The sequence below is a fragment of the Colias croceus genome, chromosome 14 (assembly GCF_905220415.1).
Source record: "Colias croceus chromosome 14, ilColCroc2.1".
Lineage (NCBI taxonomy): Eukaryota > Metazoa > Arthropoda > Insecta > Lepidoptera > Pieridae > Colias > Colias croceus.
In genome coordinates, this window is record NC_059550.1 from 9,810,156 (window position 1) to 9,954,334 (window position 144,179).

General features: G+C 33.1%; 3 protein-coding genes across 3 annotated transcripts; all 3 read right to left on the bottom strand.

The window, feature by feature from the left end:
* Positions 1 to 3,537: 3,537 nt before the first annotated feature.
* On the bottom strand, positions 3,538 to 27,739 carry LOC123697184 (anaphase-promoting complex subunit 1). The gene is made up of 25 exons (XM_045643604.1): positions 27,571 to 27,739; positions 27,163 to 27,361; positions 25,699 to 26,007; positions 23,883 to 25,222; positions 23,431 to 23,629; positions 22,767 to 22,936; positions 21,331 to 22,038; positions 18,451 to 18,604; positions 17,647 to 17,838; positions 16,894 to 17,056; positions 15,950 to 16,102; positions 15,374 to 15,617; positions 14,715 to 14,877; positions 14,111 to 14,290; positions 13,266 to 13,439; positions 12,247 to 12,465; positions 11,159 to 11,282; positions 10,573 to 10,771; positions 9,596 to 9,709; positions 8,184 to 8,317; positions 7,532 to 7,637; positions 7,020 to 7,162; positions 6,374 to 6,806; positions 5,736 to 5,909; positions 3,538 to 5,074 (listed from the first exon to the last, which is right to left on the bottom strand). Exons 1-25 carry the CDS (start codon positions 27,592 to 27,594, stop codon positions 4,829 to 4,831), a joined length of 6,264 nt encoding a protein of 2,087 aa, XP_045499560.1. The 5' UTR covers positions 27,595 to 27,739; the 3' UTR covers positions 3,538 to 4,828.
* Positions 27,740 to 33,336: 5,597 nt separating this feature from the next.
* LOC123697219 (putative transcription factor SOX-14) lies at positions 33,337 to 52,489 on the bottom strand. Its single transcript, XM_045643652.1, has 4 exons — positions 52,241 to 52,489; positions 38,574 to 38,707; positions 37,303 to 37,384; positions 33,337 to 37,216 (listed from the first exon to the last, which is right to left on the bottom strand). The coding sequence occupies exons 2-4, from the start codon at positions 38,696 to 38,698 to the stop codon at positions 35,819 to 35,821; spliced, it is 1,605 nt and encodes a 534-aa protein (XP_045499608.1). The 5' UTR covers positions 38,699 to 38,707; positions 52,241 to 52,489; the 3' UTR covers positions 33,337 to 35,818.
* Positions 52,490 to 57,549: 5,060 nt separating this feature from the next.
* On the bottom strand, positions 57,550 to 96,321 carry LOC123697338 (dopamine D2-like receptor). The gene is made up of 8 exons (XM_045643813.1): positions 95,881 to 96,321; positions 78,262 to 78,371; positions 69,696 to 69,948; positions 63,764 to 63,948; positions 63,107 to 63,202; positions 62,389 to 62,538; positions 60,142 to 60,320; positions 57,550 to 57,793 (listed from the first exon to the last, which is right to left on the bottom strand). Exons 1-8 carry the CDS (start codon positions 96,208 to 96,210, stop codon positions 57,582 to 57,584), a joined length of 1,515 nt encoding a protein of 504 aa, XP_045499769.1. The 5' UTR covers positions 96,211 to 96,321; the 3' UTR covers positions 57,550 to 57,581.
* Between the last annotated feature and the right edge of the window lie 47,858 nt (positions 96,322 to 144,179).

Consider the following 144,179-nt stretch of genomic DNA (forward strand, 5'->3'; position numbering starts at 1 on the left):
TATTAATAAAAAGTAATTTGAAACGATAAAACTTAAAATTAAAATGGGACGGTGTTAGCTTCACCAGTTTAAGCCGCGGCAGGTATCAACGACCCGTAAGTCGGCAATGGCAGCAACGTAACTTTTTGTTTTATTTTCTTTTATGTTATTATATCACACTAACACAAGTGGTTTTATGGACCAGTTTAAATCTAAGCTATGAGTCTTCATAAAAATCTATTAGCGACTAAACTTTTTTGTCTAGTGTTGTGTCTTTTAGCGTTGTCAATTTATACAAAGTTATGATATTTTCGAGGATCCCTATCGAATAGTTACAGAAGTAAATCATTGTTTTTTTTTTTTGTTTAAACAATATGCATTTGTTCATATTTTGTATGACATTAATCAATTATAATCTATTTTATAGTCTGATGGTCAAATGAATTAAAATAACCATTTTTTTATGGGTCGGTAATACAATTTAGGTTTATACTTACATACTTTAATACCGACCCATGTGGGTCGGCGATAGCAACTATAGGAAGCTATTACCGATCGAATATAGATTGTTTAGTTTCTCATCTACAAATTCAAATTCAAATTGCTTTATTTGCAGAATGTAGAATAAAGATGTTTGTATATACAGATAATATTGATCCTTAAACATTCTGCTCGTAATTGAGCGTGCAAATATATTTTTATTACTTTTATGACATAATAGGTGCCTATTAAAAATAATATTTTTAGGTTAAATTTAAAAAATTAAAAAAAAAATTATTTTTAGGTTTTTAGGTTAAATTAACATAAAACATATAATTAGGTATATTTTTTCCAGAAATATGGAGCCACGAAAGCGGCGAAAAGTATTCAGTAAAACACAACTCGCCGAAGCAATCAATCAAATAGCATAACGAAATATCCTAGAGTTTGAAATCCTTAATTTAATATATGTACATATATTAATAGTATTATGTTGATTAATTTAAAAGTTTATAATTATTTAGTGCATTACTAAAAAGTACTCATTTGTTTTATTAAAAATAACTACAATTAAAAAATACGAATAGGTATATTTGCATTTTTAATTCATTTTATTAAGATCGGTAATCATCATCATCACTAGCTTCTATACATTCCATTGCTGGAAAAAGGCTTCCTCTCACATACGATCGGGAATAGCTGCATAAAAATCGTTAATAGCTTCACAGCCGTTTTTATGGGTCGGTAATAGCAACAATCGACTAAGTCACATTGTAAATTATTTTTTACAAGATAATCCTTTATTAGAATGTATTTGCTTCAATAAATACATTTTTTATACATAACACTAGCATATAAAATGAAATTATAAATCTTTAGAAGAACCAGTATACTTAAAAAATATGGTTGATTTTGAAATTGCCTTAGAGGGGTCGTTAATACCTGCGTTTACCCTACTTTTTTTATGAATATGGTAAAAAAATACTCTTCTGGGTAAGTTCGGACATGTTTTTAAATGCACTTCTATTGAATATAGCATTAGGTCGATAAAAAAAATATATCCGATCTTTTACGCTCTAAAATGATTTTTTGACGATTTTTTTTGAAATCCACTTTACAGGCGCGCGGCTCGTCGGAGCGACCCACGCCCAGAACCTGAAGGTCGATGCAAAACAAAATGAAGTCGTACAGAATTTTGCCCCCGTAAATAAATATGCTCATATTCGCCGAATTTTTGATGTTTACGTTCTTACCCCATGTCCGGACTTACCCGAACTCACTATAATTTAATAGTACTTAGTTCAGTATTAAAATTAGGTAAGTATCAGGGGTAGGAATAGTAAGGGTGTAGGAAAAAGAAACAACAATTATTTTTCAATAATATTTTATTCATTATAAACTTAATAACACATATTTACAATACTCATATACAATTATACATAGATAAGTTAAGTTTCTTGAGATTTACATTTTGTGAGTTTCATTTGTTATCAACTTGTTCTATACCTAACAATTATGTAACACAATAACAATAAAATGTTAATTCATATAGCGGATTTTTTAAAGATTTATCTATATTAATATTATAAAGCTTGAAGAGTTTGTTTGTTTGAACGTACTAATCTCAGGAACTACTGGTCCTATTTGAAAAATTATTTCCGTGTTAGATAGCCCATTTATCGAGGAAGGCTATAGGCTATATCATCACGCTAAGACCAACAGGAGCGGAGTACTGCTAATCAAGCAAAAAATATTCTTCACTGAATACAATAGTACTGTAGAAGCGCAAATACGAATGTAATTACGAACATTTGTTTATACAATTTCAAGTTTTATTAAGTTAAGTTTTATCTATAATTGATATGGATATAATATGAAATAGGTTTTATTGTAATATACAAGCTATCTCAACAGCACATACATCACATAAAACATCACTACATAGTATAAAACAAAGTCGCTTTCTCAGTCCCTTTGTATGCTTAAATCTTTCAAACTACGCAACGGATTTTGATGCGGTTTTTCTTTATAGATACAGTGACTCAAGAGGAAGTTTTTAGTATATAATTTATTAGGTTTTAGACAAAGCGGGCGAAGCCGCGGGCGGTAAGCTAGTTACATTATAAGGTAGATTTTCTTTAGACCGACAAGTATGATTTATTTTTATGGAAATTATCCTCTTAATTACTATATAGACAACATTTAGTAAACTAACAATAAGTTTTAAATACAGTGTTATATCATTTATAATCAGAACACATCAAATCCTTCATTCATTATAATTAAACGATAATCAGACTTGCAATAAGAATTAAATATTTTATTATCATTCAAAATCGCGATAACAAAAAATTAACATTAATAATCCTTATTATATTTACAGTTTTTATCAGACAAATACAGATCTATAAGTATGTACTGAATTTTTTAAAGATATTATTATTTCACTAACTATAGTAGAGCCATTTTAATAGGCAACATTTGACAGTTCAACTAAATTCAACAATTATACATGAATAACATGATATTTCGTTTTGTTAGATCTGCACATTTGCTTAACTTTTTTCAATTACGATTACATATTTATAATAATAATGACCGATAGATGTAATTTTAAGATTTCATTTTACTGATAAACCATTCTAAACATAATAAACAATTTGTGACTTGAAGAACTGACGTCGCTACAATTTTGTGTCATTAAACCTTTTTCCTTTTTAAATACCAGAGATGTTACTCTAAAAATCGAAATCTGACATCTAGAATCGAATGCATTGATTACTTGTGAATAAAAATCATCATAAATTAATAAATTCGATTGACAAATGTATCAAATCCGTATCGATTAATTCACTTTAATCGATATTTTGAAGCAGGTTACCTCTCTTCGAAGATAAAATTGATAGACGTCAAATGTTGCCTATTAAAAAAAAAAAAAAAAAAAAAAAAAAAAAAAAAAAAAAAAAAATGCTTTATTACTAACACTAGTATGTAAGCTCGCAATTGTACTAACACTATATGGATGTAATCTTAGGATGAATCTGAAATAAATGATTATTATTATTATTATTATAAATTGGCTCGACTATAAAGTTATCAACCGAAGCGATGCGAATGTCAATAGTTTTTGACAGAAGAAATTACTCTAGTACTATAAAATATACTAGGTGTACTTTGTACATACATAAAATGAAAAAAACACAAACGAATCTGATATTCTTAAGTTAAATTTCTAATTATCTAAGGGTGATTGCTATGCAATATCCTCCATATTTCGTAGAACTCGAAACAATGTTTCAACTTTTTTCTGTTGTCTATTTGTATGTGCGTGAATAAGATAAAAACCGCTGGGCAAATGTTAAGAAAATTTTATATGGTGATATATCAGTATTAGGTAACACTTAAAGGCTACATTTTGTTTTCAGAGAAAAAATATTTGTGAGGGCGACTGGAACATGCATGTATCCAAAAAAATAAATTCGAATAAAATAAGGTATCATTAAACAGATCTTAAACTAGATGTTTCTAAATAGGATTTTCTGAAATAAACAACTGAAATATCATCCAAAGTTGTAAAATTGTTTTCATCAAAAATCTATGAAGTAGAAAATTTATTATTTCGTGCGAGGGAAGCTAGTGTACTTATAAAAATTGTATAGTAAGTGTAAAATCATTTACATACTTAACATGAAAAATATAGCATCAAAATGTATAAATATCAATTGTAATATTTTTGGTACATATTCATTAGAAGTGACGAAGGTACATCGAAGAATATTTTTATTTAAAAATTACACACATAGAAATTTCAAATTTCTAAACTTATTTTACTGAATGTCTCTGACATTTCTCGAATTCGAGTTTCTTAGTTCACTTGCAACTACTTCATAATTGGTCAGAACACCACCGCCCAGAGAAGTTTCCTAATTAGGGCGCTATCACGTAAGTATCGTCCTAATAAGGGCGCTATAACGTGGATTAGTATCCAAATTAGGGCGCCATTACGCGATAAAGTGTCCTCGCTAGTCAACCATCCCGTAAGAATATTACTATCCTTATATGACTATCCTAGATAGGGCGCTATCTCATAGAGTAGTGTCCTAGATCGGTATTTTGTAGAATAATGTCCTATTTAGGGCGCCATCGCTTATAGTGGTGTTTACATATTATAATAGCTAGTTAGTTTTGTACATTATACCGCCAACGTAGTTTAGGATGTTGTTTTAGTAAGAGCGTATCGACTAGTACTAGTTAGTATCTAGCGCCAGTCATGCAAACAGGATCCCTTACAGCTGGACCGCGTGCGGTAGGGCACCGTTTGGGGCGCCGGCTGCGGAGGGCGCGAAGGGCGCGGTTTGAGGGCGAGCAGTCACCGAGCCAGCGACATTATCGCCCCTAACGCACGTACAGACAGTGGTACTGGGGTTGCTAACACTAACTCCGGTATACTAGACAATAATAAGGGTACGCGGGGTAGTTCGTAGTACGAGAGATATGCCGCTAGGGCTTTCCGTGTAGCTGCGTCGCCCTGTTTCCCGCCCCGTGTGGTAGTGCTGAGATAACGGCGTATTAATGGTATTAGTTTCGGCTCCCACACGTCAAGCGCCTGTGCAACCTGGAAGTGACATGAAATTGCATTAGAAAACAGTATTGTGTCAATGATGAAGTGAAATTTTTTATTGCCTTAGAAAAAAAAGAGTGTGTGTGCCGAGCACACGTATCAGAAGTGAAACTTCTTTGGCAAGATTCGAATATATCAAAATTGTCGCCTCAATGACGTGACGGTATTGTTATGACGCGACTTGAAATTTTACTTTCAACGCACCTAAAGCGAAACTATTGTGTTTTTATACAACAGCGGTCATTTTTCACATTTACACACATTATAAACGATGGATATAAATATATAAATTAATAATTACTCTGAAGAGCGTCTTTCGCTTTATCCTTATTCCTTACTCCACCAAAAATTGACGGATTTAAACGCGATTTATTCATTATATTATTTTCCCGACGTTTCCAACACTTTGCAGTATTTCTATTGTTTGTGTTTTTGTTATTAAGCTATTGCATAGCTTCTATCGCGGCCTTGAGCGCGGGGACCGAATCGAGAAATTCCGTAACGAAAAACCTCACGCTCCCCACTCCGACGGGCGGAGGTGTGGCTTGAAGGCATAGCACGTAATAGCTTTACCGCGGCAGTCCCCGAGAGTCACACGTCTTTTATTTTGTTACTGGTGCAAATAATGTGTTCATTCATTCATTTATTCATTCACCTTCTGCTTGATGGCGACGGTGAACTCGTTGGAGACGAGCGGCTCAGTGCAGTCTGCGCCGTCCACCGACATGGCGTCGTGCGACCGCCGCCAGTGGCTGTCCATGTGCGACAGGAGCAGCTTTATCTGCCACATGTGGTACGATGTCGGCTCTGTACGCATTTCTTTTATCATCTGCGGATTAAATGTGTATTAAATAACAATAGGATGGATAAATTCGGTTGTGCAATATGCAAACCTAAATAAATAAAAAAATTCAAAGCCAAACCGCAAGAACTGATTGAAACTTCAAAACTGGACAAAAGTTAAATAGGGCAAACGAAAAGACACTCAAAAAGACAGACAAAATAAAAACTGCTCCTTTTTTTGAATCGATTGAAAATCATATAATTTTGACATAATGATGTCAGGAATAGTATTTTATTTTATTTATTTAAAGCCGCTGTTCCAACCGATCAGACGTGACAACGCATCCTAAATTGTAAAATGTTTACCGAAAAAATAACCTATTCAAATTTAATTCATATAAATTTCAACAATCTATCTAAATTTAAATCCATCATCAATGGTAAGAGAAAAAATGCCGCAAATCTATTTCAGGTTCAATTTTACAAAAAAAGTCATCTCAATAACCTTACCCTCAAAAATGTCGTCCAAATCGGCAGCGCCTGCAGCACATCTTTGATCACACACTCGTAGGTCACCACACTTAGACTCTGCATATACTCCTGTTCATCTTTACTATACTTCCTGCACACACACCCCCTATTCAACAACCCCAAACTTCTAAATCCTGCCTTCTTCTTTATTAACAACAAGCAATCAGCACAAATGTTGCCAGGTTTCGAATCAAATATGGCCTCTTTAGCCAGATAGTGCTTCACGAAATTCCGGACCTTTTCGTCATTGGTAAAGAGCTCAATATTCTCTGACTGCGCTGACCAGATGTTGGTCTTATCGAGCGTTAGAGTTTGGGCCAGGATGGTCAAAAAGCCTTGAGGGTCGTCTAAATAGGAGAGGCATCCAGCCCTCTGCTTTATGTCCACACACCACGTGTATTTTAGGAACGTTCTGGAATTAATATTAATATAATAAGTGACAAAAAATACTTCGGACTGGCTTATTATTGTTTGGTATGCGATAATTCGACGAGATTGTATTTTAAATGGTTTCTATTACAAATTTATCGTTAAATTTAATATATACTTTCGTAAAACCTAAAAGAAAGGAGATAATAAGATCACTGTTCAATCTTTTACCTAACTTTATAAACAGCAAACTTACTTCAATTGGTCCCAATTCTGATCACGTTGGAAGGTGATAGGCCAATAGCGTTTATCGTTAATTTTCACCTCTTTTAGTGTATTCAGCTCTGGTATAATGCACGGCGCTTTCATTTCCTTCATAGCTCCTTCTAAATCTATCACCTGAATAAAGAGAACATTTATTAATATTTAATAATAAGGATGTACTCTTTTCGTTTTTATTTGTAGTTTGTTGGTTATGGTATTTGATCAATGAAAATTGATTGCGAATCAAGAAATTCAGTCTAATAACCAATGGCCACATTGCAAAACTGAATTGAATGGACTTTTAATGTTTTGTTACTTTTTAGGCTCAAAACATTCAAGATAGTAAGAATTTTCACTCTAATCAAACAAAAAAATCCTGAGGAAACCGACATTTCGAAGAAATTAGGCGACATGTGACATCTGCCAACCCGCACTTGGCCATTGTGGTGGATTATGGCTTGATGATGATGAACATTTAACAACGATTCATTAAAGAAAAACTACCTGTATTTTCGCATAGCAAAGTTTCCCCGTGTCGAGATCTCTCGGCAGTATCAGTCGCGGCTCGACCGCCAACACGTAAAGATGTCTGAACGCTTGCAAGTGATACCTAAAACGTGTTAATAATGTATTAAGGTCAACTTACACCAAAAGAGCGGCGAAGCGCAGCGAAGCGGAGCGCAGTTTCAGTGCCATATGAATTTTAACTTTATTTTCATTACTATAATACTTATTATCGCATGAGAAACTCGAACGAGTCACGCGGATGCCCGCGGCGCCGCGGGCTCGAGTTTCTCAGGCGATAATAAGTTTTATAGTAATGACAATAAAGTTAAAATTCATATGGCACTGAAACTGCGCTCCGCTTCGCTGCGCTTCGCCGCTCTTTTGGTGTGAGTTGACCCTTAGAGTAAACATTTTTTAAATTTAATTTAGTAAATTGTTATTTTAGTATCCTAATAAATAATTGAAATGTTTGTACTGATTTTAATTTATGAACTTTCGATAGTTTTGCAAAATTTAGTCCACATTTATAACACTTTAAGAACAGATTGCATAAAAGTTCTAATAGATTCTAGTAGACGTCAAACATTTAACATAGAAAAACCTTCGTCTTTATTAATAATACATTTTAAACAACAACAAATAAACATACCTATTATCCTCCGTGTGCGTGGGGAACTTGGGGAAGAACGCAATAATAAGCGAGGCTACCGCTTCCGGCGTCGTTGACAATGTGGCCCGACATCCTCCCAGGAATAACAGCCCTATCGTGCAGTGTACTGCCATCTGTCAATTAATAGTAATAATTATTAAAAAGTTCATTTATTGAAAGATTTTAATCCGACCTAAACTATGTACTACAAAGAAGTGAAAGTGTGAAAGTTAAAGAATAGTTGAAAAACTAGCCAAAAAAGTTTGTTGGAAGGGATTTTAGTTTTATTTTGACTATAAAGTATTTAAGATGTATATCGCTAAACTTTACCATTGCTGAGATGTTATTTATTTTTTTGAGTTTCTGTTGTTAATGTGTGTGTGTGTCTATGTAAGGCCGGTTATAGAGCTTCACCGACCGTCAGTGCGTACCATATATATGCAATACGCATTAATTGATCGTCAGTTTGTATTATTTAGTGCTCTGCGTACCAGTCAACTGACCAGACCTGGTATCGATTATCATGTTTTTTAAGACGATACACGCATGCGCATAGTCAGTGCACCGGTCGGTACAGCACTGAACGCGTTCATTCGTTTGAATCAAATGGAAACAAATTGTTTCCATAGTGCGTCAGTCGACCGACGGTCCTCGTACGCAGTGCGTAGCAAAATACGCGTTTGTATGGTCGGTCTAGCACTGTACGGTTTATTTATTTATTTATTATAGATGCACCAACAGTAGCTCAATTTGTTACAATAAATAAGTATTCGTACATAAAATCCTATTCTAAATTGGCTTCTAATTATAGGTACATACAGTATTACATGAACATTGGATTGAATTTAGTATTAATCTAAATTATACACAGAAAAAAAATGTCAGAATTAAATAGAGTAATTAAAAACAATATTGTCAAGAAAAAAAAAAACTCAGAGGAATTCAATAACAGTGTCACTTACAGATAATTCCAATAATTTTATTCTTAAAAGACCAAAACGAGTCGTGAAAAATGTCAACATCATTATTTGTATTAATCTTATTGAAAGCACGCAAGTCTGTTTATGGGGCTATACTTCTTTAAGTTTGTACGAGACGAAGAGGCAGAAAAAGTATTAACTATCGCATAACGTGGGATTGAACGGGGAACAGTTAAATTAATATAAGTTAGAAGATTGGTGTTTAGATTGCCATTTACGATTTTATGCAAAGTATAAAGATCCAAAAGGTGACGACGGTTTTCGCACAGACGGTCGGTGAAGAACTGCAACCGGCCTAAGTGGGCGCGTGCGGATGCGTGTGCGTATGTAGAAGCGTTTGAATGTCTATCTATGCGCGTGTGTGTGCGTGTAAGTGAATGCACATGTGTAAAACCGTGTGTATATCTATGTGTATCGTGTATGAGTGTGTACCTGTGCCCCGTGTGTGAGCGGCGCACGTTCGGGTCGGGCGGCGACGCGCGCGGTGCGCGTGCGCAGCCGCCGGCACACACGTAACACTGGTATGTCGCCCCGACCTGCCATTATCTGTGGGAACGTATGTTTGTATGTGAAAATGTGGACTATAAGTTAGAGATCGTTTTATGAAGATATGCTTTCACAGAAGTATAGTAACAAGGGGGGTATATACAAATTTGATACGCTAAGGGCTGATTTTTCAATCCTTGGTTAAAACTTATCCATCCAATAAAGTATTACACGAACATATTAAAATGTCACCTGTAAACTGTCAAATGCAGGTAATTAGAATACATTTTTGAAGTTGTAGTTTAATACGTTATTCAACGAATAAGTTTTAACCAAGGATTGAAAAATCAGCCCTTAAAAGACACTATTGGTATTACCACAAAACAATTTGAACACATTCTAACTTTAAACTAGGAATCTGTCACTTAAATAGTTTTCTATGTGACATACGACAAAAACAGATTAAAGAGAAGTTGAACCCTATCTAAAGCTTTTTGTGATAAGACAATATAGTTTAATAAGTTATGTGTGTCTGTTTGTTTTTCAGTTACGCTTTCAATAAACAAAAGTATCAATTTAGATAACATTTTGAATCTAGTTAAAATCCCACTACGATCTCTTACTATTTAAATAGGGTTTAACATTGTTAACCACCCCTAAACAATTAAAATAGCGAGTTTTTGACGTGACAACGTCTTATAATTCGATAGAGCCGGCTGCACGCACGAAAAAACATGACTCATGCGGCGTTACCTCGCTCTGAGGCGTTCCGTAAGGCTTGAAGTGCGAGCGAGAGCGCGGAACGAGCGACAAAGAAGCACAATCGGCCTTAAGACGTTGTCACGTTCAACTATCGTCAGTAAACCGACTTTACAGACAACCATTTTTTTTTTCATATTTTTAAAAGCACATTTAGATCTCACCATGCCAGCAGCCAGCAAGCACACACAGCATGTAGCCTCCAAGGTCGCAGCCCCCGCTAAATCTGGGGCTCCGGCCCAGGCCGCATCGAGCCTTCGCACAAAGTGCAGCGCTGTATCTCGGGCCTCCTCGCAGCCCGAGCCCGCGTAGCGGAGCCCTAGGGCGAAGCACGCGCCCGCTATTATGTTGCAGTATGCTTGGCTGTAAAAGTGAAATATGACTGTTTAAAATTGAAATAATTAAGATTTGTAGAAAATCAACACATAGTAAGTAGTTCATATGAATACAATAAGATTGAATGAAAACTTATTTCAGCATACAACAATACAATTGTAAATTAATATAAACTAAATTATAAAAATTATTACGTAAAAAATAAAGATAACTATATACCGACCAGAATGATTCTGTGTACGTTAAGACAGTAAGTTGAATATCTATATATCGACCAGTACGCATATTTTGGTAAGGTAGGATTGCTATACGCTAGCCAAATTTTAGACGACTTAATTTGAACAAAAGAAAACTTTGAAAATACTACATACACCTGATAATCTAAATTTGTTGATATTTAGAAAGAACACTCACTTCATAGCCTCATAATCTATATTCTCGTCCGTAGGTTTGACGAAGCAATATGGGTTTATTGTTGACGGCACTTGACTCTCCACCCACTCTTCTGTAGGTTCGATACTATCCCATAACACTAGACCTGAAAAATATTTAGTTTACAGATATTTTCCGCACAATTTGGTCGAAAAGGAGTTGTTACCAAAAAGTGATTTACGATACCATTTTTTCAATATAGCAAGCAATACGAGATGGTAAAGATGAAATTCGAAAAAGGCACATCCGAACTAATACAAGTGATAACTGCATTAAAAACAACCGACTTCAAACTTGCACTTGTAAAAATGCCCATAAAATAAAAACTACTGGGCCTATCCAAATAAAATTTTTATGGGACCAATTCGACACCACCCCGCATCGAACAAAAAAAGAATCACGTAAATCGGTTCAGAAACCTCGGAGTAATCGGTGTACATACATAAAAAAAAAAACATACCGGCCGAATTGATAACCTCCTCCTTTTTTCACTCATCACTCAATCACTCATTTTCAAAACTAAAAACTTTCCACAACGTCTGGTACTCTTATCAGTATTTGCCAGTTACAATTTTATTTTCCCTATTATTCTTATTTAGATGTGTTCGTTATTGTCAGGAGAAGCATTTTATCACAGAGAAACTCAGGAATATACGCCATAAACTTAAAGAATTGCGAAAACATAACCATGTACAATCACGGGTCACCTGGTATTATATTATATTTATTATAAACTAGCTTACCGCCCGCGGCTTCGCCCGCTTTCTATAAAACGATTTGAGATTTAAACTATCCTATCTCTCAAGTTGGATCGAACTGCACATGGTGTGCGAATTTTATTATAATCGGTTAAGTGGTTTAGGAATCCATTGAGGACAAACATTGTGACACGAGATTTATATATATTAAGATACTTTATGGTTCTGAATAAATTACAAATGAAACTTAATCTAGGATACATTGTAACAAACGGCGACCTTATCGCTACATAGCGATTTCTTCCAGACAACCGGTTGTACAGAGAGCGTCAAGAGTGCCAATAATGAATAATTTATCTTTTTAATTCTTACCTCTCGATATAACCCTCAACATTAGCAGGTCAGGCCTCACAAAGTCCAGCATATACGCAGTGCTGGGGGGCTCCAACCACTCAGCGAGGGCCTGGTTGTTGGACTGCATGTAGATCAGCCCCAGGGCCAGGGTAGCCCCCGGTGACGTCACGTCAAGGTTCACTGTTGTGCCCTCACGGATCGCGAAGGACCCCTGCTTGTACTTGTCTTTTTGGTTGCCTGGAAGGTAGATACGGATGTATTCTTTTTATACGAGTTTAGTCAGTTTTTCTCGTATTGATTTTGAGGAAAACTGCACTGTTCTGTAGCAATATTGGACGGAAAAAAATAACTGAATGATGTTATCCTGGAAGAGGTATAATATCATCCTAAGGCTATGTAACAACGAAAGAATTTTTTAAATCGGACCAGTAGTTCCTGAGATTAGCGCGTTTAAACAAAAAAACTCTTCAGCTTTATAATATAGTATGGATTAAAAAATAGACACTTTTTCAAAATACACATACAAACATATAAGTGTCAGTATGAATGCATGCTCTCTGTTACTCAATCACGTCTAAACTACTGAACCAATTTTCATGAAATTTCGTATGGAGATATTTTGATACTCGAGAAAGGACATAGGCTACTTTCTATCCCGGGAAAATGACGCTATCCCGGAAATACCACGGGAACCGGAACAATGCTGATTGGCCGGTTGGCTTCGTTGGTAGTGGCCTTCCATTCATTGGTCGTGGTTTCGATCCCCACCCGGGGCAAATATTTGTGTGATGAACATAGATGTTTGCTCTGTGTCTGGGTGTTAATTATCTATATAAGTATTTATTTAAAATTATATATGTATGTTTATCAGCCATCTGGTTTCCATAACACAAGCTAAAGCTTATTATGGGATCAGATCGTGCCGTGTGTGAAAATAGTCCCAAAAAAAAATTATTAATGCGGGTTTTTCTTTGACTGCGCGGGCGAAGCCGCGGGCGGACACCTAGTACAAAATAAAACGAACACAAACATCTCACCATTCCCCCCACGTCTATCCCCCCCCAGCATATACGTCCGTAGGGTCGGTGCCAAGTGTGCCAAGTGCGGTCTGTCCCCGGCCCGCAGGCACACACAGCCGAGCGCCAAGCCCGCGGCTAGAGCATAGCCTTCTCTCTCTACGCAGTTCTCCATTTCTGGCCCTGGCGGTTTGCCTGTCAATTTAATGAATGAATGAATTAATGAATGAATGAATTATTGAATGAATGAATGAATGAATGAACGAATAAATACTTTATTTGCACCAGAAACAAAATAATAACAAAAACACAGAGAATAGAAAAACGTACAAAAAGGCGTAATTTAGTGTCTAATTTATAAGTTTATCAGTGAAATGTGATATTTTACTGATTCGTAAGTAATAAATAATATTAATGGTGTGTTTTTGTGCAGTAAAGTGTATGTTGTTATCAATATAAAGTCAATGTCGAACTTACAAAAATTATAAATTAGGTGTGTTTGTTTGTGTATTTTTTACTGTAAATGCAACGTCACATTAAAGCGCGAGCGGCTTTATGATATTTGGGTCTGGAAAAAGTCTGGAAACTAGACAATGATTTTCGACAACTTCTTAAATTCTTTTGGTTACCGCTAATAAAGCACACACTAAATATTTTACCCTATGTCCAAACTCGAAATTTTTTTATTACAGTACAGCAGGCCCACGCCCAGCACTGCGGCCACCAGGATGTGCTGATGTCCAGCCCCACTCACCGATCTCCCGCAGCAGCACCTGCGCGTAGTGGTCGTGCGCGGTGCGCTGGTACAGCAGGCCCACGCCCAGCACTGCGGCCACCAGGATGTGCTGATGTCCAGCCCCACTCACCGATCTCCCGCAGCAGCACCTGCGCGTAGTGGTCGTGCGCGGTGCGCTGGTACAGCAGGCCCACGCCCAGCACTGCGGCCACGAGGATGCCGTGCTGGATGTCCAGCTCCACGCTGCTGGCCGGCAGCAGCGCCTCCACGTGGATGCTGAGCATCTTCGTCGCTTGCACGTCCATTGTGCCTGCCGACCGAAATTTGTCACGATTTTAACAGACTGTTAAAACCTTAAACGTAATTTAATCGCGTTTTTTTAATTATTAATTTATATCACTGACATAAACACGTGTTACACGAACATACATGTGACATAAACACGTGTTACACGAACATACATGTGACATAAACACGTGTTACACGAACATACATGTGACATGAACACGTGTTACACGAACATACATGTGACATGAACACGTGTTACACGGATATACATGTGATACTGACATAAACACGTGTAAACGCATTCAGTTTATTACAATTCTATTGGTGCATTGAGCGGTGGTGACCTTTGAATGACCTTTGAAGTACTTAAACAATTTCTTTTTCAGTAATTTCTTCCTACCTGAAAAGTGGTCAAAGATAATCATTATAACATATTTTACACTTACCTCTGTACGTAGCAGCTAGACCCAGCAATAATCCAATACTGATCATCTCATGGCATTTGACGAGATATTCATACATGTTCATATAGGGCATATCCTTCAAGTGACCGTTCAGTCCTAAAGCTAGTAGGAATCCCGCGTGTTCTGTTGACATGTCTTGTGTTCCCTGAAATGTTTAGAAAATGTAATAAGAATTGCATAGAAACTAACCAATCATGTTTACCGAATTTACCGAAAATAAACTAACAATAAAAACTGTCCGAAGCAAAACTCTGCTATGCATGTATTAGGCAGAGTTTTATAATGTACGTATGAGTAATAGATTTGCAACATTTCTGTGAATAACTTATAGGACATTTTTTCTCTTGTTCTTTGTCATCATTATTACATATGGAACATTGAAATGTAACATTGATATGATATCAACTACGGAGTTTCTTGGTTTCTCTGTTCTTCTCCATAGATACTGCTTTCCGTATCGGTGGTAAATTTTAAAACTGTTATGACGATGCAAAAGTACTACTAGAAGAAGTCTAGTTGAATTAATTAATGTTTAAGTTTGAATTTTAGTTACAATTTTTCTAACTTTTCACTTTGCTCATCATTTTTGTCAGTGTTTTGAATGTGTGTTTTAAGTGAAATTTCCTTCTTTCACAACTCACCCTGGGTTTATTATAAATGATCCAACTGGAATCAATATTGGAGCCCGTCATGGGGACCAGGGCCAGGCCCGCAGCGACCCCGTTATGGAAGGTGGGCCACAAGAGGCAGTGGGGGGACGTGTCACTTGCACTAAGGTTGATTGTGTTGGAGCGAGGGGGGGGACCGCGCCCGGATACACATAGTTTTGGTAATGTGAGTGGCTCTGTGGGGGAACAGGGCAGACTGCGGAGGGTTAGCATCCCCCTGGAAATTGTAATAGGTTAGTATTCTGCTTAAAATAATGTAAAATAGGTAAGTAGTTTTGTTGAGGAGCATGCGCAAATAGCATTTAGTAAGTAGTTTCACTTGGAAACTTTTGCGGAAGTTATTACATATTTTTATGTACACCTACCTCTGTACGTACTCTGTGCATTGTTTCTCGCATTATTGTATATATTCAAATATATCTATATAATTATTAATTATTTATGATATAGCATCAAAATTATTTGCTAAAATCTTTTCATTTTATCCACAAAAGTATTACAAGATTCAACAAAACCAAAACAGAGTTTTTAATATCGAATAAAAAATACCTTCCAACCGGCAAAGCCATAGTCCTCGTTCCCATCGCATACAAATACTTCTCTTGTTCTTCAATAAAGTCGTGATCCGATATCTCTGGCCTTTGCAATAAGTGTATCGTCACTGGTATCGACGATTGCAGGAGGCTGTACACTTCATCCATTCTGAAAAGTGTTTGTAGAATTGATTTATAAACCGGTTTTGCTTTAACCTATTGAGCCCCAAGCGGCCCTATCGGTCCACGATACAATAGATTTTCTATTGTGTCTGTCATTCCGGGGCCTGAGTTATTAAAGTAAAGTAAAGTAAGTAAAGTAAAAATTATTTATTCTTTAAGACACGTATACATCAGTCATAATACATACCTACATTAAATAGTGCTTAATACAGTTTCTTAAAGAAAAACGTTAAAACACAGGAAATAAAATCATTGGTTCCCGCACTAGGCAATGCCTGTCCTGCGGGACCGTGAAATGTTTAACAATTTTATAAACAGAGCGGCGATTATGTTATGGTATACATATATTTAAAATTCAGATTTAAATTTAATACATTAACATAAAGGAGTGTTAAAAGTACATCGTCTTAATATTTGTGACACAAATGGCCAATTGAGTTTGTAGCAAAGTGTTGCAACTGAGTAAAAAGGTAAATTATTGGTAAATTATTTTAAGTGTTACATCACAATCGAACTTGGTTTTTGTGTTATATCTAAAACAAAACTTTCTGAAGCATTTGAGAATAAATGTCGAAATCAGCTTTTCTCCATATAGCCATTTCAACCTACGTCTACTTGATGATATGAAAAATTAATCCTATACCACATTTTTTTTTTCAAAAAATAGCCCCTATTCGCTCATAAATAAGTACCAAATTGTGATATAACAATCGTTCTCAACATTATATTTTTCAAAAATAACCCCTATTCCAAAAGAAATAAGGTCCAGATCCTCACCTATGATCCCTCGGATACAGCAAACGCAACAGTTTAGTGTTCATGTGCTCCATGCCAGTGGCCTCGTCTTCATTGGTTTTGGTGGTTGTTGGTTGCGGCGCCTCCATGGGATTGATCTGTTGGGAGTATGCTGTTTCTTTCTCTAGCACTTCGAGGGCTAGAGCTGGAAGTAATACGTAAAATGTATTGAACTGCTAAGAAGATGACTAGTGATAAAATATTGCTAATAGATTGGCCAGTAAAGATGGCAGCTTATCTTTAGAATAATATTTTATAAATTTGCAGAAAAAGAAGAATATTATCGAGAATTGACTTTAAATAGTGATAGAAATCGCCATAAGTATTAATCTACGTTTGGTTTATTTTTGACATAAATTTATATATTTAATATTTCAGAACCGACCATTATATGGAAACGAATGCCAATTTAAAACACAACTTCAACACTACATTAAGCATTCTGGTGACTCTCTCCAATAAGTCGTAAAACACAACGAAAATAAATAAAACATACATTATCCCAGAGTTAGAGACGCAATTAAAACATTTGACATAATAATAATTAATGATGGTATATATAATAGTCACTGTATTCACTTTTTATGTTATTGTAATGATTTAAATGTTGTGTGCGGTTTAATTGGGTTGTAATCTTAATATTGTTTAATTTAGTAAGTTGATGTAAATGTTTTTTGGATTATATCCTGTAACTGTGCCTTATATAAATAAGAAAAAAAAAGGAATTATACTTACATTCCATATACTCATCCGTAGACTTAATCGTCTCAGCGATTTCTGCCTGCAAAGCCAGATCCTCCCTCATGGCCAGTCTATAAGCCTCTAGCGGCCAGTCCACGGGCGGGTCCGCTTTGCATCTGCTGAATATGGTTATCAGCATCAGCCCCACCGCTGGGGGAAAGTTGTCCACGTCGCGTAGGCTTATACCTGGCGATTGGGAATATTTGTGATATTAATTTAGGGGTTGTTTTAATGTAGAGGTTCAGGAAAATCTCAAAACATTTCATCTCACATCTTTATTAATTGCTGTTAATGCTGAGCATAAATCAGTTTACATATTATTATGTATTAAGCATTTAGTTAAATGTTAATAAATTACTATTGTAGATTTTTAACGTTGTAATTTTCACTCGTCACTGTGGAAATTTACCCCACTCACACGTCAGCGTGTCGTTCGTACAGTACTTACTGTGTATGTTTACCCCACTCACACGTTAACAGGTCGCTCGTACAGCACTCGCACACACCTCACTCACACGTCAACGTGTCGATCACATCTCATCACATCGATATATCGTATTCCATTCGTATGCTGGCGTTTATACATCTTACTAAAATTATAAATGCGAAAGTTTGTGATGATGGATGGTTTGTTACTCTTTCACGCAAATACTACTGAACCGATTACAATGAAATTTCGTATGTAGGTAGCTGAAGACCCAGAAAAAGACGTAGGCTTCGTTTTTATCCCGGAATTCCCACAGGAACGGGAACTATGCCAGCGAAGCCGCGGGCGGAAATGTAGTTGTAAATACGTACCCCTATGGCACGCCAGCGCGACGGCGCGGCAGTGCGGCGCGGCGCCGGCGGCGGGCTGCGGCGCGCGCGGCGTGCTGCTGGCCGGCGCGCCGCCCTCGCCCGCGCACACCAACCGCACGCCCGCCCCGCGCCCGCAACCCCCCGCGCACAGAATCTGCACGCAAACACGTGTAAATACAGAATACACGCAAAAATATACAATATATACTAATAAAAGCTTACCGCCCGCGGCTTCGCCCGCTTTCTCTAAAACGATTTGATATTTAAACTATCCTATCTCTCAAGTTGGATCGAACTGCACATGGTGTGCGAATTTTATTATAATCGGTTAAGTGGTTTAGGAGTCCATTGAGGACAAACATTGTGACACGAGATTTATATATATTATAAGATAAGATAAGATTATAAAGATGAATCCGATTTGAAAAATTCTTTCGGTGTTAGATAGCCCATTTATCGAGGAAGGTTATAGGCTATATATCATCACGTTACGACGAACAGGAGTGCAGCCACGGGGGTGAAACCGCGCGGAGCAGCTAGTACAGTATACTCAACCAGTGTATCTAGACACGCGGCAGCGTGTCAAGCCGAGTTCAAGCGAAGAGAACTGGCGAGCAGCAGCCGTGTGTATATTTACACGAACCATTTCGAGCCACTTTTCACCCCCTTATAACTCGAAAACTATTTGAGTTAAATAAACCAAATTTGGTACATATCAAGAGGACCTCAAGATAAACAAAAACCTTAAATTTCATAAATACAGATTAAACAGTTGCGTAGATATTAATATCCAAAAATCGCAATTTTTAAGACTGACTGACTTATAGACATATACAAAACCTAACCCACTTCCAGATGACCTAGAAAGTTCAAATTTTGTAATCAACTAGGTAATAGTGAGTGTACAAAGGAAAAAATCAGAAAATACTGAATTTATTTGTATTTAATTTTTTTTTCAATGACATTAATTTTGTTTGTATGGAAAAATGGAAAAGTTTAAAAAAATAGAAAATAGTATATTCACCTTACTAGTCTTAAAAAATAGATCAAAACTAATCAGTGGCCGAAAAAAATTTTGAAATCCATCAATAAATGACTGAGATATAGATTATTGAAGTTTACATATTTTAGGACGAAACATCTGTAGATTCGAAGCGCCTCTGACATCACACTCACTCGCGCTAGTATCGCTAGGGCGGATTACTTCGATTGCATGATTTCTTTATTCAAAAGTGTTATTAAACATAAAATAAAAGAAAATTGTAATAAAAATATTGCTCATACAGTTAAAAATAATATATAATTTTTACATATTCACATTTAATTATTCTTTATTTATGAGTGTTTAGTTTAGTTTTAATTTCAGTGTAAATAAATAAATAAATAAAATCTTTATTTTGCTTTAAACATGGTATTCAATGGTGATACAATTATATTAATAAAGCACAAACATGTTCAGCCAATACAAGCATGCAAAAATAATTACCATAAATGGTGTAATGGAAGAAGGCTTCGTCGAAGGTCGAAATGATTTAATTTGCGTAATATTAATATGAGTTAAACATCTTTAGGCGCGTTTAGAGTAAAATTTCAAGATCGCTTCATGGCAATACCGTAACGTCATGGAGTAAGGCGACGATTCTTCTACAACGATCTTTGCATCTTGGTAATAGTGTGTGTACAAATTCACGCTGGATGTTTAGAAAATCATGTAATCTTTTAAACAGAAAACGAGTTTAAAAAATTGCAGATAATGACGGGGCAATGTGCGCTGACATTCATAACATATAAGAAAATATAGAAAATAATACTAAACAAACCATACAGAGAAACCGCAAGAAAAAAAAAATCGTACCTATATAAAAAGTATTATAATATTCATAAAGTAAATCAAATTTGCAGAGTAATTTTCTGTACAAAAAGTAATGATATCCCATCAAAAACATAAATGTAAAATTTGGAGCCGAGTTCAATCGTTGACTTAATTTGCCAAAAAAAGAAATGAGATCTAAATGTGTGCCAAGTTCTGCAGACAGTCCAGAAATTTATTTACAAAGATGTATTAAGTTCTTAGGTTGACTGAAAACTCAATTGTTTTATTTTCCCTTAGAGAACAATGTTTATTCCAAAATATAACTTTTTTAATTTGAATAATATAATTATTTTCACAAAGCAAACAACAAATGACCTATTGAACCCCATAATTTGATGAGGCTAGTTTTTAGAACCTCACAAAATATAAACAGTATGTAAAACTAGCCTCATCAAATTATGGGGTTCAATAGGTCATTTGTTGTTTGCTTGGTGAAAATAATTATATTATTCAAATTAAAAAAAAATAATATTTTGGAATAAACATTGTTCTCTAAGGGAAAATAAAACAATTGAGTTTTCAGTCAACCTAAGAACTTAATACATCTTTGTAAATAAATTTCTGGACTGTCTGCAGAACTTGGCACACATTTAGATCTCATTTCTTTTTTTGGCAAATTAAGTCAACGATTGAACTCGGCTCCAAATTTTACATTTATGTTTTTGATGGGATATAGTTTATACCAGCTTTGTTTCAGTTAGCCAAAGTAGAAGCTTTTTAAAAATAATAAAAAGAGCGTGTGTGCCGAACATACGTGTCAGAAGTGAAACTTCTTTGACAAGATTCAAATGTACCAAAATCGTCGCTTTACTCTTTGAAGAGACGGTATTGCCATTAAATTTGTTTTCAAATTTACCCTATATAGTGAAAAATATATTATTTGTACTCGTTTGTATCGCATCGAAAAGTTTTGATTTTTTAGCTCTAGTAACTATTTTGATCAGTTTAGTGGGTTTTTATTTCTCTAAAATGTCATTAAATTATGTAGTAAAACTATAAACACGTACCTCAATAATATCCCGTGACAGATCATTAACTTGCGGCATATATGGGTAGTATCCATCGTCGATATCCTTCATCAGCGAGTCCAAATACCCAAATATACTTGGCGGTTGCGCATTAAAGTAATTAGGTTGAACCAATTTCTTCAACACCTCCTCACATAGATGGGACTCACATTCGCCCGCATAACAGAATTCCGCTGGAAAGTCCAGCCAATAATGATCGATGTATTTCTCCAAACATAAATCTCTAGCGATGCGATATAAAAACGTGGATAGGTGTTTCAAATCGCTCCCCAGAAGAGTGTTTAATTTGAAATCTTCGTATAGCAAATGGAATGTATAAAACACGTGCACTGTGTATGGAAACAAGAGGGAGTTGGCGTTAAATTCCATCGGTTTGTCTGTATCGACTTTTTGGTCTTTTTCTTCGCTTTGCAGTAGCGGTAAGTTCAGCATATTTGATAAAGGCAGGCCGATCACTTTGTGCAGTTTGGAGTTCAATAAATAGTCCCAATCGTCTTGGGTGCCGTCGCTGGACGTTCTTTGCTTTTTGGTTGCGACTTCCACTTCTTCATCTGTTAGTTTTTGGGATTTATCCACGTCGTATCCAATTAGCGAGAGCATTAGGTTAAGGAACATATCCCATTCTTGGTCTGGTGTTAGATCCTGTGAGCCGGGTGCGTTTCGTATGCCGTACCATTTGATGATAACCTGGAGAGAAAAACATGATTTAAAAAATGAATAGTATGTGTATATTTTTTTTTTTTTATTAAAATAATGATAGCTTCTGAAGATGAAAGAAGTGGCTATTTCATTTGAAAAGCAGCAAACATTATACAGATTTTATGGAAGCAGAAAATAGGTGAGGTAGGAACTATACGTTATAAGTCCACATGATAAAATCAATAATATATCAATTTTTAGCCAAGTATCCATGGCTACTTTAGTAACATCCGGCTCGAAGGACCACAATCTGACTGGCCGGTTGGCTTGGTTGGTAGTGGCCCTGCCTTCCAAGCCAGAGGTCGTGGGTTCGATCCCCACCCGGGGCAAATATTTGTGTGATGAACTTAGATGTTTGCTCTGTGTCTGGGTGTTAATTATCTATATAAGTATTTATTTAAAATTATATATGTATGTTTATCAGCCATCTGGTTTCCATAACACAAGCGAAAGCTTAGCATGGGATCAGATCGTGCCGTGTGTGAAAATTGTCCCGAAATATTTATTTATTATCTAATTTGTTCTCTGTGACGTCACACAATGACGTCGAAGTAGTGACGTCACGCTCACCTGCACGGTGAGGTCAGGGGGCAGCGCGGTCAATAACATAATATCAATTTTTAGCCAGTCATCCATGACTGCTTTAGTAAGATCCGGCTCGAAGGACCACAATCTAATTTGTTCTGTGTGACGTCACACAATGACGTCCCGCTCACCTGCACGGTGAGGTCGGGCGGCAGCGCGGTGGCGAGCGCGGCGGAGCAGCGCGCGAGCAGCGGCGCGCAGGCGGGCGGCGGCAGCGACACGCGGTACAGCTGCCCGGCGCCGAACACCACGCTCAGCCGGTTGCCGGCCGCGTCGCAGAGCCCGCGGATACCCGGGTGCCCTTAACGGAACGACATAAGTAAAAATTCAAATCCAAATTTCATTGTAATAAAACGAACATCCATACATCTATCCTCTCAAACTTTCGCATTTATAATATAAGTAGGAAATAGAATCAGACACATGTACTTCAAAGAGAAAAAAAATTATAGGTATCAAATTTAACGGTCAAAAAATATCTTGACCAAAGAACTAAATTATAATTATAAAAAAATATCAGGCCGATTTTGTCATGAATTATGATTTATAAAAAGGAAAACTTTGTTTGTTTGATTGTAATGAATAGGCTCATAAACTACTGGACCGATTTTAAAAATTCTTTCACCATTCGAAAGCTACATTATCCAAGAGTAATATAGGTAATATATTATCACGTTAAGACCAACAGGAGCGGAGCCACGCGGGTGAAACCGCGCGGCACAGCTAGTGCAATAAAGCAAGTGCAGCAACTGAAAAAAACTTCATTCGCAATTAAAAAAAAATTACCAAACATACCTATAGTTTCCTTCTGCTCAATCCTAGAAACTGACGAGTGTGGTACAGGCGACAATAAATGCAGAGCTGAATCGTCAAATGTCGTATTATCACATCTAGTCGGTAAAAGGCTACTGCGGCGAGGAAATGGTGACTGGAAAGTCGATCGCTTAGTGTAAGGGGAGTCTATTAATCTGGCTAAAACTCCGCCTACGTGGACCTGGAATTTTAAGCAATTTTTAAAATTAGTCACTGGAAAATAGAGTTTATGTTGATGTGTTTAAGGTACTACGTTATTTGGCGTGGAAGCAAACAGAAAGGTTGAAGAAGCAATAAGGTGATATAAATAATATAGCAAAGAATATTATTTTATTATACATATTATGTTCTATGTTTTTAACACAACAACCAAAAAATTTTCAATGTCACACAAGCCAATTATTTGCATAAATTATATAATATAAACTTCTCACCTTGCCAACAAAATTATTTCCAGACTGCAGAATAATATTCCCCATTTCGTCAATCAGTGCCATCATTTTCAAATGCTCCAACACCACTGCGTCTTTGGCCATTACGGACGAAACCCAACCGACTATAATGTTTGTTTTAGACGTCTGTCCATGACTATGAGATTTCTTCAACCGCATTATTTGTAATTTGCCCACCCCCTCCACTTTTACCATGAAGCATAAATAGTTATGACCAACCAAGTCAGTGTGTAGAAACGCCTTTATATCTTTGGGATTCTCTATGGGATCGCGGCGTATAACTTGACTATCTGTGAATATATGGTCAATACACACATCAGGGTATAAGGGTAGTGATGGAGGATTTTGTATCATCGTATTTGCTAACATTGATGTGGAACTAGCTTGGCCGATAGACGCGTGTGGTGATAATCCTTGCTGGTGAAATATATTAGCCATAGGACTATTCTGTCTCGATCTGGTTGGTGTTAAAGGTCCCTTTTTCGAGTGGAAAGGGCTGCCAGTCCAACTGTTCATAGATTTTCCCATACTTTGCATTGGACTGTTCACAAAATCACATGACTGGCTGAATACAGTTGAATTCATATTTGAGCACATGGCTAGGCATTCATCGCGTAATGCTCTCCGTAATTTCCATAACGAATGCGTTCCTAACTTCCAATCATATAGCAGTATGATACTGGGCTTCGAACTGACGAATATTATTTGCAAATCACCATCATTATAGTATTGTAAGCCTTGTGAGGGCGATTTCATTAGTATCGGTGTGACTTCATCTAACGGATGACTGAGAGAAAAGCATGTGGGTAATGGACAGTCTGGATCATATCCAGATATGGATTCTGCCCGCAATTTTGCGCTCATTTGCGGCTGTTTGAATGTTCTAGACCTCGAAAAGGAACTATTATGAGATTCATTTAGTTTAGAAAACGATACTGGCAATGTGGAATTATGTAGAATAGGCGGTGTTTCCTTTTCGAGAAGCACTCCGTATTTCATGGGCCATACTTTTTTGACTTGGAAAGGTATGCTGGTTATATATTCTCTGCCATCCATAGCATATACCCTCATGCATTTGTTGTCTACAAGTAATATTGATGGCATAGTTTTGCTTTTTATGTGTTCTGTATTGTCTTCTATCTTTATGTTTTTCTTGGAATCGCCTATTTGTGAATTCAGTGCGTCTATGAGCATTGTGTTGTTTATGTCTATGTGAAAGTCTGCGAATGCGGCGTGTTTGATGGGATTGTCCATGGTGTAACAAGCTATGGTTTCTCGTTGCTCAGAGGCTGATGTTTTTGAACCAGGTGTTGAGATCAGTCCTATTATATAAGAAAAATATATATTTATAACATTGAAATCATTATTAACATATTTCTCTCAACTGTTAAAATAACAAGTTGCTAAAAAAAAATGTGGTAAGGAAAAAACGTTAACTTTAAAATCCTTGATATCAACCTTAATTGATTCATTTAAACTTTTACAAGTTTTTACATTCCAATTATATTTGATATGCAATAAATTCTTCATAATTAAATAATTGTGAATTTTCATTTTGTAAAAAAAAAGAGTGTGTGTACGTATGTACACGCGTTAGAAGTTATACTTCTTTATCAATTTTCATACCACCTAGAACTAACTTCACGCTGTTAAATTTGGGTGTCGGTGTGCGCGCGCATCGTAAAAATTCACTCTCATCATTTTTCTCCATCGCGCCAAAAGAAGTATTTAACTTCAAAAATGTCTGAGCCAATCTAGTATTTTAGTAGTAGTAGAGAACTATTAACCTAAACCTTACCTTTAGACCATACAGCAGTACAACCCTTAACATACAATTCTTCTTCATAATAACAGTCTGTTTTTGGATTGAGAGGTTTCTTGTTTGATTGTGTATTTTGTGCGCTATTCAGGTTAAATTTCTTGGACATATTACTGGAGCTATTAGCACTGCCAGCTCTGGAAGGGCCAGGTTCATCTTTCTTTAGGCCGCTCATGAGTTCTGACTTGATGGATATGTTGAAATCAGTTTTAAGTCGACTCGGAGGTCGAAACGAATCGAAATCGTATTTTGACTCTTTAGAGGATTCTGGCTCTATTTCTTCTGCCTCTGAAATTGGGATTGATGTTTTGGAAATTAAAGTTCATGAAGAGATTGTGGTTGTTGGTTGTATATACATATTTAAAACTATCGTTTGCACAGTTTCGCATAGCTAATTAATAAAAATTTAATAAAAATATTTACACAAATATTATTATTTGTTTCGAGTTAACAAAATAAGGAAAACTACCTATGCAATTTTTTAGTCTATGTTTTGTAGTGCTGTGATGAATTGTAGCAAACTAAACAAACTTTTCTAAAAACCAGAAACATCAAATTACGAAAACGAAGAATTGTTTTCGATCGAAAATAATCTTTCAAGGTGTTGCATCAAGAGGACAAATTATAACTTATATAAACATCAATATATTTTTTAATTGAAGTTTTACAATTTTTTTAAATAAAAGAACACAAATTGTGGTATAACTAAGTAACAGTAAGACATAATAAACCATTGTGACTTGTTTGGAACACAGCCATGTATTCTAAAATCATAGTAAGTATTTTGTTTTATTCTTAAAGTATTAGCTTTCTCAGTGCATGCAATGTTAGGAGTATTTTAAGTGACTGTGAAATAAATATTCAAATTACTTCTATATTTTCGTGTTTATTCGATGCGAACAAAGAAAAATCTTATCATTTCTTTATAATATTAGATTAGATAATATATGATCCTTAATAATGTCACAAATACATATATATCTAGATGTTAACATATTTTCTTAGAAATACTATTTTTTATACTATCATGATTACACATTTTTAATTTTATTTTGCTCAGAAAACTAGAGGTGGGAAAAATTGCCATGCAAAGTAAGTAAGTAATATAAAATAACTAACAATAAAACTGTTACTATTAGTTTTTACCACCTTTTATCAAAATAAACTTCCAAGTGAACAAATACTATTTTATCTTAACTATACATTGTATTAACCAACTAGCAAACCACCTGTTGCTTCAACTGCATGGCCTTAGGAAAATTCTTATGAGTATGAAATTGTTCATAACTGTAAAATGTAGCCTATCACTCTCTGTCTCTAGCCTACTTACTATATTTAGTCACAAATATGATACCATTAAATTTCTCTAACGACAAACAAATACATTTTCATGCTTATGATGTAAGTAAAGTTTTAAAGCTGCGAAGTTCTCATGGAATTTACCTTTAGCCTTGTAGTACACTTCTCTGATGGTCCACCATTCTTGTTCATCTTCATCTTTGTCCGCAACACTATCGTCTTTTATGGCGACATTTGTTAACTTATACAGCAATGTGCTCTCTGACATAGACGCATTGTGGCCCTTGTTGTAAATCTTCCCAGGATGCTTTGCCAGGACAGTCCGACCGTGCGGCACAAACTCCTTAAATTGTTAAGTAAAATTCGTAAGATCAATAATTGCACCAGTGATGTTATATGCAGTGTATATTGCAAAAATTTAGGCACATTTCTCTAGTCTTGATATATATGCTTGCTTGTTTTAGTGAAATAAATAGCCCATTCATACATGAATATAACATTTTAATATAAAAATAAAAGAATTGTTATATATTATATAAAAACTGTATTTACCAGTGGTTCTGACGCCGCAATCATTTTATCTTCATCCAGATTTGTAGAAAGGAATAGTATACACTCTGTAAATCATATAATTTAATATTGTTTAGCTCTGTAAACAATATTTGAACAATTTTGTTGTTGAAAAATGTAAACTAGCAAAATGCATGCAAAATTTGCAAACACCGACAATCTGCAAACTGCAATTTATGCAAACGACATCTAGTGTCACTGTCAGATTGACAAGTGACAACATGCAATTGTCATTTGTGACAGATATGTTTTTTTTTATGGAAAGTAGCTGGAGTAGCTGTAGTTTTTTGTCATAGCTTCGTCGTGTTCGTATATTATTATCTTATTGTTATAGCTAAACACTATAGTGTGTTTATTGTTGGAATCTTCTTTATTCTATTTTTATCGTTAGTTAACTGCATAAATATTAAATAAGTATATAGATATTCGTTATTTTGTATAATTTTTACTTTGTTAATTTCACAGCAATTAAACATTATTACAAATTTACTTATGGATGGATGGATGGATGATTGAGAGTGGAGACTTCGTGCTTCGTATGAATGGAATTTTACTAGGTACTTAGAAGACAGATAGGTACACATACATGCAAAGAGTACATACATGGAAACAACTACTTACGTCATGGAAACTTGGTAAGACACAATTTAAATAAATTATCTAAAACAAGCTTTCCTAACCTGATAAATTATATGCTAAAACCTTCCTCTTGAGTGATTCGTTACAAAAATAAACTAATTAGTTAAATAAATTAATCAGACGAGATCGTGGCCAAGCGCTCCCATATCGCAGCATAAAAAATAAAAATTAGTAAAAATCGTTAATCTTGTAGGCTTTGCTTGAAGGTACCTAGTTATGACCTATTTCCATTTTGGATTTAATGTATTTTCATATTTTCATTAAAAGCACAAAATTTCTATACCTATGATATTGCGATTTTCCCAAGGGGCTTGCAAGTAGCAACGAAACTAAAATTTATTACTACAAGGTTGCCTATTGCCATACTAAATCTTTACTAATAACTGTTCACTCAAGATGATAAAAACATGCTTTTCAGCATTGTTTTCGCGTATAAAATCAACAGCATAAATCTGTTATAGGTACTCGTATCTATACCAGTGGCGGTAGCTAAGGGGACTAGGGCCCTGGTGCATAGGGAAAGAATCAGGCCCTCCTCCCCTCTTTCCACGTAGTTTGAACTTATATTTGCCTTCAAAATTATTGATAAGAATAAGAATAGAAAACAGTAGGTAAGTGAACTTATCCCTAGTAACTAGGCTAAATCCATACGTCGTCTCTATTAGAATCTCCATGTGTCTAATAGAAGAAAAAGGGAATAAATAAACAACGACGCACATGACAATATAGAATATTATCCCTAGTAGGCTAAATCCATACGTCATCTCTATTAGAATCTCCATGTGTTTAATAGAAGAAAAAGGGAATAAATAAACAACGACGCACATGACAATATAGAATATTTATTGTACAGATGAGATTAATTAATGAAAAAAACGATTTTTAACAGAATTCCCCTATAATTTCAATTTTTGCGAATTCGTCTATAATTTCACTCAAATCCAAGTTTGATGCCGCCTCATTTTCTATTGCAATTAACGATAAATGTCGGAGGCGATCTTGTCGAATGCTGTTTCTTAAATAATAATTTTTAATAATCTTCAGTTTACTGAAAGATCTTTCTGTTGCCGCGGAAGTACCAGGAATTGTATTTATTTATTTATTTTTATTTATTTATTTATTTATTTATACAATACAATAATACAATTCATTATAACTTAAATTAAACTGGCGCAAACATAATCTCTTTAGAGATTTACCGCGCGCCAGCGCCGTCGACATACAAAATAAAGATACGATAATATTGACAAACAATAATACAACATTATTACATACATTCATTTACAGAACCAACAAAAATATTTCGCAACATCCAAGTACATCCTTTATCCAATGATCGCAGGAAACAACACTCGTGGGTAGAAACAAAAAAGAATGATCTAGTTACCGTCTTATCGCAACTGCGGTCTGCACTCCGCACCCACAGGGTGTTGATTTTCGTTTACAGTTAATTAGTTTATAAATTGAATGAAATTTTCTACACAATTATAATACGTCAGTAGATAATGTATGTGTGTATTTTATGTATATATACACATATACACACACACATTATGGCGTTAGTCTATATTATACATGATTTTTAAACATGTTCGTAATTATGAATATTTATCAATAATTAATTGTTCATAGTAGTTTTTTAGTTTTATTTTAATATTTTTATTTGTTAGTGTATCTTTGAGTGTTTTAGGTAGTCTATTTATTAAGTTAGGAATTACGTAGTTCAATGTTCTCTTTCCATAAAGGTTATTATAGCTTGGTAACTGTAGAACTGAGAGGTCCGCCCTACGAGCTGAATAGTAAGAGTGTTTTATTTTGATGATATTATCTGTAAAAAAGTGTTCTTTTAATAACACTAATTCAACTTGTTCGTGAATAGGTAATATTTTTAGAAAAGAGAATAATTTACTATAGTCGTCATTGTAAGTTGTTTTTAGATTACTTGGCACAATTACTTTTAGGATACGTAGCTGTAGTGAAAAAATACTGTCGAGATGTGTTTTGTATGTTCTCCCATAGCTTGATAGTCCGTATAGTATTATAGACTCCACCAGAGCTTTATAAAGTAACAGTAGCGTTTTGTATGGCACTTTGTATTTGATTAGAGAGAATTTAGCTAATATGGCTCTTAGCTTATCACAAACGTGGTTTATGTGAGCTTTCCAATTTAATCGATCGTCAATGATTAAGCCAAGATATGTGTGGTTGCTAACGAGACCTATAGCGTCACATGAGCAAACATGTATGGCGTCACATTTTTTGGAATGTAGGCAACTATGATTATGAGCTATTAATTTTGGTGAAATTGCACTGCGGTTATGACTTGAACTAACGTACATTAATTTTGTTTTGCAAGCATTGAGTACTAATCCTGCGTCGTGGGACCACCTAATGAGAGTATCAAAATCACTTTGAAGTTTTGTTAGAGCCTCATCTACACTATTACCAGTTGAAACTAGGCACGTATCATCAGCAAACTGATAGATCTCGCACTGTTTTAGTGCATTGGAGAGGCTGTTTACATATGTTAGATAGTGCAGCGGTCCGAGGACCGAGCCCTGTGCCGTGCCTTCCGTAACGTGTACTGGGTAGCTGTCAGCATTGAGGACTCGAACTTGATATGATCTATCTTGGAGATAATTCTCACACCATGTCAAGAGACTTCCTCTAATACCGCTATCATTTAGATTTTTTATCAGTGTGCTGTGCCTTAAGGTGTCAAACGCCTTACTATAGTCAATAAATACGATTAGGACATGCTTTTTACTGTCAAGGTGTTTATAAAGACTATCTGTAAAGGTGGAAAGCAGCTGTGTTGTATTTTTATGCGGTTGAAATCCGTATTGATTTTTTGTTAATATGTTGTTGCGTTCATAAAAACTGTAAATTTGGCTACTAATATACTTTTCTATTATTTTGTCAATAGTAGGTAATATGGTTATTGGTCTATATTTGTCATAATCGTTTCTGTTACCATTTTTATGAATTGGACGAACAATGCCTTTTTTAAGTTCTGTCGGATATTTACCACTTATGATGCTGGTGTTTATTAAATTTGCCAAGGTATTTTTTATTTTCTCACAAAGTAATTTGACGTCAATTGCTCTTATTCTATCCAACCCAGGAGCTTTGTTGCTATTTAATGCTCTAATTATTTTGGCCACTGAATTGGCGTCGGCTCGCTTAAATCGCATGCTTACATTTGCCGAGTGTTCATAGCATTTTTTATCAAGCAATGGTTCTACACATTTCGGGATTATTTGTTTGACACTGTTGTGAAAAGTTGAGGCAAAATTATTTGCAATATCGTTACTTGTTGTTCCTTTCTTAATAAATGCATTACGCAGTATTGAATCAATAGAAGATTTTATTCTACCAGTGAGTTTGTTAAGTATCTCCCACAGCTTTTTTGAATTATTTTTGTTTGAAATGATATTATATTTTGTGTATTTATTTTTTGTTTTATTAATTAATGAATTTACATAATTTCTATATTTATTATATTTTTGTTTAATAATATAATTATTTGTGTTTTTAGTCCACTGTATAAATAGTTTGTCTCTAGTTTCACAAGCTTGTATAACCTTCTTATTAATCCACTCGTTGTTATTTCGTTCTTTATTATTAGTCTTAATTTTAATAGTAAATTCACATTTTTCATAGCTGTTTTTAAATTGATCGTGTATATAGTTATATATATTAATTGGACATGTCATATTGTCCGTACATGTCCAATCTATTTGTTCTAGTAATGTATTTAATTTTTTATTATCTATCATAGTTTTATATTTTGTATCATCCTGTGTACAATCCCCGACGCAAGCGAGCATTACGGCCCGGTGATCCGCTAGTGTCGTACCGATCGCTGCTGTGAATAGATCTTTTGCGTGTGATCGAGTGTAGATGTGATCTATGCATGATTTACTTATTTTATTATTATATGTTTCGATTCTAGTGTAAGCTGTGATCCCACACAAAAGGCCTAGACCATGCATTGTATTATTATATTTATGTTTTATAGGAGTGTCTGATTGCAGATCTATGTTAATATCACCCAGTATATGAAGATCAGTTTTTATAGGGCACTTATTCATTATTAGTCTGTTAAGTTCATCGATAAATAAGTGTTTATTAGTGTTAGGGGGACGATATATTGCACAAATGTTTGTATTATAGTTTGTGTGAGTGGTTATTGTGAATAATATGTTTTCGAAATAATTTGTGTTTACATTGTGTACGTAACATGTATGTTTATTACTTACATATACAATAATACCCCCACCCCTTTTACATTTTCTTAGAGACGTATACATTTGATAGCCGTTTAAGTGATATAAGCTACTAATATTATCCGTAATGTTAACCTCAGTAAGTATAATAACATCAATGCGCTTTTGTGCGGATGATATACACTGTTGTAATGTAACAAAGTTTTTAATGACGGATCTTATATTATTTATTTTTATTTATTTAATTTATTTATGAAACAGTAGCATCGCTGTATACACTTCCGTAAGGTCACATTCGAGCACGCCAAATAATTATTATCCATATATATCCATCTATAGATATATCCATCCAACCATAATCATCGGTCGACCTATCGATAAAGCTATCGACAATCCTTCCGTAACTATTCAAATACACAAATACCAATCATCATCCGTATGAATTGTTTTTTTTTTATTAGAAAAAAATTTTTTTTGAAAGCTGAGGTTTGAGGGCCCCCTGAGCTCCGGGGCCCTGGTGCACTGCACCACCTGGCCATATGATAGCTACGCCACTGATTCTATACTAATAGGTATTATAAAGCTGAAGAGATTGTTTGTTTGTTGAAAATCTCGGGAATTACTGGTCCGGTTTGACAAATTCTTTCGGTGTTAGAATATAGCCCATTTATCGAAGAAGGCTATAGTAGCCTTCTTCGATAAATGGCTCTATAATATCATTAAGCTAAGACCAACGGGAGCGGAGCAATGCGGGAGAAACCGCGAGGCACAGTTAGTATCTAATAATATCACTGCTAAATTTAATTAAATGTGACTACCAACATAATTGTTGTTGTTTATTTCGGTTTTGTATGGGACAAAAGGAAAATAAAAGAAAATATTGTTAATATGAATAAACTTTATTACTACAATAAAAGTATTTAATTAACCGCACATGCTTGTAACAAAACATTCAACAAAATACTTTGGGAGCCAACTTAACACTTTGGGTGCTGACTTATTATGCCCTAAACAAAGACCAGTGTTTCTCAAACCACAGCAACTTTCCCCCACCTTATATTCCTTTTATATTATACAATATACATAGATAAATGAGTAATACGCAAATTTGTGCTGAACTATATTCCTGCTTTAACAACATAACTAAAATTTATAGACTCACAGCACAAAATAATTTGCGATCTTAAAAATAAGATAAAATCTTTACTTGACTAACAATAACGATCACCAATTCCTTTCGGATAGGAATTCTTTTTAAGAAAAGGTGATATAACAATGGTTGACGATGATGCATCATTAGATATATCATTAAAATCTGTTGCGATAAATAAAATTATAACACGCTTAATAGATAGTGCGCTAAAATCAATTATTTTGTTTGCAAGACATAATAATTATAAAATCGGAAGCCGATAAAATGCGGTTAAAATAAATAGAAAATAATTAAAAACCAATCAGTAAGTGTAATCAGCGCATCATCGACAACTATTACTATAAATATTTGTTATTAAAACTCTTATCAACATAACGCAGATCTGACAGCACCATATTTTCTATAACACTTTAAAAATATATAAGCTCACCATATTATAGAAAATGTATAAAATGTAAAGGATGTAAATGATAATATACAATACTATGCCTCATTCCTTCCTCGGCATGGCCCCATTGGTATCTTAACACTAGTACCTATCCAATATCCATTCAATATAAGGCTCTGACTTTCCAAGGCAAACAAAAATTTATTACTGTGTACAGAATACGGGTATACGATTTCAAAATTCACTAAGCCCCCATGCGCTTATAAAATCTCATCAAGGAACCATCGAAAGCTCGCTAAATTACAACAATGCATAAATATATTAACATAATTATGACAACATTAAATCAACATGATCAAATATATTATGTAGTTGAAAAACAAACAAAACTTTTTACTTGCAGAGACAATTTTAGACATTTTGGAATGCCGATACGCTATCACTACTTTATATGTAAAATAGATGGATATATATATAGTAAATACTTTATTTCAACATAATATACAATAATAAAAACTACTACCTAGCTTCTATATACTACATACATTTGGTCTTTGGATGAGCATGTCACATTATGGCTTGTGTCATCGTTTGTATCTTTAAATAATATAAGTGCACTTTAGAATTTAGTACTCGTTATTTATCCTTTAAAATACTATACTAGACTAGACCTGCAAACGAAAGCTACGCACCATCTCAACTTCTGTTAATCAAAATAGCACAGAAGCCGTTAAATCCATTATAAAATAAAAACAACAAAAATTTGAGAAACACTGTTCCGCAAATCATTAAAAATTATATGACGTTTGTGGTATAAATATAAAAGACAATTTAAAATTTGATGATAACGATGTTGGAAAAAGGCGCAAATTCTATATAAATTTTCGATATAATTCAGGTACCTAATTGGGACATTACTTAGTTAAAGTAATTTTTTTAGATTAAAAATATACCTTGATACATCAACGAGTGTTTGAAAAACAGATAAATAAAACGAAAAAACACTTGTTTTTTTTCAAACTAAAACTAAATAAAAATTATCACAAGTTATACGTAACGAGTTTCACTCGTAAATGTGATTGTTTTTATTCCTGGTAATATCACCTATACTTGATATTTGGATAAATCAACAATCTCGATGTGTTACCATATGTGAAAAATTACAGGATCAAGAAATACATTAAAATTTTCGTGTAATTGTTAACCACAAAAATAATAAAACTTAAGGGGTAAACATTACCAATATATATAAAAATAGTGTACATTAAAATTGCACTTTTGCATTTTTCAATAAAATCATCTTAAAAATGCAATGCAGTCTATGCATGTGTCTTAGATTCATTATCGTCTAAAACATTAAGGCGATCTGGATATTCTAACTTTATACATACTGAGGTTTACTTTATATTTATGATGACTTATTTTTTGGCATTTAAAAAAAATATTGTGATGAATGGCCGGAATACAGCAAGCTCTTTTCAGTAATTGGCGATCGAAAACATGCTGTATACCGTATTTTTTTTTTAAATTTTATTTTTTTATACACATAAAAATACATTATGCCTTGTTTTATTTCAGTGACAACTAACTATCACCCTTATCTCTTCCTAAAAAGCAGGATATCGCAGCCTACCTCTAAGTATACATATAGTTCTTCTATTTAGTATAAATAAAGTCTATATATCTAGTTTATAAAAACTACCATTAAAAGTGTACAATTACTCTTTATGCGTACAATGTAAAAGTAGATTTATATATAAATATTTTCTGATTATAAAGTAAATAATTTTTGGAATATCTTTTTAAGGCTAGGCCGGTATTTTATACCGTGGAAGGGTCCTCGCACACTTTGGCGACTTTAGTGGTCTCTTCTATTTTAGAAGTGTTCGCTGCGACCTCCGCGAGCGTGGCCAGCGCGAACAGGTCCACGCTGTGCGGGGAACGATTGCACATATCCATGTTCTGCACCACTGTATTCGGTGCTTCTGTTGCTATCTTTATTTCAGGGCTAATCTTGTTGCCCCCGTTCATATCGTTGGACACTAAACTGTTGATTTCGAGTCTTGTGATGCTTATTTTCCTTGGCTTGCGTTTCTGACTGCCGATGACTTGTTCGCGCCAATGTTCAGCCATCTCCCGCCGCTCGTCCATCAGAGGCCGAGGCACGGAGTTGATTATCTGCGACGATTCCAGCGCTTTAGGTTTCAAATTGATCGTTTTCTTCTTACGTTTATTCTCACGTTTCTTCTGCTGGAACTTCTCGAGGCTGAGCGACGGCAGCGCTTTGATTTTCGCGTCCAAGTCGAAATCGGCAGCTTTGAATGTTTTGTTTAGATTATTGTCTGGTTCGGACGCTTCGACTGTATCAGCTTTTTCGCTTTCAGTCGACGTATCGATTGTAGTGTTCGATTTCGAAGTGTCAGTGACTATTTCTTCTTGTATGTAGCCTTGATCCCAACTACAGGTAGCGTTGTAGCCTTCTTCCATTCTATCGGGATAGTCCCTCCTCGGCCGCTTGTTCACGAGAAGCCCTCCAACCGCCATGAACTCTTGGTAACGCTTGCCCTTGCACGTTCGTCCCGATTTAGAATTCTTCTCATCGTCCGACCAATTCCTGCTATCGTCGTCTTTTGAAAAACGCTTATCGACTATTTGGTCTATGACATCTTGGTTAGTGATCTGGTCGTTTGGAGGTTCGGTGTGGTTGTAATTGAACGTATGCTCTTTCCCCGCTTCGAACTCGTCCTCGAACATCTTAGTGGTTTCCGTTAAAGCGTTCTGGAGTTCACGTATACTATCTTCTCCCTGAATTTTGGGTTTTTCTATTACATTATGAGATCTGTATTCCGTCGAATTTGAGATCGAGTTGAACTTAAAGGAAGGGGGTGAGTAGTAGGGGTTTGGAGTTGTATTTTCAGTCTTAGGCGTGAGGAGGCTGCTCAATCCTCCCATTTGAGCTTCGTCGGCGAGTTTGCCGGGCGTGAACATCGAGAGGGGTTTCGGTTCACTTTCGTGAGTGTTATGGTTGGTTTTCTTATTGAAGTCTATTTTCGTAGAATTATTGTTTGTCTTCTCGTACTCGTGGTCGTGATAGTCATTGTTGGGGGCCTCGTGCTTGTCGGTGGAGTCCCGCGGCCGAGATGAGAGCGTGCGCAGTGGCGGGGCGGGCAACTTGTACCATTTGAAATCGGGATTCGCGCTAAAGAACGCGTCTTTGTACTATAAAAAGAGACAAAAGATATAATTAATTAATATAGAAACTTGTTTTCAATATAGAGACTGTATTGAACAATGTTAATGTGTACCTGTTTAGCAAGACCTGTGTAGCAAGCTTTCTCCTCCTTGTCCAAGTTTGCCCACCACTCGCCTAGAATTTTGGTTATTGATCTGTAAAAATGTGCAGTAAGCTTTAATATTTTTATTTCTCAAGAACAACAAGAATCTAACCGAAATAAACGACACTCAAACACACAAATTGAGTGAATAATTTTGTAAACATAGAATTTATATATATGTTACCAGAAATGTATGTAATCCGTCATTGTATACAATTCCTAAAATCGTACGGAAATGTGTGAAATAAATTATTTTATACACATTTCCTAGGAAATCTATACATTTCCTAAATAGCTATCGGAAATGTAAAACATTTAAGATATTGATATGTCGTAGGCAAGTTGTATATAATCTGGCCGTTTACAAAAGGTCGGCATTTTGTAGTAACTATGCCGATAATTCGTAATCAGAAATTTTTGGTTTGGATAAGGGGGTGGGCCGTGGGTTAGGTTAGGTTCGTGTTTTTTAAAACTACACAGAAATAGGAGCCCCACGAAGTGGGGCTCCGTCGGCTCGCAACCGTCTTTTTGTAGAATTTTGGAAAAGGACGAATTTTCGGCATATTAAAACAGCTAGCCCTAATGTAATACGGCGGATTGTACAATCCGACTGCGCCAAATATACGCGAGGACAGCGGGACGAGGGGACTGATTACTTGCAAAATGAAAATTTGATTTTATAAGAATAAATATAAGTTGATTTTGTGATATTTACGTTAAAAGTTAGATAGTTGATTTTTAAAATGTTAATTAGTAAGATAATAATATTCAGAACATAATATTATTACAATTTTACGGTATGACTGTTACCCGATTGTATCAATAAGAGCTATAATAAAAAAATAACAACGTCTTTTATTACAGAATCATTTACTTTACACATTTCCTAATACGATATAGGAATTGTATACAATTCCTAGGAAGATTATACATTTCCTAGGATATGCATGCATTAAATAGTTTTTTAAACAATATTTTATACATTTCCTAAATGGTATCGGAATTGTACACATTTCCTAGGAATTGTATACAATTCCTTGATTTCATACATTTCCGGTAACATATATATTGCATATTACGAAACTGGTTTTATATTCTGACTGATATGGCCAGAATTTGTGTAATTTATTTGTATATTTAATTAAGAATAAATACTTTTAGGTAAACTCAGACATCTTGACTATTCTAAACACTTCTTCTCTTCTGTTTCCTATCTATTACTTTTACAAACCGTTCTTTACCTGTTCTCCAAATTCGGGTACTTGTCGCGCACCACGCTACGGTGTCGTTTGCAGAATATCAAGAAGGCGTTCATGGGGCGGCGCGCGTGGTGCGCCGGCTCCCCGTCACCATCCGGGTCATGCATTATCACTGTCTGAAATAGAAAAGAGTTCTGAATGAAGCATGAAATTGGTTGAAATCAGAACGTCCTCTTTTTTGAAGTCGGATAAAAATAAAGGCAAAAGCCAGAACGTACAAGTTGGGACATTGCCCTATAAAAATAGCTATTCTTTATCAAACTGCATTGCAGGTATCTCGGTCCGAATGTATCTGATAATGTATTGAAATGTGAATCATTTTCTGTTTTATAATAATGCAATTTATATTTATATGTGATGCATTTCAGTACAAGAAGTACATCGTGTATCATGGGACTTATGATTAAGTTCTTATGCCATTATTTCAACTACTTTCTGAACATTATAACAGAACTAGTTACGAATATATTACAGGCAAACCAAAGTAGTGAATTTAAGATTTAAAAACTTTGTGAAATGTTTATTCTGAAACTGTATATCGAACATCTGAATCAGGCGGAAGCAGATTATCGCCATGAATTTAAATATAAAATTTTAAAGCTGTATCAAATTCGACAGTTTCTTCTTATATTATTTTAAAGGCTTAAGGGTTGAAAACGCAACATATTGTGTTATGTTAGTTATATAATATTATATTCAAAGAAATTTATATAATATACGGGCTACTTATACGACATTTAACTGAAATCATTTACGTATGATTTTCTCAAGCTATTATATATTTTCTACTGGTCCAATTTGAAAAATTCTTTAGGTGTTAGATAGTGCATTTATCGTGGAAGGTTATAGGCTATATATCATCACCCTAAGACCAACAGGAGTAGAGCAATGCGGGTGAACCGCGGGGCACAGTTAGTGTAAAATAACTAAACTAAATTAATTATGCTAAAAATAAAATATAACTAATCCTCTCACTGGCTTTGGCAAAAAGATAAACCGTAAATAAGCAAAAGGTAAACTTTATGATTGCTATATTTGAACATATAAAAGGGAAGCAAGGACAGACCTTATCTATTCATATCTCACATACAACTGTTCCATAGTATAGCTTAAAAATATATGAATAACAAAAAAATAACTCCATTACAAAGTCGTCGACCGCTTATCGGTGTTTATCACATAACGAAGTTAGGACGATACATAAATAAATAATATGAAAGAGAATTTCTTTTTGAAAAACGATCTTCACATATCTAAATCTGACATCAATGAAAATCAGGCTTTGTGAAATAGAGCACCACACACCAGAGTGAGTGAACTTAAGCATTCAGCATGGTTGTTATCATTAAAACAACAGACTTTGTTAAATTCCTATTGGATTATTTTACAAGCTCAATTGATACCGCTTCCTATTTTTAACCGACTTCAAAAAAAGGAGGAGGTTATCAATTCGGCCGGTATGTTTTTTTTTTTATGTATGTACACCGATTACTCCGAGGTTTCTGAACCGATTTACGTGATTCTTTTTTTGTTCGATGTGGGATGGTGTCGAATTGGTCCCATAAAAATTTTATTCGGATAGGCCCAGTAGTTTTTATTTTATGAGCATTTTTGTCTGTAGGCATTTGTGAATTTTGCAAGTGCAAGTTTGAAGTCGGTTGTTTTTAACGCAGTTATCACTTGTTTCCTTATTCTTAGTGGAAATGTTGTCGCTTTTGTTGTTTTAACTTATTTATCAGGACTTGTAATTTACAAATAGAAGTTTTGTGCTATCAGTGTTAGAACTTATAGAGATATTACATTCATTATTGCATATAGGCTATTTATTGCAACACTTTGAGAAATTGTTGTGTGTCATCAGTGATCCAGTGTCATCTTATAAATCAGGAAATAGATATAAGTTACTCATATTTTAAGTAGTTATAGTACTTTATCTATTTGCACTGCGTTTAGGTTTATTAAATATCATAATAATATGCGTGTTTATTTTTACCGCCTGATTAATTTATTACATATTTTAAATCATATCAAATCACCAAACTATTTCGAAGGTACCATACATTACAGCCATAATAAATCTACATAACACAAGACCCAGCATTGCTTATTCCATCAGTTTAAAGAATGCAAACAATGTATTTCCACCGAATGTAAACCTGCCAGCGACACACTTTCCATGACCTTTTTATCCGGTTTGTTTTCAAAAGAAATGCGACAGAGCATCTAGAGATCGATAAGTAACTTTATACCAGTGTTTGTGTATGTGTACTTATTGTATTTGTTGTTTACCGATGTATTATTAGCTATATGTAAGCCCTTTTCAGTCGCGGTTTAAATCTTAATCTTAATATATATAAATCTCGTGTCACAATGTTTGTCCTCAATGGACTCCTAAACCACTTAACCGATTATAATAAAATTCGCACACCATGTGTAGTTCGATCCAACTTGAGAGATAGGATAGTTTTAATATCAAATCGTTTTAAAGAAAGCGGGCGAAGCCGCGGGCGGTAAGCTAGTATATATATATAAATCTCGTGTATCACAATGTTTGTCCTCAATGGACTCCTAAACCACTTAACCGATTATAATAAAATTCGCACACCATGTGCAGTTCGATCCAACTTGAGAGATAGAATAGTATAATCTCAAATCGTTTTAGAGAAAGCGGGCGAAGCCGCGGGCGGTAAGCTAGTTTTTCTATAGGTTGTTTTCGTGTATTTGATTCATATCCTAGCATCCTCTTTGATTTAGCCTTTACTTAAAAATAATAATCAGTAGCTAATAGATAATATGTTTTCTATAGTTAATGTTGAAGTGGTTTTCGCTTTTTATTTAACAATAGAAATCCTCAAACTTTACTTCCTTTAAATATATTGTAAAGTAGGTAAATCAAGTGAATTTATATCTTGTGATCCATACTAATATTATAAATGCGAAAGTAACTTTGTCTGCCTGTCTGTTACTCAATCACGCCTTAACTACTGAACTAATTTGCATGAAATTTGATATAGAGATATTTTGATACCCGAGAAAGGACATAGGATAGGTTTTATCCCGGAAATCCCACGGGAACGGGAACTATGCGGGTTTTTCTTTCTTCTGCGCGGGTGGAAAGCTAGTTACTAGGTATATAAACCTAACAAGAATTTGAAGAAGTTTCTTACATAAAGATTTTGTCTATTTAAAATTTGACGACGATTCAAAAAATGAAACCCTCATACTTCGTACATTGCACATTTATTTTTTAATATCTGATAATTCAAAGGAAAATAAACATGAATACGGCAACCCTATCGCCAACGCAGTAGGGCCTGCAGTCCCGATGCGCAGGAGTTTTCACTTTCGGCGGGCAACGGCACGGCCTTGACACGCTTCATTTTACGGTCGAGGTTATGTGCCTGTAGAAATTTTCGTCTTTTTAGGACGAAACGATGATTGTGATCTGTTAACGTGAATAAAAATATTTTTTTTTGTATGATGTAGAAACTTGGCATTTCTACTATATAGGTACATATTATATTCAACGAGTAGTACACTGAGAACTTTAGAAGGTCAAGTATTTTGTATGTCATGAAGGTAATATACATTCTGTGTTTCTGTTATTCAACAATTGATCTTTACATTTATAATATTTTCTTTATTTAAACAACACAATAAAACACAGACGATGTTTCCAAATGTAAATATTGAACGAAACGTTTTGTAATACAGCTCCCGAACACAAAAAGAGTACGTACCTACTTCATTATAAAACCACGTTTAAAGTTTAAACGACACTTGACTTATTCAGGCTAAACGGTTCAACTGAGTGATAGCAATTCATAGCACAATTACCATAATTGTTTGTAAATTGCTTCGAAATAATAATATAATGTATAAGTTGTCATAGTAACTATGTATTTCTAATAATATTGTAAGTACGTGTTTGTTGGCTCGCATAGGATAGTTTATCTTAATATATATAAATCTCGTGTCACAATGTTTGTCCTCAATGGACTCCTAAACCACTTAACCGATTAAAATAAAATTCGCACACCATGTGCAGTTCAGAGATAGGATAGTTTAAACATGAAGGTACCACGGGCGAAGCCGGGGCGAACCACTAGTATTATTATGATTATCTGATTTAATTGGCTCCTTTATAAATTTTATCATTGATATTGATACATTAACTAACTGACTACTGACATACGTAGTGACTGTCTACTTGAAATACCTATGTACCTAAATAATGTTATATTTTTCCCTTCGTAACGCTTGTAATTGTAAAAACCTTGGTCCTTCAGAAATTAGTGCATTTAGAATTTAATCAATAAGTAATTTACATCAGTACATATTATCTCTATGTTTACATCGCACAAATCATTTAACATCATGGCAAAAATATAATCGAGGATAATTTTTTTCCGTTTCTGCTTATTCGACAACCCTACCTCCCATCACAATACAAATCTACCACAGCCTTCAATCTTTTGTTTCACCAAAATATTATAATGTAACAACAATTTCGCGCAAATTGTTACAGGCTTCGACGCAAGGCAGTAATCATGCATAATACCGCACAAGGTCAAGTGTGTAACGTGCGAAAAGATGAAGGTCACTTCAATTCATTTGTTTCAGACGAAAATCGTTCCCATTCATGTCGCTAAGTGTCATTGTTATAACTTATAATATATTTAAATGCTTATAAAAAATATATTATTCTATGTAATCGAGTGGCAACCCTATGTTTCAGAAAATGGGAAGCGGAATCTGGTAATAATTAAGAAAAAGACGTGTGGCACTCGGGAACTGCCTCGGTAAAGCTATTGGATAGCATGCCTTCAAGCCAAACCTCCGAGCCCGTCGGATTGGGGAGCGTGAGGTTTTTTCGTTACGGAATTTCTCGATTCGGTCCCCGCACTCAAGGCCCGCGATAGAAGCTATGCAATAGCTTAACAACACATTCACGGCTACACTATGAAAAATGAAAATGTACCTAATCATAAATCAATGCTTTTCCAAAACTGCAACCTCTTTAAAATAAACGATATAAGTATACAAACAAAAACTGTAAAAACGTTCACGGGAAGAACCGTCACTAGCATTGAACATAAATACGTCTAACATCGTTTAGTTATCATTTAGAGACGTGACTAACCATATTTTTGTTCGAGTATTATTTCAAAATAAAGATACACATAAGTACATGTTTTTTGTCCTATGAAAAATGTTAACTCAATTTGTTTATTATTATGAGTAAAGGTTTAAGGTTTACACAGATTACCATATTGTCCGCACACTTGTGAGTTGAATATTATAGGAGATCCTGGGGTCCTGCGGCCATTGCTTTGGCCACCGAGGTTTTAGTGAATAAATTCTCATATGCTTTGTTTTGTCTTTTAAACCACAGCGTCAAAACAATCTTCAGATTTCTTGAAAGGTAATAAAACCGCCTATTAATTTGTAGTTCTAAAAAAGTTCGCTAAATGTAAAATATAGCACCTTATCACAAAAATTCCTAACGCATTTGCGTTATCTATTTCCACATTGAATACCATTTATTTAAATTTAGCGAATTTTTAACATTGCTTCGAAAAAGTGATTAACTATTGGTTATCTTTCAGAAATGCTTACTCAAAAATAAGTTAATAATGTTATTTTTTTATTGTTTTTGTGTTTACAGTAACTTCTAGTTAAATATTTAGTACGCGAGGATAAAAATTTCTTTCCAAAACTATTTTTATTCAACATCTTTTCCTTTTTTACTTCAAAACTTTCAGATTATGCGGGTCAAAAAAACTGTTACCTATATTATTTTTCTTCAAGTGGTTAGTTCTATTTCGTCCTCCCTAACATTTAATGACCATTGACCACTTAACAAATATCGTGACCTCACCTTCCAAACAATATTTCTCGATTCCAACTATCAATTGATCAATATCCATTTATAATGTATAAAAACCGTTCAAGGTTATGCAACAAAAATATCTGTAAATGTTTTTGTATCTATTTAGCTTAAAAAAATCGTATTACTGCCTTATTTTCCGTCTAATAAACCATTCAAAGGTCACTTCGTGTGCGCCTGCTTGTCTGCGGAAAAGCCTAAACATGTACACGTGAATAAAGTGATAATTTCAGTTTTTCTCTGAGACATTACAATCTGCATATAGTTATTCGATGTATTTGTTCTTTTTGTATACTATATATAATTACATAAGCGTCTAGCGTCGGTAAAAGCTCAGTACTGCAGTAGACATTCTTATACAAGCATTTAGTCAACTGTTATACATACATACATTTGATTATACATAAGGAGAAGATTTTTTATATGACGCATTTTGATAGGAGTCGAATCTAACACGTACAATAACATGTCGATCTCCGAGTTCGGTCTCAATTCAATTCACGCCGAGTATTAAGAATCACTATTATTCAATACCTAGCCGTTTTTAGCCAGCTTGTTAGGTTTCGTTCAGGATTCGTTTTGAAGCCTAACAAAGGACACAACAACAACACAATAACTTATATTTTACCTACTCTATAATAAAGCCATATCACATTACATTAGGAGCTGACTCGAAGGACCAACATTGCATAGCGAAAGTAATAAGTACTGATTATTATCTTATACACATTTTATATACTTTCAAGAGGCCCATAAAATTTTCTCCTTTCCAAAATAAACCAGGTTATTTGGACATTCTTGTAAACACATACGAATTTTAGGGCGCGGGTGAGAGATCGCGTGTTACTAAAATTAGACATTTTGACGTGTTTTCAAGCGTTCCGACAAAATAATTGATGTCATGTGGATAAAGAAACTTTGAGAAAGTGCATGCTACCAAATTCCTACTATATTCATACTATTCATACTATATTCTTCAAGATTCAAAGCGATATAGTTACATCACATTCTTTGTTACTTTATATTCGAGTCGGACGTTTTCCTCAAAGGCTTAGCTTGAAACAACGTTCATGGCAGACATGACGAATTAAAAAAAACCCTGAAGTTTCCTAACTTCTATAACGATCATACAGAAAGTTGTGTACAATCCGTGCATCAATCTGAAGTTAGAGTTACCTACTTATAGTAACAAGACATCGATCAGTTTAATAAAGTCGGCTCTTTCACTTTTTATTTCATCAGAAATTAGAAGTCAATAAGATAATTTTATGAGCTGTTTAAAGGAGCCATAAGTTTGTTTTTTAGACAATTGAATAAACAAATTATCAACTACTTTCCACTGATTGATTTCAGGAGAATAAACACAAACATATTTTTGTTACCAAAAGATTATTTTAATTACCCATGTATTTACATAAATACGCGGCGTTGTTCCAAGAAAAACAAGTTATTAGGGAGCTTATTGGTTAATAATATATTTATGAGTTTAAAAATAATTTCGTGTTTACGTAATGTCCGTTGCAAGGCAACAAATTTTACATACCTACCTATATCTGAACTGAATCACTCCACTACAAGTTTTTTTAAATGTAGCTTATGTCCATCTTGGAGGTAAGGTTCAATCAAAATTGCTTGACGGGTTGAGATATGCTCGTATATTTCTTAAAGATGATTAGCAAAAGACAAGCTTTTGGATCCATCCAAGTAATTTAAGTATTTTCTATACTTTCCCATTAAAAAAGTTCCACATACTCATTAAAATTTTCCACAAACACGACAAAGCTTTGATCTCATCAGCCACGAGCATTTTACCAAAACACAATTTGAGGTAATGCGATTTAAAATTAATTAATATCGCATTAATTACTTTAAATACAACATGTACGCGGTAATGACAAGCTCGTTTACATAATAATTATTATTATCGATTTTCTATAGACATGCTAATGCTGTCAGGCGGTACACGAAAGCCGAGACATTAAATATAATTATATAATTATATAATATATTGTATAATAGCATAGAAATTTTTAGTGTTTCTTATTCTTTTTCTTTTGAGTTACACACGTTTTTGGATATAGAATTTTGCAATCTATGGTGTAAAAGCATTGCGTCGTATATGCGTTTGTTACTCTTTTATACAGTAACACCACATTGGCGATAGTTTTCAGGCATAAAATATCTCACAATCAAGACATTAAATTTTATTGTATCTTTTGTTTTTTTTTCAGGAATCATGAGGAACGTATTATTCACAAAACAATTTCGAAATCATGCTCTCGTGACGAGTGAACCTCTTCAACAACTTACTCAGAACTTGGTACGTGACCAAAAATAAAATGTCCTGTAATTCACCCTATATGGTTTTCCTATAAATTTATTCAAGTTACAGGAATGCCGTGAAATACGTCTTTTAAGCACGGGAGGAATGATTTGTTTTCCTTGTAATAGGTATACAAAGAAACTACTGGTCATTAGTTCACTAAAGACAAACATCTTCCTTGAATATTTACTTACATTGGATGACATGAAAATGTACTTAAGACTGAACATTTACAAATAGGATTATAGTGTGATTATAGGTCGCAATACGTATTATCGAATTAGATTATACTTCTGTTGAAGAAATTATATTTGGCTATGTAAATTAATATAAGGCTCTTGTCCCAGTAGTGGGTACGTATGTGAGCTGGTGATGATGATGTAGACTCGAAATGGTGAAATATCGTGCTTTTTAATAGCTCTAAACGCGTAAATATATGCAACTATTTTTCAGTTCTAAAACTATTCGCACAAATTTGTTCTTAACAGAACTCTATTTAGAGGGTATGCAGAAGAAATCCCTGAAGGTAATCCCCGGAGTCATTACATAAATTGAATGTATAAACGTAGCATATCATGATGCTTGCAATGTTAATGCATTTAAAATTGATGTAGGCGAAACAGCAGACGTAATGATTCGTCATAGTCTTGTCTCATGAAGAATACGTATTGATAATGAAACGGAATAGGAATGACACATTTAGAGATCACTCTAAATTTCTATTAATAACTTGGTAAAAAGCTATAACATATTTTAATCCAAAACTACAAATAGGACTTATCTAGGGAGTAGCATCTGTATACGCATCGATGATAAAAAGCAAATGTAACATTGAGAATTTTATTTACAATAAGCATCGTTTTTTTGTATATTGTTTAATTAAAACAGAAACAAAAACATAACTCTCAGTCATAATAACTTCAGAACTCATTTGAAATTAAACTCTATTAGAAGTAGGTTAAGCACGATTTTGTATTATTACACTTTGATTCTAGAAATGTAGAAGGGAGACCCGTCGCGACTAGACTTTATGGCAATATAATAGTCTCAATTCTCAGTAATGAATCCGAAAAGTTGGTATGTTTGACTTTATATGATTCAGGAACTTTACAATTACGTCCAACGTCTAAAAGATACAGTATTAAAGTTAAAGAAATAGGGAAGAATATAACATTTGATTCACAAAGATTTGTTTTTATGATTGACTTCACATGAATCGAGAAGACTACCAGAGGTCTACAATCAACGAAGACATAACTACATACTATTATATAGGTAAAGAAATGGTATATGTAAACTTATTCAGATTCCGTTCAATTTAATCGATACTCTTGTCTGAGTGGTAAATTATTATTTTTCTGTATGTTGATGGTTCAAAAGGGCCACTAAATCTAGTTGAATAAATAAATGTTTTCAGTTTGAGTTTGAATATTGTGTTGAAAGAGAATCTTCCAGATTTCATCTATCTAACAATGATACAACCGGCCGTTTCCCACCTGATAATCTTACATAATTATCCAAGACGCGACAATATCAAGGCGAAGGTACTGTGACCCAATTTCCTTGACACTCTATACCAACTTTGTAAAGAGCACGAGCGTTTTGCCGTCTTATTATGTGCTTTTGTAAAATGTGAAATTGTCGTCTGTTGAAAATATCGAAAATATTGTTGGATCATTATTTTAGTACGATTGAAAAGCAGGAAGATTTTAGACGACTTGATTGCAATAGCTATCTTCCTTCTTCACCTTTCTTTGAATTAATATGTAGATACACTGAATGGTGGTTACCTCCTTATTGCAAAATATTTGGAATTCAAGACTTCTTAACTGATTCCAAAATGTTTAATACTGGCGTAATACCACGAAAATACTTGAAAAGAATTTAGCGTGGGAGATAAGCGAAAGTTACTTTTGTGTCCTTTGCCTTTGCGGCTGACCCATTGAACGTGTTATAATTAATTTTGATGCATGTTTGTGTGGAATATTCGAGATCGTCATGAACATATTATCAGGAATCGAATTGATAACAACAAGATCAATATTTCATTTTCTTTTATTATATCTGTTGTTGGCCGTTGGTAAAATAAATTATTCTTTCTTTATTTCTTTCTTTCAAAAGGACAGGACTGCAGACTTGGTTCTATGCCTTCATTTCGTCCTTTATTATTGGTTCGGGCATGGGTTATTTTTTATTCTTGTAAAGATTTTATATTATTTCATAATCATTATGAGAAGAAACTATTAAGTAATCTGTGGTGATACTTCTTAAAGCTCCAGTCACAAACACATTAATATAACATTATTAAGATGAAGAAATTAATAATATACAAATTCTAATTCTACACTAAACGAAAACTAACAGCGTAATGAGATAACTTGTACGAAATAGAAACTAAATAGAATAATATACACCTAATCAGGCTTAACATCTTTAAGGTATCGTGTTAAAACAGCTTTAAGCTCTGTAAATTAGTAATTACAACTTGTCTTATCTGTGTTAAAACTATTATTGTAGTGTTACTGTTTTTAGGGTGGGCTTAATTTGAATTTCAATTAAAATTAGCGTGTACAAGCACAGGATAAATTGGTATTTGGTTCGGGGAGATTCTGTTGTCGTTTATGTTGTTGAAGTGAAACAAGTTCTCTAGGCGCGTAAAGAGTAAAATTTCAAGGTCGCGTCATGGCAATACCGTCACGTCATGGGATAAGGCGACGGTTTTGGTATCTGGGCAAAGAAGTTTTACTACTGAGTACTGACGCTCTTTTATTTTTATTTTGGGTATGTTACGAAGTATATTGTAATTTGTGATTGAATTGGGGATAATAACGTAGGTACATTTGAATACAAATCGAAAAAATGCGAACTTTTTAAATTGTGAACGAAGTAAGACGACTTATCAGAAAGTTCATCGCAACTTCTGATTCAAATTTAGATTTATAGGATTGTTATTATTTAAGTAGGGTTTTAATTTGTAAGTACTTATATAGATAAAGTTAACATCATCGTGAACAAAATAGGTAGGTAGGTATTTGGTACCGTTTGTTAGAGAAAGCATTCTCAGTTTTTTTTATTAATTTGTCTTACGGTGTTTCTGTTCAAATTAGGTAAGAGGCGAGACTAACATTTTTATGTCTAGCTTGAGCCACATTAGTCTCGTGATTAACTAATTTTGTAAAATAACGTACCTATACCTACCTAGTTATAACGACAAACAATTTATACACTATCACATCACAAATTATGCAAAAACAAATTTTGGACCTACTCCTTCAGCACATAAAGACAATTTTGTATCGTATGCGTTTCCAACATAAAATAGGGCATTTTATCAAACCAACACGTCCGAACAGACTACTAGGCATGGAGGAATTAATTAATTAAATTTTCTTTTACTTTGAACCATTCCCTCCATTTTTTTTATTCATGTTATCAACCGACTTCAAAAAAAGGAGGAGGTTCTTAATTCGAATGTACATTTTTTTGGGTTTGTTACCTTAGAACTTTGGACTGGGTGAATTTTGATGCTTCTTTTTTTTATTTCAGTTTGCCTCCAGGTTGGCCCCATTTATATTTTTCTTCTTGTGATGATATGAAGGCGGTTTAGATTTTTGTTAAAAAAAAATTTTGAAGAATTTTTGTGTAACAATTTGCCACGAGCCGCGACCCCGCTTTTTAAACGAATTAGGTTCGATGGACTGAATATTTCAAGCTCGATAGATAGGTTAAATGGATTCATGATGCAATAACTTAGTTAAAAGAGAATTTTAGGTACCTACCTACCTAGTAAAATTCTGTTTTTTAGGTAGTAAAATTCTCTCCAAGACAACAGAGGTACTGACAACAACGAAGAAGAGAAAACTTGAATATTTCGGTCATGTGATGCGTAACAGCAAGAAGTAGGTATGAACTCCTTCAACTAATCATGCAGGGCAAAGTGGCAGGTAGAAGGAGACCTGGCCGCAGACGGATATCATGGCTCAGATATCTTCGTCAATGGTTTGGGAAGAGCACTTAATCATTGTTCAGAACAGCGGTTTCCAAAATTGAAATAGCCCTAATGATCGCCAACCTCCCAAAGGACTTCTCCTTTGCACTTTAAGAAGAAGAAGAAAATTCTCTTTTTTATATTAGCTATGGGATTCAAATTTTTTATATACCAAAGTAGGTACCTAAGTACATTAGTTAACTTCATACCTAGTTCATTCAGATTTCATAAAGAAATACCATTAACTAACAAATCCTACATTGCATAATATTTTCGTTTGTACGTAGGTAGGTAGGTACCTATCTACGCTCGTCAACTCCGGTCCTACCTCAATACTGCTCATCGATTATTATCGAAGCTATACGCTTCTCATTTATAGCTAGGTATCAGTACCTAATCCTATCAAGGTCACAGCGTTATGTCCTAATAAAAACTAAATTTGAACTGCAAATTACATTGTCACATACCTACCTAATATAGGTATTGTAACATCGAGAGAAAACACGCAAACAACAAAGGATTAAAAAAGTGTCCTTCGCCAAACAAAGGCGAATCTTATATAAAATAGGTACATCCACTCACGGCATCTGTAAACTTGCACGTGATTAAAAAGTAAAAACTTGTTTGCTATCGCAACTGCATTACAGCTTAAAAATAGCCGATGAAATTAAATAGCATCTAATCGACTGTAAACATCGTTGGTACTTGTTTATCAATAATAAAAACGGTCACACTAATTATGATTCGAAACTCGACAATATTGTGACCCTACGATTGTTAAGATAAATGATTTATGACATAACTAATACCTAGGTATTTATCTATTGTTTTTGCTATTCCGCCCACTACCCGAAGATTGGTAGTTAGTCCATAGTCGGTATGACGTAGAAGTTCGAATAGGAAAAATAAGCATGTAGGTAGGTAGGTAGGTAGGTAGATAGGTAGCATTCAATTAACATTGCTATGCCATTTGGATTATGTGTTAAGATAATGATATACCTACTTTGCAGTTATGAATAAAAAAATATGGCAGCCATTTTACGAAACACTATTAGCACATATTATCAAATGTTCATTGCATACTATAGGTACTTTCTATGAGTCGACCGTCGAGAGCATTCCATTTTAAGCGCGCTATTTGTTTTGTGTTGGCATGCAAAGAAAATATAAAATGTGCACTCAGCGACATTGAGATTTCGGTTCGTTAATGTAAATAGAAAGCGATGCTCTATAACTTATCGGCCAATTGGACAAACGACTACCTATGATTTTTGCTGCATAATTTTCAAGGGCATTCCAATCTGCCAACATATAAACCACAATAGATGTATTACATTAGCGATTTCCATATGATTCATGAATGAAACTAGCCAAGTGCCAATCGAAAACTATTCGAAATAAATATTTGTTTCATGTAATTAATACAGTATTAAAGGAAAAAAACTTACGAACTCGGCAGCGATACGTGTATCACACACATGACGTCACTTGACGCAGCACAAACCCGAATTATTAAGGAAAATGAATAGCAAACTAAATAAAAACAGCACTAAAATGAACTATGCACTAGACTTTATTAGATACAATATAATATTTAAGTCATAACGAGCGATTTAGGACATTTTATAATATTTATTATTGTCACTGACTCCAGTTTTGACAAGATGGTCGCGCACCGACTGTTTTGCTTTGGTTGTCAGCTGATACGAAGCACTGTTCTGTTTCAAGTCTAGCTGACAAATAGGCTATCTCTTTTTGTTACATATTGATCGCAGCGCAAAGCATGAGACGGATAGATAACACTTGCCAATGAAGACATTGGGTGCCCAACAAACGTCACTTTTTGTTGCTTATAATATTGTAAAGGGAAAACCCTGAAATAAAAACTCTTACCTGATATTGATGAATTGAAAACACTGAGGAAATTATCCAAAATGATTTTCTATTTCACAAAACTACGTATCCAATAAGAGTTTAGCTATATTTGAGCGTGGCAAAGCAATGTGTACGGCGTCATGAACGCCATCTTGTTATTGTTTGGAAAATGTCGACAACGTAAACAAATAAAATGTTTTACATAATTTGTTTAGATGACTATAACTTTCTGTATAACTATACATCAAATTTCAATATCTTACTTTCAAGCTCTTTGTTTTTTATTTTAGCTCATGATAGATATGAAATAATCACGTGAAAAGTTAAATGTAAATACAGCGTTGTTTTTCACTTAAACTAGGTGGCGGTAGTAGTACTGATTTATGATTGTATCCATCTTGTATGGACCACAGACTAATAATAATATACTACGTATACAAGTATGGACCATTATGTTTCTATTATAATTTTATATTTCCATACTAAGTCCATTACTCACAGTCGCAACCTACTTTGCTAATAAGAGAATAACAATCAATTATCTTATGTTTACATATCATTCATATTTACATTCCTTTGACTATTTTTATTTTATTAATAAATTTGCAATTGCATCCACTTGTAGATATTTACTACCTACTTCTACTTGCTTGGAATTTTGTTTTGTTGCGTTATTTTTAGCAAAATTTTACATATTACCCCTAATAGAAATTAGAATGTTACTAATATGTTTGTTCTTGGTTATTAAATATGTTTGGGACGTTACAAGATAAGCTATTTTACTTACGGGATTCAAGATGAACACTTTGTGTTTTAATAGTTAAAGGATTACCTATATAGGAACCTATTTATTGAGCTCCCAGTTATTTTTTTTACAATTCAAAAGACTTTCTTACCAGTATTTTGTAATTAAGTAGTCAATTTGAACATGAACTTAGAAAAGATAAGTGAATAAGCATAGGTATAAATAAAACAGTTTTACCTGCTCTGTGATAGGCTTTAATAATTGTTAATAATATTTATATAACAAACACGCCTACTTGATAACATATTTTAGCAATTTTTAATCGGCTTTATTCATGTTAAGGATATCTGCTTAGATATTGTAGGGTCATTGCGTCAGTTCGCGTCCACTTAGTGCAGTTGGAAAGTTTGAGGGAGAAAATAAAAATGTTCCAGAACAAATTTCAACGCAAAATTTATGTAACGTGTTCATTACATAGTCTATTATAAGATTTACTTTCAATTGTGTTGGAAATATCATGTGGTTTTTATTTATCTAGATAAATAGCAGAATTAGGCGTTTTACCCAGTTCGCGTCCAAAAATTCCAGTTTGCGTCCACCCGTGGACCACTTCGCGTCCACCAGCTTAGAAAAAGAATTAAGAGTGTATTGGGTGATATTTTATCAGATAAATGCAAATAAAAATTAGATTTTAATAAATTATTTATTTACGAATATAGTTATTTATTAAAAACCGGCCAAATTCGAGTGGAACTCGCACAACGAGGGTTCCGTATTAACCTGTTTTTTTTTCATATGTTTTAACTGTAAATGATTATTTTTTCAATATCTCCCTTATTCGTGCTATAAGACGTTGCTTCGTACCAAACTTCAAGTGTCTGTGTTCACGTAAAGTACCCTGTAGGTTTTGATTCCCTTGCGAATGTCGAAATTTGCGAAAATTTGCAGCATAAACGGCTGTATCTTTTGAATTCTTTGGCTTATAAGTTTGATTTTTTGACTGCTTCAAGGGACCGTAGACTTGAGTATTCAATATAAATTTCAGCTTTATACCTGAACGCGTTACTGAGAAAAAGCGTCTTGACAGAAAGACAGACCGGCAGACGGACATACAGACGGACGGATATCAAAGTGATCCTACAAGGATTCCGGTTTTTTCCTTTTGAGGTTCGGAACCCTAAAATCAACATTATTATTAATATAATTCACTGTAAGGAAACTGGAAAAACTTATTTATATTTATCTTTTCATCATAAATAGAACTAAAAAGTAACAAAAAACAACGTTACGTTATGTAAATAAATAATAATCAGTTCTATTAAGATTACCTACCTACCCTATTTTTTAGTTTCTAATGAATTAAATTTCTTTTTTGTTTATATTATTTAAAATTAACCACAAACTTATTGACTCTCATTCTCAAAGATACTAGTCTCATTCTTGGAATACCCATTTTAAAATGAAAAAATAGCATAAAAATTTGCCAATTTGAATGAAAATTTAAATTATCAACTTGTGGTCTTAGTAAAAAATTTACAATCTATTATAAATTACATATTTTAACAAACAATTCATTGCTACGTAATGAAAAACAATGTGGACGCAATATGTTCTATTGTTATGCACTATAGGTATAGTTTGCGCCCACCGTGGACGAAAAATGGAAGTTGTACAAATTCGGTGTAGTAATTCGCGTCCACCTTATTTTAGCTATTAATTGTAAAAGAAATAAGCTGATTTATAATCCATACTATTCCATGTTTTGTTAGCAAAGTAAAGAAACAGTTACATATTCAAAAATTCACATTTAACAATAAGATACTTACCGTCAAACGCGACGCTCAAAATCCCGCGCGTTTTAGCTCTCTCGTTTAATAGCCAAAATTAAATATTTTTTTAAATAGGATAGGTGGTGCGCAGGCATATTTTGAATAAGTGTGCATGTCTCTTATACATTGAGGTATTATCGGAAATTTTTCTTATTACAATTTTACATAAAGTATACTTATTTTCGTGAATTTTCTAAAAGATATCCGCAAAATGGACGCGAATAGGCAGGTGGACGCGAACAGGCGCAATGACCCTAGACAGGGTAAAGATAGTTTTCAGATTTGTTATGACTATCACACCCGTTATCACTACATAGTATAAAACAAAGTCGCTTACTCTGTCCCTATGTCCCTTTGTACCTATGCTTAAATCTTTAAAACTACGCAACGGATTTTGATGCGGTTTTTTTAATAGATAGAGTGATTCAAGAGGAAGGTTTTAGTATATAATTTATTAGGATTAGATAAAGCGGGCGAAGCCGCGGGCGGTAAGCTAGTAGACTTATATTATTGTAACTAGCTAGCTCTTAGCTTCGCTCGCGTAGTCAAAGGAAAATCCGTATAGTTTCTTCTCCCGTGCGATTTTCGGGATAAAAATATAATGTAGTTTCTCAGGATTTAAAAACTATATGCCATTAAAACATTGTGTAAGAAAGCTAAGAATACAAAACTTATTTAGTCCCTACCACAGAATAGTTAACAGTACCTACAGTCCCTACTTATGTGACCTTCTGTCGTTAGTTATTATAGGGTAGGTATGTATGTTATTATTATATCATCAATGGATTTGTTTTTCTTAGTTTTAAAACAAAATATTGCTTCCACACTAATGTGAAGATCTGCAGTTGTTTTTTAAGGTTTCCTATCAAATATTGCATAAAATAAAACACAAAATAAACTGGTACATCCATTTACTTCAACACCAAGAATATTTACAGATATATACAGTTTTTACAACACATTTACTTGATTTCATACACACAGTAACCTTGTATTATTTTAAGAAATGTTATTACAATTCGTAAATAATTTAATCAATCTTACAAACATTATTAAAATATACCTCGTCGTTCGTATGAATTACACAACACAGCAATATAAAATTTTCGCCTTATTTTCGTACGAAGGAAATTGCGTTACGGAAGGGATGAAGTACTAAGGTCATTGCTCAAATTGGGTGTAGTCATTCAGAGTACCTACCTAAGTAATTTAGAATAAATCCAAGAAAGCAGAAAATCATTTCAAATTCAGAAACAACAAAACAGATTAAAAATAAAGCTTTTTTTTTCGTTTATTGAAGTTGCAAATTTGAAATAAGTAGGAACTTTTTGGAAACCATAGAGTGCCATAGAAAACCTAAATGCTATGGCCTATGACCTATGACATCAATACACAGATAAACAAACAATAATAATTATTGCTTGAAGTAGAAAGTGTCACAACCGGGTATTAAGCGATATTTATTAAACTATAATAGACAAATACATTTCTAGTACACCAAATACTTAAATTTAGAAGATTTTTACATATTTACACAGGGTGTAAAACATCGTGGTTTTTTCTAAAGATTTGTGCAAATTCGATGTTTTAATTATCAAACAGAAAAATTATGTTACACATAATATTATCCAATACCTACATACATAGTTCTACATACATAGTTAGGTATATTATATAAGTTTTACATTATGATGTATCGATTAATTTATTTCGACAAAGAATCAATACATATATATATTTGTAAACGTAGGTAGGTAATATATAGTTTAACAGTATACTGTATACAATAACAGTACTATTATAAGTATAATAATTAATAACTGACTTTAATATTTAGTAGGTACGTCTTTATTTCGTCAGGTTTTTTTAATAACTCAGATTTATTAAATAAAACTAGAAATCAAACACTCTTAACTCTATTTACAATCGTAAACTAAATATTTCGGTACATTCATTCAGAAAAATCTATATCTTAATTAAGGGTTTTGAAGTGTGAATTTAATATCTGTAAGGCAATGGTGCTACACACAAAACACAACACTAATTATTACGTATAAAATATAGAACTAATGTTAGGTAGGTACATTAATAACTAATACCCGTACAGTATCTTTGCTTTAAAAACTTTTTCTAACACACCACAATCCTGACGTGTCTAATACTGAATACAATAAAATATAAACCGCTCCTGCAAAATCTTTACTTAAACATTGCATAGCCAATATGAGTAATTAAATGAAAAAATATCCATAAACAAAAGAATGGAAGAATAGTTAAACGAAAATAATATAACAACAAAACAGGACAGTCGAAGTTGAAATTATAAACAGTTATAAAAACTTAAGAACAACGTAGTATCTTCCTAAACGCCTTTCTGAACTCCGGGTTAAAGATAGTATAGATCACAGGATTGAGGAAGGAGTTGATGTAACCGAGCCAAGTGGTGAGGATGAACACGGTGACTCCTGGAGAACAGTTCAGCCCGAATTTGGTGCAGAGGGCATCCAGTACTGAGCAAGTGAAGAATGGCGCCCAGCAGAAGAGGAATACACCTGGGAAATGGAATTAATGTTAGTGAATAAGTCTATTATTAGGCTAAAAAACAAAAATTCTGTTCAACACCATAAGCATAAGTGTAATTTCATAAGAAACGAACTCAAAGGTATTTAATGATCTACGGTTGAACCGAGAGATTAATCTGATTTTAAATATTCTAGGGCTAATTAGGTACGTTTACATAAACTATATTTTAACTACTTTAAGGGCCGATTTTTCAATGCTTGGATAAAACTTATCCGTCCAATAAAGTATTACACGATTATATTAAAATGTCACGTAAACTATCAAATACGGGCAATTAGAATACGTTTTTAAAATGGTAGTTTTATACATTATTCGACGAATAAGTTTTATCCAAGCATTGAAAAATCGGCCCTAAGTGAATTTACAAAATACCTAAGCTTAGATTATGTCTACGTTAAAACGTTTTTTTACGCTTCGTCCATTCACATCTCGATGATTTAGCAATTTTAACCCCTTTACCGTCTATCCACGTTGTTTAATTAAAGCTATAATATTTTCTAAATTATTTTACACAAGAGCTTGTAACATCGATTTGTTGTAACAACCAACAAAATGATTAGTATGTGTTAAGTTACGAAGCGGATAGTTGTTCCGAAAAAGGTCTAAAGATCCAATTTCACTGTCCAGCCAAAGGGTCATGTTAATTTATTTTACACTTATTTTTCAAGTAATCCGATAGTGTGAAAGGGGTTTAAAGGTTGTTATCCATTTTATTGTTAATCTGGAAATAGTGAAGGGTTTGTTCGTGTTAAATGAGTTTCACGGGTATCCTGTATCTTTTCAAAAGTGGAAGAAGCTTAAATTAATATACCTATGTAATATTAAGAAACATTTCAGAAAACCGATAGAATGTAAATATTAAGTACTAGCTTACCGCCCGCGGCTTCGCCCGCTTTGTCTAAAACCTAATAAATTATACACTAAAACCTTCCTCTTGAATCACTCTATCTATTAAAAAAAACCACATCAAAATCCGTTGCGTAGTTTTAAAGATTTAAGCATACAAAGGGACATATCACATAGGGATTAGGGACATAGGGACAGAGAAAGCGACTTTGTTTTATACTATGTAGTGATAGTGAAGTAAGAAAGTATGTGCTGATTGCAAGTGAATCAGCGCTAATTTTCAGGATAAATTAACGTTCAATTATAAAATCAATTTTCATAGGTCGTCAACAGATCTAATAGCTAACCAAATGAATATTTCAAGCACGTATCTAAATACTACCACAGATAATATAGGCCGTCACTTTACCTCCCGTCACTTTAACTTGCGTTACTTTAACTCCCGCCACTTTAACTCGCGCCACTTTAACTCCCGTCACTTTAGCTCCCGTCACTTTAAGTTCCGTCACTTTAGCTCCCGTCACTTTAACTTCCGTCACTTTACCTCCTGCCACATTAGCTCCCGTCATTTTAACTTCCGTCACTTTACCTCCCGTCGCTTTTGTCATTCGTTGTTTTAAACTACATTTAAAGTTTCCCTTTATTATCTATAAGTATCTATTCCCTAAAACGAAATAATTTTGACCAACTTTCACTTTGACTTTACCTCCCGCCACTTTAAATCGCGTCACTTTACCGACAGTCACTTTAACTCCCGCCACTTTAACTCGCGCCACTTTAACTCCCGTCACTTTAGCTCCCGTCACTTTAGCTCCCGTCACTTTAACTTCCGTCACTTTAGCTTACGTCACTTTACCTCCCGCCACATTAGCTCCCGTCATTTTAACTTCCGTCACTTTACCTCCCGTCGCTTTTGTCATTCGTTGTTTTAAACTACATTTAAAGTTTCCCTTTATTATCTATAAGTATCTATTCCCTAAAACGAAATAATTTTGACCAACTTTCACTTTGACTTTACCTCCCGCCACTTTAAATCGCGTCACTTTACCGACAGTCACTTTAACTCACGTCACTTTACCTCCCGTCACTTTAACTCGCGTCACTTTACCTTCCGTCACTTTCACTAGCGTCACTTAACCTCCCGTTACTTTACCACCCGTCACTTTAAGTTCCGTCACTTTGACTTGCGTCACTTTACTTCTCGTCACTTTGGCTTCCGTCACTTTACCTCCCGCCATTAACATTAACTCCCGTCACTTTAACTCGCTTCACTTTAAGTTCCGTCACTTTGACTTGCGTCGCTTTACCCCTCGTCACTTTAGCTTCCGTCACTTTACCTCCCACCACATTAACTCCCGTCACTTTAACTTCCGTCACTTTACTTCCCGGCACTTTTGTCATTCGTTATTTTAAACTACATTTAAAATTTCCCCTAATTAATACTATACTACCATCAAAATCATCAACTCACCCAAAACAATGGCCAATGTCTGGGTTGCCTTCTTCTCCTTCTTAGCGAACGACTTGGCTCTCATCTTGCCGGCTCTATTCGCTCTGAATATCGTGAACCTGGCCGCTGATGCTGCTGACCTGAACCGTCTTCGCGGTGTGGTGATGAGCGAACTGTTGCTTAAACGACTGAGCTTTTTCCTGGATAAATTTTTGAACAGTTAATAAAGCATTTCGTTAGAAGAAGAAGTTGAAAATAGATTCTTTGTACGAGTTTTATATGCTATTGATGACAGATTTTGAAAATAATTATTTAAATAATTGTTCAAAGTGTTGTATTGTTTTTAAATAATTGGCATACATTTATTGAATAAAATTGCTATTATCTAAGGTTTTAGAAGTTATTTTCGACAACGAGCTTCATCACGTGGCAACTACACAGCAGAATATTTCACGATTTGCAATTTTAGTGAGGTAATGGAAACTTATTAAGTATTCATATTTCGAATATATCATTTATCATATTACGTGTTATAATACATGTAATTAAAAAGTTATACGTGTCATTGTATCATTGTGTTTTCACAAATGATAAACCGATAGCATTGTGGTAAAAAAGGCTCGATATTGTCATGCAAAATGCAAATATTCAACAATAGTATAATATTTTGCATAATAATTACATTCGAAACGCATTTGTTCTCTCGACTGTACAAAATTAACAAAGGCGGTTCAATTTTTATATGTACAATCGAGTGATGAATGTATATTTCGTTGTCCGATTTATTATTTTTATTATGTTTCATTGTAGTGATGTTAATAAAAAACAGAAGCAACCATTTACAAGTGACATCTTGTGAATACTAAATAAGTTAGGATGTATCTAAGTACAGATAAAGATGTCTAGACAGTTAGATCCTTTTGGGAGATGAGTCCTAAATTAAGCAAAGCTTCAAACTAATCTTTATCACAACAACGTTTTCGTATGCTGAGGGTCAAATGATAATACGTAAACTGAAGGACAACTTATCTTCTTCTAATTCAATGTTCATATAACAACGTAATTAAGCAATTAAAATATATTTATTACTAGATCAAGCATACAGTTCTCCTTAATACAAAAAGTTTGTGATTGTGTGTGAGTGATTCTATTGATACAGTAAATTAAGTATAATATAAGTCCAGACCAGTCTTAAGTACGTAAAAGCATCAGGCATAAAGGTATAAAAACAAAAAGCATTATAATTTTTCTTTATTAATGTGATAAATAAATATGTATTTCTCTCACGACTGTACACAATTAGGAGACATTATTCCATAAGTGGCCACCAGATGGCGGATCATTCTTCATATTCAAGGAAATGGTACTTTTTGCGTTGAAAGGAATTATGATTGCGTTGTGATTCGACCGCTTCATTGGCGGGAATTCGGGACGATTTTAATTTTAAATTTTCGTTCTAATGGCGCTTCGATTGCGCGGGAAAACTAATATGTAAAACCAAGTTAAATTAGTTACATTATTTTATAATAATTATTAATTACTAGCGGTCCACCCCGGCTTCGCCCGTGGTACATGTTTACGTTTTCTCTACATAAGATCCATCCTCGTACTTCAAGAAATATAATAAAAAAAGAATTATCGAAATCGGTTCAGCCGTTCTCGAGTTATGCGCTTACCAACACATTTTCCGATTCATTTTTATATATAAGATTAATTAATTAATTACTCCATTACGTCGATTTAAAGATTTTTCCTTAAAATGACTAGGTACCTAACATTACTTAAAAATAAAGACACACGGACATAATCGGAAACTGACTTTTCATGCAGCTGCACTTTGACACCAATAGAGCTGATTTTCAGTATTTTTGCTACAAATCTAATCAATAATTAATATTTTTTAATGTATCGCATTATGAATAAACATTAAGAAAAATAGATTGCACCTATATTTATTCTGCTTGCACCAATGGATTTCGTATATTTTTTTGAAGTGAAAATTTCTTTAGCGGCGTTGGGTATAATAAAATCTTAAACTCGCGTCAGGACACGTGGCCTGATCGAAAAAGCGTAAGACGGATTTTTCTTTTTTTTTAGCCCTTATATTCCATGCGTAAGACGGATACCATTCCAAAATATCAAACATGCTGAACGTTAATAATCAAGTTTTCACTTCTGCCGGCACTCCCGGAGTGCAACCCGTCTTTTTTTTTACAGTACAAAGCAAGCGGCAAGAGCAGAAAGCTTCTATAAATATAAAATGCTCACTTCAACTCCGGTTTCCTCTCCTCCCGTTTCCCAGGCGAGGGAGGGGGGGAGTGCTCTCTGTCCACGTCCATGTTGGAAGGCACGTATCCAGAGTCGTTATTGGTGTTCGGATCCACCATGGGGATCGGGGACGCTAGGTTCGCCATTATTCTGAAATTTAATTAATGGTGTGGTGCATAATTGAATAGAAATAGCGAATGTATAAAAATAATACATGTTTCAATTGTAAGCTCGGCTAAAGTCTTTTAATGAATAATTTGTGGAATCGGTTTGTAATTAACGGATAACTACTTTTTTTAATCAATTTGACTTGATTATAATTTTAATAAGTACTTACTGCTCCGCTTGGCTTTATAATAATAAAAACTTATAAAAACAGAAGTAACATAAAATTATTTAATAAGAAATCAGTTTAGCAGTTTTAAGCCTTTAAGTAACCGACACATACATGATCAGAATATGTAATCTTTCCTGTTTATAACATTACTAGATTTGCAAAGGAAAACCCGCATAGTTCCCGTTCCCGTGGGATTTCCGGGATAAAATCTATCCTATGTGTTAATCCAAGTTACCCTCTATATGTGTGCTAAATTTCATTGTAATCGGTTCAGAAGTTTTTACGTGAAAGAGTAACAAACATCCATACATCCATACAAACTTTCGCATTTATAATATTAGTAGGATTATTTTATTATAATAATGCGTCTTTCTGACTTACAGGCCTGTCTCCTCCACTACAGCAGCCAGCATGAACCTCGCCGATCTAGTGTGCGCCAAGTCATCTGGATATACTCCTATCTCTGATTTATCATAACTGCGAAATAATACATCATTATTTATAACTCAGGCCCCGGAATCACAGACACAATAGAAAATCTATTGTGTCGTGGACCGATCGGGCCGCTTGGGGCTCAATGGGTTAATAAATATCATTATATTTTCTCACGTAAATCATGAGAAAACCTCCTTTCAAGTTAAATTTGAGAAGTTCAAGTTTAGAGAATTAAATTTTCTCGTAGCATCTGTAACAAGCTTTTCCAGAGAAGAACTAACACAAAAAATGCGAAATCGTTTCAACCAGTAAATTCAAATTTCAAATTCAAATATTTTATTCCATGAACATGGCTACAATTCTGATGTTATAGAAAAACAACAATTTGAGCTTGATGAAAATTCATACAAATACATTTCTCTTAAAATTAAGTGTAACTGTGATCACCTATTTATTATAATATTATGTTCTAGTCTAACTCTCAAATATTTGATTTAAAATTTTATATAAAAGTGGGTTTTCCCGCAGCTTCGTTCGCGTAGTTAACTACGCGAACGAAGCTGCGGGCGAAAAGCTAGTACGTTACATAAATACAATACTCACTTGTCATCGTCATCATCATTGCTCCCAGAGGCTGTGTTCGTGGGTCTGTCCTCCAACGTCACATCGTACCGGTGCGTCTGCGCAACATTCTCTATGATCACCGCCGTTGGTCCCGAAGATATGGCAGAACTTATGGTGGATGATGTCTTGGCTGTGCGCTGCTTTTTCGCGCGCTGCCGGATCGCCTGGAATGTTCGAGGTGTTTTGAAAAGTTCGTTATTTTTGTCTTAGAAATTAAAAAAGAGGTAACTGCAAAATCGTCTAGTGGGATGAGGGATCTTAGGCTATTATAGGAATGTGACAAATCTAGGAAAAAGTAACACCTTTTAATCAACAGTTCTGCACTCAATTTCGCGCAGTTGTGTGTGCTCTACGCGCTATATAAAAATGCTTTTTTTTCAAATATTTCGTTGTATTGTATTCTGTATTACGTATTTCTGGTAAAATTCCTTTAATATTCAGATCATTAAATGGTTAAGTGCGACCAAAACTTTTCGAAGTTTCATTAAATATTCAGTCTCGTGATAAACAAACCGCGGGAGGTTAAAATAAGCCTGAATTGACTAGACATAAGAAATATAGCGTCTATTAAGCTCATATTCCAAATAAAACGAACACGGAGATATAATAATATTTCAATTTATTGCTCACGAAATGAAAATGTCGTGACAAACGGGCATAGTTCCCAAGTCCAATTTATGGATAATTAAAATGTAATATTAACTTTATTGGACGACGCGATTGGCGCAGTGGTAAAGTCTCTGCCTACTGAGCCGACGGTCCCGGGTTCGATCCCCGGTCAGGGCAAATATTTGTGTGATGAACTCAATTATTTGTTCTTGGGTCTGGGTGTTATTATCTATATATGTATTTATTAAATATTATGTTTATCGTCGCCTAGTACCCACAACACAAGCCTTAATTGAGCTAACTGTGGGACTAGGTCGATTTGTGTAATAATGTCCTATAATATTTATTTATTTATTGCAGTTAATTTAGTTTTATACTGGTAACTTATTTAGATCTCTTTCGTACAAGCTGCCTTTTGCTAAACCACAATTACTTTGCAAAATAAATAAATATGCTACTACAATAACGATAAGATTAGGTATATCTAGGAAAGTGTACATATTACTAGATACATAATCATGTATATCACTGAATTATTTCGTACTAGCTTACCGCCCGTGGCTTCGCCCGCTTTGTCTAAAACCTAATACATACTTATATATACTAAAAACTTCCTCTTGAATCACTCTATCTATTAAAAAAAACCGGATCAAAATCCGTTGCGTAGTTTTAAAGATTTATGCATATAAAGGGACATAGGGACAGAGAAAGCGACTTTGTTTTATACTATGTAGTGATGATGTATGATTTACTAAAGCAAGTATATACGATAGAACTGTAATTATAACCCTTATTCTACCTGAGCTAATTATTAAATCATAAGTAAAGATTTCGTCCTAAACCCTTATGTTTTAGAGGTCCTGGGTCTGTACTGAATTATGTATGTAAGGTTTGTAATTCTGAATAATTAATGGTAAGTTTCCATAGTGTGAATTTCAATGTGAGTGCTTGTAATGTTAAGGTAATATAAATTACACATTTGGTATAGGTATTGTATTAAAATTAGCGTTATTTGAATATGAAGTTTAGTTATATAATGTACGACAAATGGGCTATCTAACACCGAAAGAATTTTTCAAATCGGACCAGTAGTTCCTGAGATTCGTGCGTTCAAGCAAACAAACTCCTCAGCTTTATAATATTAGTATAGATGAATAAGTGTTTTAATTACATTATTAAGTAATTATTAGAAATTAAAGTATCCCATTATGGCACACAATATCATAATTATTATTTATGATTATGATTGCCCGTGAATTTATGCTATTGGCCTTATTGCTTGTTTCAATGTTTCACCATTAGGTATCTGCTCGCAAAAGTCAAATAAAAATCAGTTCAGTAATTTCAAATATTGCCCAAAGAAAAAATTGTGCTGTATAGTGACAAACAGACATTTCAATATATTAATATTATCAATACTATGAAATTGTGGTGATTTAGATTTTCTTGTCTTAATCGTTTATTATTGTCGTTTTATTTACTTTTTAACTGGTCTTTCCCCGGACGCTATTTACTTTACCCTAATAGTTTTTCGGTTTCAATTAAGTTTGTCAAGCAATCGAATCGTTTTGATCTATTTGTTTAGAAAAGCTCAGCCCCCCCTAGCCAAGTGGCTTTAGATTGACGTAAGCTGTAGATAAACGTATCTACAGCTTACGTCAATCTCATACATTCGTAGTCTATTCTATTGAACGTTACGCTAACAGAAATCCACTTGGCTAGGGGGGCTGATGAGATATACAGTAAATAAAGAAATAATATAAATGTTAACTCCTACTTTAATTTTTATTTTACGGTCCAGCAAGCAATTTATTAATTAACATTTAAAATTTTCCCTCAAACTTCTGTTGTGTTCACGAAATTAATTAAATTAAATTCACAACGTTATAAAATACGAACGAAACATATTTTTTTTTCTATAAAATGTAACCTACACACTTAAGTTCACAATTTATAATTTCATATTAATAATTCACTTTATTTCTTACTAAACGGACGAAGTAGCTTTTTGAGTATATTAAAGCAGAAAAACACCTTTTCCGTGTATATAGGTATGAAAATTACATCAATAAATGCAAGGAAAATATTCAAAGAGTCCAAATTAAGAAAATTGAGACTCTTTACATTGAAAATGGGACGAATTCCGGATCAGGCATACTTCCAATAATATATTATTTTGGCGGAACGGAAAAAACGCACAAGGAATATAAATCGATCCCTTATACATGGTGTTCTAATTTTCAGTGTTTTGTTTAAATACTTTTCTATGTGGTCAAATGCGTTTATAGGAATATCAAATATAGTCTTGAAAACTACGTGTTTGGACCATCTTCTAATAATATAGTTTGAATATATCTATCGAAAAGCTATCAATACTTTTTATATTAAAAAAAACGACGTGTGGCACTCGGGGACTGCCGCGGTAAAGCTATTGCATGCTATGCCTTCAAGCCACACCTCCGCCCGTCGGATTGTGGCTATGCAATAGCTTAAAACCATATATTGGTTTTATTTTTTTACATTATACCCATGTAAAAAAATAAAACCGGAAAAATAAAAACATTACATTGGAATGTCTAAACGTCCAATTTATTTAACTTGGGTACATATTTCGTCATAACAATAGCACAAATCACAGCTATGTTCCTGGAAAAATACTCTGTATTGGAAATAAAAGTTTGAAATTGGCAAAACACGATCACAAACAGCTCTACAGCTATTCGCAAATCGAAATACACCTCCCACAAGTAAGAACTATGCTACACGTGTAAAATCAACGTCCAATATAAGAAACTTCGATCCTTTGAGATCGTAAATCTAAAACCACGAGTGCAAGCAGCAGTCTGAAGTAATAACGCCAAAATAGGCGGCAGAATTTCAAATTCTAGAATATTAGGTATTCCCTTTACCGTCAACGTTTTCCCTTGTCACCGAAAAATTGGCTTTGTTATTTTTAGAACACCCTGTGTAGCAGAAAGTGGGTCATACAGCAAAGGAACGGGAAGAATTACGGAAGTGCACATGACAAGCACAAATCATTGAAACACTCCTCAAAGGGCTTATTGCCATCTTATTGTGCGAGGGCCTCATATTATCTGCTATTCTCTGCGAGCTGATAACTAGGGCTGGCAGTATTATAATTTTTAAACCCTAGATACAATTTTACAATTGAAGTAAATATATCGCTAAAACTAGACATCTATTACTGTACATAAATTCTTACCATTTACAACAATATATCAATCAAACACTAGAAAATACTAATAATACTTATATTACATACAAAATAATGTATTAATGTAGGACTGCAATTACTGTCGAGTAGTAAGCATCTATAAATCGAAATAAGAGGATAAGTTCTAGACCTTTTCTCCATTTATATTATACATACTCATTTTCATAAAACTTCTTATTCATTTTATTAGCAGGAAGTAGAATAATAAGTTAACAGGGTTGCCACTAGGATACGATTTCATTACAAGTAACTTTTCACAGCCCTGGCAATAAATGGCCGGAAAGTATCAAAGTTTGACAATTCTAACTTCCTTTGTATTAACATGAATGATTCTTTGACAACTCTTGTAACAGAATAAACAACATAAAAACAGTATTAATATAATCCAAAATCCTAATAATATTATAAATGCGAAAGTTTGTGAGGATGTGTGTGTGTGTATGTTTGTTACTCTTTCACGCCAATACTACTGAACCAATTACAATGTAATTTAGCACACATATATAGGGTAACTTGGATTAACACATAGGATAGGTTTCAACCTGGAAATCCCACGGGAACGGGAACTATGCGGGTTTTTCTTTCAAAAGGCGGGCGAAGCCGCAGGCGGAAAGCTAGTGGTATATAATATCTAAACCATACAATACATTTCTATAATAATTGACAATGAAGCTTTATATCTTGGCCATGAAAAGGTTTATTTTTTAATAAAGAAGAAAATATAATACATTAAAATATGGAAATAATTCTATGCTAAACATACGAATACGTTTTCTTTAGAAATCGAAAATAGATATTACTTAATAATTTTAGCTTAGAAATTTCATTTCAAAGCTCTTCTTTTTGAAAGCTTTTTCTGTTTTCAGTCAAACGTACTGTAGATAATATGTATTAAGGAAGGATAATTTGTACGTACGTTAAATTTAAGAGAAAAATTCTGATAAGTGGTAAAAGTACTTTTATAAAAACATCGACACCTGCCTTTACTTCTAAGAGAACAGAATATGTTCGAGAATATAGTTTATATTGAATTTGAACTTGTTCCTATGATAAACCTCGCCATATATAATATTCAGTTTTGTTCATCCAGCGATGGATGCAGCTTTACTAACTTTCCGCCTGCGGTTTCGCCCGCATTTAAAAAAAACAACCAAATGGTTCCCGTTCCCGTGGGATTTCCGGGATAAAAACTATCCTATGTTTCAATCCAAGTTACCCTCAATATGTGTGCTAAACTTCATTGTAATCAATTCAGTAGTATTTGCGTGATAGAGTAACAAACATACATACACATAAACATACAACCATCTTCACAAACTTTCGCATTTATTATATAGTAGGATACGATACCTAGGACCTTTTTAACATCTTTATTCTTTGTAATAACAATCCATTCGCGAAGCTTTAAAAACACATATTTTTAATATATATAAATCTCGTGTCACAATGTTTGTCCTCAATGGACTCCTAAACCACTAAACCGATTATAATAAAATTCGCACACCATGTGCAGTTCGATCCAACTTGAGAGATAGGATAGTTTAAATCTCAAATCTTAGAGAAAGCGGGCGAAGCCGCGGGCGGTAAGCTAAGTAGTTTTCTATAATATTTTGTACTTTACAATGAACTCGGAAGAGCGAAACTTCATAATATCAGTTCAACAAACTTAATAAAATGTTATTAAATCGCCAAGTAATATGACAGTGTTGTGAAAATTATGAACATAAAATCTGGTAATAAAATTTTATATGAACAGCCGTAAAAGTATATCGTTAGACGATAACTTATTCTTATGTGAATAGTTATTTTGGAAGTTTCGCAGAGATTGCTTCGAATCTGGATACGTTAAAAGGATTGCAAACAACTTAGTAGAAATATATATGATTAGGTAGTATATTGTATTAGGTAACAACTATCAATTAAAACAAAATATTTTATTTTAACCAATTTTTTTGCATCTACTGCAGTTACCCGATGCAGAATTATGTAGCGCTGGCAGCTTGTACCTAAGTAAAAATCTGCTATCACTAAATTGACAAAAAAACATTAACTGAACAATGGACATACCTTAAAAATCCTATAATACAGGAACATCATGATGATACACGGTATATAGAAGGATCCGAGTGAGGAGAAGATGACATAGTCTGTGCTATTAAACAGGCATTGGTGTGGACTGCGGTCTGGCGTGTTGTTCAGCCCCAGGACCACGGGGGAGCCTATCGCAGCGGAGACCAGCCAGGCCACTCCGATCATGACCCAGACGCGAAGGTTGCTTTTGTGTTTCGCGTACTTTATTGGCTGTGTGACGGCTATGTACCTGCAAAAGAAAAAGTATAATATAATAGCGGTCCGCCCCGGCTTCGCCCGTGGTACATATTTCGCAATAATAGGTAGCCTATGTTCTTTCTCAGGGTCTAAAGATTATCTGTGCCAAATTTCATCAAAATCGGTCCAGTAGTTTATGCGTGAAAACCGCGTGAATACATACATACAAAACTTTCCTCTTTATAATATTAGTATAGAAAAAGAGCGTGTGTGCCGAGTTCACGTGTCAGAAGTGAAACTTCTTTGGCAACATTCAAAGATACCGAAATCGTCGCCTTACTCCATGACCCGAGGGTATTGCCATGACGCAACCAAGAAATTTTACTCTCAACGCGCTTAAAGAAGTTTAACTTCAAAAAAACTTTGGATCTATCAAAATTGAAAGAGAAGAAGAAATTCGATTGCGGCGAGTTGCAAATTTTATTCGTCAGCATCGAATTCATTCTACTATGAGACTATGAGATATTACGGCGAGATGGCGAGGGTATAGACTATAGAGACTTCAATCGTGATCAATTTAATTAATTTAATTTTCCTTTATTTTTTTTTCTAATTCTAAAAGGGTTCTTTTGAAAGAAGCCTGTGCGATGGGTAAAATTAATCTCTTATTATATGAAATCGTGACGTAAAAAAATGATGTCTGCTTACTATAATTAGACATTCGTTTTGATTGAAGCTGTAAATAATACAAGAAGAATGTATTTGTTGTTCAATGAAAGCTCAGAGGCAAGGCTAGATAACAATTTCCTAGTAACTGGTAAAGAGAAAATACTTATATAATACATATCATCGTGATAGGAGGATGGCGGAACGACGACTTTCTACGCATTTAATAAAGATGATATATTTGAAGAACTAAAACCGAGATTTTCATACGGTTTTCTCCATGAAACAAAGGTTAGGCATATGATGTAAATTATTTTATGCAAATTTGGAAAATTTATGTTGCTGTTCCAAGATTAATCGTGCTCCATGAAGGCTTTGTAACCGTCTCTTGTGGATATGGCCATAATGTTTATGAAGTCACCCTCGTAAATAGTTCATAATTTATTATTATGAAGAGACAAAATACGCAAAATATTTTAAACGCTCCTTCCGTGCCACTAGATTTTATAGAACAAAGCAATGAGGCAATTAGTAAAAAAGATTAAATAATGTGAAAAAAATGTAGATCCAATCCCAGATACAAGGTATTCGTTTTTACTATAAAATTCTTTGTTATATTTGAGTTTAGTGTTGGTAAATTCTTGATGGTAAAAATTCATGAAATGTATAATTTCCAAATCAATAACAAGACAGTTGCTAGCACAGAATGAATTTGTATTCTAATTTATTTTGCTTGTTTTATAATTGAAATTGATATTTTTGGTTTTATGGCATTCAAATGCTTTAAAAATATAAATTTATAATGAATAGAAAAAATTCGATCACGAGGCGGGACTCGAACCCGCATCCTTTCGCGCCATTCCGGGCGCTATTCATGTTTTATAATATGTATTAGATATAATATCTGTTTCATCCTTCATTAACAAAAGTATATAAATGTCCAATAACTTTACCTTAAAAGGGCTTTAAAATCACTGGACCGTATTTCATTAAGTTTATTCAATTATCAAGATAAATACCGAGAGGTTAGCGAAGAATTTAATTACACGCAATTAAGAAAAATGTTGTCTTCGTGAAACGTTGCAATTTATAAGAACAATTAGGAAATAGATCGTCTAATGATACTGGAAAGCCTAATAGAATTATCTAGAAACGTTCAACGTATTTTTCGTTGTTATTTTCATTTAAATTAAGTTTTGTAGCTGACAAAGCAAACGTTATACCTACCAGTTACTGATTGGGAATTATACGTTTTACTATATTACCTACGTTTTTTTAAAGTGAAACTTTTATTACATCGTCTCAAACTTTTTGGTCTGTGTAGCGCATGTCGCGTGTATCGCGGCTGCCGAGTAGGTATACCTACTCGGCACGCGACATGCGCTACACAAAGCAGTGTTCGGAACCGTTCCAACAGTTTCACTTTTACCGTGGTTTCATAAAACCACACAACATTTTTTTTTTATAACTAGCGGTCCGCCCCGGCTTCGCCCGTGGTACATATTCACGTTTTCTCTACATAAGAACCATCCTCGTACATCAAATATAATAAAAAAAGAATTAAAGAAATCGGTTCAGCTGCAGTTCTAAAGTTATGCGCTTACCAACACATTTTGGGATTCATTTTTATATTATAGATTTTTAACAACCTATGGAATATACGTGCTGCAGTGGGAAAGTATATGGACTGATGATGATGATGATGATGGAATATACCTACTTATAACATGTGATTAAGTGATTAAAATAGCTAGCAATGACACGAGAATTTTTTTAATAGATTTGCCTATTATTTTGTAAACATAGATTCTCTTGAAGGTTGTGTGATGTGCTTAAAAAAAGCAGTTTTTTCACGTCTATTAAAAGTTATAGACATTTGCAAATCGATATAAGTTGAACTGTAAGGTTGAACTACATCTATACTAATATTATAAAGCTGAAGAGTTTGTTTGTTTGAACGCGCTAATCTCAGGAACTACTGGTCCGATTTGAAAAATTCTTTCGGTATAAGATAGCCCATTTATCGAGGAAGGCTATATATCATCACGCTAAGACCAACAGGAGTGGAGCAATGCGGGTGAAACCGCGGAGAACAGCTAGTATATTATAAATATTTAAGTAGTGCTAATTTAAAGGAGTAAAATTTGTAAGTATGTATCTGAGTTTGTGGAACTACTGAACTAGATTTGTTTTTTTTATAGAAAGTAATAGCAGAATAATTATTAATAGCTACATTTTTAATAGATTCTATGATTAGGGTCCGGTCTATTAATCATATCAACCACATTTTGAAGTTAGTTTGCTAAAATAAACATTACTTAATTTTTAAGCTGTCCCTTCCAAAACCAATTATTGTTCATCCGTATAAAAAATGCCTCTTTTTAAAAGTAGCTTTTGAAATATATCTGCGTAGATTCCATTGTTTTCCTGACGGTGCACCGTGTTTGTTTTTAATTAGCCTTTGAGAGTTTTAAGAACATGACTTCGAAAAACATTTTTCATAAACTGACAATAAAATATTTTCTCTTGTTTTGCTCGGGCGAAGCCACGGGCGGAAAGCTAGTTTTATTCATAAAAAATATTAAAGTTTATAATCTACTAGCTATGCCCCGCGGTTTCACCTGCATTGCTCCTGTTCTGTTGGTCTTAGCGTGATGATATTATGGCCTTCGGTAAATGGGCTATTCAACACCGGAATAATTTTTCAAATCGGACCAGTAGTTCCCGAGATTAGCGCGTTCAAACAAACAAACAAACTCTTCAGCTTTTTAAAATTAAAGTATAGATTAGTTTTACAAATTTGCATACTAATAAAACACGAAAGTTTTATTACCTACTTTTTAGTTGGCAGTTTTCCACTATATATTATGTCGGTCCTTAAAAACCCGCGAGAAAGCGGTTGGGAAAAATTCATTTTAAAGCTACGCTATGACGCTTCCCGTTTTATGGTTTTTCTTTTATTTTTTAATAATGCGATGTCCTTTTTAGATATTGTTTCCATGAATAAATTAAACATAGGAAACCAATTTAAAAGTAAGTAAGTAAGTCTGTTTATTGTTTTTAATTTCTTGGATAAGGCTGAAATAAATTTGTTAGAAGACAATTTTTTAATTTAGAAACGAAACAACTAAAGGGAAATAAATAAGCAGAAGAAGAAAGAGTTTTGTCATGATTTGTAACAGGGAGTTATCAGTGGCGTGCCTAGGGTGTAAGGACTGGGCAAGCCCAAATTTTTCGAAGTGTTTGCTGGGTACCTATGTTCGTTATAAAACTTATAAAAAATGTGAACATACCGAATCAAATCTTCTAAATCTTCACGCGCGCCCGCAAACAGTTGAGTCAAACGTTTACCATTACAATCATATTAAAATCTATATCTATAAATTATATAAAACTGTATGACATTATATTATTATAAAATATTGTACAGATCATTTATATTCTAATTCAAAACGCCGATCTTTCTGAAGGAAATATTTTATAACATCGGAATAGAAGTAGGTACTTAGGTGATTGTTTTAATTCAATTAACAGCTCTTTCTCAATGACAGTCATTGTTAATTCAGAAAGGCGTTCTTGGCCTTGTGTATTTCTTAAAATATACGTACCTACCTAGCTATGAATTCGATTTAACGCTGAGAAAGCACGCTCCGTGGAAGAACTACCTACTAGCAAGAATCGTAAATACCAAAATATGTGCAAGTTTCATCAGAAGGCTTCTTCTAACCAATTCTCATTCATTAAATCGATTAATTCGTAAACATTACAATTAAAATTTGGTTTATGTGACTTAATGCACAAATCGGGAGTTGGTTTTGATGAAGAAATTTATTGTTGTTTTACAGTAAAGTTGGCTCAGCTTTAGAATAAGCAACACCTCATTTTAAATTGATATTTTTTTGGTAGATAGGTATGGTTAAGAGGTATCATTTACCAAAATATCAAGGTGCGGAGTGCATTTGTTTTTGAGATATATTTTTTTGAAAAAATGTTATATAACCTCCAACTGTGCAAACAAAACGTGATTACTGTTACTCTTTACCATGAAATGTGCAAAAAAAAACGCGATGACATATCAAACTTCAACTCGTTTCGATAAAAGCATTTGTGAATGTCAAATTTCCGCGTCAATGACATAATATGAGTCGATACATATCGAACTCCGGTAAGTCCATTCTAACAGAAATGTGGGAATCGAGGTATTTTTAATAACTTAAAAAAACAATATGTTTGGAGCTTTATAATTTATGACGGATATAATATAATACATTAGAATTATTTTTACGAAGAAAAAGAAATGTATTACTTGATGATTATGCCACAAAATTAGATTTAAATCTGGACATACAGGCGTTTGATAAATACCAGCAAAACTTACCGGGTTTTGAAAAACATCGTCTTGGACTTACAGGAATTTGAAAAATCTCTAATGGACTTACAGGGATTTGATAGAACTCAGTTTTGGGACGTACTGAGGTGGTGGAAATGGGTAGATAGTTTGTCGCGTTGTAAGTATAGGACATTAAAATAAAATATGTAAATTAAAAGATACAAATTATTATTATTATTAACCTTTATCATCCCACTGCTGGGCAAAGAGAGGGGTCAATAAATCAAAACGGTTGAAAAAATCTCAGTACGGCCCTGGGCTTCATGGCTGGAAATAACTACTGTGCGTGTGCTGTGCGTCAGTTTCATTTATCTTTTAGCTGTTTTCTGAGCCTTGTCTGTTTTAGCTTTTGGTATTGTTTTTTTCCTTGCTTTGTCTAGAACCACCACCTCTATAGTAAAACTGTTTTCTTCCATCATTTATCAATTAAAACGATTTCTAAGCATTGGTCACACATGTTAGCTTCAACAAAATTGAGAGAAATGGCAGCCATTTTAGTGCCATACTGCGCTGTGATTGGTCGAAATGGACTTACCTGAGTTTGATAAACCACTGTCGATGGACATACCGGAGTTTGAAAAAAAATATTAACTTTAAACCTTATTTTAATAAAGATACGATTGACTTACCTAACTTTGAAAAGTACAGACTGGTTTAGTTTTACAATTCAAAATTGGCGCCATTGTTATCTCAATTTTGGCGGGGAGTGGACTTACCGGAGTTTGATATGTATCGACTCATATGGAACGTAAATCATAGACGCGAGCGTAACGTAACTCGTAGAGAGCCAGTGGCGGAATCTGAAGCGACGGTTTCACAAAGTGAATTATAAAGAAAATTTTGAAGATTGGCTAGTAGAATATTTATGGCGTACTGACATTCAAAAAAGTCATTTAGACAGCTTTGAAGAATTGATAAAAGTAATTAAATATGCTTATAAAATTTATTTTTTTGTTTTTTTTTAATTACTTGCTTCCCTAAACAATAAATAATACCCTATTATTTAAACTTAGCTATAAATAATACCCTAATGTTAAAATCCTTATTTACGCAGATCGCAGATTAATAATAATAATAATATAAGCTTTTATTTCCTTACTTTTACAAAAAATGTTTTACAATTTAACTTAACACTTAATACTTTATATATAATAATTTGTAAAATCTTAAAACTAGTATATGTTTATTGTTAGTAACATTGATGCTATTCTATGTTAGTACTTATCCTATTTTCTTAATTGTAAGGACCGCTTTGTGCGGTGAAAGCCTCCTCCAAAATTTTCCATTTCTGCCTATCATTAGCCATTATCGCAGATTAGCAATACAAATATACTAGCTTATCATAGAGTCTAAATGATACATTTTAATTTTTTTTATATAGCTCACTTGCTTCAGTTTTTAAAAACGATTAACTTTTACTTTTAGTATTCAAATAGGTAGCGAGGAGCGAAGCGACGAGCGTGTTAGGTTAACTTTTGAACTGCAGCACGAGCCGAGCGAGCGAAGCGAGCGTGCCGCGGCAGCGGCCGGCGAGTGCCAGAAGCGACTTTAGGGCGATTCCCACTCAAACAAAAAAAAAACTATGTAGGTTTAAACTTTTGAGGTGTAACCTACACTAAATTGGTACTAATTAACCTCAAACTAAAAAAATTAATATAAAATAAAGGGGGGGGCTCCGCACCCCCCCCTTCACAGGGGGGGTTCTACCCCTCCCCCCTCCCCCTTACCCTCCCCCCGCCCCGTTTTGAGGTGTTGCCTATTCTAAAGTGCTTCCGTAAAGTTTAATGATTTTACCTTTCCCCGCTGAGCACAAAGCAAACCATCACAATTTACAATACAATCTGTGTCGCGACACTTATTTTATCACAAAATTCGAAAAACTTAACCTAAATTACACCGGTATAATCACGCGCTAAACTATACTAACAATAATATTCATGACGATCGTTCGCGCGACGCGCAATCGTAACTATCTTCACACTGTTAAAGCCCGGCTTTGTTGGCCATAGATTTTGCTATAGAATTCTATAGATAGGTATGTAGCTACTTCAACGAAATTTCATACGTTAGAAGAGATAAGCGCAAAGCCCGGTAAAAGCCCACGAGTGCAAGCGAGAAAACTATATGTCACTCAAGAAGGACACCGCACTGTTTATACAAAGTACGACCTTATTTAGATAGCAAGAAGGATGAAATTAAAAAGTTTGACTCGAATTCGACATTGTTTGTAGGTGAGTTTTCATTGAATTTCGGAGCAAATTTTGAATTGCTCGTTGCGCGCGAATATTCAAAAGTGAATTTGGGTATTTTCCTGTCTCGTAGCGAATTCCTTAGGCAAGCCGGGCTTTTCGGCTTGTATGAACGTACCGCCACTGGGAGTTATCTCAGCTAAGAAAAAGTTATCTAGGTAGGTTACACATAAATGAAAATATACCATAAGCACAATCCAGGTATGAATTGATTTACAGGGTAAAGCAAGAACACATTATGGTGACCACAGATCACAGAAACTAAAGGGAGATATGGTTAGGGGGCGGGGCCGGTGTCGCAGCAATATGTACAAAAAGAGAACAAACTGTAGCGGTGCTGTATAAGTCCGTCACTTACAATGTAGTGTGCGAACGAATAGTCGCTCTCATATTTTTGTGTGGTGACACGCACACAACGCGAAGTATTGTTTTGATTTTGTTTACTGCAGTTGGGTGCGTAAATTTTTCATGAGACACGGTTTCGTACTCAGCGCAAGCGATTGGCATCTCTCTAGATCTCTATGATGGTGACTGACCGGTTGGCTTGGTTGGAAGTGGCCCTGCCTTCCAAGCTAGAGGTCGTGGGTTCGATTCCCACCCGGGGCAAATATTTGTGTGATGAACATAGATGTTTCCTCTGTGTCTGCGTGTTAATTATCTATATAAGTATTTATTTAATATCATATAATTATGTATGTTTATCAGCCATCTGGTTTCCATAACACAAGCGAAAGCTTAGTTAGGGATCAGATCGCGATCGTGCCGTGTGTGAAAATTGTTCCGATATATTTTTTTTAAAGTGAAACTTTTATTACATCGTCTCAAACTTTTTGGTCTGTGTAGCGCAAGTCGCGTGACGTACGATACGCACGATAATTATCGTACAAATACGATAATTTTTAGTTAAATGTCTATAGTGTGAATAAAAGTTTCACTTTTGCCGTGGTTTCATAAAACCACACAACATTTTTTTTATTTATTATATCAACATAGTTATAAGGATTTCACTATCAAAATATGGATCTATAATCTGAAATAAAAATAAATAAATAAGCCATACCTGTCAACTGAAATAGCGACGAGGTTGAATATACTGGACGTTGAGCACGTGACATCCATCGCGATGTAACAATCGCACACCACTGCTGGCAGGCCCCATACTCCGTTAGCCTGTAAATAGACGAAAATAATACACATACATGCATTTGAACCATAAATAAAAAGTGTGCATGTACACACGTAAGAAGTGAAACTTCTTTATGACCTTATTTTTCAAAAAATAATTTACTATATGCAACTTTACAGAAATACAAACGTCGAATCACGCGTGGCAGGGATAATAAAAAGATGCCGCGTAACCATACGCGTAACGGAAAAATGTCACGCGTAACGGAAAAATGTTACACTAAATTTTTTCCAACCCCGATAAAGAAGTTTCACTTCAAATAGGACATACTTAAAACTCAAACTCATTCGGAAAGCAGTATCTATGGAGAAGAATCAGCAAAAAACTGCATATGTAGTTGCTCTTTTAAAATAATGTCAATATTACCTACAATTTAATTTTACATAGTAGGTATGTGACTACATATATATCATAATATGAATTGTCCTGTTGTTCTTACGCGACAACCCTCCATGGATTTTCATCTTCCATATACACAATACTAGCTGTGCCCTGCGGTTTTACCCGCAGTGCTTCACTCCTGTTGGTCTTAGGGTGATGATATATATAAAGCTCAAAGATTACTTAGGTTAATGCCTCGAAAATATATTATTATTAAGTAGGTTTCCGCACGCGGCTTTGCCCGCGCAGTCAAAGAAAAACTCACATAGTTCCCGTTCCCGTGGGATTTTCGGGATTGCGTAATTTTCCCGGGATAAAAAGTAGCCTTGTATGTACTTTCTCGGGTATCAAAATATCTCCATACCAAATTTCATGAAAATTGGTTCAGTAGTTTAGGCGTGATTGAGTAACAGACAGACAGAGTTACTTTCGCATTTACAATATTAGTATAGATGTAATGAATATCTTATTACTCTTTTTTTATTTGGTTATGCAAAACAATTTTTACTCAGAATTTATAAACATATATTTACAACTAGCTGTTCCCCGCGGTTTCACCCCCGTGGCTCTACTCCTGTTGGTTGTAGCGTGATGATTAATAGCCTCTAGCCTTTCTCGATAAATGGGCTATCTAACACCTAAAGAATTTTTCAAATCGGACCAGGTAGTTCCTGAGATTAGCGCGTTCAAACAAACAAACAAACTCTTCAGTTTTATAATATTAGTATAGATTATAATCCTACATTAACCCTGAAGAACATATTATGCTATATTTTATGATGTTTTTATCCCGGGTCAACTCAGGCGGAGCCGCGACGAGCAGCTAGTGCGTTATTAACGAGGAATCAAGGTCTGCTTAACCATACTTATAATAACATATTAACCACAGACTAATAATAATATACTACGTATACAATATTAACGAAACCCACGTTTTATGTACCCATTGATGTCAGACTCCTCATTGTGGTAACAATAATGTTCTACACTCACCTAATCCGATAAATAAATACCCATGAAATATACAAAAGACCGAAACATCTGATTAATTTATCACGCATAGATTGAAACGTGGAGCTTTTAAAGTAATGAAGTGTTCCGTAAAATATACAAATTCACTTTTAATCCCATATGTATGTCGTAGTCGGATTGTATAATCCGCCGTATTACATTACGCCTAGCTGTTTTCAAAAACAGGGCCGTTTTGTAATGCGGTGGTTCAATGATTAGCTTAGTATTGCTGAGGATTTACTTTTTCCAAATTTCTACAAAAAGACAGTCGTGAGCCGACGGAGCCCCACTTCGTGGGGCTCCTATTTCTGAGTAGTTTTAAAAACACGAACCTAACCTAACCCACTAATTTCTGGTTACGAATTCTCGACATATTACAAAATGCCGAGCTTTTGTACGTTTATTTAGCCGCATTAAATACGGCTAATCGTTGAACCGCCGCATTACAAAACGGCCCTGATTTTGAAAACAGTTAGCCGTAATGTAATACGGCGTATTATACAATCCGACTGCGACATACACAAGGGTTTGAGTTAATAAAAATAAACAACGATATCGCGAATCAGGAAATTCGTTTGATTTCTTCGTACTGGATGAACGTATGTTTGTAAATTGAATTGATTACAATATGTTGAAGGTTGAGTTACATGGAAATAATCTATGCTGTTGGATTTGGAATGTTTTTCATGAAGATGACGTTCCTTACTAGAAATTTTTTTATATTTATTAATCGATTGTGAAAAGTGTTAAAGTAAGTTTTATCATTAATAACATCCTAGTATGGAGCGTGATTTACTAAACTAACTATAGGTTCCTAAATTGTAAAAATAAAATGTTTTATAGTGGAAGTTGTGAATTGTATTCACATTCAGATCATTCGACACATTTTGAATCTATTCGTTTTAGGGCCGATTTTTTAATCCTTGGTTAAAACTTATTCGTTGAATAACGTATTAAACTACCATTTTAAAAATGTATTCTAATTACCTGTATTTGAAAGTGTACCTACAGGTGACATTTTAATATTATCGTGTAATACTTTATTGAACGGAGAGGGCTTATTCAATTTAACGCAAGTCAAAATCTCCGCGATCTATTACGATAAATCGCGGCTTGCGCTATCCTTTTACTATGAAAAGCATAAGTCCACAGGAGAGCGCCGAGCAACACGTCCTCTCTCTGGGCAGGCTCGCTGCCGACTGATTTTAATCGGGTCGCGCGCAGTGTTTTATAGTACTTTAAAAAAAATTGTAGAAAAATAATAGAGGTACCTTAGTTGATTTTTTAAATTTAATCTTATAAGTAAGACGTTCTTTTATTGCAATATGTATAAATTATATTCAACTAAGTCAAATATCTTGGTGAAAATAATCATTTTGTCGACTATAATTTCTAAAAAAATTCACATTGTTCGGATTTTAATTTCGTAAGTTAGGAGTCCAAAATAAAAAAATCTTTTAACTAACTATTTTAATAAGGATTTTTGCAGTTAGTTAAAAAAAAATGTGTGTTAGATCTGTCAGCAATTTCAGATATTTTTAGCTTCGAAATTGACACTAAAAGTGAAATCAAGTAATCATCGGCTCAGTTATCTTGATGGTATTCACAAATACTGTATTAATTGAAAAAAACTCTTAACTAACTATATAGACAATAAAATTTCCTAAAATTATTAGTAATTCATATGTTTGTAAGATAAGTGGTTGATAGACAATCTGGTTTGAAAAATCACATATTTGAGCCAAACAGCGCACGGACCGCGTACACGGCCTTAACCAAGGATTGAAAAATCGGGCCCTATAGTAATAAATTTTATTGCAATCAGAGAGAATAAAAATAGTTTCTGTTAATTTATATAGTTAACTAACTAACGCTACCGAGTTTTGTGTGCTTTTGTCCAGATTAAATAATAATGTTTCACACTGAAAGCTATATTTTCCAAAGAATTAAAGTTTCTTATTTATAATTTTAACATTACCTAATTATATGCCTGAAAAAAAAACCCGAAACGGTTTTAAAGGTAAACCGAATATTTTAATATTTGTTAAAATAAATTAATTCTGTTATAACTTTCGGATATACCATCGTAATAATTCGTAAATTCGTATTTAATATTCTTGCACATCTCATCAGCACTCCACTTAAAATATTTCGATGATGAATTTCACAAATAAAAAAGAAACGACATGTGGCACTCGGTGACTGCCGCGGTAAAGCTATTGCCTACATACACACCTCCGCCCGTCGGAGTGGGGAGCGTGAGGTTTTTTCGTTACGGAATTTCTCCATTCGGTCCCCACGCTCAAGGCCCGCGATAAAAGCTATGCAATAGCTTAAAACTAACAAAACTTATTTAGATATACAAATCCTTATAAAATATGCACACAAAAGAAACCCAAAGAGTTGATACAGAAAAAAATAAATGAAATTTCAATTCAACTCAATAAAAATGTTATTTACTTACGTTGCTAAAACACCAACATTACTCCAGTCTCACGTCTCAAGGGATCTTAATTCAGAGTACGTCCTCTCAACTGGGTATAAATTGTTAGAATGAGTTGAGTGCAAATGCCTCGAACCCATTGTGGAAAAGAGTGCTGGCAAGTTTTTGTATTTATATGGCTTTAATCCTAAATTTGTTTCTGCTATAATAATATGTGGATTAATTCCTAAACTAGCTTGCGCTCGTGGCTTCACCCGCGTTGTGTTAACTTAGCAAAATACTAAAACCTTCCTCTTGAATCACTCTATCTATTAAATATACAGCATCAAAATACATTGCATAGTTTAAAAGTCGCATACACACACGTTGACTATATCTGAACAAATTAAACCTTCCTCTTTGACCTCCCTATCTATAAAAATCGCATCAAATCCCTTGCGTAGTTTAAAAGCATACATAGAGACATACAGACACAAGCAACTTTCTTTTATACTATGCAGTAATTTGTTTCTTATGTCTACTATATGGTGGTAATTTATTTGTTTTCTTAGGGCTGGAGAATTGACGCTGCTCGTGAATTACCTCGATCGGTTTTCGGTTCGATTTATAGACTAAAAGAAGGAAAATACGTCAATCTACAAGACTCAATAAGCTAAGTAGATAATAATTAAAATCCTCATTCTCACTAATAAACTAATTGAACACGAAATTTGAAAACTTGAAAACTTCTATTCACCCAAAAATGTCAGAAGTAGGTACCTACCTACTGAAAATAAATAATCAACATAAATTACGCACATACTATTCGGTAAAATAGTGGCTACGATCCTTTCCTACTATATTCACTACTAACGGTCCGCCCCGGCTTCGCCCGTGGTACATATTTCGCAATAAAAGGTAGCCTATGTTCTTTCTCAGGGTCTAAAGATTGTCTGTGCCTGAAATTCTGAAATTTCATCAAAATCGGCCCAGTAGTTTATGAGCCTATTCATTACAATCAAACAAACAAACAAACAAGTTTTCCTCTTTATAATATTAGTGTAGATAAAAATTATTATATATAAATACTAGATTTCCGCCCGCGGCTTCGCCCGCGTTTGCAAAGGAAAACCCGCATAGTTCCCGTTCCCGTGGGATTTCCGGGATAAAAACTATCCTATGTGTTAATCCAAGTTACCCTCTATATGTGTGCTAAATTTTATTGTAATCGGTTCAGTAGTTTTTACGTGAAAGAGTAACAAACATCCATACATCTATACAAAATTTCGCCTTTATAATATTATATATTAGATATTAGATTATTGCCACTGAAATCATAATATTTTCGAGACGAGAGAGAGTTATAAAAAAATTCCGTTTAAGCTTAATTTGACCACCCCTTTTCTAGAGCTTTAAACTTTTAGCCGCATAGAGAAGCTTCCCCGCTTTGAAAATGTTCAAAAGTAATCAAAGCTTTTTCGTAAGCTCTTTATAATAAGGAGAAAAATAATACAAAGCGACTCTCAGCTAAAGTTAAAAAATCTTTGAAATAAGTCCAGTAGTTTTTGAGTTAGCATAATAATAGTCACAACATTCAAAATTACAAAAAAAAAATATTAGTGCTGCATGCAATGCAAGCAATTGATATAAATATGGATTTTCTGAACTGTAAAATGCAGTACTCCAAAATGCCGAGAGGCCTTCATATAAAATGCAGTTTCAGCTTAAATATAAATAACATTACCTTGGTTTTAACCCTGTCGAAGCATTCAGTTTACGCTCTTTTAGGTGTTAACTTTCAAGGTGGGTTTAGATAAGTCTGAAATATAGGAAAGAGCAGCTAAAATATCTACTTATGGTGTTAGGAATTGCGACCGTATTCGTATTGGGTTTAAAGCCAAATTTGAGTAAATAGTGTAAAGGTGTTTAAAGGTATATCGCTTTTAGGGCGATTAAACATGAGATATTTATGTAGTATGCGGTAAAATCATCATTTAGCGCTTATAAAATACTAGGTTTTAGCACGTGACTTTGCTTGTTTCTGATAAAAATTTTCATTTAAGTAGATCAAAACTCACTTGTCATTAATAATGAAACAGATTCACAAAAAACGCATACTGAGTGAGTGTGTTTTATATATGTACCTACATAAATAATTATCATTACCCTAGAAACTAAAAGGTCACTGACAAAATTTCCGATATGGCATTTAAATTATTGCTATAAATATATTTTATTTTATTCGTAAAAAAGGTATTAAAATTCCTAACATATTCTCGCGTCGCACAATGAAAAACAGTTTGCTAATTTCAGTAAAAAAAGACCGAAGATATTTCAGTAAATCTAAAAATGAGAACACTAAAGTTTAATATAATCACATTATCGTGTTGAATAAAACAATACAACAATATTTCACAAAACAATTTGCCGTAAACTCTAAAAGTTTGCTTAAAACTTTTTAACAATAAAATATTTTCAATTGAATAGAACTTGCGATAATCAAGTTAAAAACTTTAGTTATTTATTATGTAGTCAATTTAATTTGTCGGGCGGATAAATAATCTAAACAGATTATTTCTTCACTAGCTGTGTCCCGCGGTTTCATTTCATTCACATCACACATACTGTATACTATAACTACTTTTAAACTATACTATACTTTTATATGGTCAGAACTGGTCTAAATTTATATGTGACTAAACGGAAGCTTGCATATAAAAAAATGTGTGCGTGTACTAGTGTACACACGTAAGAAGTGAAACTTCTTTATGACCTTATTTTTCAAAAAATATTTTACTATATGCAACTTTACAGAAATACGTCGAATCACGCGTGGTAGGGATAAGAAAAAGATGGCGGGTAACGGATAAATGGCACGTGTAACGAAAAAATGTTACACTAAATTTTTTTCAAACCCCGATAAAGAAGTTTCTCTTCAAAAAATAATATCAAAATCAGATCATCCAGTTGAAAGTTCTGATGTAACAAACGCACAAAAAGAATTGAGAACATTCGAATAAAATGAAATATTACTGAAGCTTATTATTGGTTTTATTAATGACACGTTTAATAAATGCGGTGAAGTTGGTTGCAATCAATTCTGTACAGTGCTTGCTACAAATTATTGCGGTTTACATTATCTTTATTAATATTATAAAGCTGAAAAGTTTGTTTGTTTGAACGCGCTAATCTCGGGAACAACTAGTCCGATTTGAAAAATTCTTTCGGTGTTCGATAGCCCATTTATCGAGGAAGGCTATAGGATATATTATGTCATCACGCTTAGACCTGCAACAGGAGCGGACTAATGCGGGTGAAACCGCGAGGCACAGCTAGTTTGTAATATTCTACCACTAATACCATATTTTGTATAACTTCATGATGTTTCGTTCAAAACAAATCAAAATATGTCTTACAGGTCATCTTGCGTAGGTATACCTGAACTGATATTATAGAGACGATTTGATTGTTTGTTGACTATGGTTAACTCTAATGAAGACTGTTGTTTAACTAAAACTTAAAAAAACGACTCTTTTCCACTGTAAAGCTTCTTAGTCTCTCAGTCTCTACGTGTCTTAACTATACAAGCCCTAAGAAGTTTGTTAGTTTGTTTTAAAGTTTTAAACCCTAGTAAAAATATGTGACTTGGCCGTTTGGTTACGAACTACAATATGTTCGAACTAGCTTTCCCCGCAGTTATACCCGCATTGCTCTGCTCTTATTTGTCTTAGAGTGATAAAAAGTAGCTATAAGCTACTTTTTCCTTATGCCTTCCTCGATAAATGGGCTATCTAACACTGGAATTCATTTTTCAAAATGGTTTTTATGTAGATCGATGTCAGATGAAATTGTAATTTATACACGACTGTCCAGAAATGGTAATAGTTTCATAGTTCATGTTATATTCATGCGAGTTTATTCAACCATAACTCCGAAATGCCTCAACAGATTTCGACGTTCGTGATGTATATCTAGATTTTAGATATTCGCTAGTGAAATATATTACAGTATTTTTTTGGGGTTTTAGTTTTGATTAATATTTTATGATAGAGCAAGAAAAGAAGCAATAAAAACACTAGTGCTGTTGTAGATGCTTCCCCGAAATTAGCCTGTTTAAAGTATTAATATCCAGTGCCATGAAAAAAAAATAGGGTGATTATAAATTGAAAATAATCTCGATAATTTTCAACTTACTGAAACCGTGCATTTTTGTGAAATGTGTAACTACACAAAACAAATAAATAATCCGATTTTCCATACTCCTATTACATCACGTAATACTTATTATCACGCTAATAATAATTATGTATATACAGTGTATACTATAGTGTTACACAAACACAAAGACAATCACCAAACACGTTACATCGTTAACTAGGCTATAACCCGGTTAAAACTAGGTTTACATTTAATGAATAGTAATGTGCCGTGTGTTTGCTTACTCTTTTTCGGTTATAATATAAAGGAAATTGCGTGGATTAAACTGAAAAATACAGGATGTATTAGCTAGTTTGAGCCTAAGGATTCGCTTGTATTGGTTAAATTTGAATTATCTATTTCATGTAATAAAACTTTTTTTTATGCTATAGGATAGCAAACGAGCAGACGCGTCGCCTGGTGTTAAGCGATACACGCCGCCCATAAGCATCCACTCCACTGGGAAGTGGATGTGTTGCTATCCTCAAAGGGATTTGGAAGGAGTTAGGTAGAAGGGATAGGGAAAGGCGAAGATGGGAGGGAATGAGGATAGGGAAGGAGAGGATGGGTAGGGGATAGGAAGGGATGTGTGCCTCCGGACCCCTCACTCACCGTACGGAACGCGACAGTAAATTATCACTATGGCGCCGATATTCTGTGAGGGTGTGGTACCTTCCCCGGTGCGAGCGTGGCCCAATTCGTGCCGAAGCATGCTCGACTCCCACTTACACTTTATAATCGATATAAATACGTCCTTATTTGAAAAAATTATATTGCAAATAATTTTTATTTTTAATTCGAATTTGCCTGGAGCTTCTAAATGTAAGCTTAATTACCTACTTTGCTCTTTCCATGTTACATAATACTGTTTAATGTTTATAATATTATATCAAAAAAACTTCCTTGTGTTTGATTTTTCGTTGAGACAATTTCTGTATGTCATGACATCTCGTGACCAAGCTCGCTGTAAATTGTTAAAACGTCGGGATAAATAACATTAAAAATGAATTCACTCGTGTCTTCTAGAACTTGGCCAATAACAGACTTAATTAACATGATTATTCATCAGAGAAACACTCTATCTATCGGTGAAAACAGCAGGAAAATCGGTGTAGTAGTTTTTGAGTTAATCGTAAACACAAACACACAGTTGTATTGAATATTGATAAATTCTATTTATAACTAATTGTCATAAGTCATGCTCCAACATTTATTCAACTAGAAACGCTTTTGAATCGTCATATTAAAAAGCAATTAGTTACAACCGGTTAGTCGGAAAAGGTAATTTCTAATATTGCTAGTCCAATTTATTAAATTTCCTTTGGATTCTTTTTATAAATAAAATAAATAAAAATAAAAAATAAAAATATCTTTATTGAGTACAAAAATTAATAAATTCTTTAACTTACAATTGTAAATACCTACTTTATGATTTAAACTATACAATATGTTAGGTTAGGCGCAGAGGTAGTCGTAGAAGACAGTTTGGCAATCTAAACAAAAGAGGAGAGACTTGATTATTTTGTATGTTTATACGTTTGTACTAAATAACCTCAAAAAATATTAAACATGTCCAAAAAATTTAATGTTTACTAGAAGGCCCTATGTGTTGTTATTAACGACTATTCAGGCATTGAGTATAATTTATTTTTATTTTAACCCGCTTAAACCCAGCCGGAGCCGGGGTCAGTGGCTAGTACAACAATTATGAAGCCTATTAACCCAATTACCGATATATGAAACGCACAAAGACAGGCGTGTAACATGTTATTCAAAGGGTCCAACACATTTGAATATTCATGAATAATTTGTGCATTTTGTGACGGCTTGTAGGCATGGCGGCACATCTATTATGACTGAGAACTTTATATTATGCATTAAAATTTATAGGTATATACTTATATTTAATGTAAAAAAGGTCTTTCCCTTAAGCCAGTAATAGATTGCTCCACGATTAATATGTTCTGAAACATAGGGTGTGATCGTGTCACGTACAAAAATATCTATTTTCTTGGTATAGGTAAGTAAGCTAGTATACGATTAAATTATCTGTGGTGTAAGTGTATCTAGGTAGATATATTAACGTGTAGGTGCAATATTATGAATAAATAAAAATCCAGTTGAAGTCCTGAAAATTGCTTGACTGAGCAAAAGTTGCATTTTCTCTAGCGCAGCGAAAAAACGTAGTTATTTTGGTATTCATACAAAAAATCAAGAATTCATTTGCCAATTTAAAACTTACTTCCCTAGTTATACATGCTATAATAAAAGATCTGCAAATGTGAAACATTGTATCTACTGTACTCTTACAATCCAGATAAACGAATATTAAATGAAAAAGTCTGGTTTTGATAAAAATTGTGTAGCACGAAATAATGCAAGAATAACTGAAAATTGATACTTGAAACTCCTTAGTTAAATTGTACGCATATAATCATCTGCTATGATTTTAACGTGTCGAATATAGTAATAATTTTAGATACCTATATTAAAACACTTATGCTATCATAATTCATAAGGAATAATTATTATAATTTGAATGTAATAGAATCGATTTAGGATGTCAATTGTCTGATTGATGAAGGCAGTTGATAACAGATAGCTATTAACCAAAGTGAGGGTAGTTGGGATATCAAATGTATTGATCACTTAGGGACAATTTTATAACAATTAACAAATGACATCAAACTATTAAAAGTGGTTGTTAATAACATACAGATATAGTTAGGTAATGACATACCTAAATATATTATTTATATTTTAATCACAAATAATAATAGCTAATGACAAGTCGAAAAGGTTATCAGTAACTTCAAAGGCAACTAGTCTATACAATAGGGCTATAGTGACTTCATAGCCTGTAACTATTAAAACTGCCTTTAATACCACGGATAACTAAATATCTTGCTAAATAATAAATTATTGGACATGTGGTGTATTTAAATTTGCCAACAAAATTACTATTAACGTGTATGCATTTCGTCGAGAAAATTGCAGTTGACGTTTGAAACGAGAGAGACCACATTTGGTGTTCACATGATTTGCAAAATGTTTGCAAAATGTTTGCAAACTGACAGTTTGCGGCGTGTGCTTTGGATATTTTAATGAATTTCAGGCTTAATTCTAATTAGGGCATAATTACGGTGATAGCCATATATGTGACTAGCTGCGCTTCGTAGTTTAACTCGCGTGGCTCCGCTCCTGTTGATATTAGCGTATCCTATAGCCTTCATCGATAAATGGGCTATCTAACACTGAAATAATTTTTCAAATCGGACCAGTAGTTCCTGAGATTAGCGCGTTCAACCAAACAAACTCTTCAGCTTTAGAATATTATTTTCATAAATATTGTAAGGTACATTCTCCTAAACAGAACTTTCTAATTGAAATAAATATATATGCCATCCTTTTTATTTAATTACGTATATAATATACTATGATAATCTGATGATTTATTCGATCCTCTGTGGTCTTTCGTATTTGTAAGCTTATTTGAAGCGAGTAAATAAGAACTTAAAGTCGAGTCATCATTTAATTTTAAATGAAAATTAAAATACTGCAATTATTAAAATATAAAAAGTGTACTTACTCTATCGAATTCAATGCCATTATAGAAAGTGCAATATGTGCACTTTCTAAGACGAGATAAACCGCTAGTACATAGAGAACCTTATGTACGTCGAGATCTAACGTTAGTTGGCGAGGCTTATGTTCTTAAAGGATTATTTATCACCCAAAACACTTGGCCAATATTACCAGTATATGTGTTGGGAATATAAAGATCTTTATCTTTTAGTCTAGATATTGCGTTAAACCTACTAAAGAGGAGGATTATTAAGTACCTAATTTTAAGTAACTGCAAATTAGGTATTTATTCTGATGACATAAAAATAGTTAAACATAGTAATTTATAAAAGTATTTTGAAGATGTCGTTATAAAATAAATATAAAGAAAGAGAAAAGAAAAAGAGTTATCAAACAGAACTTTGTATATACACAGCATCATACAGTATTAAATGGCAAAGGATAAATGGGCCTAATTCTTATGTTTTCGAATTACACTCGAAAAAACATGTTCATCGAATTTAACATCAAATTATATAACGAATTAGGCTTGAACACACGCCACTGAGCAAATTGGCTTTACATACAATTCCTGTGTCATGTCACTTGAAAGTTGAAGCCAATTACGTGCAATTACGTACTTACTTTTCTATTTTTGGAATTAAATTAAGCGTGTGTTCTTTGACGGTAAAATATAGTTTTATACTGACGTTCCTTACTGACGTAATCCTAAGCCGACTGATATATTATTATAAAAATATACAGGGTGTAACGTGGTCGGTGTACTCAGCTCGAACTTATAGTTTTTCATTTTTTTGTTAAATTATTATATGAGTGCTTCAATAACAAAGTTGAAAAGCACACAAAAATTAAAATGTTTTTTTTTAATTGTTATCAAAAAATAATCAAATGGCATTTTGATTCATCTTAAGGAAATTGCCATAACTAAATAAGTTCGAAAACAGAAAAGATCGACCCAAAATTACAGCCCTTATACAAATCCTATCTGTACAGTGGATACAAAATATAATGCTTTAGAGACCCCATATCTATACTAATATTATAAAGCTGAAGAGTTTGTTTGTTTGTTTGAACGCGCTAATCCGATTTGAAAAATTCTTTCGGTGTTGGATAGCCCATTTATCGAGGAAGGTTATAGGCTATATATTTTCATCACGCTACGAACAACAGGGGTGGAGCCACGGGGGTGAAACCGCTCGGAGCAGCTAGTTTAATTATAAAATGAAATCCACAACAGGTTAATAGTTGTCGAGTTATTAACATATGCCCCTAGAGTTTCACCTGCGGGCAAAAACTTTCATCCCATACTTATCTCAAGGGGTTGTAAGTTATGTTTGATCCTACGTCTTTAAATGCTGTGGTTTAGTTTAAATACCGGTTTAACCAGTCGTAGTAACCTTTATAATATTAGCATAGTATTTAATTGTATTTACTGGTCATGTATTAGTATAAGATAGTTGTATTCACTGGTCATTCCCCTGTAAAATCAGGTTTTCTGAATTTCGGGCTTAATCCATACGAATTTCGCGTCATTTCCCCGATTTAAATTAAGATTTATTTATAGTAATGGAATGCCAGCCGCACCACACTCGTCTCACCAATTATTCTCGCGTCAAATGGCTCGGAGGGGATTGGCTCGATTGAATTGTCAAAATTGATGATGTGATTACACCCGTCTCATACATTTGAAATGTTTCAAGTGATTTTTTAAATCGATTTTTAGGGTTCCCCACCTCAAAAGGAAAACGGAATCTTCATAGGATCATGTTGTCTGTCTGTCAAGACCCTTTTTTTCTGGAACACGTAAAGGTATGAAGCTGAAATTAAATTAATTGAATACTCAAGTGCAAGAAGCTGTGAAAAAATAAAAATATATACAGTCGTTTACGCTAAAAATTTTCGCAAATTTCGAGATTCGCAAGGGAATCAAATCCTACAGGGTGCTTCCCATGATTGCAGTCTTGAAAATTCATGTTACAACATAATAAAAATAGGTTGGTTCGGAACCCTCGGTGCGGTTCCAACTCGCACTTGGCCGGTTTTTTTAGACGAGTCACGATTCGTTATGAGTAGCTTTGGTGGGAAATGTTACATGTTTTGTAGTAATGTGCTTTTTATTGATACGTGGGCAGAAAGGGTCAGATTTAATTTTCAGTAATTCTCGCCCTGATTTGAGTTATTTTTAACCGACTTCAAAAAAAAGGAGGAGGTTATCAATTCGGCCGGTATGTTTTTTTTAATGTATGTACACCGATTACTCCGAGGTTTCTGAACCGATTTACGTGATTCTTTTTGTACGATGCGGGATGGTGTCGAATTGGTCCCATAAAAATTTTATTCTGATAGGCCCAGTAGTTTTTATTTTATGAGCATTTTTGTCTGTATTTGTAAATGTTGCAAGTGCAAGTTTGAAGTCGGTTGTTTTTAACGTAGTTATCACTTGTTAGAATTATTTGTTTGATGTTAGTGATTAACTGATTAGCAATATATTGTCATGTTATATTCTTTGCATTAATCGAGAGATCAAAGAACTGCTGAATTAATTTTGATAAAGCACATTTCAGATTTTAAACTCGCATTAAATTGTACTTTATTGATGCACGATTATCGAGAGAACTGCTTTGATTATTTTGATTGAACTTTCAAAATTAACTTTTTAAAACTCAAATTAAATTGTGTTTTATTAATTTATGGGATAACATTATCATCATCACTACATAGTATAAAACAAAGTCGCTTTCTCTGTCCTATGTCCCTTTGTATGCTAAATCTTTAAAACTACGCAACGGATTTTGATGCGGTTTTTTTAATAGATAGCGTGATTCAAGAGGAAGCTTTTATAAAGTATATAATTTATTAGGTTTTAGGCAAAGCGAGCGAAGCCGCGGAGGGTAAGCTAGTTAAAATTATTATAATTCCCGTGAAGTGCTTGTGGAATAGAAATATCAAGAAAACACTATCTCGATAGCTTTGAATTTCTTTTGCATATTTTATATAGCTTTTAAAAGTTTTACGCGAATAAGCTGTCTTATGATAATTTAATTTTCTTTCGTTAGACGATGAGTAACGACCGCCAGGACAAAGGCGAGTTTATTAATTCCGTTCATAATCTTTTTCTGAATTTCTTTGAAAATTTTAACACTGGGAAAATTTTATTGTAACTAGTTGACTCACGTTACTTTGTAAGCTCTCAATAAAATATTAATTTTACCATTTTATATTATGACGAAAATTACCGGAAACATACTTTTTCATTTCGAACCCAGTTCTCGAGATAAGCAAGAAAAATAAACTCATTAGCATTTTTTTTTGGTAATTATCGATCTATTTCTATTTATGTTTATTTTATTTTTGTTTCATTTGACAAAAAAAAATCATATATAGGTAAAAAAAATTGAGAAGTGTGTGCTATATTATGTCATGTGAACAAAAGATACTTACTGTCTTAACCTCTTCCACATACCTTTCCCTGTTTCTTCTCTTTTAATAAAAATATTATGATACTGCAAATTTTAACCATAATTGATAAGATTACAATGCATTTTTTACTAAATAACAGCAGAATAAGGCATCGGAGAATAGCGTGTTAGAAACGTATTATTTTACCTTTTATAAACTGAATTATGACAGAATAATATCATAAATGCCGGACCATCGCGTGTGTTTTATATAAGAATCGTGATTTTTGGATATATTTTTCATGTATCCAATTTCAATATAATGTTTTTTACGCAAAAATTGAGGCACTATTAATGTATAAGTTTATCTTCAGCCTAAAATCTGCCCCACGAAGATAATTGTTTAATTTACTTTTATATATAAGATACGAAACGATTTCTATATATTACGATTTATCTTTTCAGGAAAAATAAAGGCAAGTACTTAAATTTGAAAGTTTTAATTGTGTGTTAGTTTGCGTTTGGCCGATTTCGAAAACTCTATCATCAGAAGATTAAGTTACATTCTTGATTCTTATGTAATAACAGATGCCTTATTATTTATTGGTGTTCTTAGCTGAGAGAGAGAGAGTAGTCCTACTTATTACATAAACACAAAATATGTATGGCAATATGTTTGGAACATTATCATGCGAAAACTCACTGTTCGGATTTTAACGATTCTTCGCAGCGACGTACCTTATTTTCTAGAATAACACATAAGCCATGGGTGAAATCGTGTGAAACAGGTAGCGTGAAATAAATAAGCAATCTTCCGCCAAATTGCATCGAAAATAACGTATGTCACAACGTTCGAGCATGTTCCTGAAAGTTACTTAACGGTACATTTACATCAAACGAACATAGAGCAAGAGCATTCTTTCGTGATAATATTTTACAGTGCATTTACATCAAACGAACATAATATTGCTAGAGCTGCAAGAGTGACTCGTGATCTTTTACGGTGCACATCAAACGAGCGAAAGCTTATTCTAACCCCACTATGTCAAATTCTTTTAGTGTAAACAGGCGTAGAGCATTCCTTTGTCGTTCTTAGTGCGTTCGAAAAGATTCTATGCAATGTTCTGATACAAAATCACGAAAGAAGGCTCTTGCTCTAGCTCTATGTTCGTTTGATGTAAATACACCCTTAAGACCTGTCTCTTCGGCATGTGCCAACGAAATGGCGATTGTTTTTTATGGATAATGGTTATAAATGCGACAATTGTGTACGTGACTCGGATCTTTGGTATCTGATTGACTGAATGTTTGCTAAATCTTTGGAAGATTACGATTGTTAAGGAAATATTAAGGAGTGTTTAGCTTCAGTAACAGAATTGCTTCATGATTCAGCTTTTATTTGCAGCTATTTTACATAATAGGTAAATAAATCTCTATCTCCTATTTTGCGCTTCATCAAGTACCTACTTTCCCTTGTCTAAGGTGCTTTTTCGTCCAAAACATGTAAATTCTGATCGTTAAGATCGTTAAAAATGAGATTGGCATGAAAATAGAACAAACAACTTCAGCATATAATAATTATAACAACTGTATAGTATCGCATAGTATACATACTAGCTACTACTCTACCATCGCATTCTTCATGACTCTAGCTAATTATGAACAATTATTACGAACAAATGAATATGACTGGCCGGTTGGCTTGGTTGGTAGTGGCCCTGCCTTCCAAGCCAGAGGTCGTGGGTTCGATTCCCACCCAGGGCAAATATTTGTGTGATGAACATAGATGTTTGCTCTGTGTCTGGGTGTTAATTATCTATATAAGTATTTATTTAAAATTATATATTATGTATGTTTATCAGCCATCTGGTTTCCATAACACAAGCGAAAGCTTAGTATGGGATCAGATCGTGCCGTGTGTGAAAATTGTCCTGGAATATTTATACCTAATTTAGAACTTTCGTACATCAGATTAATCATATTAATTGGAAATAAAACTATTCATATTAGTTGTTAGTCGAACATGCTTAATCACGAATTAGGGTAGGTAACTTTGCTGCGGGACTGCCATCGCAGAAGTTTGACATCAATTTTTACACACATAATGAATCATTTACGATAATATTATAGTTAAGAATACGGAAAATGTCATTTAATTTTTTACCTTCTGAAAAAATTTAAAGAGAAAAAATAAATTAAGCGCGTTATTCAGATTTCATCCTATTTTTTGCTGTTTTCTGTAAATTTCATTACATATTTATTTCGATACTTTTTTGTGCTGGCAACTTTAATTAAGTACCATGCAGTGAAACAAAACTTATTCTAAGAAAAGTAATACAGAAGGTAGCCTTGTTATTCATACTTCATAAGCTAAGTTCATAAGTCATCTCTTCAAGGTAACTTCCTATGTGCCGCTAATTATACTTGCGAGATCTATTACATAATTACTGAAACCATATAAAAAATAACATGGATATATTAATTACGTTATAAACTCACCAAATAATATACTCCAAATGGCATCACAACAACTGCGACTAAAAGATCCGCAACAGCCAAACTAACAATGAAATAATTTGTAGCGGTCTGTAAACTCTTTTCCCTTGCCACACTTAAAATCACCAACACATTACCAAACAGCGTTAACAATGGGAACACTATCAACGTCAACGCCCACAGATTATACACACCATCTGTCAAACCCGAACTGTCATTTCTGTCAAACACGAAGCTGTCAAATGTGAAATTTAAATATGTTTCGTTCAAAAACGTTCGATTGTGATCCGTATACGTTGAATTCGTCGTGCATATGGGTTTTGTTCTCTCCATTTTACGGAGTTGTACATTTTGATTTACGTGATTCGGTCGTTTCTGATGGGATGGTCAAAATTGTTCGCGCGTACTCCACTGCGAGGTCTGGCGTCATCCATTTTGAAACCACGGACCTGGAACAAAATGTTGATTAGTAAAGGTTTTAGATATTTCATGCTTATAATTATGTAGGTATGTATATGTTACTACTAATAAATCCCTCTTAATACTATTATTAATTTATAATCATGTGATCTATACTAATATTATAAAGCTGAAGAGTTTGTTTGTTTGAACTCGCTAATCTCAGGAACTACTGGTCCGATTTGAAAAATTACTTCGGTGTTAGATAGCCCATTTATCGCGGAAGGTTATGATATATATGGTAAAACCGCGGAGCACAGCCTAGCATTCAATAATCCTGTGATACAAGAAATGAAGCTTATTAAATTCCTTGCATTAGTCGTCTCAATGATGCCGCATTTTTCATCTTAATATCACCAATAAAATCTAAACGGAGCTTTATTGAAATCAATTTTTCTTAATAACGGCTCTCTCAGTCAATAGTCGTCTTAAAAAAAGAAATTTCCCGCGCGCACAGATCTATATAAAATTAAATTCGCGCCAAAAGAACGTTGACGTATTGACGTTTATTCCGTTTATACTGAATTTATAATAAGGAATCCATCTTCGCCAAACGAGGCATGATAATTGAATTTGTGTTGTGATATTGTATTTGTTCGTAATTCGCAAAGTGAATGTATCCGTCGAGATGAATTGAATTATTTGTGCTTATTGGAGTGTTTTTGAATTTATTGAATTGGTTTGGATAAGAGCCGCATTAATTTCGACGGTGATACGCGATGTAATCAGTCAATTTTTATTTATTTCATTTACGATCGAGAAAATTAATGAGCACATCGGTGTCCTGTAATTGCGTTGGTTGAAGCTTTTTAGAATTGAAGAATAATATTTTGAAATAGATACTCTGTGAAGTGCAAATACGCCATATTATTTTTGTTACAAAATTGTATCTATTATATTTTACTTGATGTTTCACGCGAGCATTTATTTTAAATGAAAAGCCCAATTTTAGCCATAGTCCTGCGAAGCATCTTATCATCTTATTAAATTTCAACTAAATTAACAATTTTAAACACATGGTACAGTCGCAACAACAAGTTATATTCGTTACAAAATATTATATTTATAAATTTAAGCTGTACCTCGGTAGAATTTAATCAGACACCAAAATAACATTCCTGTTTCGGTAGAAGTGATTTACGCCCGGGTTGTTTCGAGTAACGTGTACAATTAACAACAAAATATATATAAATAGAGAGAGATGTAGCTAACTAAAGCCATCAATATAAAATAACTCAAAGTTCGAATCGTGATTGGAATTTATCGGAGATGTAATAGTTCTTTTAGCTCAGAGAATTTAATAAAGGATAATGTTATTTGATCTGGATTCCTGTTTGTTCAGAAGAATATAGTTTATATTTCAAGTGTCGTAATTGACTTGTTTATTATTTACTAGCGGTCCGCCCCGGCTTCGCCCGTGGTACATGTTTACGTTTTCTCTACATAAGAACCATCCTCGTACTTCTAGAAATATAATAAAAAAAGGATTTTCGAAATCGGTTCAGCCGTTCTCGAGTTATGCGCTTACCAACACATTTTGCGATTCATTTTTATATATAAGATTTGTCTAGAACTAGATTGACATTTTAACGCAGCAAATATTATGAGTCACCTGTTGGCCGACTATCGTTATTCGATTCCCAAAGCTTTAGCACTATACATACAGCATACAGACACAAATGCTAAAATGGTATGTATGTACATATTATTACATATAATATATTACGCACACTATTTGTAAAAAAATACCAAGTAGGTATTGTAGCTTATAGCTCCAGTTTATTCTATTCACTATAAATTCAAAGCTTCATTTGTATTTAGATTGGGTATCATTTATTACCAATACATAAATAAAGCCATTAATTTTAAGGAGTATTTGAAAAAATGCCTACCTCAGCTGGAATCGGCAATAAAACACATTTATACTCGACAATGTCGTACAATAAACTGATCATCAATTGAACAATACATGATACGATTCTTTTAAATAGCAACCTTATTACTTTAAGAATAGATACGGGAAATATGAAGACTCTTATAAAATGGATGGAAGCGATAGGTAGCCGTTGCGGACGTCTTTTATGGAATTGAATTAGGGGACCTAACGCAAGGTCTAATGGACAGCTCGAATTGGTACTGTCGAGGAGAAAAGTCTATGTAGGTATTGTAACATTTACTTTAAAGTTTATTCATAGTTAGTAAAAATAATGAATGTACCCAAATTATGAAAACACATATAAATACTCTTTTATTAGCTTCACCTGTATGTTTGTGAGGAACTGACATGTTTGTATGAAACCGAATACTTTATAGGTACCTACTTACTTGATTTCGGATCGGTGACAATACAATAATTTTATTTAATTACATTGTTTTTATTATCTACTAGCGGTCCGCCCCGGCTTCGCCCGTGGTACATGTTTACGTTTTTTCTACATAAGAACCATCCTCGTACTTCAAGGAATATAATAAAAAAAGAATTATCGAAATCGGTTCAGCCGTTCTCGAGTTATGGAATTACAACGAAAAGTGGTATTGATTTTTATATATTAGAAGATGTATTAAATTAATAAAATCGTAAGCTTAAAAGTTGCTTTTTATCAAATGAATTCCAAAACTCCGGCAAAAATCTAACTGAGGTGCTATAACTGTATACTGTATAGTGCGAAAACTACTTCTTGGTCAGCGGCCAACCCGATGTCAAAGTTGATCAAGCCCTTTGAAAGTGTTTCGCGTGGCTTAACAATTTCAATCTAACTACAGCCTAGCTTTTTCTGCCCTACACGAAGGCACTCAACCGAAATGTGACAAAGCGGTCATTCATCAGCAAATAAATGTTTGGCATTTCATACGAAGCTAGAGTCGTACAAAGAACTTTTGTGGGAACGAGGCACAATAGTATGTATTTTTTCAGAAATAACAAAATAAAATATGTTTGTCATACTTTTTTCAACCAGTGCGGTGCCCTCAAGCAAAATTATAAAAGTTAGCGTTCTATACGCTAACTTTTAATGTTTCTAATTTATTTTATTTATCTACTAAGAATCGATATTTATTGCCAGTTAGATGACACCTAAAGAAAGATACTGTAAAACAGGTATACTTAATTTTTGGCATTAATTACTTTTTTAACAGAAGAGATTTTGGCCGCTTGAAGTTCTACCCCTAAGAAGATAACTAGAAAAATGTTATTAAGTATAAGATAGTTCGTTATTTAGTAACTTTTAATATACTTCAACAGATTTGTTATAAACGCGTGAAATGGGCCATAAATTTCCAAATCAATTTCTGGTTTATAACTCAATTTTATAGCCCTGACGTCCCATGGCCCCAAGTGGGGTATGAAGCATATTATTTTCTAGATCATAAACGATTTGATAACCTAACTACGTCTTAATAGGAGAACTACTTATATTGTCATATTGAAAATATAGATATACTAAAATACATAAGAATGGCTACTTACTATCGAATTTATAATATTAGTAATGGATAAAAATAATTATTGTTTCAATCACTTCGATTTTGCAATAGGTTGAAGTTGGCTTAGCAGCAATATGTAGGTATCTAAAATTAATTATTTATAACAGGTAAAAATATTTTTTTTTAAGTTTAAATAGAAAAAAAGTATGTGTAGTAGAAACTATAACTGTACATTGTTTATGATTTTAATGCTCTAAGTTTATGATAGCGTATAAAATTACAATTTTGCGCAATCCAAAAATATTATTAGTTTTATTAGATCTTTCTCTATTTTTTACTCGATTGTACTAGGGACATTGGCTACCTTCAGTATGAGTGTCATTTAGTTTGTATTTGCATTAGAGTTATCGTTTTGGGGCGACTAAATACCTTCTAAATAGCACATGAGTCAAGTTGTTGCTTTGTTGTTGTTTAAATTAACAAGTGATAACTGCGTTAAAAACAACCGACTTCAAACTTGCATTTGCAAAAATGCCCATAGAATAAAAACTACTGGACCTATCCGAATAAAATTGATGAATTTAATATGGGACCAATTCGACACCATCCCGCATCGAACAAAAAAAGAATCACGTAAATCGGTTCAGAAACCTCGGAGTAATCGGTGTATATACATAAAAAAAAAACATATCGGCCGAATTGATAACCTCCTCCTTTTTTTTTGAAGTTGGTTAAAAAGTAAGACTTCTAGATAGGTAGAAATTTGAAGTTTAACATTAATTCTAATAAATCTTTCCAATAAATTGATATGAATTTAAATATATATCGATCTATACTTAAGTTGTGTGTATCATGTTAGAAAAAATATTGTTTTCTAAAAAAGTAGACCGAACTTTCCCTCTGTTATATTTATTATTAACTAGCGGTCCGCCCCGGCTTCGCCCGTGGTACATATTTACGTTTTCTCTACATAAGAACCATTCTCGTACTTCAAGGAATATAATAAAAAAAAATTATCGAAATCGGTTCAGCCGTTCTCAAGTTATGCGCTTACCAACATATTTTGGGATTCATTTTTATATATAAGAAGATTCATCATATACAGCATAAACAGCTAGACAAATAGACATGCATTTTTATCCTCTCAATTTATCGCTGTTTAATTATTCTATTATCTAAGCGTAAACAAATCTTAAAAATTAAAAGCTCTAAGAAATAGAGCTCTAAAACTGTACCTACTAGTATGCTATTGTTGGGTTTACACATAATTTTTTTAAAATATTATCTGTGAAGTGAAACGTCAAAATATCTTGACATTTTGAAGAGCTACGCCGTGGCTACGCCTTTCAAGGTAGATTAAAAAATAAAAATGAAGGCACAGTAAAAAGAGGAGACAACCGAATGAATTCCAAAGGGATTAGAGAACGACTTCCCGCGCTTTATTATAATGTACATTCTTCATAATTCAAATTAAATTCGTAATTATACCTCCTTGAATGTAAACCTTTTTAATGTTTACAACTTCACCTTATTGTGGAAAGATAAGTTACCTATGTAGTTTTTACTTAGAGCATTAATGCTCTGAGGGTTTTTACGATGCAAGTTTTTGAGATTTAATTTTTTTGTGTTTGTCGACTCGTACCTAAAGATTATCGAACATTTTTTTGGATTGCTTTGCTCCGAAAGGAATAAATTGTTTAAAATTCAATTCGAAAAAAAAAAATTATTTCAATAATAATAAATAATTGTGGTGTTATCAAGACCGAAGATACTATTTACATGAAAAAAAAATGAAAATGAAATACACAATATTAAATAATATAATAACCAGGGAATTACAACACACCGAGCCAATCTCTTTGATTTACGACTCTATGTGTATTAATATATCTTCCTTTCCTTATTTACTCCCAGAATTTATAATTTGGACGTACTGCAATCTGGTAAAATTATGACAGTAGAATTGTAATGTTCATACATTTGAATCCAACAAGTTACATAGCAATACTACGTTCCAGTCATGCTGCTATCCATTCTGATACCGTTCAGCTTATAAGGCATCTTGTACACGAACGTTTTAATTAATTATTAATGTATTATGATAAGCTATGTGTATAGAGAATTTTGTCATTGCTTAATGTTTGTGCAAGTTTCCAATTTTTTAAGGAAAAGATTAATCTATGTATAAATATAGTATCATTTGCATTATTTGATATATAAATTTATGTTAACCTTGGCTTTCATTCTGTTGTTTCGACCGTGTTGTCTAAATCTTAACAAATTATTTGGTAAAACCTTCCTTTTAAATTACTCTATCTATTAAAATACGCATAAAAATCCATTGTGTAGTTCTAAATATTTAATCATACAGACAGTGGGAAGCGACTTTGGTTTATACTATGTGGTAATACAAATATTATTAAATTATAAATTTCTTCGCTAAACTCAACCACACAAAAGGTATCATAACCAATTAAAAAAAACAATTGCTAGAAATTCCCAACGCATTTTATTCTAATCAAGTTTAAATCATACATTTAAAGACGCACGTGTGTAACAAGCCTTTTGCTGCAAATTGACAGAGACGTATCTGGCAATCGTATGGAATTACCTGTCAGCTGGTGAAATAATTTTATCCATTGTAAATCCAATGTGGAAAATAGTTCACTTGTTTTTACATTTTTACCGTTCTTTCTGTGGTTTGCATCAATGGAATTAAATATATTCTTTTGTTTCATTGAATTTAATTATTTCGTGGAATTAAATTTATTCGGCTTTGGTTTTTCCTTTGTGGTCAAATATGTGTATTTGTTACATTTCGGCTCTTTTTGAGAGCTTTTTAATTGTATCGATATTACTTAGGTATATTGTTTAATAATAATTGTAAAGACATAAATTGTAAAGAAAATATACACTTTGAGGCATGCTTTCATTTTCAGCATTTGATACATTCTTTTTGTTTATTTATAATTTGTATCTTAACTATGAATCAAACTGATATGTTTCTTTTATTTTCAGGTCTGATCATCTGAATGAAGTTGAATGCACGTCAAGAAGGCATTTTAAACAAAATCTATAAATTTTTACGTAACTTGAAGTAACGCGACCTAAGCGACCCTTGGTATAATAATAATAATCTTTGCATAAGTTTCATATGCAAATATGATTCTCCTAATTGATAATAAAGGACCCAACCATATCATTTAATGTTAGGATTAAAACCCAAATGATTATTACCCCTAAAACGTTGAAAATTAATAAATCACAACGCTAAGTCAAAAACACATTAGCCGTAAATCAACATGGTTTCCGGACATCAATCCGGTTAATGAGGGAATTAGCAGAGTGTCCGCGCATACAATGAGTTTCGAGGGTTTCATACATTTTAATACGCTTTTTGGTAATTTTCAGGGACCCATTTGCGAGATGGCGGTGCATATTAATGACTAAGGCCTCTTAAGGCGACTAACTGTTCCCCGCGGTTTCACCGGCATTGCTCCATTCCTGTTGGTCTTAGCGTGATGATATTATATAGCCTATAGTCCTTAGCGTGATGATATTATATAGCCTATAGGCCTTCCTCGATAAATGGGCTATCTAACACTGAAAGAATTTTTCAAATCGGACCGGTAGTTCCTGCAATTAGCGCGTTCAAACAAACAAACTCTTTAGTTTTATAATATTAGGATAGATTAATACGCCGTGTGTTGGTACGGTCGTCTGTTGTATGGATCACTATTGTAGACACTAGACGTGCACGGCGCGGGCGTTCGGATACGGCGTGTGTAGAAGAGCCTTAATGTTCACTGTTCGTATTTGTTCTTTTTTCTATTATATATTATGAAAGAAAGTCGGTTTCATTACTAGTATAAATGAAGCGGTTTTAACGACTTGAAATTTGGATTTGGATTTGTCTTTGCTTGCATTAAGAATTCTTGTTATATGTGAGATTTACTTTTATAAAATTTTTAATAAATTGTCTCAATTCTGGATTTTATTATAAATATCTTCATTAAAAGACTATCTTGTAGTATAAATAATTAAAGATTTTGAAAGGTTTGCGAGTTTTTCGAATTCCAGATTGTTGTTCAATTAATAATAATTAATTTTATATCGATTAGTTTCTAGAAATACTATTATTAATTACTAACGTTATAAAATTTCAATTTTTATAAGAAATACGAAATAGGAAATCTGTAAATGTATTAATTTCCTTTGAAATAAAGTTCTGACCAATATACCGATTCTCTTTGAGTGGGTTGATGAAATTGAAAAACCTAAAAGAAATACATTTATTTTGCGCTTCTATTACCTACCTTTGAACTGTGAAGGTAAATGGAAAGGTAGGAAAATATAATTAAATTCAAAAATATACCTTCTATGACACTTTAATATATTTTCTTTATGTAAAATATATACAAAGGGAAATAAGCAGAAATAGAGAAAATATAAATCAAAAGCAGAAAGATTTATTGATACATCACGTAATCTAATTGACCGATAATAATAAAACTTGGCAAATTAGTAGCTTATTACAAACGTTAACTAATAACTTCTTATTCATAATAAGTGATACATTAATTTTTTATTATTTTGCACTTTAGGCGCGAATTTCTATTGAAGCCTGTGCTTTTTTTTCTAACTGGAAAGTCGCAGGTAGCTCAATGCAAACTCTTTTACGTAGTAATTACTACTGAATATCAAAGAAATACTCATAAACACAAACACTTTGGAAACATAACTCTTACGCGGTAAAAAACTATTGACATACATTCAATATAATATGAAGAGAAATCGTTTATTCGTAGCCATAGAATAAGCTTAGAAAGACTAATGTTGAAACCACCTTTTTACTTATAATTAACTAGCTGTGACTCGTGGTTTTACCCGCATTGTGCCTTCATCGATAAATGGGCTATCTAACACCGAAATAATTTTTCAAATCGGACCAGTAGTTCCTGAAATTAGCGCGTTCAAACAAATTCTTCAGCTTTATAACATTAGTATACATAATATCATGAGTATTACATAATACATTAGATGTACATTATTTTCAGTACTTTGTTGAGTAATTTTGTACAGTAAAGGTATGTCAAGACTTAAGTGCTCGGAAACGTAATCTTGAAATTTTGACAAGGAGTCTCATTATAAGGGAGCTGAAAGAATCCAACAATTTTAATTAATTTTTCAGTGAATTCGTAAATAATTTCGAAATATTTCTTGGAGTTTTGTACAGCTGTTTCTCGTCGTGTCTCCTGATTTATTAAAGTAAATAAAACTTAAGAACTGGTTGTAATTGCTTAATAAGAGATACCAATAAATTGAGAATGTCACTGTAAATCAATACAAAGAAGAATCAAGAAAGGTTAATTTTAGTAACCTATAATCAAATTACTAATTTTTGAAGATTTTAATATGCGCATATGGAAAAAGTTATACAATAACTGTATGCAAGCGTTTAATTGTCTGCAAATATTGTATATTTTAAGTAATTTATTTATTTATTTTATTTTATTTATTTATTTATAAGCTTTATTGCACACAGACAGAAAACACAAATTTTACTTATAAAAGGCGGCTTTATTGCTACAAGCAATTTCTTCCAAGCAATCCATTTGATCAGTGACATAGTTAAAAGTAGGTACTAGGGATGATTATGTACACAATAAAATGGAACAAATAAAATGATATCACATAACTTAATTTAATTATCCTTTTGTATGAAGAAGTTAGGCTATAGCAATACTTTACACCAAAACTATATTTTACTGTTAAGCTAGAGCTTATAGAACAGCTAGACGCCGCTATTTATTACTTGAAATTGATGTCACAAAAACATTCCTCCATCCTTAAATCCAAACCAAAGTGATTAAAATTAAAATACAACATAAGCAGCTATGAGGAAATTGTGGAATCTTAAACACCGCCGTATGACCGGAGATTACTTGAGAAAGGTCAAGAGAGTATAAAAGGGTCGGTTCTTGAAAGTGCTTCATGTTTTCTTCAAATTCACGAAAATAATATATAAACTTACTAATGTTTTGTGTATTTATCTTTCATTGGAATCCATACTAATATTATAAATGCGAAAGTAACTCTGTCTGTCTGTCTGTTACTTAATCACGCCTTAACTACTGAACTGAAGCAATTTGCATAAAATTTGGTATAGAGATATTTTGATACCCGAGAAAGGACATAGGCTACTTTTTACCCCGGGAAATAGGATAGGTTTTATCCTGGCAATCCCACGGCAACTGCGCGGGCGAAGCTGCGGGTGGAAAGCTAGTATTTTATATGCGTCGTTCTACATATTGTGTTTTTAAGTTTAAAGAAAGTGTCAGAAACTGCAAGGTAATTCGAGGCTTCGCTCACGTTGTCTTCGGTAATAAATAAATGGCCACCTGAACATTTTGATTATTATCTATCACTGTGATTGTTTTTTCCTATATTTCATTTAAAATTAAATTTTATCATAAAGATAACCACCAGTTTCTTAAAATTATCATCAGTTATAATAATTTTAGCATAGTAGTAGTATAGGTAGTAGGCTAATAGAATAGTAGGAATAATCCACATCACAACATATATAATATAATTGTTTGTTTACAACCCCATAAACATGCCCCATTAATATTGATTCCGTTTCCTCTAAGTGGGCCATTGAACAGATGACATAAATAAATATTCCTAACAAATATCCTCTAATGTGACTCGTAACTTGGGGGATTATGTACATCCAAACGCAATATTTTTTTCTGCTGTAATATTTTTTTAGACAAATAACGAACACGTTTCTTGGAAAGAAACTACATATTTAATCGTAATTTGCTTATTAACGATTGCAAGATTGTATGCTTGAACTTTACTGCTACTACGTAGTATGTATTATACTATATTATTTTATAAAACGAATTAAATTTTGATAAACCGTAGGTGGTACGTAGTATGTATTATATTATATTATTTTATAAAACGAATTAAATTTTGAGAAACCGTAGGTGGTAATCAATTATAAATTGTATGTTATGAATTCGTAGCAGTGTCGGTCGTAGCTCACGATAGAACCGATAATAGTAGAACCATAATATTATTTTCATTTAACATTTAGTGTTTTTTAATCTTTAAGTGATTTCATCTTTATAACTTTTGATAATAATAAAAGGTGAAATGAGAATGGAAATATCAAATAAGACATTATTTGCAATATTATGAGCGGTTGTAACGCTACCTCAAATATACGCTCAAAGTTACGCTAACCTTACAAATACAAACAAATATTTCACGCATGTCTCCGTCCAGATAAACGTGTGTAGTCCCCCGGCAGACAATTTCATTGTATGGCGACAGTAACTCTCAGCGATGGCCGAATTGACTGTGAATAATGGAGAGACTCTGGGAGGTGGTGGTAGTGTTAGCGAGTTTGTATTTTGTAATACAATTAATTTTATTTAACATACACACATAAATACAGATAAGAAAACAAAAGGAGAAAAGAATTACCGTGCTAAACAGTAACGCTGCATTTACATCAAACGAGCAAATGCTCATTCTAACCCACTTTGTCAAATTATTTTAGTGTAAACAAGCGTAGAGCATGCTTTCATTGTTCTTAGTGCGTTCGAGAAGATGCATGCAATGTTCTAATACTAGACGACACTGAATGCGATTTTTCGTTTACACTAAATTTTAGTGGAATTAATTTAAAAAGAAATAATATTTTAAAGATCACGAAAGAATGCTTTTGCTTTAGCTCTAGCTCTATGTTCGTTTGATGTAAACAGTAATTGTTTATTTATTCAAAAAGAAACATTTTTTTTTCATTTCATTTCAAAAAGAAACAGGTACAATATGTACTTATTATGCAGACTCTGATTTTCGAATTAGTGAAATCTTCATCGACTTTGAATAGTATGTGGACATTGGGTTTAGTTAAAAATATTATTTATTTATTTATTTCAATTATAACTTGGTATATATATCAAAATATAGAGATAAACAACATTTAGTAAGAAATGATTATTTTATCATTATGATTGTTGTTCTTAAAATTATTCATTATTTTCCGCTATAACAAGGACCATACAAAATCTCGTTTATTTTCTGTTAACTGCAGTATAGATAGGGAGGCGAAGAGGGGAATTTTCTGTAATACTCGAGCGTGGCAGTTTAAGATATGAGAGATACCTTAGACCTAATAGAACAACCTTGTTAACTATTTAGCTCTATATGTAGTGACGCGCGCCTAGGATAGACGATCAGATTAGTAAAAAAAAATCGATAGTCTGAAATACTCGAGCGCGTCAGATTAAGATATTAGGGGTTGATTTTAGTGTTTTAAGACTAAATTTAACTAATCTGACCATAAGTCCTTGACGCCGCCGAGTTATAGGGTCGCGAACTTGTAAAAAAAAAACGTTAATCCGGCATTCTCGAGCGCGATTGTTTTTATTTTTATTTTGAAGAATATAATCTAAAACTTACTAAAAATACAAAATCTGCCGGTTTCCGCATGACCGGAAGTCTGGAGGAGCCATTTCGTCTTCCGGAAAACGCGTTGCAGCATATATGTCGCGAACTTTACTTTTTCCAAAAAATAAACAAAAAAGGTAATTTTATTTTACAAAAAAAGGGCTCTTTTCATTTTTTTCCAAATTTAAACCTTTTTTTACTTGAAGCATCATAAAAACTCAAACTCCCGGTTTTTTGAGTATATCTCGAAAACTGAGGGTGTTAAGAAAAATTGATATGAAATAACGGTGATAAAAAAAAGAAACCCACAAACCTTTTTCGGTCATATTAAGAGAATCCACCAACATTTTTGTCAGATTAAGAAAATATGCTTTCAGGATACCGAGATAAACCTCCCCTATGAAAATCTGACGCGCTCGAGTATTTCAAAAGGACTTTTTTTTTCTGCATTTTCAAAAATTCATCGTAACTTATCGTCATGCCGTAATCGTCAGTTTTTTTAAGGGGAGCTTCCTTGGGGCCTACTTAACACCCCTTCCGAAAATCTGACGCGCTCGAGTAAATTTTTTTTTTGTGCATTTTTGACGAATTTATATGCCTAGCCCCACCACGCAAACCGGCAGATTAGTATACCGTTGTTATCAGAGGCACTTGGGGTATACGTAGTATGAATATCTGACGCGCTCGAGAATGCCCATGTAACTGTTTTTTTTTTACATTTTTGAAAATCCGTACACGCCAAACCCACCGCTAAAATGGTTTTTACCATAGAAGCTTTTCTTTTCGAAATTATTTTCTCTTTCGATTTTGATAAGTCTCGACGACGCCGTTGAATTACACCATTTAGCTACCTCGCCTCCCTATCTAGTAGTAACAAGTTATTCTGTGTTCGAGATTACAAACAAAACTTTGGACGTTTATCAAGAAATAGATTTTCTCGTCCTTTTTACGACGCGGTTGGCGCAGTGGTAAAGTAACTGCCTACTGAGCCGACGGTCCCGGGTTCGATCCCCGGTCAGGGCAAATATTTGTGTGATGAACTCAATTATTTGTTCTTGGGTCTGGGTGTTATTATCTATATATGTATTTATTAAATATTATATTTATCGTCGCCTAGTACCCACAACACAAGCCTTAATTGAGCTTACTGTGGGACTAGGTCGATTTGTGTAATAATGTCCTATAATATTTATTTATTTATTTATTTTTAGGGTTCTTTATGAATCATTATACATATTACAATGAAGCAAATACTTCATTTATTACTAAAAAGTAACTTGTCTAGACTCTATAATTTAAATATCTAGATCTATTTAGCTCTCAATTTTTTTTCTAAACTTTATCGATGTTTTATAGAACAACAGAGCTATAAATGATCGTGTCAGAAGCCGAGAAATCCATACTAATATTATAAATGCGAAAGTAACTCTGTCTGTCTGTCTATTACTCAATCACGCCTAAACTACTGAACCAATTTTCATGAAATTTGGTAGGTATGGGGATATTTTGATACCCGAGAAAGGACATAGGCTACTTTTTATCCCGGGAAAATGACGCAATCCTGGAAATCCCACGGGAACGGGAACTATGCGGGTTTTTCTTTGACTGCGCGGGTGAAGCCGCGGGCGGAAACCTAGTCTTATATAAATATCAACATATTTCTCAGAATTGCGTTGATATTTATAAATTCATACCTTTCTTGGAAAGAAAACAGTGTCACCTGTAAGTGATATGACCCCAAAAGACAGATCTCAATACCTTATTGCGTCGTATAGTTTGCGCCGAATAAAAAGTAGAGCTTATGAGCTATGAATCTATACTACATAATATAATATTATGAAGCTCAAGAGTTTGTTTGGTTGAACACACTAATCTCAGGAACTACGGTTCCGATTTGAAAAATTCTTTCAGTGTTAGATAGCATATAAATTTGTAAAGGAATATAGTTAATAGCCTTTATATCATCACGCTAAGATCAACGCGAGCGAAGCAATGCGGGTAAAACCAACGCTACGCTGCCCAGAACGACCCGAAAAAGATATATAATAAAAAATTAAGCTATGTTGCTAATTTTCTAGAAAAGGGATACAATTAAAAAAAATGTTGTGTGGTTTTATGAAACCACGGTAACAGTGAAACTTTATTTCACACTATAGACATTTAACTAAAATTTTTTCGAATAATATTAGCTGCACTGACAAGCGCCTTTCACTTTATTTACTCGGCAGCCGACCGTCACGCAACATGCGCTACACAGACCAAAAACTTTGAGACGATGTAATAAAAGTTTCACTTTAAAAGTCTCTATAATTAAATTAAGCTTGCTTCTTAATAGAAAAGAGACCCTATTAAATGAATCCCAACTGATCATGGTAGGAATAACTTCTGACCTATGAATCCTGATCAAAACTTTGACCAAAGCTAACGATAATTAAATAATCCGTCCGTATAAATTAATAACGAATTTTCCTCTTAATTTCTTTCTTGTCTTTGATTAAAATTGTTCCTCAAAGGGATTTCGTTTTGATTAACGCCGTATTCTTGGCATGATTTGGTAAAAATACTTTAAACTAGGTAGGTAACTTGAGCCTGAAATGAATAAATAAAAAGTTTTCATTACGGTTGATAATTTATGGCTTTCATTTAAATAAAAAGTTGAAACGAAAAAATCACCGAATGTACTTGACAAATGGTAAACTCGAATAAATTATAATGCTACAGGTTTAAAATAAAGTAGAAGACAATTTGTAGTCATAAATCTATCGCCGGGCTGCAGAGAGTAAATAGTTTGGAAAATCCAAAAGTGCACGCCTCATAATCTCATCCTTTACAATAAAATTGATTATTTATAAAGAGTACGTGACTATAAATATAAAAATGAAATAAAATAAAACATTTGGAAAAGTAAAGAAAGCGGTACCGTAATAATTGAGCTATTTTTCTTGTGGCCCCACCTAGATGTGAAACTGCGCAGGTTTAAGGGACTGACTACCAACTTATTTTTTTAAACCTTGGCTTATAGTATAAAGAATCGAGTTTATAATGGTGAATTTTGAGTACACTATAAAAAAAAAAAAAAAAAAAGTCGATATTTTTTTTGTTTATTTAATAACAATTAAACCACATCGAATCAGACCCTGAAAAATGAAAGGGTTCTATTCCTGAGCATACTCAAGCGTAAGAGAAAAAAAAAGACTCGATTTGTAAAGTATTTCGGTCGCTATCGTGTTAACAAGAAAAAGGATCCGCACATACAGACACACGGACGTCCAAGACAGAACTTTTTTAAACTGTTTTTTAACTAGTTTAAATAACAAAAATGACATCAAAAATATCATGAACGTTAAAAATAGTGTTTTTTCTTAATATGTGTGTGTATGTATTATCTTACAAGTGCAATGTATGATACATAAAGACATTTTAAGTTTGAAAAATCAGATGTTTTGCGCGAAGTGACAGTAGTACCCACCTCAACGCTTCGCTTATGAGGCGTGCAATAAGAATACCGTTTTTTCATAATATCTTATTTACTTCTATTGGTATTAACTATTACAATCTTACTTATTGAGTAGAATAAAGTCGTGTTAATTACATAACTTGTAACCCTAGAAAGAAGAAACCCTAAATTTTTTGATTGTCCATTTTTTTTTATTTTGAAATAGTCTACACGCGTGTCGGGGCGAGCAGCAGTCTTATCTTACTCTTAGTTATATTAAAAATTGTTAGTCGTAAAAATTGTGATAATGGTTGTTTGTTCGTTCCTCTTTCACGGGAAAAGAACGACAAGTTTCGATGATACTTAGCATTAATCTTATGTACTTTTAAAACACATGGCATAGCAGATAAGCTACACCAATAAGTTTGTTTTTACCCGCGGATGAAACCGCGCGACACAGTTAGTATTATATAAATCTATAGATAAGAGATCAATAAAGCATTCAGCTTTAAAAATTCACCGCCATTTATAACCTCAAAGTGACATAAAAAATGTAAGCGTTTACCGAGTCATCGAAGTGGTCCAAAATTAAATTAGGCCCATACAAACTTCACTTTGTTAGCACAGTAGACGTACTCCGATAATTTATTACTCTATCGACCTTTAAATAATGGACATTATTAATATTTTATCATGATAATCGTTGGTTCTTTAGTACTAACTTATTTTGGATCGTTTGTATTTTGTAAATACGAACATGATTTATAGTAGGCTTTATTTGTTTCATGGTTATTTATAGTAACGTTTTTGTGTTTATTTTCTATAATATAATATTTATAGAGTAAAACAAGCGGCATTGTTACACATTAAAGAGACGAATTTGGGGATAGCATTCAATCGCATAAAGGAAAGTATCCGAAAATTGTGCGGAAAATTATAATAACCTACCACCACGAAAAAATAACATAAAGTTTCTGTGATATGTGTCATACAGTTCTAGCTTACCTTTACCTACCAAGGTAGGCAAAGAAGATGTTGTTAGGTCGTGGTGATGTTAATTGACTTAAAAAAAGGGGCGATTCTGTATGCCTTCCGTGTCTTCTTATTTTTTTTGTAGTTCCGACAATTTGTAGGCTATTATTTTTTGTTAAAAATAACTGTAAATAATATTTACCTTTCTTTATAAGGAAATAAGTATGAACATATTTTATTTGATAGTATCTCCGGGACGTCCACTAATGGACTGCGGTATTCTTCGTGAATGATGCTTTTAAATGTGGGCGGTCTATTATCTGGGATAATATCTACATTGTTGTACTCATTAATTAAATAAATCATTATTCTTTGTATAACCACTACAAAAATAGCTAAGTGGTTCTTCGTGGTTTTTGACATCTTCAATGAAAGGTCTAGAGTGAAATATGGGAAGACAAGGTGTCGTAATGAAAGAAAATTTTAAGCTATTGCATAGCTTCTATCGCGGGCCTTGAGCGCGGGGACCGAATCGAGAAATTCCGTAACGAAAAAAACCTTACGCTCCCCACTCCGACGGGCTCGGAGGTGTGGCTTGAGGGCATGCTATGCAATAGCTTTACCGCGGCAGTCCCCGAGTGCCACACGTCTTTTTAAACTAAATTTTAAGTAGATTTATTTTAAAGCCTTAAGTACTACATTATATTATAAAACAATTTCTTATGCCTCGTCTGTTTTTCAGTTCGCGTAAATTCAAAAACTACTGTAAAGATTTTCATTCTGTTTTCATTAATTGATAGCTTGGATCATGATTATCAGGCAGATTTCAGTGTACCTATAATTTGTTAAAAGCAGGTAAATTCACGGTTGGAAAACCAAAACACACACAACTTAAATATTCATGTCGTTACGAATTCTTTTGGCGTAGTTATTACCATACTTATTACGTTTCATGCATTGAAGAGAAAAAGGCAATTAAAATGTATATCCAGCACGTGTAGGTTTTTAATAATAAAGAGTTAATCGAGCTTAAATATTTATTTGTATGTATATACGTTGGATTCGCTTCAAACAGTACATTGAGAGTTTTGTATTCAACACCGTGAAATAGCTTTTCTAAGGCGTCGTATAATTCTATGGAAACGACATTTTCATATATTATCAGAGCTGCGAGCCAATTGCAAATAATTCTATTTCTTCTAGAAGCGACTTAAGTGTATGTTTTCTGTGTATTTTGCGAATTATATAAAGATAAGAAAGTGTTATGAGAGGATCGCGCGAAATGAAATTAAACTTTACTTGAAAAATATAGTGCGTTATTTTAATAGAATTGAAAAATACCTGAATATATTCTGAAAATATTGTAAACATCGTCAGATTATAATCTTTCGCGAGATTATGATCCGTCGAAAAATTGGCATTTGAAAGATAACGCATTATTTTTCGATAGATTATACTATCGAAGTGAAACGTTTTATGCATGTTGTAAATTTTAGTTTTTAGCAGACATTCAGACAGACAGATAACAAGTTTACCTTTATATGCTTTCTATTTTAAATATACAGTACAATAATTTCCTACAATTGCTAAAAGAAATAGCTTTTCATCTCAATGAAATAAATTAGATTCAGGAACGTAGAACATACAAGATTACATATAATATTCCATTTCAGTCAGTTTATGGGCTTAGAAGTTTTGACAGTATAATAAATATTCTTTAATATTATATAACTTTTATTAAATTGAGTATGGATCAGCTGTTAGTGACGTCACTATATTATTTGGTATAAAAAGCGATCGAAAACTTATTTGCGTAAAATAGGTTTTATTTTGAAGGTTCTTATTAAACTACAGCGAAGTTAGGATGTTATTTTTTAGCTTGTACTTATCTTCATATTTATATCTAACTAGCTTACCGCACGCGGCTTCGCCCGCTTTGTCTAAAACCTAATAAATTATATACTAAAACCTTCCTCTTGAATCACTCTATCTATAAAAAAAACTGCATCAAAATCCGTTGCGTAGTTTTAAACATTTAAGCATACAAAGGGATATAGGGACATAGGGACAGAGAAAGCAACTTTGTTTTATTTTCTTATAGTTTCATGTTTCTGGAACTTCAAAAATATTTCTTTACTTGGTAAAATATATCTCTATGTATTATTATTAAATAAATATATTATACTGCGTTAAATATTAACGAAAAAAAATTGGAAGATGTTTTCTTGTTTTGAATTTTTGATGGCCAATTATCCGTAGTATGTTTTAAGATATTGAATACACTTGGAATTTAACCACATAATATCGTTATCTATTACTATAGCTTTCCGCCTGCGGCCTCGCCCGCGTTTTTAAAGTAAAACCCGCATAGTTCCCGTTCCCGTGGGATTTCCGGGATAAAACCTAGCCTATGTTGCTCAGTGAAGATGCAGCTTTCTAATGGTGAAAGAATTTTTGAAATCGGTCCAATGGTTTATGCGTGAAAACCATACATACATACATAATTACAATAAGATTACATGAATTAGGTATGTAAATAAGTATTTAAACTAAGTCTATCAAGTGTCACTTTGAAATTTACTTCGAGCTTTAATACTTAAAAGTTATCTTTAAAAGCTTTTCTAATATTATGTAGGCGCTTGTAATTACGACAAAGTAAAAGTATAATGTTGTACCAAAATGAATAAATTAAATATTTATGAACCAAAAAACTTGCAAATGTAGACCCCAATTAGTAAGTGAGCATAGAGAGATTTTACGAGTAAGTTACATAAATTAACCAAATAAGAGGAATTTTCAGGTATAAAATATAAATAAATAACTTTTTCTGGACATTTTATTCTACGCCATCTAAAAAATAAGATAAGCCTATATTAAAATAATGAATAGGTACATACTTACAGATTTGTAAATACACATAATTGAACACCTAGATACCATTAAAGAAAACGTTCAAAAATATTATTTACCCTATTTTCCTTAGTGGGTTTTGAACCCAAACCCCTGCTCCAAATGACACTAACCACTATACCACACGTCAATATAAAAAAAAACACTAATGAACAAAGCGCACAAAGCTGGCAGTTCTAGATACGTCAAACACAGACTTTAGCTTTTTCATCAGATAAGCTTTGTCGGCTACGCTTTGTGACTGCTTTGACTTACACGAATAAAAATACCATTTGTTTACTTTTTCCTCTTTATTTAGTCAAATATTGAATTTATAGTAGCTATGTAAAGTCCCTTTGTAGGTACAAGACGAATTAATTTGGTAAGTAATGTATTTTTTTGTCATTATTTCCTTCAGACAATTATTTCAATTCGGGCTTAGAGTCTTACCTAAGAGTTTATTTGAAAAGAATGAGAAAATCTTAAATATTATTGGCCTGGAAAACTTTTCGATACAACTTATTTTTTAATAAAAATGGTAAATTTCAATGATATTTTGTCTCATGGAAACAAACCCTGTTTCGACTTTGTTGTTATGTTAAAAAATCCGTTTAGATAGTTCCTTTTTGCATAATAAAAGATACTCTTAAAGATTCGCGCCATATCTAGATGGCCATGCCAGATGACAAAAAAATCCTTGTTCTAGAACTTTCCAGAAACATCGAGAATACGACTCTCAGTAGAAATTTCCATGTTAACGTAAACACTGAATTCTCCAGTTAACCTTTGGATATTTTTTGGCCCGTTGCGCACAATGAAAGGGTTTAAATGGGACCCTTTATCCCGTAATGTGCGTTATTTGAAACGAAATACTCGTTTTCAATCTTGATTGACGAAGAATATCGTATAATCTTTTTTATCTATGGTTCTATTCAGACGGTTACATTAGTTTGTTTTATCCATAAATGTTTAGCTATTGAACTGTTTTCTTTGACGTTATATTCAATTTATATAATGGAAAAAAATGTATTGTTCTGTTAGAAAATGGTTGTGGAAGTAACTTAGGCTATTTTTAAAGAAGAAAAAGGGATATTTCAAAATTGTCATTAAAACGTTTAAAATTGTGTCACTATCACAGAACAGTACTGTTCTGTGGTCACTATAAATTACACAGACATACATTTAATATGTCTGTGATAAATTAGGTACTCAAATAACCGTTTAAATTGGACTCATTTAACTTTTTTATCCATTACTTACACTATCTATAATGTGATTCATGTTTAAACATATTTATCAGAAAATAAAATAACACCAAACATCTTTACACGATGTCATTTTTTAATAGCAGTAGGTAAAACTATAAAAAAAATAAAAACACGGGCTTCGTTGAATGCGGTTTGTAAACAGCCATTTTCATTCTCCCTTGGACTTTTAAAATAACGTCTTTTAATAGTTTCTTATGTAGGTATTTAAAACGTTGAGAGACCTAGGTATTTAATATTGAACAGATTTGCGTTGTGAATGTTTTTCAATATATTTTTTGTGAATTCAACTGTTTTTGGAGCAGTTTTTATGTTGAAACTGGATCGGTGTGAACTTTACTTTTGGTAAGCAATACTAAACTTAGGGAGCGAAATATACAGAGGAAATTTGAAAATGTGAAGATGTTAGGGACAGAGAGAGGTTATAGTTTAATGTAATAAAGAGAAAATATTTGTTTGTATGTTTTTGATAGTAATTCTTTCACAAGTAGAAAGATACATTTCTCAGTGATTTATTCAGCTTTCCGAATCGGTGATAAATGGTAAATCTATGTAATGTCGATTCAAAAGTCTTACTAGAAAAAGTAAATTGACTACATAAATAATTGAGTTTGAGTGGTATAGGTAATTTTTGCCAAGTCAATCGTTGCAAAACTATTAAAATAAATAGCGGTTACAACTGATCCGGATGTTTTGAATTTAGAAATAAACAGTTGTAAAGAAAATTATTACGGTTCTCGAGGGGTTCTTAGATAAAAAGGAAAAATGATAAAGCTTCCATATTTCATTTTGACCGTTAAAGAAATGGGATTTTGCTAGATGTAAAGCTACTACACTATTCAGCTTACGGAAAACAAGAAAATTATTTTTCGATACTATAATGGGTTTATGTGGATATTGTTTTTAGTATATTGATGCGATTGTAGAAGGAGATGTCTTTATACGTAAAAGCAAAAATAAAATATTGACAATAGGTACCTAGTTATTCTGACTGATACACAAACAGGTTTTCATCATTTACATAATATTTTGTTGACTCTATACTGCCGTCGTGAAAAATTAAAAAAAAATGCTATATCTAAATATTTTAGAGAAGCAAGTATCTCTTGTTTTTCCCGTATCGAGATATTAAAAAAAAAACTAGCAAGAAGTTCCGATTGCTTATTGAAATATTTTTTTTAAGCTATTGCATAGCTTCTATCGCGGGCCTTGAGCGCGGGGACCGAATCGAGAAATTCCGTAACGAAAAAACCTCACGCTCCCCACTCCAACGGGTGGAGGTGTGGCTTGAAGGCATAGCATGCAATAGCTTTACCGCGGCAGTCCCCGAGTGCCACACACGTCTTTTAATTTTTTTTGCCTGAGATAAACAAATAATGTGCCAGATACCTAATTATGCAATGTGCAGAACAACTTGTTAAACTAAATCTTTAAAAACCCAAACAAAAGCTTTTTTTACACAAACATTTACCTATAAAACTCATTAAAGATAATATTACGGATCTAGAGGTAACCTATAGAATAGAATATCTAAAAGATCCTAAAATGTGTTCAAAGAGCTATCAGCTATCGGAACCAGTCTAGCGAATTTTACAATCTATTTAATCGGCACATACATGAAATCTACGTAAAGTTGTTCAAGCAGAATATAATGTGGAAACTTTATATGTTCATGCATTTTTAATATGTGTAATTACTGAAATTATCTTTACAAATATAAAGGAAACTAAGAAGTGTAAACCGTTATGGCAATTTAATTTATTATAGCCATTAACTACAGCAAAAAAATAAGAGGGGACAAAATATACAAAATAGGTATAGAATCGTTTATCGTCTAAAGTTTTAATATTTTTATTAATTTATTGATATGTACCTACAAATTATTCACTAGCTTTCCACCCGAGGCCTCGCCCGCGCAATCAAAGAAAAACCCGCATAGTTCCCGTTCCCGTGGGATTTCCGGGATAAAACCTATCCTATATCCTTTCTCGGGTATCAAAATATCTCTATACCAAATTTCATGCAAATTGGTTCAGTTGTTTAGGCGTGATTGTGTAACAGACAGACAGACAGAGTTACTTTGGCATTTATAATATTAGTATGGATTTACCTACTTACATCTTATTCAATAGGAAGTTGCGTGCTACGACTCTGAATCTTAAGTGTGAATATTTTTATCAGTATTTTGAAATATTACGTAATTGTATCAAATACTATAATGTATGTACCCATGTATGATTTTCAACAATTTATTCCATACGTTCAATAGTTCTTAAATAAAAAATAAATATTTCTAGCCCGCACAATTGCTAGACCTTAACAAGTCGTGAGAACTATTTCAACCCTTCGTTCTATGAGGCGTGATAGTTGAATGAACGAAATGTAATTGAATGAGTTCATTTTTCATTGATAATGTTCAATAGCTCAGTGTCTTTGGTAGCAGAGCATATAGAGAGATTGATAGAGAGATATGTTAGTGCTATATAACTTGATGCGAAAGTAACTCTGTCTGTCTGTCTGTTACTCAATCACGCCTAAACTACTGAACCAATTTGCATGAAATTTGGTATGGAGATATTTGGATACCCGAGAAAGGACATAGGCTACCTTTTATTGCTAAATACGCACCACGGGCGAAGCCGGGGCGGACCACTAGTGATGTTATAAAAATAAAAAGGACATAGACTAATATAATAAAGCGTATAGGATATAATTTTTTTATTAAATTTAAAATGACCATAGTAAACAAAAGTAAAATTTGTTATACTGTAAGAAACTTTACAGTATTTAAAAACTAGTAGATCTACTCGTCTTAATCGAGAGTAGTCTTTGTTATATTATGTTTATTTTCCTTATTTAACATGTCTTTAAAATTACTTATTTTAAATTTTTTTATTGTAAAAAAGACTTATCCAGGCTTAATCACTGCATGATGAGGTACTCCAAGGCAATTCTTTTTCCGTTTAGTACATACCCAAAAAAGGCTTTAGTAATAAAGGCATAAATCCTGTTTTAGTGCTAAACTTTACGACACTCGCTCGTTTCTTATGTTTACAACTTGCTCTTAAAGCTAATATGATATAGGTCATTATGTCTTTATCTCTAATCTGGATTCTAGAGGGTTCTTGATCGGAATAATTTTTATATTTATAGTCCATTCAAATGTAGGTCTTTAATTACTAAGTGTATTCTTAGACTATACATAATTCATTCCTTTAGTTTTAAGTAGATATTTATTCAGTTAGCGCTTTATTAAGCAAAAGAAAATGCTTAAAAAGTAATTGAAATAATTACTTCAAAAATACTAATTAATAATTATCATATAATTATGTAAGTGGGGCTCATTGGCCTACCATGACTGAAGCGTAGGTCCAGCAGTGGACAAATATAGGCTGATAATGATGACGAATTCGCTTCAGCCGTGGGACGTCCACTGCTGGACAAAGGCCTCCCTCAAGGATCTCCAGTACGACCGGTCACCGGCGGCCTGCATCCAGCGGCTCCCTGCCACTCGGACCAGGGATGAAGAATTACGTGGAGCTAATATTTAATATTTATTCATTACATTACATTCCTACCTCTAACTATTTAAAAATATGTATAAAATGTTATAAAAATAAATAAACTAACAAAAATTTATTTACTGAAATAATCAACAATACTCATATTTCATGGATTAAAATGTTTATTTATAGCAGTATTTGGAAGCAAATAAGCCTGTATATTTTATTAGTCTACCAGACTAACACCCTCCTTATTTAGAGCTTAAACTTTATATTTATTGCAGTCTCTAATTTAAATAACTAAATTAAATATTCACATAGGAAAATAAAGTTTTATAGATAAAATAAATACACACAGATCTAATTTTTCAGTCTTTATTTTGCCGTAAATAATTTTTTGGTTCTTTCAAAAAGCAAGTATTTTTTTTTATGTTTTTCTTCTTTAACATATTCTAATTTTCTGACAGTTAGCAATAAAAGTAATTCAATTAAATCCTTTGTAAATCAACTTTATTGTTTTGACCTGCGTCTAAATACCTCAATTTCACGAAAGACACACAATTATTTTCTAAAACACAGTGAAATTTTATATTACAGAAAATATTTTCTTTAACTCTTTATTCTATTTAAGTCCGAAAAACGAAACATTAATAAGAAATAACAAAGCCTACATCTAAATCAAAACATTTTCCATAACCAATTTCGTGGAATACATTTTCCTTCTAAAATAAATCTATAAGATCTAAAACAGCTCTCAGATACGTCCAATATTTCCTTTTAATGTTCCCGACGTAATTAGGGATGGCCGCACGCTATCGATGAAACACTCACGATATTAAAAAGTATCGACCATTTTGCTTTCACATAAACTTGATCTTTGTTACATTATGTTGATTACGAATAAGGTGGTTCGGTTATATTTTGTTTTGATTTTTTATTGGATCATGGCTATGACTAAATTTATACAGGCACATTTTAATTTTAATTTAAATTTCTACAAGATATTCAAGAAAGACGTAAGTCATTCGAGAGGAGTGACTACAAAGTTGTTGTTTAAAGCAAATGTATAAGCCCATAGCATGACGGAATTACATACAATTTTGATACTAAAAAGCAATTTCTTAATTTAGGGGTTACTGCAAAACATTAACTTTGATTCATTTCCTTGGCCTGGGCAGATGCAAAACCAACTCCATATACAAATAAAATAGCATAGAAACGTGTCCATAAAAGAGAAAATACAAACAAATTAATAGAAGTAAATAGACACATATTTCCCGCAGAGCAATTCTAAACGCTGCACTCAACTAAATTATTCCATGAAATATCCACCGTGGTTAAACAGAGCAGTTAAATTATAAACAAAATTAATTTTATGAAATAAAACCTGCACCTAGTTGAGACTAGAATTTGGTTAAAGAAGAATAATTTAATTTATTTGTCAATGTACTAACTTTAACTAGGTACTAAATAAAATAAAAAAAATCTCAATCGTGAAAATAATCGTTAAATATTTCCCAAGAACGAAATATCTATAATCAATTGCCTTGTATACTCCAGGTTTTTAATAAAATATCTGAAAGTCAAATATAAGCAAATATTCATGTGTTTGTTTTATCGATAAATTATTTTCAGACATCCCTATTTATAATCCCAGCTTATGGGACACGTATCTGCGTATTTGTCATTGGTTTTACAGTTTTATTGTGTTACCGAGTAGTGTAACGAAATGTTTATTTTATTGAATCCCAGCTCATCCCATTAGCGTACTTTACCTGTTGTTATTTTTGTAAATGTTCGCATCTTCTTAAAAGTATTTTCTTTAACTAGGTACCTAGTATTTAGAAAATATTATTTTAATAAAAGAAAATAAATATTTCGCTTGTTGGATGAGAACTTTATATTTTTTAACTCTATATTCTCCATACAAACATTTCTTTTATTATTTTTTTATGTGCCACTATCAGTGCCGATGAATTTGGAAATATTTTGTTACCTTGACAACGATCAACCTATAATCATTTTGTTTCCATATTTTTCAACTTTTAATAAAATAGAAAATCATGAAGAAGAGAAAAAGTAGAAAACTTATGACTCTTGTATTTTTTGCCGACTATATTTAAATCAAAAGGAGCGTTATTTAATAAACTGTTATATATGATATGTGATAAGAATGTTATAAAATAATATTTTCTTTTATGTAAAATCCAGAGCATACCTACTTTAGTAGTTGAGATTTAGGTTATCAGAATAATATTATTTATTATAATTTTTATCGGAATATCGTCTTTGTTTTGTAGAGCGTATTTTATTAATTATTAGCGTATTCATTTATTATGTATTATTAATTTCTGAGGTAGTTACCTATTAAAGCTCGCGGTTTTACTCACGTGGTACCCGAAAAAATTTTACAATTCAATTTGTACTCGTCTAGACTATATAATAATCCTTACCAAATTTTATACAGATCAGTTCAACTACATACACTATACATATATCATTTGGCTGTAAATGTTATATGATGCATGAATAAATTATATAATACAAACAAATATATTAAAATTTTATTCCGCTCTTCCAAGACAGAATTCTCCAATCTAATCGTATAGCAAAGGGACAACCGTTTATCTTTCCGGTTTATCCGTCAAGATGCATCTTACTCCAATAAAAATATAATCTCACATCGGACCAAACCCCGTACCATGTCTTAAAGCAGTATTATTTCCAGCGTGGAAGAGAGACAGCACTATAGATCGGCTAGCGCCGTCCCTTTCCCACATTGGAAAAAATACTGCTACAAGTTATTCAGTACAATACCCGGGTAAGGATACACGACCTACTTTCGCGACCCCATGAGATGAAAAAATCACGAAATTTTCAACATTTTTTCATTAACCGACCCGCTCCTTTGATGCGGTTAGCGAATTTAATTTTTACAGACTATTTTCTGCTTTATTATATTTGTTTTCGTCTGTTTGCGAACGATTTATTAAATGTTTTTAAACGCGTGGAAAATAAAATTGCCGTGTTTTTTATGAGTATGGAATTGCTTAAAGATAGCGCCATAGCCACGGGTACCTACAACGCTAGTTTAATATGAAAATAATATTCTGTATAATTTACTACTGCAGACTACTACATTTATTAAAAATTACTTTAAATATGCGCTATTAATCGTTAATCAGTAAGTTTGTGACATATTATTTATAATATACAACTAAAAAATATTTATATAAATTTAAAATTTGAAGACTCTTTATTCATTGTTAATTAAATGTACGACTAAATAAAAATAATAAAAAAACAAAGGAATCTTTTACAACACTAGTAAAAAATTATCTGAATATTTGCAGTGCGACTATCCGAACTTCTGTGTATGAAAAAAAAAACAAAAGAGCTCGTGTATTTAAAAATGGAATGTTCCGCAATTCATATTATAATCCGTGAGTAATAAACCAAACTAATTTAAACGTTCCTTAATACTCGATGATTCAGCCTCATAATCTCAGGATTGAGAACTTTTAAAATTCATAATCTCCGAACAAAAGTATTCAACTTTTAAACGCGAATCAAACAAACGAAACGAAACCCAATTATGACTTAAACTTTTCAAATATTCACAAAATAAGTACATAATAATGAGAAAAATTACTACTCAAAAGATATTATTATCCAAATTTGAGTTTTAAGATTAATAGCAGAGGGTAGGTTTTCGTTTGAACAAGTTCTGTGAGGTCGAAGTTCAATTGAAAATTGTTTACAAACTATTTGACAGTTAATTATAGGATTGTTAGAGTTTATTAGTGTTTTATTAGATTGTTGTAGTTTTAATGGAATATTTAAATTAAATTTGTTTTGTGGATAATGGAGTTCAGTTAACAAATTATTGTTTATTTTGAAGTTTTGCGTGTTTATTGAAGAGCTTATTTAGTGTAAAAAAATTATTATTTTAGATAGAGTTGGAACGAATAGATCTGGTATTTTCTGCATGAAACTATAGAAATTCATTAAAAAAATGTGTGCGTGTACTTGTGTACACACGTTAGAAGTGAAACTTCTTTATGACCTTATTTTTCAAAAAATAATTTACTATATGCAACTTTACAGAAATACGTCGAATCACGCGTGATAGCCGGTAGGGATAAGAAAAAGATGGCGCGTAACGGAAAAATGTCGCGCGTAACGAAAAAATGTTTCACTAAATTTTTTCCAACCCCGATAAAAAAGTTTCACTTCAAATATCTGTTTTTGTTTTTAAATGAAAATAATTATAATACTTAGATCGTTTATACATAACATTTGTCTTATATTCTATTAAGGGAGGCCTAGTGACCTAATGGTTTTCTGCAAACCCACATTAGCTCTTATATCTATCTAGGCTTATCAATTTCCAACACCCGTTGAGGCAAATTACTACCTAAATAATATGTATATTATCTTCACGCACCAAAAAAATACAATGTAATATCTAGTTAGTAATTTTCTTTTTAATCAATTTTGTCTCAAATAAAATTATATCTCTATCTATTAAAAATAACCGCATCAAAATCGGTGGTGTAGTTTTAAAGATTTAAGCATACATAGGGACAGAGAAAGCGACTATGTTTTATACTATGTAGGGATAAGTAGGATAATTTACTGTATAATAAGACGTAGAATAAAAGGAAATTTTACCGTATGTCATAATTCACAAAGTACCCTTAAAAATAACATTTTAAAAAATTTCCCAAGAACACATCTTTAAATTGAATTTCGCCAACTCTTTAAGGCGGTTAAAAATTCTTCTGAATTCCAACTTGTGATAAATGACGGTAGTTTGAAAGTTTAAAGTACAGGGTATAGAATGTTGGTAGGAATGAGAGCGGTGCAAAAAACTTGATTGACCTTTTATGTCCAGTTAGAGTAGAGCCAAGATAGTGATGGGACTTTAAAAGAAATCTTCACCACACAGTATAAAACAAAGTTGCTTTTTCTATCCCTATGTCCCTTTGTACCTATGCTTAAATCTTAAAAACTACGCAACGGATTTTGATGCGGTTTTTTTAATAGATAGAGTGATTCAAGAGTAAGGTTTGAATATTATATAATTAATTAGGTTTTAGACAAAGCGATTCTAGATTATATAATAATACCTTAGAAGTAAATAATTGTTTGTAGATGCAATTGGTAAAGTACTTACAAAGTAATCGGGACTTAAGAGAGTGGGTTATAGATATAGGTAAATATAGTGTATAGGTACCAAAAATTTGATGATCATTATGCTTTGTACTACCAAGTACATACCTACTCATTTACTTACATATTTATTCATATGTTTAGGAATAAAAAATGTTATCGTGATTTTTTTTTGTATTTTTGCCAATAAATAATTAAAGACTAGTAAATAGATATGGGTTATTTCACACATGCACCATTCATTTAAATCATATTAAAATTAATATAAATTATACTCCAATAATAAACCCTCTTAAAATTATTTTAAATTCTCTTAAAAAGATTTCAGCAAAACGCCATTTTAAATTTGAAAATTTCCTTTAAAAAAGACGAATCTTACCGGCCATTCGAGACCAAATTGGTCGTCAGTTTGACTGATAGCTGCTATATTACGGCGATCTATTTCAACTTTTAAACTTTACATATTCGACCACTTTTTTAATAAAGTATTGAAATGGGTGATTATGCATTATGCAGTGTACTTCTGTCAAACGGGTTTGATATTCATTGTATTTTTTTTACTTGAGACTCCATATTGCATTTTATTGTTCTTTTCCCCTATTATTTTACATTTACCACATGGTATTTATTTCCATGTATTTTTATTATTTCTCTTACGTATAATATTATGTTATTTTAACAGATATTAACGACCGGGCCTTTATCCGCGTTTAAAGTTAAGTTCCTCATAAAATCTGCTAACTGATAGTAAAGTTGGTTTAGTTTTTACGGAGCCATAATATCCGATACAAATAAAGAGATCTGTTAAACATTTATTTACTTATTGTTTTGTTTTACTTCCATGTGCCTCAAATATTCTATTAAATTTATTTTTCTATAAAGTAATAAAATATCTATTTCTGCTTGTAATCTGAAATTTTAATGGACGCTTCTAGTACAGTTCAGTTTAGTTTAATAAATACGTAAAGAAAAGTCGATTATGGACGAGCCCGGTCGAATTTTCGTGATCATTGCAAAATTTATAGACGAATTTAAGTCTCCACAGAGATTCCAAGTTTTAATTAGTGCTGCAGTTTCAATATATTGGATTTAATACTGGACTCTCGAAGTATCTGAGCTTGGCCATCGCTTTTATAGGGTGAAAATATATAACATTCTCGAACGTTATTACAGTATTGAGATATATTATTTATTTTATATATACGAGAAAAGTATAAGGCAGAAGCTTTTACAAGATGATTCTTTTTTTCAATAAAGACTAATTGCTCTCTGCCAGTGACTTCGCCCACTTTGATGGAAAAAAATATAGGTTTTATACCAATATCGTATTATCGTCCCGGAGAACCACTCTATCTATTTAAAAAAAACAACATCAAAGTCAGTTGCGTAGTTTTAAAGATATACTTAGACAGCGGGAAGCAACTTTGTACTAAACTATGAAGTGATAAATGTTTACAAAACACTTTTTTACTGACTATAATAATAATTATAATTAAGTACCTATACATTTTTACAGTTATGGAAATTGTAGTGACAAAATAACAGAAGTGCCTACAAACGAATAAAACTAAATCGATATCAATAAAAGTTCACAAATACCCAGTTAGTAGATACACTGTCCATTTGAAAACAACAGAATGTCTGTTAACTTGTCAATGTATGTAACATTTTATTTAGCTAAATATTTTTTACCGACTACTAACAAAGAGGAACAATTATACATGCTTTTAAGTGAAATGTTAGAGATAAGTTACCATAATTTGGTAAAGTACAAAGGAAAAACTGTCAAAAAAACATTAATGAAATGTATCTTCACCATACATCATTATTATGATCCCACATCTAATTTATACACATGATGATGTACATACATACCTTGATTTTTAAAGTGAAACTTTTATTACATCGTCTCAAACTTTTTGGTCTGTGTAGCGCATGTCGCGTGACGTACGATAATTATCGTACAAATACGATAATTATCGTAAGTTTCACTTTTACCGTGGTTTCATAAAACCACACAACATTTTTTTTTGTACAATAACAAATTTAGCTCGATGTCTTTAAGAGTAAAACTCTTATAATTTTTGATTATCTCTATATATTATTTACACAACAAAATCGCAAATAATGCATCTTTAACTTTTAATTTTTTATTTATTTATTTATTTATTTATTTATTTATTTAATTAAATCTTAACTCAAACTGTAGCTCTATGCACATCAATGAGCTACGAGAAAAACGCAAGAGGAACATACTTTAAAATAAACAAAAAACTCAACAAAATCCGTAACGAACACGAGTAAATAAAATAACAATGAAACTTCCCCGAAACATAAATTGTTCATTCTCAGAACTTAGAAAAAGTTTCCGACAGAAATCCGCTCGGACGTGCGTAGATCCACCGTTTGAGATGAATTTATAAAGCTGAGGCTAAATTATGGAGCATTTTTTTAATAAATAAATACTCTAAGACCAACCTATCTGTTTAATAAAGAGGAAAGTTTTGTGTCTTATTCAGCAATTTTAAGAAAACCAGCAGAAAGCTGAATTATTCAGAACAATCTACCTCTACTATAGATTATAATAAATTAATTTGGTTTTTTTTTTTTTTTTTTTTTAAACTTTAGGAAGGAGAAATTAAACCTAATAATCCATTTTTTTAAATTAAATAATGTCGAAGCTTTAATAATGTTTTAATTATCTAACCTAATAAAACAGTTCGGCTTCGCCCGCGCAGTCAAAGAAAAACCCGCATAGTTCCCGTTCCCGTGGGATTTCCAGGATTGCGTCATTTTTCCGGGATAAAAAGTAGCCTATGTCCTTTCTCGGGCATCATAATATCTCTATACCAAATTTCATGCAAATTGGTTCAGTAGTTAAGGCGTGATTGAGTAGGTAACAGACAGACAGACAGAGTTACTTTCGCATTTATTATATTAATATGGATTACAAATTTCTTAAACAAATGAAGGAATTCATTAATAAAATAAACGACAATATTAATAAATTCTCGGAATAAATCAAGAAAAAATAGAACACACATCGTACAAAAGCAATCGTTTTAAATAATTTGAATAATATGAATGCTAATATTTTCAGAAAGCAAAATTGTTCGATATTTCAATACGCAAATAATGTTGTTTTGGCAGATAATATTCCATGTCTTTCAAATAAAGCGCTAAAATGGTTTCAAATTATCATAATTTCATTTTAATAACAATGATATGCTTTGATTTCAAAACAGCTTGTTATTTGTCAGTTAATATTATCAATATCCGATTATTATTAGCAACTATCATTTGCAGATATTATTCATTTACGAACTAATTTGCAAGTAAATTAAATCTATACTAATATTATAAAGCTGAAAAGTTTGTTTGTTTGAACGCACTAATCTCGAGAACTACTGGTCCGATTTGAAAAATTATTTCGATGTTAGATAGCCCATTTATCGAGGAAGGTTATAGGCTATATATCTTTACGCTACGGCCAACAGGAGTGGAGCCACGGGGGTGAAACCGCGCGAAGTAGCTAGTATAAGATAAAAGGTGATGGACGGAAGAATAAACAGACGTATGTCGCGCATATATTTACATGGTTTCCATCTTGCTAATATGTAAACTCTATTATATAGTATGATTGTATATATATTATTGTAACTTGATTACGTACTTAGTTATAGTTGACACCAGCGTCCACATTTTGTGCGCAGGCATTTTCCTTGAGTATGTAGTACCTGATTTACGGAATAAAATTATGTTAGAATAAGGAAATTTAGTAAAAAAAAAGAGTGTGTGTACTTATGTACACGCGTTAGAAGTTATACTTACATACAACTTGAATATAGTTATCAATTTTCATACCACCTATTACTAACTTCATGCTGTTAAATTTAGGTGTTAGTGTGCGCGCGCATCGTAAAAATTCACTCTCATCGTCCATCATATTTTTTCTCCATCGCGCCAAAAGAAGTAACTTCAAAAAATATGTGTGGCACTCGAGGACTGTCGCGGTAAAGCTATCGCGGTAAAGCTATTGGTTTTTTCGTTACGGAATTTTTCAGTCGCCGCGCTCAAAGTATGAGATAAAAGCTATGCAATAGTTTAAAAGACATTATTAAATGTAATAAACTTTAAATTATTGTATTGTCACCGATCCTTGACAATTGTACAAAGTTGAATGAAATCTGTCCGTTTTAAGAGGGTCAAATGTCGGTCGGTCGGTCGAGTCTCACGGAGTCGGTTACATGCAACCAAAAGAACTTAATAAAATACGTCGTATTAGTAAATATAAATAATCACTATACAATCAGACTTAGTATCAATCATGGTACAATTCCAAGGCAACATTTCAACTCACAATGCAGCGAAACATTCGTACTGGGTCATCGTGATAAGCTCTCACTTCAAACTGAAGCCAGGGACGAATCTTAAGGTTGAAAAAATAAATAAAATACTAGTTAAAAAAAAATACTAGTTAATTAAAAAAAAACATATCATAGAGATAAATATGCACAGCTTGAGATTACTCATATGATAACTTCTATTTAAATAATTAATTTTCTAAGCAATAATATAGAAAAATATTTATTCATATAATCTCATATCAATAATTTTTAACCTGATTGTGCTAATTCATATACCATTCCTATTCATTTTATATGCTCATTAATTATAATACAAATTACAGATATGTGCGAATAATATTTAAGTACGTTGCGTATTGATAACCGTGTGCCATTTGCAAAAATATAGATAAATAGATGATAAAAGAATAAAGATAATTCATATAATACAGCATTATTTAAAATGCATTAAATAGGTTGAAAATTCATACAGGTATTTAAACAACATAATAGAGCCCTCAAAGTTTTAGGGCATCAATGGAACCCTTACGCCTCTGTAGTGCCTATTCTAAGCGTATAAGCCAGACCGACACTATAAACCATACATACTAATTACACGCATTAATACTCACTCTGTTTCTATGACTTCCTATATTCTAGGTTTCCGAAACAAGCAATTATCGTACTCTATGTTAAGAAATAAAGCCCATAATCCTATGAATCTGAATTCCTATATTATAAATTTAAAAGCTGTGAACATCTTTGGATTTTCAGCAATCGTAACTTCTAGTTACCGAGTGGATTTTGAAATAAATGAAACGCCGAAATTATGACATGAAAACTTGACAATTCATAGCCTTTATTTTTACTAGCTTTGCCCCGCGGTTTTACCTGCAGTGCTCCGCTCCTGTTGGTCTTAGTGATATTATACATATAGCCTATAGCCTTCCTCGATAAATGGGCTATCTAACACCGTAAGAATTTTTCAAATCGGACCAGTAGTTCCTGAGATTAGCGCGTTCAACTAACAAACAAAATCTTCAGCGTTATAATATTAGTATAGACTAGCTTCCGCCCGCGACTCCGTCCGCGCGGATGTCGGTCTTCGCGTGGATGGTTTATTTCTCCATTTTGAGTAACTCTGACAATGACATCTTATAAATATCTATTGGACCCAAATACGGCTAGGCCAAGGCTAGGCCTATAATAATACGCAACGTGTGTTCGCGGTTCTACAGAACAACGTCTATGGATAAAACTGAAAAATTAAGATTAATTTTTTTCTCCGTATTTTTCCAGGATAAAAAGTATCCTATTTTACGCCCAGGATAATAAGGTATAATTATACCAAGTTTCATCGAAATCGAACCGTTAGTTTTCACGTGATGCCTTCACATACAGACAGACAGACAGACAGACAGACAGACAGACAGACAGACAGACAGACAGACAGACAAAAATTTTTTCAATCACATATTTGGGTTTGGTATCGATCCAGTAACACCCCCTGGTATTTATTTTTTCAATATTTTCAATGTACAGAATTGACCCTTCTACAGATTTATTATATTATGTATAGATGTATAGAAGATTTAAACGTACCTACCTTAAAACAAGCTAAAAACATAAATTATACTTAGAAGTTAAATAGCATAATCGTATAAGAATATACAAGAAAAACTCAATTTTCCTTAACCACTGTTCCTAACTATGTGGTTAAAATAACAACAATCATAATATCAAGGCCCTATTATATCTATGTTTATATATTATATTATACTTGCGGTCCGCCCCGGCTTCGCCCGTGGTACATATTTCGCAATAAAAGGTAGCCTATGTTCTTTCTCAGGGTCTAAAGTCTGTGCCAGAATTCATCAAAATCGGTCCAGTAGTTTATGAGCCTATTCATTACAATCAAACAAACAAACTTCCTCTTTATAATATTAGTGTAGATTACACGGATTGTCCATCAGTGTAAAATGTAGCTAAAAGCGTAAGGAATATTAACAGTAACTTTATAAAATATAGTCTCTGATGCCCTTTTTAAGCGACAGACAAGTCTTAACTTTTTCTTAGTTCTTATCTAAATTATGTACAAATATGTCCCAGAGGGCTCGACGTTTTTTAATTCAAGATATTAATAAAAAAATAAAACAGTATACTGAAAAAATAAAATAGCTTTGAGTTTATTTATTAACCGATTGCAAAAAAGAAGGTGCTATATTTATTTAGGACTAAATATATTATATTCTTTGTATTTAACAGAAAGTATTCAATGTATTACAGCTAGACCAAACTGCTACTTATATTTAATTGAGATTTCAGTTTGAAGCAAAATAAAACAAAAGCTGAAGAGTTTGTTTGTTTGAACGCGCTAATCTCAGGAACTACTGGTCCGATTTGAAAAATTCTTTCGGTGTTAGATAGCCCATTTATTGAGGAAGGTTATAGGCTATATATCATCACGCTAAGACCAACAAGAGTGGAGCAATGCGGGTGAAACCGCGCGGCACAGCTAGTAAAAATATTCTTACAAATAACTTGAAACCTCTAAGTACCTGTTACAAAAGTTTATATGTATGTGAATGGATTATTACAGTTATCAAGACGTAATACTTACGTTGCTTGTTAAAAACTTTATATATTAACGTTATGTTATAATGGAGATATTTCATTAAGAAAATAATGTGTCTTCTCTAAGGAGAATTCAGAATTATAACAACTTTTATACAACTCTAATTTAAAAACTTTTTTATGCGGAAATTACGTATTAAATTGATAAATTTAAATTTGAAATCACAGATTACCAAATAATTACTACTTTTCGTTATTTATTTAACTTATATTCATTTAACTGTTTTTCCAATAAATAAATTTCTTTCTTTCTTACTTACTCGCAAATGTAGGTATATATATCTATCGTTGAAATGGGGGATGCAATCTATTGGACGTGATTTAAGCTAGTCATAACTATACTGGTGGTAAATATATCGGTGGTAAATGTTAAAAATACTTATGATAAGACCATTCGAAAGTGCTACCTACTAAAAGTAGTTTGAATAAATAAATGTTTGAGTTTGAGACAAATGCTCTATAATACATTATGGGCCCTCTACACAATGGGCAGCGTTAGGCGAGTAGAGGCAGTCACGATAGTGTAGCATAAATATTTGTTATTTGCCGTCATTCATAATCACATCATTAATTGTTGGGCCAACGGTGCCCATTGTGAAGAGAGCCCATTAAAATTCAATTGATTTACCATTAATGCCTTTTTCAATGTATATTCCACTGGAATTCCTAGAAACCATCGCAGAAAACAAATAACAGTTGTATTTGCTGAGTTGTAGGTACGTGAATTTTCGATATATTTACTGATGTACATTGTTTGTAGCCCCGGGGCTTACCATGATGCCTTATAGCAGTATTATTTCTAGTGTTAGACAGTGATGGCGCTATTCGACTTGCATAGCGCTGTCCCTTTCCCACGCTGGAAATAAAACTGCTTTAAGATAGCATTGTACGGGGGTCAGGTTTTCAATAAAATTTATGACAACTATTTATCGCCTGCGAATTTTGATTTGTTTCCATTTGTAACTGTATACAGGTGGACATTGAAATGAAATGTAGAGTTTTCGTAATCAATACTTTTAAATCGTTTTGGAATCGTTTTAAGAAATTCACAGTCGCTATTTATATACTTAGTTTTCGCTTTAACCGTAAAAACAACAAGTATGTAAACATTTATAACGTTCATCCCCAGTGCCTTTTCTATCAAACTCAAACATATTAAATATCTCTTCTATACGTTGTTACAAAATATTTTTTGTAAGAACCTAAGTTATATTATAAGCAATAAGCACTAAATACATTTTATGTTACATTTTTAATTTTAAGAGACTTTACTAACATTATTGTTTTTTCCATTGTGCTTATTCCACATATTTGGTAATAACTTTAAATAGAGAATGATAGAGTAAGAATTTCGAAACAATCCTGATAATATAGTAATTTTTACTTTTACTAGCGTTTAGCTACTATTATGTATTCTGTGCTTTTACATCAAAATTTAAATGATGATGATACTCTTTTACTATTAAGCGAATCTTAGAGGATGTTATTATTTTACGTAAACTATCGAAGCGATGAAAATTTTTTTAACCTTTTGCGTATGGCTAAAAATGAAACCCAATCGTTTTTAACAAGCTTTTTAACCGACTTCAAAAAAAAGGAGGAGGTTATCAATTCAGCCGGTACGTTTTTTTTTTTTTATATGTATGTACACCGATTACTCCGAGGTTTCTGAACCGATTTACGTGATTCTTTTTTTGTTCGATGCGGGATGATGTCGAACTTGTTTAACTGTTTACTAGACGAGCGACGTCAAAAATAGAAACAAAATATAAGGTTTTTCAAAGAAAACTACTATTATTTTATTTCACCGGTTGTGACGCAGGTGCTTTGCCGCCATTTTATAGCTCTTTTCTTGAAGGCTCCAATGTCATTGTTAGACAAGTTCGTTAAATAACTACTGACACAAATTCAACATTATAGTTATTTTATGTATTTTCATACAACTTTTACTGTATCTCTATATTTTATTTATAGGCTGATTAAACACTGTTAATTTCAGATTATGTATTGCGACTTATGTGCGGAAACGGATTTTACAACTTGACTATAATAATATAGCTTTGCAGGTAAAAAAAAATCTCACAAAGTCACACTATCCGTATGTAATATAGAAAATAGTTTGTGCCTTTTTATTCATTTCTACTCAACACGGGCGATCTCGTAGCGTGCGGGTAGTATATTCTAAAATTTCTTTGATGGGTTATGCTTATCACGACGACGCTGTTGGTATTTATTGAAAAAATGTTTTTCTACGAATAATTGAAGGAGGTTCTTAGCGACCAGTAAGAAAATGAAAAATGTTGCTTATATTTATTTCAAAGCAGACAAAGTCGCGTGGGTCGGCTAGAATATACAATTAATATTAGGACATTTACAAATTAACAAAGACATCTGGTGCTTTCGCTGCTAAGTAATGAAACTGTGTCATTGAGACGATTTGCGGCAAGATGGCGTTATAGTATAGGCGCTGACAGTTAGATTGCTTAGGTCTTGTGTTACGTGGTCGCGGAAGAATTCTAACCAATACCCGCGGCCCCATCATTAAAGCGGCTCGACGGAACACAGTGGGGTTTTAGTCGGTAAGAATCCGACATAACCCACGGCTCCTTCCCCGGGGGCCGTGGGTATTTTTGGAAGATTTCCCCACTATAAAAAAAAAGTCTTGTGTTACGTGATACGTCACTATTGCACTTGACTTGATCCAGAAATGTATGAGTACCTACCTTCCCCTTGATCTATGAGAAGTATGAGTTGTACTCGTGTAAATTAAAATAACTTTGTCTCATTTTGTAGTGACTTCGCATAAGCTTTAGCGTAGTACAATATAATTGTCAGGTCGATGGCGCAAATAAAATTGAGGATTAATAAAAGTTATTATGATTTCTTCATATTATGTGGCTATTAGTCAAAATTATACTCATTATAATGCTGTGTGCTTTCCTTTTTATCTCTTAAAATGAATTCGATATTATGACAAAGTGAAAGTGAATACTACTAGATGTTCTAGTAATTTAAATTTTAATCAAAAATTATACTATTTTAGACATACGTGACGAAATCTGTAAATAAATGCAGACATGCTACAACTTACAAATGTAAAATAAACGGTTTAATATGTGTCAGTATTACTTGTTACATTTTACTATGTCACTGTGAAATTCAACACAAAATTCAACTCCGAGGAACGAGCGCTTCAAATGTTGCTTCCTCAACAATGTGTTGAGACTTGAGATTTTATAGACGATTAAGAAATTCGGCAATGAGCTCGCTTTCTTCCTTTAATATTTTGTCAGCATAGTTAATGTGCATTGTATGAAAACATTTTGAATACAAAAAGTAAAGGACCAAGATACTTCTCATATTGTAAACAAGGACACATTAAAAGTTAGTTTTTTCGGTAGGTACTGTAAAAAGGGGCTCAGTATTTGACGCTTCTTTTGATTAGTGTTCGTTTTTATAAATATTTTCGAATATGAAAGTAGCCTTATCCTTTAGCTACTCAAAACTCTGCTATCAAAACTCTCGCAGAAATAACAAACAAACATTTTTAAAGACTAATGAAAGTTTTAATGATCTTTTTTTACTTACCGTATATTCACACACGTTTAATAAAAGGCTGTTATTTTGGTAGTACATACACTTTAGTTTTGTTTGTTTGTATTGCAGAGATTACGTACCACTGTTTTTGTTTTTGTATCGTTTGATGGTCGAACAATATTGGAGAGGAAAAGCCACGTGTGTTGCAAACATTCTGTTGTTTAATTGAACAGTCTTTTATTGATTCAGTTCAGTATCTTCAAACAATTATTTCTGATTCATGTACTACTTTATTCGGCCGCTTTCTAGTTTTATTCGTATTGATTCAGATAAAAAACAAAGTATAGCTTAAATTTAACTAGCTTACCGCCAGCGGCTTCGCCCGCTTTGCCTACAACCTAATAAATTATATACTAAAACCTTCCTCTTGAATCACTCTATCTATTAAAAAAACCACATCAAAATCCGTTGCGTAGTTTTAAAGATTTAATACAAGGGCATACAAAGGGACATAGGGACAGAGAAAGCGCCTTACTATGAAGTGATAAAGATCTAAAATGAGTGAGTAAATTTTGTAAATAAATAGTAAAATTATTCCTCTTTATATTATTTGAACGTATATAGAACACCCGTATGGTGAACTTTGTAAGAATACCTTTATATTCCGTTGATTATCAGCATATCCTAAAGCATTATTTTCTTAAAATAAAACCTTCGAACATTAAAAGGTAGTATTATGTGTTTACGAAAACAAAAAAATAATTGGATTGTTCCAATTTAATTGCTTCATCTTTTGATGACATAAGAAAAACATCCCCTCGCTCCTGGAGTATAATGGCGATACCTTTTTGTTGATAGCAGTTTAGTTTGTTTGTCCAAGCGAATCCTGAAAACTTGTTAAGTAATTGTGAAAGTTTGTTCTTGGATAAAGTTTTTTTTCACTTTAACAGTTATAATTTATGTTTGGACGCTTTAAAACAGAAATTGAGATTTGTCGTTAAAGTTGAGCATGTTTCTTCGTACTTATATTTTGTATTGTTAGTAATATATTTTTTCATGATTAGATTGTGATAGATTTTTTCAGTAGGATTAATATCACAACCAAAAAGCATAGTGACAACAACATCCAGATTATAATCAACTAGCTGTGCCCCGTGGTTCCAACCGCATTGCTCCGCTCCTTTCTCGATAAATGGGCCATCTAACACCGAAATAATTTTTCAAATCGGACCATTAGTTCCTGAGATTAGCGCGTTCAAACAAACAAACAAATTCATAGACTACTTATATAATATAAAGTATAGATTTTACGTCTTTAATATTAGAAAAAAAAAGTAAAAAGTGGGATGTATTCTGGGCATTTGGCTGGTTTCAACATTAGGTGTACTGTGAGGTGTACATTATCAGTAGATCTCTTTTAAATTATTTTCAACGTTACACATTTCTTTCCACTGTTCTATCTCTAGCAGTAATACGTGTCTCAGTGTGATCAACAGAAAAATCATTGAGTTACTATGTACTAGGTACGTACTAGAGAGGGCATCGCTTCTACACTATTTGTAACACGAGTCAGAGTCAATCGTCTCAAACCATTTTTTTTACATTGATTGGTTTTAATTGATAAGTTTATTCATATTTTTTTAATAAGATAAACAATATTTATTTGTTACATTGATTGGTTTTAATTTATAAGTAATAAGAGGCAGAATATCTACAAAGTGTATGACTCACTAGCCGCCGCGCTTGTCGCACAAATTTTGTCCGTGGTGTCCTCTCTATACGTAGTAATAATACCTCAATGAGGAAAATATCCTTTCATATTTTTCCCTTGTTCCCGTTGACCGGAATTCCAGCTGTTTAGGTAATGTATAAAATATATTGAGGATGGACCTAGTTAATATACTTAGTTTATAAACACGAATATGCAAATTATTAATTCAGAAATAGTATTTCAGCTGAGCTTCTATAAAACATCACAGTATATGCTGAGTAGCTTTTTGTTCTAAGAATTGGCATATATCAGGTTCTTTTATCTTTTCCGTTTTCTCTGTGAAGTGTTTTTGCTATTTTTATATTCAAAATATTTTATTGTTTACCTGTGCTATATTTTGTAGAGTAACTAAATACATTAGTATGTAGGTACCTAAGTGTCTATTTTCTTGTGTTCGTATATTTATAGTACCTACCTATCTATTTTAGTAATTTGGTAGTCTTTCTTTTAAATAACAAGCCCAACTCTTAGGTAATTTGAATTATATTGTATTAAAATTAAAACAATAAAACTTAAATAAAAAGCCATCGCATTAAAAGAGCTATCATACTGTCTCTAAAAGCTTCATATCAAATTAAGGAATCTATCAATTTTTTCCCTCCCAACAGATATTCCGCTAAAATCGAATGGCTATGATGATTCCGCGAATTTAATCAAAGGAGCCATTCTTCTCATAACCTAATTTAGGCGGAGGCAGTTCCAATTAATTCAGTGAATCAATTAACAGCAATTCCGATGGAACAATGGATGTTTGGAACTAGTCACTTTTCGGGGATTCACTCGCGTTTAACTTGATTCCTGTGAGATAATTTGAAGTGATTTATATCTGTCTAGCTTTCTGCCCGCGGCTTCGACGCGTTTTCTAAGAAAAACCCTCATATTTCCCGTTCCCGTGTGATTTCCGGGATAAAACCTATCCTATGTGTTCATCCAAGTTACCCTCTATATTTGTACTAAATGTTATTGTAATAGGTTCAGTAGTATTTGCGTGAAAGTGTAACAAAAATACAAACACATGCACATACATCCATCGTCACAAGCTTAGTTATAGGACTATGTATAAATGAAAATGGAAAAAAGAAGAAGAAAGTCTGATGCAAATAGTACCAGACTTTTTTCACAATTCCGGGATGAAAGAGAGCCTCTATAGACTATACTATCCTCTACCTTTTTCTGAAAAAGCTTTCTCTTTAAAAAGCAAAAGATAAACTGAGAAAATTTAAGCAAAAGTATAGATAATAAATAATAGAAATAGATCATAATTAATAATAGATCGATGGACTGGAGAATCGACATAACAATGAAGACGAAGTGCCAATAATAACATTAGCTTTCCAACTTCCACTATTGCAAATAAACCGTGATAAATTCTTTTTTTTTTCCCCATATCTTTGAAGCAGGAACTTCTTCTAGCTGTACATACTAACCACTACACTTAGGAATAAGTCATTACAATAAGCGGATTAGGGATGAGAGATCGTAGGTATATATATGAGAACTGAAGGATCGAATATAGTGAAGATAATTATAGGTCTATTGTCTTACAATGAGAAATTAATTCTGGCATTGTTTCAAATTAAGGTCTAATTACGTGAAGACAAAAGCTATGTCTAAGCATGTGTCACATACCTACCTAGTATTTTATAAATAAATAATAGACTTATTACATTATCAAAACGCTCTAAAGAAACTACTAACAATTTGTCTTAAAAATAGTTATTACTAGCGGTCGGCTCCGGCTTCGCCCGTGGTACATATTTCGCGATAAAAGGTAGCCTATGTTCTTTCTCAGGGTCTAAAGATTATCTGTGCCAAATTTCATCAAAATCGGTTGAGAGGTTTAAGCGGGAAAGCGTAACAGACAGACAGACAGAGACATTTATAATAGTAGGTATATTGATCTGAAAATTAATATAACATCTATTATTTTAATTTTTAGATCAATAAAGATCCTAATAAAATAGTCATGTAGTAATCATTGTTACGTGTTATTACAAACATCAATTTGTATTAAGTAGATACAATGTTATTTATTACTGAGAAATCTGTCGAAAATTAGGAAATTAATAATGTATGTGTAATGCTCTATAATTCTTTAAGATCAAATAAGAAGCAATATTGTTTCTAGTAATCTAAACATGTTATAAAGCTGACAAGTTTGTTTGTTTGAATGCGAATTATTTTACAGTTAGATAGTCCATTTGTCGAGGAAGGCTAAAACATCGCTATGACCAGTAGGAGGGAGCAATGCGGGTAAACCCGGGGCACAACTAATTTATTAGTATTTAAAATATTATGTAGAGATCTTAAGAACCTTCATTAACTTGTTTTCCCTTCGTTTAATGAATTAAGAAAAGACTAAGTAAAATATTTAAAAGCATATTAATTAATTTAAAAGAAGTATTTTATTATGAAGTGTAATAATTTAATTTGAATTTTAGAATACTTTCTTGCACATTGAAATTCCTATGAATTTCATAATAGTCCATAAATGTTACATTTTTTTGGCCTAACCTTGCGTTTTTTAGAGGACGCAATTTTATTTTTTGGATGTGTAGGGGGGTTCAATGTAAAGCTAAAACCAAGTTTGTGGGGTCGCCACCCTTGTCCCACGGCCGCCATTTTGAAAATAATGGTTGAAATGGTTTTTAAGATATATCTCTTAAACTATTTATCTGATAAAAAAAATTGTTAACATTATTTGTTGCAAATTAAATTCTTTACAACTTTGGTCCAGTAACTTTTTGTCGTAGAACTATAAATAAAAAAATTATAAGCGAAAATGTTCAGAAATTAGAGCTATTTAAATGTTTCGATAAAATTGTTTTTTGTCATTTCACGAAGAAATGATATCAGACCATTTTTGTAGATTGTTTTTCGAGGAACAACTTTTACAAACAACATTTTTTCATTACGTCAATAGCTAAGGTTTTACAGCGCTCTGAAGTGAGTACTATTTTTCAGTACTCTTAACTGTACATATATTGGCTATTGGCTCTTTTCCCATGCAGCACTGCAAGAACAGAACATTTCAGCCCTGCTTTTCGACGTAAAAAAAACGTGCTTCCAGACTCTACCTCCTGGGTGGTGGGGAAAAAGTCAATAATTAATTATTAATAATATTGCAAAATTAATTATTAAAAATATTATAATAACAAAAAAAGCAATTACTGATGAACTACTAAGTTACTAAGAGTACTGAAAAATAGTACTAATTTCGGAGCGCTTTAAAACCTTAGCTATTGACTTTATGAAAAAATGTTGTATGTAAAAGTTGTTCCTCGAAAAAAATCTACAAAAATGGTCTGATATCATTTCTTCGTAAAATGATAAAAAAAAAGTTTTATTGAAAAATATAAATATCTCTATTATCTGAACATTTTCGCTTATAACTTTTTTATTTATAGTTCTACGACAAAAAGTTACTGGTCCAAAGTTGTGGAGAATTTAATTTGCAACAAATAATGTTAACAATTTTTTTTTATCAGATAAACAGTTTAAGAGATATATCGTATAAACCTTATCTTCCGCTATTTTCAAGATGGCGGCCGTGGGACAAGGGTGGCGACCCCACAAACTTGGTGATAGCTTCACACTAACCCCCTCTACACATCAAAAAAATAAAATTGCGTCCTCTAAGAAATGCAAGCCCAAATGTAACTTTTCAATGGACTATAAATATATTCAATAGTTTCAAAGATACCAGTATGATAGATGATTTCGATTTATAAATCTTTTGTTATATCGATTCATAAAACACACTCGGATATCTGTAGCTTATGAAAAATTTATACTTTTCTTTATAAATTGACGTTCCGAAACGAGGACGTTGTTTGATGTATTGAGTAATAAAATCTAGGTATTAGGTATTTCTACACTTTAAATCAAATAAAGCATTGATTTTTAACAAACTTCAATAACAAATAATAAGGAGGAGGCTCTTAATTGCAATAAAAAATGCTTCGCAGAATTGTGAAGATTGTTTTCTATACATACTGGTTCTGAAATTGTCTGCATTTTTTGGGTAGTTATCACAAAGCTGTCAATTGGGCGAATTAATTTTGATAATTGTTTGTATTTATTTGAAAGCTAATTACCTATATGTGGTACCATTTAAAATAAGTTTAGTTCTGACAATTCGAGGGCAGTTTACTTTTTCATTCAAAAATAATAATAGTTTAGAAATAAGTATTTCTTTTATACATAGATGTCACATACGAGAGTCACCTATGATAGTCACGTGTGAGTATCACCTTTGAGTGTACAGACTTACGTTAGGATAAGATTTATTAAATGTCTAGAAATGCAGCATGCAATTACAGACGGGTTGGCACTCCAAAGGGAATTGTAACTGAGCTGAGAAGGACGGGATGACCCCCTTTACTATTCATTGGTTTACTATTTCGCTGTAAACTCCTCAAAATATCTTGTCACTTACTTCTACGAATGAATGAATAAAATTTCTGCAAAGTACTATTTCTTAATGAATAGTTTTCCCCAATGTTAGTAAATTAAACACAGAATCTTCTATGTTATTATTTCATTTCATTTGATTTATTCGGCACAAAAACAAAACCACAATAAAAATACAACAATCAAACAGGTAAAATGAAAAAATTATATGTTACAAAGAAAGTTTCGGTAACACTGGTTTTCAGTGACGAGCGTTAACATTTAAGTAAATCACTATATAATAAAAAAACAAAGTCGCTTTCTCTGTCCCTATGTCCCTTTGTATGCTTAAATCTTTAAAACTACGCAACGGAATTTGATGCGGTTTTTTTAATAGATAGAGTGATTCAAGAGGAAGGTTTTAGTATATAATTTATTAGGTTTTAGACAAAGCGGGCGAAGCCGCGGGCGGTAAGCTAGTTGAAAATAAAATATATTATGTAGACACGCGTCCATGCACTTAACGTGTTGTTCAGAAACTGAAATATAACAATGAAAATGTTCAAAATATCTTATAGAATTAACGAGTTTTAGAAATTTCCATCCAGTCCATAAAGACCATTTAGATATATGTTTTACAATCTCTCTCATTATAGTGTATATTCAGATATAAAAGAATTTCACACTTCATAACGCGAAGAAATTGAGGTATACTTAAGTACTTACCCGTAAAGGTCAAGATCATGCAATTTGTCGGGTATCAAACCCCGACATTTATTCATATTGCACTTCGAATATAATAAAAGTAGCTGTATATACAGACGGTATATTTGTGTTATTTTCCGCTTTCATGCAAGTTTTACTGCATTTGGTATGAAAAAATACTAAAACGCATGAGAGGCTAGTGCCTCTGCCTATGATAGTCATAGGGGTACAATTTTTATTATTAGAAAATTTTCTTTGCACAGGTAATACACAATTTCTGCTAAATTCGAGTATTTTATTAATACCTAATAAAACAACAAACATAAATATTACAAGCAATGTAATCTGTCGTTATTCTAACGATATCGTATTCACATTTCACTTTCTTAAATGCCTCTGTTTTCCTTATTTGACCTAATTCAGAATCCAATCCACCACCATTTCAAATAACAATAACGGACGCATTTATCAAAATACCCACAAAATAGCTAAACCCGAATCGATTGCCATAACTCAAGTGAAAGCTCTTTACGTCCTACACGAAATAACCACGCTATAAATTATGCCACATTTAATAAACCCACTGTAAATCCTTCATCTTGACGTTTGAAATTTAAAACCGATCAGCAATTTTCGGTTAAACTTTATTAGTATTCATTGTTTAATTTATTATTTTTCAGGTGTCTTGATATAGTTAAATTTTCATTTAAAAATATTATGATAATATTAGCATAGTGAGCATGGTGAATCGATATTATGAAAATAAATTATTAAAGTATAAAAAATGTTTTTCATTGAGGTTATAAAAAAAAAACTTAAAATTAAAATTCGAATTCATTCGATTGTTTTTCGAAGTCTCTGGAACGAATGGACGGACTTTTGACTTCGCTGGTATATAGCAGAATATCTTTAGGAATTAGGTTAAAGCAGTTTACGTGGCAATTTATTATTGTTTATTTTTAAATTGTAACAACAGTAAAAGTGACGTCTCATGTCCCCTAGTGGTGTAAGGGGCAGATACATCAGCTGTTTTACTGATCGATTTTCTTTAGGGACAAGTAGGTGATCACTTGATCAGCCTTCTGTGTCCTATCAGACCGAGACATTTTTTTTTCTTCGTCTCTACCGGGAATCGAACCCAGGATCCCTACGCTCATCGCGTCCACCACTGTACCAAGGAGGCGCTTGTAACAACAACACATTATACATATTCTATTAATTAGAGACAAATCTTATCCACTTATCTAAAATGTAAAACAATCAAATTCGATCTACTTGTTGCCATAAAATCTCGGATTTTATTCACAAGCAAACGTTTATTGTTCG

Excerpts from the sequence above, each read along its gene's own strand:
- LOC123697338 (XM_045643813.1), bottom strand. The coding sequence starts at position 96,210 with ATGGAGAGAACAAAACCCATATGCACGACGAATTCAACGTATACGGAT. Across the intron at positions 63,203-63,763 it reads AATGATGATGACGATGACAA|TTATGATAAATCAGAGATAG; the intron begins GTGAGTATTGTA and ends ATTATTTCGCAG. Across the intron at positions 62,539-63,106 it reads GTAGTGGAGGAGACAGGCCT|AATAATGGCGAACCTAGCGT; the intron begins GTAAGTCAGAAA and ends ATTAAATTTCAG.
- LOC123697219 (XM_045643652.1), bottom strand. The coding sequence starts at position 38,698 with ATGCATGACCCGGATGGTGACGGGGAGCCGGCGCACCACGCGCGCCGC. Across the intron at positions 37,385-38,573 it reads TACCCGAATTTGGAGAACAG|ATCAATAACCAAAATTCTAG; the intron begins GTAAAGAACGGT and ends ACATTTTTACAG. Across the intron at positions 37,217-37,302 it reads ACACAGGTCTTGCTAAACAG|TACAAAGACGCGTTCTTTAG; the intron begins GTACACATTAAC and ends CTCTTTTTATAG.
- LOC123697184 (XM_045643604.1), bottom strand. The coding sequence starts at position 27,594 with ATGATTGCGGCGTCAGAACCACTG. Across the intron at positions 13,440-14,110 it reads GGTGCTGCTGCGGGAGATCG|GCAAACCGCCAGGGCCAGAA; the intron begins GTGAGTGGGGCT and ends TTAAATTGACAG. Across the intron at positions 9,710-10,572 it reads GCTTGCTGGCTGCTGGCATG|ATAATGGCAGGTCGGGGCGA; the intron begins GTGAGATCTAAA and ends ACGTTCCCACAG.